Source organism: Oryx dammah, unplaced genomic scaffold (genome assembly GCF_014754425.2).
Source record: "Oryx dammah isolate SB20612 unplaced genomic scaffold, SCBI_Odam_1.1 HiC_scaffold_18, whole genome shotgun sequence".
NCBI lineage: Eukaryota > Metazoa > Chordata > Mammalia > Artiodactyla > Bovidae > Oryx > Oryx dammah.
The window spans coordinates 45755099-45899277 of NW_024070202.1; the positions used below are offsets into that span (position 1 = coordinate 45755099).

Consider the following 144179-nt stretch of genomic DNA (forward strand, 5'->3'; position numbering starts at 1 on the left):
AGAACACATGCTTAGGCTCGACTCCTTGGACTTGGATCCTAACACAACTACCTACTAGCTGTGTAATCTTGAGAAACTCACTTATCCATCCTGCGCCTTACTTCCTGATTGGTAAGTTGGGAATAATGATAGTTTCTGTCTCATAGGGTTGTTGTGAAACTGAGCAGGCATTTGGGGGGAAAAAATTGAGTCATTTGACTGTTCTCATGGCCATTGTGGTAATGAATTCTCTCAAACACATGTCAATTAATTTGAAATAGGAAAGACACTATCTGATAAATTTCCAGATGTTCAAGCTGGATTTAGAAAAGGCAGGGGAACCAGAGATCAAATTGCCAACATCTACTGGATCATAGAAAAGGTAAGAGAATTCCAGAAAAATATCTACTTCTGCTTCATTGACTACACTAAAGCCTTTGACTGTGTGCATCACAACGAACTGTGGAAAATTATTCAAGAGATGGGAATACCAGACCACCTGACCTGCCTCCTGAAAAATCTGTATGCAGGTCAAGAAGCAACAGTTAGAACCAGATATGGAGCAACAGACTGGTTCCAAATTGGGAAAGGAGTACATCAAGGCTGTATATTGTCACCCTACTTATTTAACTTATATGCAGAGTACATCATGAGAAATGCTGGGCTCATGAAGCACAAGCTGGAATCAAGATTGCTGAGAGAAATATCAATAACCTCAGATATGCAGATGACACCAAACATGGCAGAAAGTGAAGAAGAACTGAAGAGCCTCTTGATGAGGGTGAAAGAGGAGAGTGAAAGGCTGGCTTAAAACTCAACCTTCAAAAAACAAAGATCATGGCATCTGGTCCCATCACTTCATGGGAAATAGATGGAGAAACAATGGAAACAGTGACAGACTTTATCTTGGGGGGCTCCAAAACCACTGCAGATGGTGACTGCAGCCATGAAATTAAAAAATGCTTGTTCCTTGGAAGAAAAGCTATTACCAATTTATATAGCATATTAGAAAGCAGAGACATTACTTTGCCAACAAAGGTCTGTCTACTCAAAGCTATGGTTTTTCCAGTAGTCATGTATGTGGCAACAGGACTGGAAAAGGTCAGTTTTCATTCCAATCCCAAAGAAAGGCAATGCCAAAGAATGTTCAAACTACTGCACAATTGCACTCATCTCACACACTAGTAAAGTAATGCTCAAAATTCTCCAAGCCAGGCTTCAACAGCACATGAATCGTGAACTTCCAGATGTTCAAGCTGGATTTCAAAAAGACAAAGGAACCAGAGGTCAAATTGCCAACATCATTGGATTATCGAAAAAGTAAGAGAGTTTCAGAAAAACATCTATTTCTTCTTTATTGACTGCCAAAGTCTTTGACTGTGTGGATCACAATAAACTGGAAAATTCTAAAAGAGATGGGAATTCCAGACCACCTGACCTGCCTCTTATGAAACCTGTATGCAGGTCAGGAAGCAACAATTAGAACTGGACATGGAACAACAGACTGGTTCCAAATAGGGAAAGGAGCATATCAAGCCTGTCTATTGTCACCCTGCTTATTTAACTTATATGCAGGGTACATCATGAGAAATGCTAGTCTGGATGAAGCACAAGCTGGAATCAAGATTGCCGGGAGAAATATCAATAACCTCAGATATGCACATGACACCACCCTTATGGCAGAAAGTGAAGAGGAGCTAAAGAGCCTCTTGATGAAAATGAAAAGGGAAAGGGAAAAGGTTGGCTTAAAGCTCAACATTCAGAAAACGAAGATCATGGCATCTGGTCCCATCATTTCATGGCAAATAGATGGGGAAACAGTGGAAACAGTGACAGACTTTATTTTGGGGGGGCTCCAAAATCACTGCAGATGGTGACTGTAGCCATGAAATTAAAAGACACTTACTCCTTGGAAGGAAAATTATGACCAACCTAGACAGCATATTAAAAAGCAGAGACATTACTTTGCCAACAAAGGTCCGTCTAGTCAAGGCTATGGTTTTTCTAATAGTCATGTATGTGAGATGTGACAGTTGGACTAGGAAGAAAGCTGAGCATCGAAGAATTGATGCTTTTGAACTGTAGTATTGGAGAAGACTCTTGAGAGTCCCTGGACAGCAAGAAGATCCAACCAGTCAATCCTTAAGTAAATCAGTCTGAATATTCATTGGAAGGACTGATGTTAACGCTGAAACGCCAATACTTTGATCACCTGATGTGAAGAAATGACTCATTTGAAAAGACCCTGATGCTGGGAAAGATTGAAGGCAGGAGAAGGGGACGACAGAGGATGAGATGGTTGGATGGCATCACTGACTCAATGGACATGAGTTTGAGTAAGCTCTGGGAGTTGGTGATGGACAGGGAGGCCTGGCATGCTGTAGTCCATGAGGTCACAGAGTCAGACACAACGGAGAGAATGAACTAACTGAACTGTTAGGGTTAAGAATTTCCTAGATCAACCATATCTGCAGCATATCCTAGCTAATTCCATCCAGGCTTAAGTCTCTTTACAGTTATCTCCTACATACAGAATCTTCCATGATTAGCCTTGTCCAAATGAACCTCATGCATATTCTTCCAAATTTGAAAATTACTGTAGTTGTTGCCTGGCTCACTCTTGTGGTTTATCACATACTCTTGTTTTTTCAATTATACTTCTTTTTATTTGTGAGTTATCTTCCTAGCAAGACTGTGAGCTACTCAAAGGTAGAAACTTTAATAGTTCTCTGATTTCTCCGTTACATTTAGCATCAGCGTCTTCTCATCATATCTCCTTTTATCTCTTCAATCAAGGCAATCCCCCCAAAGGGCTGATAGCACACCGAAAGCTGGGATAATAATCCTTCATTCCTGTTGGGGGCCTAGGTGGTACATCAGGATATCCACTATAGTATTCAGGACAGTGTTAGTAATAATAACCATAGAAGGTAGGGCCAGACCTTCCTGTAAAAGAAGGTCTGCAGGAACCTTGGGCAGAGATTTTCTATCTGTCCCTTTGTGATAGTGTTGGGTACAGACATTCCTAGGGATATGGATTGCGTTAGCTCTGAGGATTGACTCTGTTTATTATCAGCCCAATCAATAACCTTTGAGAGTCTTCCTTGGGCAAATAATCATTGCCCTAGTGAATCAGAACATCAACGCTAACAAAACATAAGCATCTTTTGAGCACTGGTGTTCAATTACAGATTCAAGGAATTCCACCAATGATTTCATTCCCCAAACTATACTGAAGAGAAGTTGAAGAGCTCAGAGCTGGCTCTAAATCTTTAAAACAACAACAAAAACAAACTTTAAGAAACTCTTTGAGAAACAGAAGGTGATTGGGTCTAGGGTAGGATAGATGATGAGGCATGCTTTAAAGAACCAAATGGTGATATGCAGGCAGGAAATTTTCTAGTTATGATATTTTCTCTTTCCAACATTCCCTAAGTAGAGATTATTGCCTTCTCTACCACAACCACAGAGCTTTTAAGAAGCTCTGGAAGCTGCAGAGATAAAGAATAGACAGTTTAAGTATAGATGAGCTGTCAAGCACCTGAGCAACCTGTTCTTTCTCAAAGAACCCCCACAACTTTAGCAATGGCATCCTAGGATAAAAGCAGTTCCCAAGAAGAGGAGCTGAACTTCTGGGTGGAAAGGATAGGGGGCATGGCTTATACTTCTGTTTCAGCTTGAGGGTCTCTCCACCATGGGTCATTTCCCTGAAATCACCTGGTCTAGAATTCTCTATTTTCTAACTCAAAGAAATGCTAGTCAGTGTCTAATAAGCTTTTGTTCTTCTCTCCAGGTAGACATCACTAGCTGAATATATTAGCCAGGGACCCAGCAGGAGATAGTGGCATATTCAACCTGATAATTTGAGAAAACTTTAATATTAAGACTATTTACAGTTGTGTGGGCAGCATATGGAAGTACTTAAGTACTAGTAACAGACCTGGAAGGAGGTAAGAGATATTAGGATCAAAAGAAGACAGTCCAGATTCCAATCTTCAGGCAAGGACACAGACAATACTATAGGGAGGGAAGTGAGAGAATAAATACCCTTGACCTCACACTCTCCCTCCCACAATTCTCCTGATGATTCCTTCCAGAAGCCAGAGGGCAAGGGAACCTGTAGAAGTTGTTTGTTTGGGTCAGTCTTAAAGGATACTGAGCAGGGTGGGAAAAGATGGTGAGTGGATCTGGAGGAGTAAACAGAAGACCTCCAGAACACAAAGCCAGCTGATGATCCCAAGGAACAAACAATGAGATCTCTTACAAGGACAAACACTATAAAATGAAAGCAAATACTGAACAACTTGCATGCAAAAAGCAGGATTAATGTAAGAAACATTTTAAATGAATAAAAAATTCAGAGATATAAGGAATATTAGAAACATGAAGCAGAGAAAAATAATTATGAAAAACAGGCAACTGAACATATTGTGATAGAGAATAATACAATAAATGGGTTTAATAGCAGAATGATTATAGTCAAAGAACAAATTAGTGAGCTGGAGGACCTTCCCATAGTTTTGGGTATCCAACCATTCCTTGGATCCCATAAGTCAAAGTAAGTTGCCTCTCTGCATAAGCTAGTTCTATCACTGGCTACCACACCAACATACTTTAACACTTATTGTGTTATTTAAACACTTATATAATACTTATTTTGATTAACAGATGAATGTAGATTATGAAAAAGAAAATAGTACTGAGATGACATTTATGAAGCCCTTACTCTATATCAGACATGACCTTATGTGCTTTCAGTGTCTTAACACAGCCTTCAACAATCTTAGATGGTAGGTGGTACTCTTATTTCCATTTTACAGATGAAAAATACTGAGACACAGAAAGGCAAAGAAACTTATCCAAGGTCACACAGCTAGTAATTAGTAATGTCAATATTCTTAATCATTGTGATGTGGTGCCTTATAAAGAGTAAAACACTATATGTATGTAGTGCATTATTATCATTTGGAAGAAAATAACATAAGAATTAATGTCCATGTTATTGTTATTAAATAATTACTCTGAGATACAGTGTCTTTTTTTTTTTTTTTTTTTGTCAGTATCTCATATAGGAACTGGAGAAGCAAATGGCACCCCACTCCAGTACTCTTGCCTGGAAAATCCCATGGACGGAGGAGCCTGGAGGGCTGCAGTCCATGGGGTCGTACAGAGTTGGACACGACTGAGCGACTTCACTTTCACTTTTCACTTTCATGCATTGGAGAAGGAAATGGCAACCCACTCCAGTATTCTTGCCTGGAGAATCCCAGGGACGGGGGAGCCTGGTGGGCTGCCGTCTATGGGGTCCCACAGAGTTGGACACGACTGAAGCGACTTAGCAGCAGCAGCAGCATATAGGAACTTTCAAGAAGTATTCACGACATTTGCTACTTCTAACCTATTATTTCAGTTCTCTGATTTTAAATATCTGAGTCCAAATTAGTTTTTATAGTGTCCCCAGTTTTTATGAATGATTGATATCAGTATTTCAGCTTCGACAGCTACAGAGCCACATACAGTGTCTACCTCTTGGTTATGATCTCAAGGAAAGAAATGTTCATATTCTGATGTTTTATTATCAGGAAAGCTAGTAAATGATCTACACAGAGTTCACACCAGAGCTGCAGAGTTTGATAGAGTATGATCGAACATCTAAAATGCATGCAGGGTCTTACTACTGCAGCTGTAAGTCAAAAGGACAACCATTGTGCTGCATGGTTCTCCCAGCAAGAGTACTTCTAAATTTATGTTAAACTTATAAAGTACTTTCTCAAGATTAGCAAATCAGATTCTGGTGAATACCAAAGCTTATTGAGTTTATTTCCAGAAGAGGTTGGAAAGTTGCACATCAAGTTTTCTACTCCTTCCTCTTAGCCTTCCCTGCCAAAGGATGTGTCAACTTTTTGTTAAAGGCAGCACCCAAGGGAGAGAGGCTTTTTCCTCCAGGTTATTCACTCCCTGGTGTCTGATTTCCTACAGAGTGGTAATTATTGATGGAAACCTGTTAGATGGAGTTTGTGCACTGGGCATCCTTGTACCAGAAACAGGAAATGAAATTACCACTTCATTTCATGTAAATATGAAGTTGTCACCAAGAAGGCAACAATCAGTGCCAACATTAGATGTGAACTGGTGACCCCTTGGGAGCATGCTGGGTTTCTGTCTATGAAGGGTGCTGAGATGGGTGAGGAAACTGAGCTGGCCAGAAAGTATTTGTTTCTCTTGCAGTATAATATCTGACATTGCATGGTTGGAGCTTCACTCCTTAGTTTAAGATTTTGCTAGGTTATTGAATTACAATTAATCTAAGGAAAGACATTTAAAATCTTTTCAATTCTTTATTATCTTATTGAGAATGAGTTGCAGATCCTATGTGGTGTGTTTTAGAAATGGAAATGAATAAAAATGCACCTCTGGAAGGAGTGATGAGGGACAGGAGCTTAGAACAAATTCAATGTTGTCCCAAGTCCTGCCTTGCAGCGTCATGTCTGGCTAGTCAGTGTCTCACTGAGTCACTCATTCACTGAACCAAAGGGGAATCAGTGCACTGACCATCCCACAGGAGGCATTGGGAGGAGTTCTTTCCATCAAAAGAGAATCAGATAGGCCTTGAATCAAGTGAAAAGGAAAAGGGAGCCCCCAGTGATATTCTTCTATTTGGTAACAACAAAGCCAATACATTTGAGCAACCATGATGAAGCAACTGCTCTGGTCAAAGTTCTACTTGAAGGAGGTAAAGGGAGAAGAATGGAATGAAAAGAACTGGTTGCCCTCATCCTTTGAAAATCCAGCAAGAAAAATGATATAGATACACAAAACAAGGAACAGCAATTCAAAGCAACATGTCTGATACTTCAAATTGGTAAAAACAAAGGCAGAGTATGTAAGTGAAAGTTGGATCTGAGCAAGATTATCAGAGAACACTTCCTACAGAAAAGATCTGATCCTTACCGGAAGGTCACGTCAGTCAAAAGGCAGCAGGGAAGAGGCCATTTTCAAGTGTTTTTGGTCTTTAATAACTGCCCAACATGTACAAATGAGTATAGACATTGATTACATGGGCCCCTGGGTTTCAACTACATTATCAGAATAGAAGCAGTTTTCAGTGAAAGAAGCCATCCCCCATTGCGCTATAACTATCAGTGTAACTAAGGACTGCAGCTTGGGAAAGTTTTCCTAAGTCTACCTAACCTCTGTAATCTCATAACACCTCATATGTACCCCTCCATTGTACTTGCAATATTATAATTTGTTTATGGCTGTTTGAGAATTCCAAGTGCTGGGACTGTGTCTTTTGCATCCTAGACCCCCAATACCTGACACAGGGTATTGTACATAGTTGGCACTAATATTAGGGCACAACATAGTATTAGTTGGCACTAATGCTCATTCAATCAATATCAACTGAGCACTTACCTTATGTCAGTGGCATAGAGAGATGAACAAGACCAATGGGATTCTTGCTCTGACAGTCCATATATGCAAAGCTTGCCAGTGAGAGGGTAAATTGATGACTGAGCAGTTGTTTCCATACTCAGGTGCTGTACATGCTGACCTGTAAGGCCTTTCCTACTTCTTGAAAAAGGTAAAACTCTTCAGTTGAAAACTTGTCTTTGTCTCACTGATAAGTGTTTCCACAGAGGTCCAAGGTCACCCCCTGGAACAGAAAGGTTTGTGGTTGGAAGGACGGTCAGAAGGAGGCTGTCAGGGGGAGATGGCCTGGCAAGGTGACAAGGTCCAGGATAACCAGGCCCCCAGGGCCTGAGCACCAAGAGGGCTGCTTTGTCAGTCCTAAGTGGGGTTTGTCTATACAATATTTTGCCTAAGCTCTCTCTGCTTTTCCAGTTCCAGATTCTGTCAGCTCATCAATCTATTTATAAGATGTCCAGTACTCATTTATGAGCTGTTCCTCTCAAGAAGCCCATGATGTGAATTTCTAGCTAGTCTAATGTTCTTGTTTTTACTCTCTGAAGACTGTCCTGATAAAAATTTTTCTCCAGCAGCTTGGAAAATAAAATTTGCCATCAAAATAATCATTACTAGCTATTCATCATCTAACCCTGAACAGCCCTGAAATTTTTCTAAAAAATTTGAATAGGAAAGTAAATGAAAGTCACTTAATCCTGTCCAACTCTTTGTGACCCCATGGACTGTATAGTCCATGGAATTCTCCAGGCCGGAAGACTGGTGTGGGTAGCCTTTCCCTTCTCCAGGGGATCTTCCCAACCCAGGAATCAAACCCAGGTCTCCCACCTTGCAGGCAGATTCTTTACCAGCTGAGCCACCAGGGAAGCCCAGGAATACTGGAGTGGGTAGCTTATTCCTTCTCCAGTTGATCTTTGCGACCCAGGAATCAAACCAGGGTCTCCTGCATTGCAGGCAGATTCTTTACCAGCTGAGCTATGAGGGAAACCCCAAGGAAAGTAAATTGTGTCTTAAATTTAGAAGATAAAATAATGAAGGTAGACAAGTGACTTATAAAATAATGGATTTTGTATTTGTCACAATTCAGTGGTGACAAACACTCCAATCTCTAAAAATGCAGAGTTTTAAAACAAAAATCACTAAATTCCATATAGCATTTTATAAATTATCTCCTGCTTCTAAAATCAAACCCACAAAGGAGATTGGAATGGTATTTACTATGTGCCTAATGATGAAACTTTCCCTGGAGATGAAAATGGCAACCCACTCCAGCATTCTTACCTGGGAAATCCCATGGACAGAGGAGCCTGGTTGTCTATAGTCCATGGGTTGCAAAGAATCAGATACAACTTAGTGACTGTACGACAACAATGATGAAACTTTAGGGGACCTTTTTTTTCTTCTTTTCCCAACTTTATGAAAAGTTTCAAGTAAAGCTGAAAAAAAGAGTAGAGTATATACTTAGATGCCCCCTCTTAGACTGAACCGTTGTTTTACTAACTTTGGCTTATTTATGCATGTATAAAGATATGTCTCTCTTGTTGAACTATTTGAAAATAAGTTGCAAACATCATAAATTAGATCCTTAACTATTTCAGAATTTTTCAATTTCAAATAATGATATTCTTTTTTTATAGCTATAATATCATTTTTACCCTAAGAAAGTTAGAAATTATTCCCTAAAATTGTCTAATGTAAGACCAAGTCTATATTGCCTCAATTGTCCCCTAAAAAGTAACTTTTTTGTTTTTGTTTTTCACTGAGCGACTGAACTGAAGACATAATTCACATACCTGGTAGCTCAGATGGTAAAGAATCTGCCTGCAGTGCAGGAGACCTGGGTTGGGAAGATCCCCTGAAGAAGGGAATGACAACCCACTCCAGTATTCTTGCCTGGAGATTTCCATGGACAGAGGAGCCTGGCGGGATACAGTCCATGGAGTCACAAAGGGTTGGACACGACTGTGCTACTAATACTTTTTCACATATCATAAAATTAATATTTTCCAAGTGTATGTTTTAGTGGTATTAGTATATACTATTATGACTAATTCTAGAATATTCTCATCCCTTCAAGGAAATCCCTTTCCCTCTAGCAGTCACTCTTCATTCCCTCCTCTCTCCAGCCCTGCCAACTATTAATCTGCTTTCTGTCTCTATGGATTAGCCTATTCTGGACATTTCATATGGGCGGAATCATATAATAAATGGCCTTTATGTCTGCTTTTTTCACTTAGCACAATGATTTTAGGGTTCATCCATGTTGAAGACTGTATCAGTATTCCATTTCTTTTCATAACTGAATAATTCATTGCTGCAAAATAAAACTCCATTGTGTGGATATACATCTTATTTACCCATTCGTCAGTTGACTGGACATTTGGGTTGGTTTTGCTTTTTGACTTTTATGAATAATGTTGCTTTGAATATTAATGTACAAATTTTTGTGTGGACATATGTTTGCAATTCCCTTGAGTCAATATCTAGGAATGTAATTGCTAGGTCATATGGTAACTCTCATATTTTGAGGCACTCCCAAGCTGTTTCCAAGGCAGCTGAACTATTTCACATACCCACTGGCAATACATGAGGGTTCCAGCTTCTTCATATCTTCAACACTTACGATTGTTCATCTTTTCGATCACAGCCAACCTAACGTGTGTAAAGTGGTGCCATTGTGGTTTTGATGTTGTTATGTATGTTGTTTAGTCACTAAGTCATGTCTGACTCTTTTGTGACCCCATGGACTAGAGCCTGCCAGGCTCCTATGTCCTTGAGATTTCCCAAGCAAGCACGCTGGAATGGGTTGCCATTTCCTTCTCTAGGGAATTTTCCCTGCATCTCCTGCATTGGCAGGTGGATTCTTTACCACTAACACACCATGGAAGGACTGGTTTTGATATTGTTGTTGTTCGGTTGCTAAGTCATGGCCAACTCTTTGTGTTTTGATGTACATTTGCCTAGTAACAATGATGCTGAAAATCTTTTCATGTACTTATTGACCATTTAAATAGATGCTTGGAATACTGTCTATTTAAATCCTTTGTTCATTTTAATATTAAGTTGTCTTTTGTTGTTGAGTTGTAAATGTTCTTCATATTCTGGATATCAAACTTTTTTCAGATATGTGATCTGCAAATATTTTCTCCCATTTTGTGAGCTGTATTTTCACTTTCTTGATGCTGTCCTTTCAAGCACAAAAGTTTTCATCCTTGATGATGTTCAATCAAGCTATGTCTCTTTTTGTTAACTGTTTTTTTGGTGTTGTTTCTAAGAAACAGTTGCCTAATCCAAGGTCACAAAGATTTACTTCTAAGTTTTCTTCTAAGAGTTTCATAGTTTTTGTTCTTACATTTAGGTCTATGATTAATTTTGAATTAAAATTTGTATGTGGTGTGAAGTAGAGGTATGACTTCATTATTTTTACATAGTTTTCCAGCTGTCCTAGCATTATTACTTGAAAAGACCATTCTTTCTATTGAATTCTTTCACCCCTGTCAAGAATTAGGTGATGATAAATATATATCTTTTTTAAGACTCTCAATTCTGTCCCATTGTTCCATATGTCTAAACATATGCTAATTTTATGCCAGTCTTGATTATTGTAGCTTTCTAGTAAGTTTTGAAATTGTTAACTGTGTATCCTCCAACTTTGCTCTTCTTTTTCAAGATTGTTTTGGGTATTCTGGCTTCCCTGTATTTCCACATGAATTTTAATATCAGCTTGTCAATTTCTACAAAGAGACAGCTATGGTTTTGATAAAGATTGTGTTTCATATTTTTAAAAGTTACAAAGAATGACTATAACTGATAGCCAATATGCTTTTCTAAGCAAAGAGGTTTTTAAAGGATAATCACTTTTAACTATTTTAATTGTTTCAGAGGACTAAATGTGGGTATTTATTCTCATTTTTAAATAACTTCATTCATTTTGAAGAAAAAATTACATTAAATACATGCAAAACTGAATTTCAAAGGGTGTTCATGAATAAAGATGTGTGCTGCCAAGTAATCTACAGCACTCTTACCAAGAAACAGTGCTCTTTAATCAACAACTTTTTTAAAGATAATTTTGCAAGGGATTTTCTTCTTTTGAAGAAATCTGATTGCTAATTATTAAAGAGAGTACTACATATCTCCAACAATTAAGTGAGGAACAGATTGAAAGATAAATTTTCAGTGAATGAAAATTCAAAAAGCAACAACCACATTTCAATCTGTGGCTGTAGTCTCTTAAAATGCTACTTTATAAAAGACTGATTGCCCATGAGTTCAGTTAGAAATACTGTCAAAGAAAAAAAAATTAAATGTTTCTCCTTATAGATTTGGTGCCAAACTGTTAAAATTGATTTTTTTCACTGCTCTTTATCTTCCTCAATGTATCCTCATCACTCACCCCACCTTCTCTTCACTGAGTGCTTCTTTTTGAGGAGAATTTCAGGTACAGATTTCTTCAAAGCATGTTAAAGTTAAAATACATTATTACTTAATTTATTTTCTTACATCTAGGTAGCTGCTAACCCATCCTATACCAGGTTCTTAGGTTACAGCCTGAAAAAGTATCAGGACATGGCCGGGGAGTATATGGATCAATTCAGGTGGGTGCACATGTAAGTGTCAGAACAGGCTGCTATTCACCCTCCCCTGACTCTACAACAGGCAGACTTATGTGTAAAACTTTCTAAGAATAAAAATGTCTTTGTACTTCTAAGATAAAACGTCTTCAATAGGAATTAAGCTGGATTAGACAAGTAAAAAATAGAAAAAATAATACACAAATATTTATATCATAATTGTGAATTCTGCCAGCTGTAAAAACCTCTTATAAAATAGCTAGTTTGTGGATGCAAATTTTAATGTCAAAATGATAATTTTTAATCACTTGGTTTGCTTCTGAGTCACCTACCTTCTCCACTGTCAGAAAGTCTATGTTCAGAGAAGGAAATTCACCTCAATACAGTTAAATAGGAAATGTAGATAGTGAAGTAAATCTAATAAAAAATACTCAAGTAGCATATTCCAAAGCAAATATAAGTGGTATTTTTCTTATCTACTATGTTTAAGTCTCTGATCCACTAGCCTCTATATCTTATATTATTTACCAGAAATTGAACATTTGTAGATTTAATTTGTTTGGACTTCAAAAGGTAATATTAAGGCTAATACTCACTCACACACAGATATAGTCAACTCTACCAGTTTTACTGAAAGGTTTATTAATCTGCCAGTTAGGCGCAATTTCTGAGAATGTCTTTGTTTGGTCTGGTTTGAAACAACTCAAGCCTGGGCTTTCCTTGCTTCAAAATCCTTGTAGAAAATTATTATAATAAAGTATAATTTTCATTATACTGCTTCCATATTTTTAACTTGTAATTCGTTCGTATTGAAGAGTGTACTCTATGAAAGTAGCTTTGAAATTACTTTTTTTAAACTCTGACCCATATAAAAAATACATTTTACATTGCAAATCAGTACACACACAGGAATATGTGTATGTGTGAGAAACAATAGAAGTTTTATAAAACAATACTTGTTCTTACTACATGCAATGCATTCTGATATTTTCTATTTTATTTCCCGAATTTTATAAAAAGGCTGAGTAATCCACCCAACTGATTTCACAATTCAGTAATGGACCCCAACTGATAGTCTGACAAACACTGTTTAGAGAAAGACAGTCTTATCACATCAGAGTAATCCAAGAATTGAACCTCAGTTTGTTACCTGATAATCCCAGCTTTGACTCAGCTGCTACCCCACTTTAAGCAAGAGAGATGGCTTATATTCTTTCCTGTTTTCTTTCTTCTGCAGTAGTCTCAGATACCACATACTGCAGGGAAATACAAACACGCCAAGAGATAAGACTGAGCAATCATGTAGCATCAGTTGTAGGCTTTGAACCAAACTCTCATCTTAAACATAAAAATCTATAAAATTGGTGACTATGTAATCAGCAATCAAGAGAAGGACAAATATTAAAAGGGAAATAGTGCACAAAAGCAAAACACATATAACATTCTACAATCTGCCTCCTTCTATACTCATTTTTTATCCTTTGTCCTTCCTAATTTTTTTTGCTCAGTGGGTAGAATACGGTTGCCTTCTTTGCCCTAATGTCTGTTTTCTTTCCCAGAAAGCTGCTTTTTTCTTAGACTCATGGCAGCCTTCCATGCAGTTTCTCTCCATCCTTCTCTAGCACTCCCTGAATAATGGAAGCTCTTTTATTCAACCCAGGGCACTAGCTCTCACTTGACTCCTCACCCACTAATCAATCACTCATTGCCCAAGGATTCCCAGTAACCTCTGGCTCCACTTCCTCCCTGCCAGAACATCTTTTCAGCTTTCATCAAACAAAGGCACATGACTATGTAGCAAACCTAGGTAAGAACAAAACAAAACAAAAGAGGGGTTTAATTTTTTTTTTTTCATTGCAGACAGCATTGCAGTCTACTGGGTAGATATTAACCACTGTATTTACCCAACATAAGATAAACATTTTATTCAATTTACCCAGGAATTAGGTGGAGTTAATTGAGCCACAGGGACTCCCCTGCCCCAGCCCTGAGTAGGGAAAAATTCCCTTCAGCGACCTCAGCTTTTCTGTTTAACCGCACATATCACCTTGCTAGTGGGGCTGTGTCATTTTCAATCATTCACCTCATCACTTGTGGTTATTGTTAATTAGCTTTACTTTTCCTACAATGACCCTCTTTTCTTGTTACTTACATAACCAAACTAAATAAAAATTAAACTTGTAACCTAGAGTGGAATAGAAGCAGACCATCAACATTCTGTCCAAAAATGTGGCTTCACCATCTGCCACTCATCTTTTTGGAAATCAAATTGTATCATATCATCCCATCTAAAAAAGATGGGCTAGATAACATTTAATATCAGGTGACAAATCTCAATAAAAATAACCTGCTTGACTCTTTTTTAATTTATTGTTTTCCCCTGATTTTTAACCAATAGATATGTATGTTTTTTCCAACATTATATAAAGGTATAAAGATAAAAGTGAGAACCATCATCCCACCACCTAGAATAACCACTGACAACACTGTGGTACATATCCATGCAGATGTTATTCTTGTAAATACATTACACACACACATTAATACAATATTTTAGGAAATATCAAAAAAGCAGTTGCGTTTGGGGTGGTTGGACTAGGGATAATTTTTTTCCACTTCTTTACATTCCTCTCTGCCTTGCACATTTTAAAATAATGTCCATGCATTGATTGCAAACCACAAGAGAAGAAAGTAAAAAACTGAAAAGACCCAGAGAGGAGCCATGGGTGAAGAGCAAGGTCATGTGGGCAGATGGGAGCTGGGGCAGGCATGGGAAAGGCATGCAGGTGGAACTGGGGAAGGGTCTGTGGAGGAAGGAAGCCCCAGCTGATCACACCTAATTCTCAGTTCCTGCTGTTGTTCTCCCAGAATTCTCATACTTGGGCACCTTCACAGTCACTTGCACACAGGTTTATATTTCCCAGGACTTCACTAGGAGCTGATAAAAAGAAAATTACCCAGATCTTTTGCCAATGTCAAGAAGTGAGGAATAATTTATATGTTTTTCTTTAACTTCTGCTCTTTGGATCATTATGAAAACCTTTGCCCATAGATAGGATGTAGCTGACAGGAAAGATGTGATGATTATCTGTGCCCCCTTCATCAGAGTCAGAGAGGAGGAAGTGCAGGGTTCAGACTGACTCCCCATAGGCCATTATTTCAATGCAACTCTGTTCAATTACACTCCTTTGCCAATCCCAGGAAACTCCCCTCTTCCTCCAACGAAGCATTTATCCCCCACCCTTTCCACACTGAATCTACAGCCCGTCCCCTCTCCTGCACCTTCATATCTCAGCCCCATCCATCTCTTCCCATTGTTTTACTTTAGGAGGGAGTCCTGTTATATATTGCTTGTATAATGCTTTAATCATGGATTATGGGTTGCTTTACAGCTCCCTGAATACCTTGGCAAGGTCTCTATATAAATAAAATTATTATTATTAAAGTCAATTAATCAGAGGCACAATTCACTTTTCAGTGTCTGACATCCTGAAAGCTTACTGATGCAGGAAAGTCTTTTTGTTCGCCTCCAGTGTAACAACATTTTGGGGAATCAATAATATAGAACATGGGACTGACTACAGAGGTCTTTAATTAGATTGCACTTTGCAATACATATGGATGCATTCCTTTTTGTTGACCTGTTAAGGATCAATGATTGATCAGCAGTGAAATAAGATGTGCTACTGAGTAATTCTGTTTAGGAACTGCTGGTGGGGCTTGTCATATAATTTGCAAGCTATTTTAATTCATACTCAGCAGAAGAAAGAAGGGAGAAAGAGCTCCTTGTATAATTAGAGTCCCTGAGCCACCTCAATTTCTTTTGATAGATCCTCTGTCTGCCGTAGCTAGTTCTCTGATTTTTCTTTTTTAATTTTAGTAAACTTTTCATTGAAGCACACATATACATACAGAAAAGTGCACAAATCATAAATAAATTTATGATATAAATGATACGATGATATAAGCTTAATACATTTCACAATGGAAACTTTAAAAAAGTTTTTTTTGTGGGAAATGCCCTCAGCTCCACCAGAGGCAGCAGTCCCATCTCCTCAAATACAGTACCACCTCCTTCTCCAGCAAGAAGAGCTACAAGCGTGGAAGCCCTGCCTTCAGGTGGGTTCCACAATGTCTCAGGCCCCCTCTCAGCTGCACTGCTCTCTCCTCCAGCTCCTTCCTCTCTCCTGCTTTCTACTTCTCTTACTCCTGTAGTTAGAATTGAGGTTGATGAGAGCCCTCATCTCCTCTCTGCCAATACCTGCTCCACCTGAGCTTCCATTGTCAACCATCAGAAGGTAACTGCCTGGGTCCTATGCTACAACAGAGGAAACTCCCCTGACTTGCCACTGACCCAGGAAATTTCCCACCAGACAGGTGTTGGGTCCTCCCTTGCAGTGATTATGAAAACAGGAATGACAGTTCTGTGATGTACAGGGCCTAAATCCCTGTGATATTTCCTCTGCTCTTTGCCAAATTGCAACCACTAAATAAAGCAGATTTATAATATTAAAAAAATACTACCTAGCTCAAGGATAGAATATCATTACTTCTAAGAGGCCCCCTCATGGCACCTCCCACTACTACTCTTACCCAAAAATTATTTTCACTCCTGTCCATGGATTAGTGTTGCCTGTTTTGGATCTTTCTATACATGCAGTCACACAGGATATATTTTCATGGCTGCAATGTCTGAGTGCTGAAGAATTGATGCTTTTGAGCTGTGGTGTTGGAGAAGACACTAGAGAGTCCCTTGGACTGCAAATCCAACCAGTCCATCTTAAAGGAAATCAGTCCTGAATATTCATTGGAAGGACTGATGCTGAAGTTGAAACTCCAATACTTTGGTCACCTGATGTGAAGAACTGACTCATTTGAAAAGACCCTGATGCTGGGAAAGATTGAAGGCAGGAGGAGAAGGGGACAACGGAGGATGAGATGGTTGGATGGCATCACCGACTCTATGGATATGAGTTTGAGTAAGCTCTGGGAGTTGGTGATGGACAGGGAAGCCTGGTGTGCTGCAGTCCACGGGGTCACAAAGAGTTGGACACAACTGAGTGACTGAACTGAACTGAATGATTTGGTTTTATGGTACTTAGACTTTTTATTTATAAAGTCCCCGACATGAGGCAAGAATCATATGAAGGGCAGGGACTATAAAGGCAGTCTATAAAGGCAGGACTATTAGAGACAGTCCTCACTCTTGATAGCATTTCAGTTTTGGGGGTGGGAGAGTGACAGGACTCACACTAAAGGAGGCAGGTAAGCATCAGTGGTTCTGTGAAGGAAGACAGAGGGGCTCCAAGCAGGTGGAGTTCAGTCACACCAAGCCACAGTAGGCAGGTTAAAAAGACTTCCCAGACATCTATCTTGATACTATTTTAAAATTTTAAATTCTCAAAGGACCTGAAAACAGCAGAAAAAGCCACAGTACTGTTGTGTTGTTTGGACAAGTTATTCTGGAGGGCCTTCCTGGTGGTATCTGGGTGGGGTCCTTCCTTTTCATCCCATCACTCTTGCTTTTTCTAGTTTTTCCACTCCCTGTTCTTTACTTTCCCATCCTCTCAACTCTCCTTCTCCCCTCTTTCTTGGGCTCCCTCCCATCAGAATCTGGGTGTCACCCCCCCACTTCTACTCTGGATTCTTCTCTCCTGACCTGACCCTTGTTTCTGAGATGAGAGGAGACAAAAGATTGAAGCCTCAGTGCTCTGGAAGCCCACACGTTCTGCCTCTTCACCTTCCCACGTGTGCTCCCTTAGGGTTAGTGTGCTCACACCACTGATGGTGGCTGAGGACCGAGCAAGTGGAAAGGATAAAGGGAAGGATGGGTGTGGGCGGAGGATGAACAGAAGGGACAAGCAGGACCATTTCAATCAATTGTTTTTGTTTTCCCACCTTGATTCACGTGGTCAATCGAATTGAGTTTGGCTGACTTAGTGTTCATTGTGCTCCTTGTACCACGGCCAAGGATTATTCAGTTTCCGGTGTTGAGGTGGTGCAGTCAGTTTTGTTTCTTTTTGGCTCCAGCAAATCCATCCTTCTCTCCAAAAACTCAAAAGGTGGTTTGCAGTGATTGCTCGTGTACTGAGGGGATGCTGCTCTTGTTTCTTCTGCCAGAGGGATGCTCCCTGTTCTGTGTTAGTAGAAGACCATTTAAAACAGCAGCAAGGGCCCTGGACCTCTTGCTTCATCGTTGTGCCAAGAATCCCCAGCCTGTATTTCTTTTTCATCTGATTCCAACAGGGTGGTTTTTGTATTTTGCCCACTGGCTGCCTAAGTTGGAAACTTGGCTAAAAATGAACTGGCTTAAGTTCAATCCAGACAAAATGAATGCCCAGGGTTGGTAAACTATAGAAATTGGAGGACATACCCTGGTCTCTCTTTACAAAGGATTTTCCACAGGGGATGTTGGAGTTTCAGAGGAATCACTTGGCAAGTACTCTGTTGTGTTAAGAGGCAGAGTGGTGGGACGGTGGACATCAAGGGGCTTTGGATGAAACCATTTGAGTTAAATCCTGGCTAAATCAACCAGCTGAGTGACTCCAGGCAAGATGCTTGTTAAACTCAAAGCCTTTTCTGCAGTCTGCTGCTTGGGATAGTAATGCAGGCCTCAAAGGTGACAAGTTGCAGACAGTTGGGTTATGCGTGTGGAGGACTTGATATAGTCTAGCACAGCTCCTCCAGTGAGTTGTGTCTTTTTCTCTTCTGGATGGGGTTCTGTTTCTAAAACCAGAGAATGCTGATGTTAGGGTCCTAGACTAAAATGCAGGTTTTTGAAGGGGCTAGATTTCAGGTCTGATTGAGGTTAGATTTCAAAAGAGGCATGGTTGAAACTCCAAAACTGTAGCTCTTCCATTTGCATTTCCAATGAGCAAACCTTAAAACATGCTAAACATTTACTGTCCCATCACTTCTACAACAGACAGTATATATGGGAGGATCTTCTGGTCTCAGTGAGCTGTCACCAGGGTCCAGACCCTGAATGACAAGAGGTACTATTCCTAAAGAATTATCTTCTTATCCTTCTTCAAGCTGGGAATTCCAGTAAAACTTGGAAATAATACTTTAACTCCTATAGTAGCTTAAACTCCCATTGGAATGTAAAACTCATTAAACAAGAATCATTATCATATAAACAATGATATAGATACATGATAGATGATAAAGTATGATAGCTCGTGGGGATTACTTGTTGTCACAAATGTATGAGAGAATTACATGTATGTATCTTCTGCGTAAATGAAAGTATAAAATTTTTTATGCCATGAAACACATTAATAGCCTGTAGTATACCTGGAATCATGTCTCATGATAGTGTCAGAGATGGGAAAAGACACAGGCTCATTCCAATGGAGGCTACAATCCAGGGTTTGAAATCATGACTCTTCACTGTAGTTTTTACACATAACAGGAAAGTTTCTCTGAAAAAGCATGTTTCTGAAGTTATAATGGTAGAAAATAAGATTTGAGACCAAGACAACTGAATCCTTTCTTCTCTTATATGCTACATCCCCATAGGTCAGAAAATCTTGTTAGCTCTACCATAAAAGTGTAACTAGACCCCACCTACTTCTCACTGCTCCTCCTGCAACCACTCCAGACCAAGCCATTACCATCTCTCACTGAGAACAGCCCCCTAACTGACCTCCCATCACACTCTATTCTAAACACAGTGGACTGAGTGGCCCTTTTAAAATATGCCGTCTCTAATCCCAGGCCCTGCGCTCTGTGGTTTCTTATTGCACTCCGAGGAAAAGCCAAAGTTGCCGCAAGAGATCTAGGTTCCCATTCTGTCTCCAGTCTCATCTCCAGTCACTTCCCCAGAACAGCCTGCTCCAGTACACTTACTGCTCCCTCACCCATCTTCCCAGCTCTTCTATCTCAGGGTCTTTGCACTAGCTCTCCCCTCAGCCTGGACCATTCTTCCCTCATAAAGCAATATGGCTAAGCCCTCATCATCTTCAAACTTTTAATCAAACGTCATCTTCTCAATGAGGCTTACACTTACCACAGTATCACAAATGGTCAGATACACACGCACACAACTCTTGCACTTGTAACTTCCTAACTTGCATTTCTATCAAATACTGTTCTACATTTGCATAATCTGCATGCTTTTTTATATTTGTCCTTCCACCAGAATGTAAACTCCATTTTTATTATTTTATCCAATAGTGTATTCTAAGCATCTGGAACATTTAACAATACATATTTGTTAAATGAATAATTAATCACACAACCAGGATAAGAAGTTATCTTAGAAATACCTTAGAAATCTCTCTCATCTTGTACCTCAAACTTTTCAGGAATTGTGCACCTAATACAAAAACAGAACAATCTATACTTCCATGCGCTAAATAAAGTTCTACTTAGAGTGCACTCCTTGGCAATGGATTTATTTACACAGTTCAATTTTATTTCAACCACTGCTTCTAAAATTAGCTGTGGTAAGGGAACTTTTAAAATTTTTTAATTAAAAAATATTGAAATATAGTTGATTTACAATGTTTGTGTTAGTTTCAGGTGTACAGCAAAGTGATTTAGTTTTATATATGTTCTTTTTTAGATTCTTTCCCATTATAGGTTATTACAAGATATTGAGTATAGTTCCCTGTGCTATACAGTTGATAGTTGAGTGTTTTATATATAGTACTATGTATATTTTAACCCCAAACTCCTAATTTACCCCTCCCCTGCCTTTCCCCTTTGGTAACCATAAGTTTGTTTTCTATGTCTGTGGGTCTATTTCTGGGGATCATTTTTTAAGAGAAAAAAATACAATTTTCAGTGGACCAACACTTCTAAACATTACAGTAAAAAGTATTACTAGAAAAATAAAAAACAGAAATATAAGAATAATTACATTAATAATAAAATATAATGTACTATTATTAAGTTCAAAGGAATATAATTAGTCTATTAAAATCCTGAGCATGAGTGCCAAGTCACTTCAGTTGTGTCCGGCTCTTTGTGACCCTATGGACTGTATAGCCTTCCAGGCTCCTCTGTCCATGGGATTCTCCAGGCAAGAATACTGGAGTGGGTTGCCTTGCCCTCCTCCACGAGATTTTCCCAACCCAGGGATGGAACCTGAGTCTCTTATGTCTCCTACATTGGCGGGCAGGTTCTTTACCACTAGCACCACCTGGGAAGCCCCAGATCTTGAGCTCTTAATCTCTATTCTCACACCATGTTGGGCAAATAAGGACAGCCAGAGAAAACAGGCTTTGAGAAGCACAGGACTAGACTTTGCTTCAGACTTCACTCTGCTCTCCTGCCTTCCCAAGGCTCTCAGCATGCCCCTCCCCTTGTGCTCTTAGGTCGACAAGCCTGGCCTAGGTGTTTTGCTAACTCTTCACAATCTCTCTCTCTGGGGAAGGCCTCCTATAGAATCCCAGCACATCCTAGTTTAACAGAAGCCCAGTGAGCCGAACTTTGGAACATGGGGATAAAGCCTTATCTTTCCAGAGTCATTTATTCTTCTGAAAAACAGCAAGGCCACTATTTTTCAGTTGATTTTATAGCTCATTATGCTCACTGTTATTAAAACCACATATCTTAAAATGCAATATGCTTAATACAGTTTGTATATATGGTACCTGAGAACATCTAAAAATAAATTAAAAATTTGATCCATATGTATGAATGCAGTGAGGCAATATAGCTCTTATTTTATAGTAGTTGATAGTCTATTGTCTGGATACAGTAACACTAAGAATTGTATCTATTAAAAAGATGTGACCATTTAAAAATTGCTGAAAATGTTTTGGGGAATGAAGTTGAAATACAATTTGGAAAATAAAAAAGATAGTAAACTCATATTTCTCAAGACATTTAAAAAACATGATACAGGCAACAGAGTTCATATTTCAGTGTGCAGCAATTTCTCCCCTTAACAATACCCCGATTGAGCTTTTGTAAACTTACCAGGCATTTGTTTTCAGTTTATGTACCAGATTTCTCCATGGAGATTCGTCCATAACATGAAGGCATTCAATATAGAAAATGACATGCAATGCCTTTATTCTTCCAGTTTAATTAATGCTGTGACAACCACTTGGCAGAGACTATAGTGGAGAGGAGGCCTCTGTAGGGAACTGCAGGTTATAAGCAGTAAGGAAACTGTCAAACTGTTTCTGGGATACAGCGTATCATAACTTCAAGCTTTTTTTGTGGCATCACTGGAGATAAATTCCAAGGAGAACAAGCAAATTGAAAAATTGGATTGTTTAGTCTTAACAAAGAAGAAACTTAATACAACTTTTAATTTTTTACACATTTGAGATTTCTAGAAAATGGTTTCCCACCTTAAAAAAAATCATAAAACTAATACAATATTGCAGATCAACTATACTTCAATTACAAATAAAAATCCCAATATCCATTTGAGCTAATAAGTTCTCAATACCTTGAATACTTTGCTTGAGGAATTCAAATTTCTTTCCTCTCTTCAAGGGGGATATTGAGCCCCGTCACAATGCTGGTATAGTGGTGAACACTACCAAATCCCTGCCACCATGAATGAGCTGGGAGCAGATAGCGAGTAAACCATCAGACACAGGACAGGTGGGTGATGAACGAAGTGGGGATGCCATTGCAGATAAGGGGTAAGGGAAGTTCTCTCTGATGCCTGAGCTGAAACTTAAGTAAGGGAGGGATGGAGAGCACTGGGAAAAGAGTGTTTCAGGTCATGGGAGCATTGAGTGCAAAGGGCTAAAGCAGGAGTCTGTTTGCAGAGCTTGAGAAAGAGCAAGAGGCTGGTGTGGGGGAGCAGAGGGAGCAAGTCCAAAGTGGCTTAAGGACCCCAGGAGAGTTCTCTTTTTTTTAAGATTATTTTTTATGTGGACCATTTTTAACATCTTTATTGAGTTTATTACAATATTGCCTGTTTTATGTTTTGTTCTTTTCGCCATGAACCATGTGGGATCCTAGTTTCCTACCAAGGATCGAACCCACACCTTCTGCATTGGAAAGTGAAGTCTTAATCTCTGGACCACCAGGGAAGCTCCCCCATAGAGGTACTTGAATCTATAAAACAAAGGCATCTTTCCTATAACAAATATTTTCAAATGGCTCTTTTACTCTCTTGAAATAAAAATCTGTAGATAATACAACATTCACTCATAATTTTAAAAAAATTAATATAATACCCCAATTCCATGAAGCAGTAGAAGGCCTTCAATAAAATGATTATTTCCCAGGCTATATGAATTAGTAGGATCCTTGCACCTGTACATCAAATCACTGTGAATGTGACAATGGATTGATACCTATGTGTTGACAACTCAAAAGCACCACATTTTCAGAGATTTTTCTGAAGTGGCAAGTACTTTTGGAAGAGTTCTGAGCAAAACAAAGTACAAATATTCCCTGAAGTATGCAACAGTTGCATTCTATATAATTAGGTGTGTGGCAAAAGACTATAAACATTAGTTTGTATTTATATATAAAATGGAGTTAGGAGCTAGGTTTGATTCATAATTATCAATAATAGACTCCAGGACTTTTCAAAGGTTTTGCTGGATGCAGGACATTTTTGCATTGTGGGAATCTATTCTGAGCATTGAAGATATCTGGCATTCCTGGTCCCTACTCATTAAATACAGTAGCACTTCCACATACTTCCCAAATGCTCCCTAGTAGACAGTATCATCTCTTTGGAAACCATTGCGATAGGCCGTGACAAAGGTTTTGGATTTTATGTGAAGATGTTGTGGGTTTTGAGCATGGATACAAACCAGTGGGGTCCCACAGAAGGTTATATAATAATGACAGTGCTCTATATCTGCCCTGTCCAATAATCAGGTCGCTAGCCACAGGTAGCTCTTGAGAGTTTGAAACATGGGTGGTACAACTGAGGAACTGAACTTTTCATTTTAATTTACTTAAATTTAAATAGGCACATGTGGTTAGTGGTTGCCATATTGGACTGGACAGTTATAGATGATATAGATTCCTAACAAGCAGTATTTTTTTCCTTTTGTAGTCATTCTACCTCACCTTACTTTCATGATCATCTCTTTTTTATTCTACGAATATAACCACATTTGAAAAACTAATTCCTTGGAAAAGCTGGACTTGGAGTACTGCACTGTCACTTTTGTAAGGGCTAATTAAGTAACAAATAATGGGGCCATGGCACCCCACTCCAGTACTCTTGCCTGGAGAACCCCCTGGACGGAGGAGCCTGGTAGGTTGCAGACCATGGGGTCGTGAAGAGTTGGAAACGACTGAGTGACTTCACTTTCACTTTTCACTTTCATGCATTGGAGAAGGAAATGGCAACCCACTCCAGTGTTCTTGCCTGGAGAATCCCAGGGACGGAGGAGCCTGGTGGGCTGCCGTCTATGGGGTCGCACAGAGTCAGACACGACTGAAGCGACTTAGCAGCAGCAGCAGCAGCAGCAGCAATGGGGTCTAATGCCTCTTATGAAACATGGACCAGCAGTGAGCTGAGCCCTTCCCCAGAATGAAGGATGTCTGGATACAGGGTTGGATCTCACCTGTAAGCAAAATTACCTGGGGGACTACCTGAGGTTTAGAAGACAAAGCTATAGCAAAGTGAGGACTGAGAATGCGAGGACAGGGGAAATGAAGGCAGAGTTAAAGGGGCCAAGAGAGGAGCAGAATGATGCAAGAGAAAAGCTTAACCTGAGGAGGGGGATTGGCAGCCTTTGAGAAATGATCCAGTATGCTCAAACCAGAGAGCAAAGTTATCTCCCTTCAGTTGCTGGCAGCTGGGTGGTGCGACCCCAGTTAGGTGAGCTTCCTTGCTGACTGGAACCCTTCCTCACTCTTCCTGGAAAGTATTCCTTGTTTCCAAGCTTTGCTCACCTGGTTCCTCCCCTTAAAATCTTACCAAGTCTGCAAAGTCCAGGCTACATGCCACCGCCTCCCCTGTATGCTCTCACCACACAATTGACTGTCTTTATTTCATCCAGTTGGATGGATCACCTTCCAGCTCCTTCATTCTGTGTACCTCTGTCATAGCATATACTACAACCAGGTGAAAAAAGTCTCCCCCAACTCCCCAAATAGATGAGCCCCTCCCCTCTCCTGAATGCCTGGCTCTTCCCTTGGTCCTGAAATAACAGTGGGTGTGTGTTTATCCTACCCCACCCTGCTCTGCACAGTGCCTGGCCAAAGCTTGATGAAGAGCTGTGAATGGAAACTTAGCTACTTTTCCCCTTAGCAAATGAGTCCTTAGGTGCCCCCGAAAGGTGTCCACATCCTATTCACTAACACTTGGTAATATGCTTGCCTTACACGGCAAAAAGGACTTTGCAGATATGACTGATTTTAGGATCTGGAGATGGGGAGATTACCCTCAATTATCTGGGTGGGCCCACTGTAATCAGAAGGGTTTACAGGGAAGAGGGGAGTCAGGAGAGGCAGAGAAGGAAACGCGATGACGGAGAGGTGTCAGATTCAGAGAGGAGTTTGAAGAAGGTATGCGGTTGGCTTTTAAGACTAAGGAAGGTACCAAAGGAGGAATGTAGAATAGAATGTCCACAGAAGCCTAAATGAGATATATAATTAAAACAACCAATTTCAAGTGAGGACTTGTTTGAAAAATCAGGGTGATATGCCCAGTCTTGTTAGGTGACAAGGGCCAGAAAGCCATCTGACTTTATGTCTGTGGACATAAACAACTGTAAGTAAGCATCCTCATTTAAAAATGCCTTCATCAAACAATGAGCCAGAGATATAGTCACCTCTTCTCCTAACGTGGAAACAGGTAGAGGAAAATTCTGAAGGAACAGAATCAGCTGGAATAATTACATGATCTCACACGCCCCTGCCCCAAGGAAAATCTACCAGAACAGCTGCTGTTCCACTATGTGATGGTAAAGGCGAATTATGAGCTCCCCACTTCCCAACATATATTTCAGCATAACAGCTTGCTTTGTGCATACAAGAAATACATATTCAGTAGACTTGGTTGTAAAGATGCTGTCTATAAGTGACACCTCTGAATTCATAAGAATATGGCTGGACGATCCTTTAAGTAAGTGACTCTGCCAGCTGAAGAAACACTCTTGTGATGGATGGTCCCATCTTTGTTTTTATTTTTTTTAATATGCATGTTGGCTGTTATTTAGCAGTTATTTTCCACCTGTAGAATCTCTCCTGTCCATTTATAATTTAATTTTACTGCTGCTGACACTGATTTGTAACCAGAATAATTATTAAATGTCATGAATACAAAATTAATCCCATAGAGAATGTTTACAAACTTAGTTTACACATGAGCTAACCTAAGCCTCCTAACCTAACTAAGCCACAGCCTCTACCAAGCACTCCTCAACCTTCAATATGCTACTGAACCACCCTTTTATGGGGTTATTGTTTTAATTAATATACTTTTAGATGTATTAGTTTATAACAACTAGTCTGGGAAAGGCTTTATTTCAGATGATTTCTTAAAAAATATATAGACAGCTAACAATTCTTATTCATTAAGTTTGTGAATGTAAAGGCAGAAGGCTAGGATACTCAGGAAATAATTTTCAAACCCTTGCTGTATTCCTAATAAGTCCATTACATTGTCTTAGCATTACAAGTCATAGATTTTTAAAGTAGTATATTATGCTCAATGCATTTTCCTCCTTTCACTGTCAGCATTTAAAATAGATTCCCATGATGACTGAACCCCACAGCGTCCCTACTGGCTGCTCATGACTTACTAGAAGACTGAAAACCCAATTGAGATTGACTGTGGGGTCACAAGCTTCAGCAGCAGCCTCTCATCACGACATAAGAGTATTTTCAATGGGGGAGAAGACATGCCTGGATTAAACCTGGCAGCACACCCGCCCCTTCCCCATACATGAACTTTCTGGATTGTACTCCCCTTCTAAGATAATCAAGAGCAAAGCTTCAAATGAGAAACAGACCAGCTCTTCACTGCAAACCTTTTGGGGCCCCTTAGAATACAATGTAATGCAAATATACTGGCTCTGCATTTGGCAAACTTTGGACACCTCATGCGAAGAGTTGACTCATTGGAAAAGACTCTGATGCTGGGAGGGATTGGGCGCAGGAGGAGAAGGGGACGACCAAGGATGAGATGGCTGGATGGCATCACTGACTCGATGGATGTGAATCTGAGTGAACTCCGGGAGTTGGTGATGGACAGGGAGGCCTGGCGTGCTGCGATTCATGGGGTCGCAAAGAGTCGGACACGACTGAGCGACTGAACTGATCTGAACTGAAGAGACTTTGAAGTTGATGGTTATGTTGTCTACCATTCTGTTAACTAGGATTTCAAGGTTTATCTCAAGAATTCAACCTGTGATGTTTACAGTTGCTAGAGAACACAGTATTGAAAATATACCAACCAATCTAGCCTCACTAAAAATGCAGCCATGGTATAATGGTACAGTATGGCTTGGGTTTGAAACCTGGCTCTGCACCTTGCTTACCTGGGCTTTGGAAATACCTCTTAATTTCTCCAAAATGTTGGTTTCCTCATGCACTTCCCTACAGATTTACTGAAAATATAACAGGGCTTTTAAAAGTGGGAGCTTCCCTGGTGGCTCAAATAGTAAAGAATCTATCTACAATGCAGGGGACCCAGGTTCAATCCTTGGGTCTGGGAGATCACCTGGAGAAGGGAATGTCTACCCATTCTAGTATTCTTGCCTGGAGATTTCCATGGACAGAGGAGCCTGGTGGGCTCCATTCAGTCCATGGGGTCGCAAAGAGTCAGACATGAGCAACTAACACTTTCTATCTTAAAAGTGGGAAATTTAAACCTAGGGTTTCATTTTCCCTTTTTTAATTTTTACCTTTTATTTTTTTCAATTCTATTCTGTTATCTTGTTTACCAATGAGTCAGTAATACTCATTGACTCATGGAGTATATCCTCTATGGTCTAGAACAGAGAATCATTGCTAGGTTTGAGGGTTTGGTTTTGTTTTTGAGGTAAAAATAAGAGCATAATAGTGAAATGCATAAACTGCATAACTCTGTAGACTACAGCTCAACTGAATTTTTCTATACACCAGTGTAACCGCCACCTAGATCAAGATAAAGATTATTTCCAGCACTCCAGAAAGTTTTATCATATTCTCTTTCAGTTTATAACATTATAACCGCCACATTTGGAGGTAATCACTATTCAGATGACCATGAATTAGTTTTTTCCTATTTCTGGCATATCTCACTCAACATAATGTCTATGATATTTAACTATGCTGTTGTGGATTCATTGTAAGAACACATAAACAATTTAAAAATTCTTTCTCCGACTGATGAATATTTCATTGCTTTCAGTTTTGACAATGATGAATGAAGCCACAAAGAACATTCTTAAATGCATCTTTTAGTGGGCAAATACATTCAGAAGTTTTGAGCATATAACTCAGGACTGGAATTGTAGTGTCTTAGTCTGGTTTTGGTATCAGGGTAATGGTGACTTCAGAGAATGATTTTAGGAGTGTTTAATCGTTTTCAGTTTGTTTAGCATAGTTTGAGGAAGATAAGTATTAGCTCTTTGTTCTGCTTGGTACAATGGTCCTGTGAAGGTGGCTGATTTGGGGCTTTTGTTTGCTGGTTTAAATTACAAATTTGGTCTGTTCAAATAGCCTGCTTTGACTTAGTCCTGGCAGGTATATGTTTCTAGAAATTTGTCCATCTCTTTCAGGTTGTTCAGTTTGTTGGCATACAACTATTTTGTAGTATTCTCTCATGACTTTTTAAAATATCTGTGGGATCAGTTGTTATTGCTCCATTTTACTTGGGTCCTCTCTCTTCTTATTGGTGAGCCTGGCTAAAGGTTTATCAATTTTACTCATCTTTTCAAAAAGCTAAATTTTGGTTTCATTGATTTTTTTCTATGGTTTTCTTTTGTCTCTATTGTATTTATTTCCTTTCTGATCTTCATTACTTCCTTCCTTCTGGTGACTTTGGGCTTTATCCATGCTTTTTCTAATCCCACTTTCTTTAGGTGGTAAGTTAGATTATTTCAGATTTGTTTGTTTGTTTTTTTCTTGAGGAAGTTCTCCATCCTATAAACTTCCCTTAGAACTGCTTTTGCTACATGCAGTGGGTTTTGGAGAAGTTTGCTTCCATTTCATTTGTCTCAAGGTATATTCTGACTTCCACTTTGCTATCTTTATTGACTCATTTGTTTTTTCATAGTATGTTGTTTCCTATGTGTTTGTTCTTTCCCTTTTTTCTTTCTGTGATCAATTTCTAGCTTCATACTGCTGTGGCCAAAAAAATGCTTGGTATAATTTTTATCCTCCTGAATTTGCTGAGACTTGTTTTGTGGCTTAGTCTGTGATTTATCCTGGAGAACATTCCATGTGCATGCGGGGAATAAAAAGTATATTTTGCTGTTTTTGATTAAAATGTCCTGTAGATATCTGTTAAGTTTAACTGGTCTATTGTGTCATTTAAGACTGCTGCCTTATTCTCTGTATGTATGATCTGTCCATTGATGTTAGTGGGTGTTAAAGTCCCCTACTATTACTGTATTATCGTCAATATCTCACTTTGTCTGTTGTTCAGTTGCTGTGTCCGACTCTTTATAACCCCATGGACTGCAGGATGCCAGCCTTCCCTGCCCTTCACTATCTCCCTGAGTTGGTTCAAACTCATGTCTATTGAGTCAGTGATGCCATCCAACCATCTCATTCTCTGTCACCCGCTTCTTCTTTTGCCCTCAATCTTTCCCAGCATCAGGGTCTTTTCCAATGAGTCGGTTCTTTGCATCCAGTGGCCAAAGTATTGGGAGCTTCAGCTTCAGCATCAGTCTTTCCAAATACTCAGGGTTGATTTCCTTCAGTATTGACTGGTTTGATCTCCTTGCTGTCCAAGGGACTCTCAAGAGTCTTCTCAAACCACAGTCGAAAAGCATCAATTCTTTGGGACTCAGCCTTCTTTATGGTCTAACTCTCACATCCATATGTGATTACTGGAAAAAACATAGCTTTGACTATACGGACCTTTGTTGGCAAAGTGATGTTTCCGCTTTTTAATACACTTGTCTAGGTTTGTCAGTTTTTCTTTCAAAGAGCAAGCATCTTTCAATTTTGTGGTGGCAGTCACCATCTACATTAATTTTGGAGCCCAAGAATGTGAAATCTGACACTGTTTCCATGTTTTCCCCATCTATTTGCCATGAAGTGATAGGTCTGGATACCACGATCTTCATTTTTTAAATGTTGAATTTTAAGCCAGCTTTTTATGCTAGTAAAGTAATGCTCAAAAATTCTCCAAGCCAGGCTTCAGCAATACGTGAACTGAGAACTTCCTGATGTTTAAGCTGGTTTTAGAAAAGGCAGAGGAACCAGAGATCAAATTGCCAACATCTGCTGGATCATGGAAAAGGCAAGAGAGTTCCAGAAAAACATCTATTTTTGCTTTATTGACTATGCCAAAGCCTTTGACTGTGTGGATCACAATAAACTGTGGAAAATTCTGAAAGAGGTGGGAATACCAGACCACCTAACCTGCCTCTTGAGAAATCTGTATGCAGGTCAGGAAGCAACAGTTAGAACTGGACATGGAACAACAGACTGGTTCCAAACAGGAAAAGGAGTGTGTCAAGGCTGTATATTGTCACCCTGCTTATTTAACTTCTATGCAGAGTACATCATGAGAAACGCTGGACTGGAAGAAACACAAGCTGGAATCAAGATTGTCGGGAGAAATATCAATAACCTCAGATATGCAGATGACACCACCCTTATGGCAGAAAGTGAAGAGGAACTAAAAAGCCTCTTGATGAAAGTGAAAGAGGAGAGTGAAAAAGTTGGCTTAAAGCTCAACATTCAGAAAATGAAGATCATGGCATCTGGTCCCATCACTTCATGGGAAATAGATGGGGAAACAGTGGAAACAGTGTCAGACTTTATTTTGGGGGGCTCCAAAATCACTGCAGATGGTGATTGCAGCCATCAAATTAAAAGACACTCCTTGGAAGAAAAGTTATGAGCAACCTAGATAGCATATTCAAAAGCAGAGACATTACTTTGCTGACTAAGGTCCGTCTAGTCAAGGCTATGGTTTTTCCAGTAGTCATGTATGGATGTGAGAGTTGGACTGTGAAGAAAGCTGAGCGCTGAAGAATTGATGCTTTTGAACTGTGGTATTGGAGAAGACTCTTGAGAGTCCCTTGGACTGCAAGGAGATCCAACCAGTCCATTCTGAAGGAGATCAGCCCTGGGATTTCTTTGGAAGGAATGATGCTAAAGCTGAAACTCCAGTACTTTGGCCACCTCATGCGAAGAGTCGACTCATTGGAAAAGACTTTGATGCTAGGAGGGATTGGGGGCAGGAGAAGAAAGGGACTACAGAGGATGAGATGGCTGGATGGCATCACTGACTCGATGGACGCGAGTCTGAGTGAACTCCAGGAGTTGGTGATGGACAGGGAGGCCTGGCATGCTGCGATTCATGGGGTCACAAAGAGTCAGACACGACTGAGTGATTGAACTGAACTGAACTGAACTGAAGCCAGCCTTTTAACTCTCCTCTTTCACCTTCATCAAGAGACTCTTAATTCATCTTCACCTTCTGCCATTGAAGTGGTATCATCTGCATACCTTAAGTTGTTGATATTTCTCCTGGCAATCTTGATTCCAGCTTGTGAGTCATCCAAACTGTTAGTATTTGGTTGATATATTTAGGTTATCCTGTAGTAGGTGCATGTATGTTGAGTATAATATCCCTCTTTTGCATCAGTGCCTTTATCATTATATAATGCCATTCTCTCTCTTTATAGCCTTTGTTTTAAAGTATACTTTGTCTGATATGGGTATTGCTACCCCTTCTTGTCATTTCGGTTTGAATGAAATATCCCTATTCCATTCCCATTCAGTCATGTGTATCTTTAGCTTGACACAAGACTCTTGGGGTGACATATAGATGGGTCTTATTACTTCTTTATCCAATCAGTCATCCTATGTCTTTTGATTGGAACGTTTAGTTCATTGACAGTTAAAGTAATTATTGATATGTATGTACTTATTGCCATTTCACTACTTGTTTTCTGATTATTTCTGTAGTTCTTCTCTGTTCATTTCTTCTTTTAGTTCTTTCCCTTGTGGTGTGATGATTTTCTGCATGCTTGTGTTTCCTACTTTTTAGTTTTTGATTTGTGATTACCAGGGGATTCATATATATTAATCTGTACTTACTGTTTTAAACTACTAATCATTTAAATTCAAACACATTCTAAAAGAATATCTACATTTTTTATTCCCCTCCCCAACACTTTGTGGTTTGATGTCATAGTTTACATCTTTATCTTTATCCCTAGTTTATTGTAATTATGTTGGTTTAATAATTGTCTTTTAATCTTTGTGCTGGCCTATATAGGTGGTTGACCCTCAGTCCTTACCATATACTTGCTTTTCTAAGTGGGATTTTCCCTTTCCTGTAGATTCTTACTTCTTTTCCATTTAGAGGAGACCCTTTAACATTTCTTTTAGGGTAGGTTTCCTACTGATGAACTGTTTTAGTTTTTGCTTGTCTGAGAAGTTTCTTACCTCTCCTTGGATTCCAGATGCTAATCTTGCTGGGTAGAGTATTTTAGGTTGCAGATTTTTCCCTTTCAGGACTTTGGATATATCATGTCACTCCCTTCTGACCTGCCAGCTATCAGAGAAATCTGCTGATAGCCTTTTGGGGATTCTTACATATGACATTTTCTCTTGCGGCCTTTAGAATTCTCTGTTTTTAATTTTTGTCATTTTAATTGTGATGTCGTCTTTTGAGCCTGGGTTCGTTTCGATTGGCACTCCTGTGTTTCCTGTACCTAGATATGTTTCCTTGTCTAGGTGTTGGAAGCTTTCAGCCATAATTTCATTAACTATATATTCAACCACTTTCTTTCCCTTCTGGGACCCCAATAATGTAAACATTAGTGTGTTTGATGTTGTCCCAGAGATCCCGTCAACCATTCTCATTTTTCATGCTGTTTTCATTTTGGCTGTTCTGAGTGATTTCCACTATTCTATTTTCCAGGATCACTTATGCATCCTTCTGTACCACCTAATGCATAGTTAATTCCTTCTAATGTGTTTTTCATCTTAGTTATTGTATTCTTCAGCTGTTACTTCTTAAAATGTATTTTCTAGTGCCTTGTTAAAATTTTCACTGCATTCTTCTTTTCTTAATCTCTTTGGCACTCTTATTACTAATGCTTTGATATACGGTAAGTTGTATACTTCTGTTCCTTTTTTTCAGGAGCTTTCTCCTGCTCTGTCACCATAAACGAAGTCCTCTGTATTCTCATTTTGCTTAACTTTCTCTGTCTCTATGGAATTAGATGCAACAGTTATCTATTGTAGTCTTGAAGGAGTGTCCTTGTGTGGGAACAAAGCCATACAGTCTGCACGTGCCAGTTACTTTGGGGGGAGAAGCTGGATCTGGTGTGAACACCGTCACACCTTTCCCCAGCACGTGCAGTCAACTATCACCTTGGTGGTAATAGGACTGGAGATAGAGGGCATTCTAGTGTCAGTTGTGGACTGAATACATTTTTTTCCTACACACTATATATGTATTAAAGATAATGTATATGAATTGTCTATTATGATGCCAAGCACATAAGTGTTCACCTGGTAATTATCACCATTACAATCATTTAGTTTTACCAGTGAAAAGTAAGTGAAGAGAGAGTGAAAGAGAAAAATAAAAATAAATTTCTATATCAAATGGCAACATGTGTCCAAGTAATCCCGTGAGCTTTTGCCCTCATCTTCCTTAATCAGGTAGTGCTTATTAATTGTAATGTAATGATAGAGCCACAGTTAAGAGTTTTAATCATTAGATAGGCCTGTCAGTTTTACTCTGTTTTACTCTCCTACAACTTTCACTAATGAACCATTCATGATGGAAATTAAAGGAGAATCACTGCAAACTAACCCAGCATCTGTAGCCACAACTCCAAACATGTTCTCCACTGAGCCTGATTCAGTGGTGGATTTATCATGATTAGGGTAAAGAACAACAACAAAAGATAGATGGATATTTTCACAGGAAAAACTGACCAAATATTATACACTTAGACAGGCCTTCCCAGGTGGTGCAGCTGGTAAGGAATCCGCCCCAATGCAGGAGCTGCAGGTTTGATCCCTGGGTCAGGAGGATTCCTCTGGAGAGGGAAACGGCAACCCACCCCAGTATTCTTGCTTGGCCTGACGGGCTATTGTCCAGGGGCTTGCAGAGTCGGACATGACTCAGCACACTGACATAAGGAATTTTTATTTTACTGAAGAAATGCAGCATATTGCCTTTTCATTAATTTTTACTTCTGAAATGGAAAGAACACAAATTCCTAATAGTAAGAACAGCTCTAAAAGAATGGGCTTTGGGAATTAATTAGCAAATTCAACCCATGAACTCAATATTTAGAGGTCATTTTGTCTGGTCTGGGCATCATGTAAATTGCTTTCCCTAAATCTATGATGCACTTACCTCCTTTCCTGTAATTTTTCTTTTTAATGCTGCAAAGATCACTTGAAATTTTAGTATTAATGTTAATAACTTGGTATTTGCCATTTTAGTATTTAAAGAATAAAATTTCAGTCATATCATGAATCCCATGGAAAGATGTGATCAAAGATTCCTTACAGTTTAGAAGCAACTCCCCAGGGATGGGGTTTACCTTCTGGAGGGCAGGGGTGGGGTGGGGGGTTCTGAATGCTCCTGGGCTGGAACACAGTAGTAAGTAGTTTTTTGACTCAGGATATATGGCCATAATTCTTTCACATACACATTTCCCTTATACATTCCCCTTTAGATATTGAAAACCCCAGAATTTATGTCTCCAGCCTGGGCTTCTACCCCAAGCCCCAGACTTGTCTAACTGCCTCCTTGACATCGCTAACGTGACACCTAACAGAAATCTTTAACTTACTATGTCCACACCTGAACTCCTGATCTTATCTCTCCTGCAGGCTTCCAGATGTTCGGGTCAAAACCCCCAGAATCATCCCTCTTTTTTTCAACACTGGCGCCCACCAATTAATCAGCAAGTGCTCTAGATATTTCTTTTAAATTATATTCTAAATTTGACAACTTCTCACCACTTCCACTGCTAACATCCTTATCTGAGCCACCATTATCTCTCACTTATATTATTTTAATAGCCTTTTGCTTTTCTTGCTTCGACTTTAATCTCAATATAGGTTCCACCTTTCTGAGGGAAAAAAAAAAAAAAAAAACCTAAGCCAAATCATGTGACTCCGCTGCTCAAAACTCTCCCCCATCTCATACAGAATAAGAACCAAGGTCCTTCAGTGCTCTGCAAGCTACATATGACCTGACAACCATTGCCCCTCTAATCCCATCTCCTAGCACAACTGCCTCTGCTTTCTATACTCCAGTCATATAGACCCCTTTGCAGCCAGAGCTCCCGTGCTTTGAAAGAATGGGGAAGAGATATTTGGTGGGGATATGGGTACAACCAATAGTGTGTTACACTAATTCAGATTCTGAAAGGACATAAAATATACTCTCTATCTGCAATCTATAATATCTTAATTTTCAGCCTATTATGTTCTTTGTGGCAATTTAAAAGTATGCTTGCAAATTCTTTGACACTCCTTCTATCAAGAGATGGGTATAATTCCCTTCCCCTTAACTATAAGCAGGACTTAACAGCTGCCTTAATCACAATGCTGCAAAAGTGATGCTATGAGACTTCTGAGGCTTGATTAGGAAAGGACATGCAGCATCTGCTAGTTTCTCTTGGGATGGTGACTTTCGGAACCTAATCACCATGCCATGAGGAAGAGCAGAGAACACATGGAGAGACCACAGGTAGGTGTTCCAGGTAGGAGCCATCAGCCAGTGTCACCCTCCAGACAAGAGTGAGGAAGCTGGCTTTCATGTGATTCAACTCCAGTTTCAAACTGCACCACAGGACACTGCATGTAGCCAAGCTCTGCTCAAACTGCAGATTCATGATCCAAATAAAGATGGCTGTTTTCAGGCCATTAAGTCTGAGGTGGTTTGTCATCTAGGAATAGATAATGGAACATACTTTTTCCAAATCATTTTTGATTCTTACTTCCAGAAGTCAGCACCTACTTTACTGCCATCCTTCCTCCTTCCATACTTCAACTTTTATCTCTCTTCCCTCACTTTGGTGTTTTTTTTATTGTTCTTTTCCCCATTTTATTATCAGGACAAGCATTTTAAATAAGCAATTCTATTAAAGGAAACATTGGCCACAAATATTTGAGAATTTGTTTTTGATATCCTATCTCTGAAATATATTGCTTTTCATTACATTTGATGTAGTTTCACACTTTAACTACCTGCTATAAAAGTGATTTTTTTAAAAAAATTGTTGATTTAAAAAAATTTTTTTAAATCTAAACATTTTTTATTAAATACCAATCTTAAGCTCTACCAGTCATATACACAGGCTGTGAGAACCATTAGTTTCCACCTGATCTGTCCTTATATTGAAAAATATAAAAGACGCAATTACACTTTTTCTTTAAACTACAAGAACAATATAATAACTAAAGTATACCAAAATTTTTACTTACAGAGGCTATCTCTGATATTGTTAACTGATGATTTTTAGTTCTGGTTGCCCCAAATTTCCAGAGTAAATGTGCTCCTTTTATAATAACTAAAAACAGATTTTAAAATTATGTTTAACAGCACTATAAAAAACATATTCTAAATTGTTTTTTATTTAAATGGGGGTAGGGCTCTTTTCCCATTCTCTTCTTTCTTGTTTCAGTTTAACCTAGAACTTTTACCCTTGAAAAAATCAGGCAACTAGCCCAGGCAGCATGAGCTGTGAGCAGTGTCCTCTTTTGTTCAACAGTTCCAAAGATTTAATCTTACTTAAACTGGGGAGTTAGCTCTCCTAGTCTAGTAATCTTAAAAAGTCTTTTTATTGGTACATGTTTTATTTCTCCCACATAACTTTCAGTTACAATATCACAATTAAATTTTTTGATTATTTAGCTCTATTTCCTTTCTCTGTAGGTCACTCCAGCTTACTGTGTTTTTACACTCAGAGACATTTGTAACAGCTGTCTGTTTTATCACTCCTCAAGCCAGGTGGCTCTTTCCCATGTCTTTCCACCTTCTTGATGACTTTAGTCTATGTTTTTCAATTAAATAAAGACCGATGTAGAAAACAGCAGGGGTTTCTATTTTAGTGTCCTTTCTCATGGATGCTTCTGGGGTTAGTGCATCTCTGCTCCTCTAATGCTCTCTTTACTCCCAGCTGGATGAGTCCCATGAACTAAGATGGCTGAATGTTCTTTCCCAGAGGAAGTCAACCTAAAGTGGGTTCAGAAATTCTCAGGCACACCTGAGCCAGTGTAATGCCTCTATTATTATGAAAGTTGGCCCAAAGTGATGAAAGCATTTGTTTGGATCTAATGTTCTCCATAGAACTAAGATACTAAGTGGGTTTGGTTTTTCCTTTTAGGCTGCAGGACTTAGCACAGGTCTCCTATTGCCATTTCTTATACTGAAGGGAATGGGGTTTATATGAATAGTGGAGAACTGTTATTTGAAAAAATAAAATTATTTTGTAGTTTTGTGGTGAGCTGAAGACCAATAGCTATGAACACCTTCTTAATTCATTTCAAGATGGTTTCTCCCTCACGATGTCAAGAACACCTTTTACCTCTATTTTGAATGATCCCAAAAATTAATGATTGGTGCTAACTCTGACCTCTAACTAGATTCAGCTACCTACTTCACATTTCCACTTGGACAAGCACCTCAATGGCATATGTTCAAAACTGAACTCATGATCCTCTTCATCCCATAGACCTAGTTCTTCCCTTAGGATTTCCCATTTCAAATACCAGCTCTGCAAATGCTGATAGCACTTGTTGTTCAGGACAGAAATTTGTCTTTGTCCACTGCTGTATCTCCTACACCCAACACAACGCCTTACACATAGCTGATACTTAGTAATTTTTTTATGAATATTGAATAATTTTATGGAAACTGCCATTAAATAAGACTCTCAACTTCCTCAAAGGCCAATGAAGTGGATTATGGTTTATCCAAAACTCCATGCAAATCTTTACTGCCTCTAAAATCCAGGCTCTTTCCTCATGCCAAAGCTACCACTATTTACTCAAACAGTTGAATGCCTCCTAAATTCCCATCATTATTGTGCATCAACATGCAGTTAAATGAATGAATTGATTATAATTTTCTCTGCTCTACCAAATTTCTACTTCTCAAACTGTGCTTCATGAATGTGTCACTGCTAGAAAATGAACACTAACTGTGCATTCAGGGCATTTAAAAGCCAATTTGAGTGAAATGTTGCTATCTTGATAGGAAGGATTTGAGCTCTAAGAAATCTAAGCATTTTTGAAAGCAAATTGTGTCATCAGACTGAAATTACATGCAAAAATTATCTAAACTATTTTACATATGATAGACAGTCACACTTTGTAAGAGATGAAGCTTTCAAAATGTAGGGGATGAAGTTGAACAATATCAACCTCCAGTTAATTACCTCCAATCCAAGTCTCTGCTCATGGAAACAGGCAAAAGATGCAACTATGGTACACAGTAGTGTGAGACTTCAGGTAAAAGTGGAGGATGCTATTACAGTCCTGATCATGTACAGGGAGCAGCGTTGCGTTTCATCTATTATTGTAGAGACTCTCTTTTGAGTACTTAATGCGTAAGATGCGTTATTCCTGGATTTGGTCCACCACTTTTCTTTGCATAGGACAAGCAGAGTAGAGCATACCTTGGAGGAACAAAGGAGACTTCTTAGGCTGAGCTTTCCTTGCTCCAGACCACCTTAATTACATTAAACAGTTGCTGGTTAACTAAATCCCTTGGAAGTATACCACTAATTGTTCAGCCATCACACCTTGAGGGCAAACAATGTAACTCCTCAGTCACCTGCTCTCTGATTTGATCATTCTCAGTTCAGCTTTTGACTATTCAACAAGATCCTGAAAAGTAAGTAATGAGACCTGCATGTGAATTAAAATCCTTCAATTCCAAAAGTAAAAATCCAAGGTATTGTGTCCATTTGAATAGTTACAAATTTTTTAACACTAAGTTTCCTAGATATCATTAGGTGAGAGCGCCTTTTCTCTACTTAGTTGGGATGCTATTGCATTCCATCACTGACCTCCTTTCTAGGCCACAAATATTTCAGGACAGTGACAATAGGTAACACTTATTGAGCAATTATGGTGTGCCAGTTACCTTACTTAGACCAGGGTTTCTCAATCTAGGCACTACTGAAATTTGGATCAGATAATTCTGATGTGGGCCTTTAGGATGGTCTTTGTGACCTTTGTTAGGCAAAGATTTTTTTAACTACAATACTGAAACCATATTTCATACCAAAAAAATTGATAAATCAGACTTCATCAAAATGAAAACCTTCTGTTAAAAAATGCAAGTTACAGACTAGGAGCAAATAATTGCAAATCACATATCTGATAAAAGACTTGTATCTAGAAGACAGAACTCTTAAAAACTCAGAAGCAAAAACAAAAAAACAAATAATCAAATTTAAATGAGCAAAGGACCTGAACATCTTTTCAAAGAGGACATACAAACAGCCAAACAGTACATGGAAAGGTGCTCAACATCACTAATCATCAGGGAAATGCAAATCAAATCCACAATCAGATATCACCTCACATCTGTTAGCACGGCTATTATCAAAAAAGACAAAATGTCAGTGCTTGTTCTCTATTTCCAGGAGCATCCAAGGTCTCTACCCTGCCCCACCACACACCCAGCTGTCACATCAAAAATGTCTCCAGAAATTGCTAAATATTCTCTGGTAGACAAAACTCCCTCCAGTTGAGATCTACCACCTTAGATATATCAACTTAATTATTAATTCTCTAAACACCTCCAAGAGAGAAGTTGTAGGTGTACCTCACTGTAGGTGAGGCACAGAGAGATTCAATAATCAGCCTAATGTCACATAGCTCCTAGAGATACAGCTGGTATCTGATTCCAGAGACCCAACTCTTAACTGCTACCCTAGAGACTTGACACCTTTTTGACTTTTTTAGGCCTTAATGAAAAGAGGCTTGCTGGATCAGGATCCCTTCCAGAATTACTGAAAAAGAACTGCTTCGGCAATGAAGACAAATTTAGGGATTGAAACTGGAAAGTAATAAGGGGAGTAAGGTTTCCCCCTAACCATATATACCTGAGTCACAGTAATGGAAAGAAGACATTTTTAAAATGGGGAATAACCACTGTATAAACAATCTGAAATCCCACAGCTTGGTAACTTCATTTTTCTACTTCCTAAATCATTTTTAGATTTAGGTAGAATAAATGCTGAGAATAATTTAAGCACATCCTCTCTTTAGGTATCTGGCCCACTAGCCAGCATAATTCTCATCATTAGATTCTCCCCTTTAATTGGAGATTTATATCTTCCAATTAGAAAATTCATCTGCAGATGACCCTTGTTAAAATGCTAATATCCATATTAAGCTCTGTTAGTCTTTGTTTAAATAAATTAATCAAATTAGTGAGTCATTTAGCAAGCCATTAGGAAGTAAATTACAAAACATAAAAGTTCTGATGGCCCAGTCAGAGGCAGGGAAAATCTGGTTACATGGTGTTTTGCAAGGAAGCCACACACAGGGCTGGTAGCACAGTTCGGGCAGTGCAAGATAAGCAAGGTGCTGGGCAGGGCACAGGTAGCCTGTAGTGAGGAGGCATAGAGAGTCACATATAGGAACCCTTGCCTCCTTTTTGTCTTCCCCAGTCCCCTATTAGACAAACTCTTTCCCTCCTCAAATTCCAGAGTTTTTCCCTCAAAATGCACACTGATCCCAGGCTATCCAAGAAGGTTGCACAGTAGACTTGCCACTTGATAGCAAACTATAAAGGGGGTGAAAATTTCCTCAAGTGGCACTGTTCTTCCTTGAATCAGCTACACAAACTGCCTTCTACTTGAATGATGCACAGATTTCTAAGTGCATTTGCAATGAATTTGCAATGCACATGGTTTTTTCCTGGCCCTGGCTTCTCCAAATATCTTGTAGAACACAAAATTTCACCATCTTCTGTGGGTCAAGAGACAGAGGCCGAGGGTGCTCCTTGCTATCTTTTATCTTATGTAGGGAGACAAAGAATAATTTCATTCCTTCCTCCCACTCAGTACCTCTAAATAAACGCAAGTAGACAATTCCTTGTTTTCTCTGATCCAGAAAGTGTCAGTCACTACATTAATAGGCTTCCTATTCCTATTTGGAGGTGACTATTGTGAGAATTTTTTTTCCAAAAAAGAAGGAAAGTATAAAATGCAACTGAAATTTAAACTAGGCTCTGTAATTAAGCACTTTAAATCTGTTCAAAATAATTTTCAAGCATTTAACTGCTAACAGAAAACTTCAAAAGTAGGTAAGAAAATCAGACCCCAGGTTCATAACTGATGTAACAGGAAAACTTTTATTGTGGAACTATTAAAGGTCAGTGATTAAAAAAAGGAAAATAAACCATTATGCAGATTAAAAAGCTATGTTGAGTAGTTTATTTCCAAAGTGACTAGATAAATCTCACCTAAGTATACCGCAGTTATCAAGGAGGCTTAGAGGTGGAAAGCTGCCCTATCTGATCAAACTATCTTGCCTTTTGAGAAAATCAGGGCGAAAGATAAACACATATAAACTTGGATCTTAAAATAACAAAAAACTTCTACTTATTCTATTTTGCAACTATGATCTTTTAAAGTGGTGGCCTTAGGAAAATCTGCTTTGGCAAGCAACTGCAGAGGCTCCTGTGGAGAGGAAGTGAAAAGACTGGGCTTATATACAAGGGCTGCTGGCACATTCAAAGCGCAGGGGATAGTTCACAGAGCAAAATGCAGTCCTAAGTAAATGGGTTTCAGGCAATTTCAGTGTTAAGATAACATCATTAAGAATAGAACAGATTGTGCTCAGACCCTGCTGTTTATAATTAACACGTTCTTTCCAAATACTCCAGGGTCCCTGGTAAATAGTCTTCTGCTCACATTCACCCAGACCAATCAGAGTATTTTCATCAGATTCCATGCTGGGCCAGCACCTGTCTGGACAAATCCAATGGAGCCAAAGAACTCCTCTCCCAGGCCAGCTGAGTAGCTGGATGAACACAGTTTGGCTTAGTCATTGTCACAGTGTCCATATGGCTTTGAAGCTTGTTTTCACAAGAAATCATACAAGTATTTTATTATGTCAAAGTTCACCGTCCTATAAACAAAAACAGATAGTATGTTAGCATCCTCACCCCCTAGACTGCTCAGCTTTGTATGTATGATTCTGAGAAGCACATGCCAAATAATTCACAACTAATGCTAAACAATCGTATGATACCATCAAAAGCATCATGACAGAATTAACATTGTTTTTTACTGTCACTAGGAACAGAGTTTCTTTAAAAAGTTTCCCTCCCATGCATAAAGTTTGCTTTTCTAACGAAAGTAAATGAAGTCAGAACTATCCAACATTCATATATTTCAATTATAGCACAGCAAGTTTGGATTTCATTTGAAAGCTATTTGCTTTTTGTCTAATAACCAGAATAGAGCAATTACAGAGGCAGCAGTATTTAAATCTTCTTTGCTTTTGAACACTGTTTATCTCCCCAAACACCTGTTTTATCATTACATAATGCATAGCTCATCTGTCCTCATTTGTAGTTTTCATTCTTTTCAGTCTTTTTACATTGGCTGACCTGTGTGTGTATTGTAACTAAATCTGTATGATCTAAGAATACGATACAACAAACAGACGATATGAATGTATATTTTTGTACTCTGACGGCAGGCAGAATAAAATAGCAGAAGACAGACATATAATTATTTTCCTTTCTCTAAATTCATTCTTCACTATAGATATTCAGACTTGGAGGTTTATTATTTGAATAAACGGTCAAAATAATTAGATATAATGATCTAGCAATAAGTATAAAATTAAAGCCTTAAAGTATTCAATTCTGCAAAAATAATCATCCATATGAGAACAGCCTTTTAAAGATTCACTAATTGCATGCTCTTATTTATTAAACCATCATTAATTGGTGTTTTTGTCTATCATTTTGTAATACACTTTCTAAAAAAGTTTCTAAGCAAATGACTGACATATCAAATTTTTTAAAAAATCAGGAATAGGGAACTATAGATACTGCTTATGCAAAAACATTTAAAAATAGCTCAAATGAGATGCTATGGCTTTGTGGCACCTAATGATGGAATGAAGAGTACTTTAATTGTTTCACTATAAGAGTGCCTCTCTGAAGAACACCAGAACTTTTCAATTGCATAAATACACTGCCAAAACAATCCTATTATCACTGGGGGTACTAAAACAACCAAAAATACTTACTAAAAAAAAAAAAACAGAAAACCTTATCTTAGGCATAATGTCACAAAAGGTACGGTTACTATATCATAAAGCTATTTATTTTTATGTGCTTTCCTTTCATTCGACTATGTGTTACTGGAGTTATTTGCTCAGTCGTATCCAACTCTTTGAGACCCCAGAGACTGTAGCCTGCCAGGCTCCCCTGTCCATGGAATTCTCCAGGCAAGAATACTGGAGTGTGTTGTCATTTTCTTCTCCAGGGGATCTGCCCGACCAAGAGACTGAACCTGGGTCAGTGCAGGCAGATTCTTTACTGTCTGAGCCACCAGGGAAGCCCATTACAGAACTCCCCAAATTTACTAATAACAATGTACCACTAAAAATTACCTTTTAAAAAATCATGAAAAGATTTTTTATGATTGGTTGAAAACGTCTTTTTTAGAGGGTCTGAGAAGACAAAAGACACGGTAGGCTATTTTTAATCATAGGCAAAAAGGACAGCTGGATTTGTACATCTCTCCAGGCACATTTCCCTACAATGACTTTGGGTCCTAAGGTTATAAACCTAAAGTGACAAAGTAAATTGAACTTAATGTTAAGTTTTATTGTCTTCTGGATTTATTAATTTTTTTTTCCCACTGAATAGAAAAGAAAAGTTTAAAGAAGCTGTGATTGAAACAAAGTTGCAACACTGTGGGACTAGAAGGCGTTACTTGCTAAGACTATTACAAAGCCATACAAAATGATCCATATGAAGCCGTAACTACAGTAGCATGAGAGGTAAGAAGAACAGAGAATTGCAACTATGCTGTGATAGGTAGAAATGTTTGTATAACACACTAGTGCTAGAATTTAAACAAATGAAAATCCTGTGATTTGTTAGTGGCAGAACTCCATCTTATCTAATAACCCATTTGTTTAACACTGCAGCATAGTTTGTGCAATAAATTTTTCTTTATAGAACATCTGGACTGACTTAAAAACACTAAGCATTTGTAAAAGGTTTATGAATTCTATTTCTCTGCTTTGCCCCTGGGAAGTACTCAAGCAAACTGAATCATACAGTTAAAGCCTTTGGACTTAAAAAAAAAAAAAAAAACAAACCTAAATTAATTGGGAATTGAATATGTAAGATCATCCCTCTAAGAAACATTTACTCCCAAGATGATAACTACTTTTTCCTATCATCCCTCCATTCTCCAATATAAACAGGTAACTTACCAACTGATTCCCACATGTATCATTTTAAGAGAGCAGAATTTTATAAAGTAACTGCAAGGGCAACATTAAAACTGGGCACATATTCCAAAGATAGTTTTTAAATACTATAGAAGATTCTCTCACTGAACACAAATGAATTATTTTCTAAAGTAAGCATCTAGAAAGAAACAGGATAAACAAAAATAGTGTTGGTGGTACTCTGCCTAGGAGTAATTCTTAAATCAGAATTTAGACTACTTATAAGTTAATTACATGGCATATATATCTAAGGATTTTGATTATCTAATGAAAGAGATGGGAATACCAGACCACTTGACCTGCCTCTTGAGTAACCTATATGCAGGTCAGGAAACAACAGTTAGAACTGGACATGGAACAACAGATTGGTTCCAAACAGGAAAAGGAGTATGTCAAGGCTGTATATTGTTACCCTGCTCATTTACTTATATGCATAGTACATCATGAGAAATGCTGGGCTGGAAGAAGCACAAGCTGGAATCAAGATTGCTGGGAGAAATCTCAATAACCTCAGATATGCAGATGACACCACCCTTATGGCAGAAAGTGAAGAGGAACTAAAAAGCCTCTTGATGAAAGTGAAAGAGGAGAGTAAAAAAGTTGGTTTAAAGCTCAACCTTCAGAAAATGAAGATCATGGCATCTGGTCCCATCACTTCATGGGAAATAGATGGGGAAACAGTGGAAACAGTGTCAGACTTTATTTTTCTGGGCTCCAAAATCACTGCAGATGGTGACTGCAGCCATGAAATTAAAAGATGCTTACTCCTTGGAAGGAAAGTTATGACCAAACTAGATAGCATATTCAAAAGCAGAGTTATTACTTTGCCAACAAAGGTCCGTCTAGTCAAGGCTATGGTTTTTCCAGTGGTCATGTATGGATATGAGAGTTGGACTGTGAAGAAAGCTGAGTGCCGAAGAATTGATGCTTTTGAACTGCGGTGTTGGAGAAGACTCTTGAGAGTCCCTTGGACTGCAAGGAGATCCAACCAGTCCATTCTAAAGGAGATCAGTCCTAGGTGTTCTCTGGAAGGACTGATGCTAAAGCTGAAACTACAATACTTTGGCCACCTCATGTGAAGAGTTGACTCATTGGAAAAGACTCTGATGCTGGGAGGGATTGGGGGCAGGAAGAGAAGGGGATGGCAGAGGATGAGATGGCTGGATGGCATCACTGACTCGATGGACGTGAGTCTGAGTGAACTCTGGGAGTTGGTGATGGACAAGGAGGCCTGGCGTGCTGCGATTCATGGCATCGCAAAGAGTCGGACACGAATGAGCGACTGAATTGAACTGAACTGAAGGATAATTTTGCCTTTATCCTTTTATTTCACGTTGTTGATTTCACCACATTGACATACTTTTTTCTTTTGGGGTACTATTTGATTTCCTTTTACTTATGTAGGCAGTTTGAATTTTTCTTTCTTAGTTTGGTTTTTCAGAGAATTTGCAATCACGCAACTTTAAGTTACAATATTAAGTTATTTTGCCATGTCTTCCTAGACTGTGGAGGGAAAAAAATCAGAAACTTCAACTACCGTTAACATTAAGGACAATTTAAGTACAATGTTTATTAAGCATGTTTTCAGCTGTGTTCTTCCATACTCTACCTCCATAGTCTGTGCTCCTTTCTAGAACCAGTCTCCTACTGCTTCTGTGTCCAAATCTTTCACAGTTCCTTGGTCAAGAAGGTCCTTTATGTCCTCTACCTCTTCCTTGAATGGTTTTTTCTCAACCAGGCTTAACTGAAAGTTGGCTCCCACTGAGGGATCAAGTCTCCTCTTTAGCTCTTTCCATTGAGGTTAGACTCTACTACAGCCCAGGCAGGTCTGTCATGTGAGGCCGCTGTCCTTGTGCAAAAGGCTCTGCTCGTGTGAGACTCAAACCATTCCACTAACCACCCTTTATCCCCCTGTCACCACCTCTTAGTGAATAATGCAGTATCCAGTTCAGTTTCCTCTCTATTCCAAGATCTGCCTCAGCTTTAGTGTCTTCATTGCACTTGTCCCTTTTACCTCAAATGAGCTTTTCTGCTCTCATGATCACACTCAGAAATGCTCTACTTCTAAAAAACATAAATTCAGACATTCCACCTGGATCCCAATTTCCTTTAAGTTACCTGGAACACCTGGAAACAACCAGTGTACAAACCTCTCTTCGCCTTTTCCTCATCTACAAATAATTACTGAGTATTAAGTGCTAGACACTGATCTATTAGCCCTCCACATGCTTTACTTCCTTTCTTCCCTTCTTAGCTTAGACTCCATGGTTTGTCACCTCAAGCATTCATTTGCTAGCATCCACTGAATTCACCTGGCAAAACCCCAATCCTATGTGATTTCAATTATACCCTTTTGCTGTCCCAGTACCCAGCACATGGAATGCTGTTGGAGAAGATCACAAGTTTCACAGATTGGTGCCACTGTAAATTCAAGGTCGGGAACCTCAACTGGGCCCTCAACACTCTCAGCAAGTTGCTTTCCTTGTTAGCACTTTCTTCCATTCCCCATGGCAGCTATTTCAAATATCCATTTCTGTCTCAAACTGTTGTACTTCTGTCCTTAAGTCTCTTGCCTCTACCTTTGCACATAAAATAGCCAACAGATCTCTAAATTCAGTTCCATCTGAAACCACCTTTTCCTCTTGTATAATGAAAAAGGAGTCCCCTCTCTCATTTAGGGCTATTTCTTTAACTCATGTTTCTAAATCCTATGTTATATATCTTTTCAAGGACTTTAAATTAGTTACCTCTCTTTTGTATCATTAACTCTTCTTCCCTACAAGTTCTTTCCTATCAGCATTTAAATATGCTCATATCTTTAAAAATAATAAGCTACTCATGCCCCCACAAGCTGTTTAGTAGGTAACAATCCTCTATTCCTCTTTATAGCAAAAATAGTCTAGAAAATAGGTACATGAGGGCAGGATACAGATCTGTTATACATCTTGCTACATCCCTAAAGCCTAGTATAGTGATTATAATGAACATCACAATAAATCTTAAGTGAATAAAAAGCATTATCTGTATGTGCAGCATCAACTTACTCACAAATACCACTTAATGCACTATATCCTAACTTGTACCCCACTGTATCCCTGAAAGTGTTCTTGTTAAAGTCACAAATGACAGCTTTACCATTAGATAGACTCTGCCTGACTTCTTGGCAGTAACCAATAAGTTTGACCATTATTCCCTTGCCTTAGGTTTTTCTACCTTTCTTAGATATACAACTTTTTGTATTACTGTTTTAACCACTTAAGTTTGTATCATGAGTATTTTCCTGTGTTTTTATCCTTTAAAATTACAATTTTAAGTAACCTCACAATTTTTAAAATAATTTATTTTTAATTGGAGAATAACTGCTTTACAATATTATGTTGATTTCTGCCATATATCATCATGAATCAGCCATAGGTATACACATGTCCCCTTCCTCTTGAACCTCTCTTCCACCTCCTGCCACATCCCACCCTTCCTAGTTGTCACAGAGCACTGGACTTGAACTCCGTGTCATACAGGAAATCTCCACCAGCTATCTAATTTTACACATGGTAATGCATCTGTTTCAGTGCTACTCTCAATTCTTCCCACCCTCTGAGAAGGTCTGAGTAAGTCAGTGATTGACACAGTCTCTGCTTTGCTCTTCATGGGCTTATACTGTACGAAGAAAAATGAGTTCTAATTATTGAATGAATTATTTAAATAAAATAATGGTAAGTCTCAGAAGATAAGGGGACCTGGATAAACTAACTATGAACAGTGTGTGGGAGTGGGGTGGAGGGCATGGACAATGGGAGGTCATAGTATGCTTGAGGATAGCTTCTTCAAGAAATATGCATTTAAACTGAAATCTAAAGGTTATGCAGCAGTTAGCTGGATAGAGGAGGATTTGGAAAGTGTTGCATATGCAATGAATGGTGAATATGAAGAACTGAAGAAAAAGAACAAACCCAAAGTGGTCAAAGTGTAAATATCTACAGAAGATGTGTGTGTGATAGGTATGGCTGGGCACAAAGGCTGAGGCCAAGTCACTGGGGCCTTGAAAGTTATTTTAAACATTTTGGTTTTTTATCCTAAGAGTTACAGGAAATTATTGAAGACTTTTAAGTAGAAGGGTGACATTAAATTTTTACTAGATCACTCTGGCAATAGTGTGGACAACAAATTATAAGAGAATAAGAATAGACAGAAAACCAATTAGAAGGTTACCAGAGAAGAGATAACAGGGGCTTGATCTAGAGCATTAATGATACAAAGGATAAAAGTGAACGAATTGAGAACATAGGAAGGACCTGACAGGCTCAGAAAAACTAATGCTTGGATACTGGGAGTAGGGGGATGACAAATGTCACTAGTGACTGCCAGGTTTTAGGCCTGTGCAACATGACAGACTGCAGTGCTAATCATTGAACCAGGGAACACCGAAAGAAAGCAGCATCATTCCTTTTTTGTTGGCAAGCAGAAGAAGAGGGGGGAATTCCTGAGTTCAGTTTTGGAAATATATTGATACAGGTGGGAAATATCCAAAAGTCAAGAATACTAGAAAAAAGGTCTGGCCTCTAAAAAACTGGGGAGTATGATTAGTACATAGATAGTTGTTGAAGTCAGGAGTAAAGTAAAAATAGTCTAGGAAAAAAAATATATGAAAAGAGCCAAGCCTTAAGGAACAACTAAATGTAAAGGTCAGTGGATAGGATAAGCTGACAAATGAGCTTGAGAGGAAGCAGCCAAGGAATAAAGATGAAAATCACAAGATTGGAATCATGGACTCTAGGAGAAGAGTTTTAAAAGAGAGAGAGTGGTCAATTTTGTTGGGTGCCACTGAGAATACATACTCTGAGGGCTGAAAAGGGGAGGAGATGGGATTCAGAGCAGAAGTGGAAGAGCCCATCTGATATAGGAGGACACAGAACCCCAATCTACCGATAAAGGAAAGACACAAGATGGGCACATGTGTAGGTAGTGAAAGGAGTTCTCAACTCAGTTTCAATTTTGTTCTCTGAAGCAGTAACTGCTGAACAAAGTGAACCCAGATGTTAGGACTTGTGATTTGAATACAGTCAAGAATCAGAATCTGGATCGAAAAGAAACCTGTAAATCACATACTCTACTTTTCAATACATGTGGTGGAATGGCTGGGAGGCTGGTAGAAGATAATCAATTAGAAAAAGAGGGAAATAGAGCCAGATTGTAACAGTCTCAAAGAAATTCAAATTTCTGCAAGAAATTGGGGAGAAAATAACTATCTAGAAGTGGCAACAAAAAGAAAGGACAGCACTTAAAGGGCATCCAATCCTGAGGGATAGGAGTTTGAGAAAATAAGAAGCTACTAGTAGAGATAACTGGCAGGCTTCCCAGGTAGCTCAGTGGTAAAGAAGTCATCTGTCAACGAAGGAGACACAGATTCTATCCCTGGGTTGGGAAGATCCCCTGGAGAAGGAAATGGCAATCCAATATTCTTGCCTGGAAAATTCCATGGAAAGAAGAGCTTGGTGGGCTATATAGTCCATGGCGTCACAAAGAGTTGGACAGGACTTGGCAACTAGTGCAAACACACACACACACACTACAGTATATTCAAGTTGTCTGTAGTCAGCTGCCCATTAAATCCTACCTTGCTACTATAGGACCACTATTCCAGTCTGTCTCAGACTCTCAGAATCTTGATTTTTGCCATATAACACGTTAACTAATTCTCTGAATTTTGTCATTTGTAAATCTGATGAGAGGGTTTGTTCTACAGTGAAATAGTCATTCTCAGCACTTAAATTATCTTCTCTAGCTTAAATGACTAATGACATTACATTAGGAAGAAGATTAATTTTTATATTTAGTATATCATTTACATAATTCAAGACATTTTACATTAATGATTATTCTATGCTTACCTAGCAATAGCTCTGATGAAGTCTAGAGACACTGTGCATTTGTATTTTGGTTCATCAAGCTGATCGTCATGGCCAACCAGGGTTAACAGCTGAAGGGTCACTAAAGAGGTAATCTAAAAATAAGAAAAGTATTTTTATGAGAACATGGTTTAACCAGATTGCATGATGTCCTTGTTTCTGAGACATTTTATAGTTACTTTGATAACAATATATAACAGAATTCACAAGAGCATCTGCAAATATGACTACTTTGAAATTTGTATACACAAATTTGTACATATGCTTAACGTCTTAATCAAACTAATGATCAACCTTTAAGGACTCCACTAGAGATAAATTTATTTCAACTAATGACACACATATGACTGCTAACCTTTAAAAACTATAAACAAAGGACATTCCTTCTCTCCATAAAATTTTTATGAACTTTCTATCCAAATACCTCAGAATATCAAATTTGCACTCCCTTGAGAATCCAGCAGTTAAAATGTGAAAGTGGGCCTTTTTCAGAGTTGAGTAGCTGGTTAGATAAGAAATACATCCTTCAGATCTAGACTTAGTCTTGCTTTTAAACTGATCCTCAATTAGGCAGTCAGGAAAACAGCAGGGAGATTAACAATGGCAAAAGTGTATTTTGACAAGTCAAAAATCAAAATCCAAAGTAATTTCACATGCATAACACTGACAGAAGTATTCGGTGCTCTGAAATCCAAGAAACAAAGCTGACCCAAGAGCTGGAATTCTTTGAGTAGCCTATTTTCTTTTCCCAATTTTTTTTATCCCTCATCTCCTGAAGGCCAACAGGAAAAACAGCCAACAATGGCAAGAAGGAAGATCAGGAGACTTGGTGATCCGTAACTGCTGGTGACAGTAACTTTAATACTTAATCATATGCCTTAGGAATAATAAAAAATATGTTCACTTAATCTGTGATCAATACCTTGAGATGCAGTAAACATTCTGAATGATAAAAACAATAACAGTGGTAGTGATTTGCTTGGTACCAAGTACTCTATACACAGCATCTCATTTATGCCTCATGACCCTACAAGGTGGATGCTATTATACTCATTTTATAAATGATTCTTAGAGATGTTAAGTAACTTTCCTCAGACTCCAGAACTGACAGGTGGCTTAGTAAGAATTCAAACCTAGAGTTCATGCTCACTCTATTATACTACAGACTCTACTATTGCAATTTAAAAGGGGGAACTGTTATGCAGTGTTCAGTCAGCTGTCAATATTAACAATGTTTAAAAACTAACAGATGGGTAGATACCATAGTATTTTATATACAGAAAAGACTATATTTAGCAAATACAAAGCATTTTTTCAATTAAAACTTACAAGTTTTATATTTTCTTAACTTTAAACAGCTCTCACATAAAAAATATGCAGAGGGATATTTTTTACAGGCCAGTCTAACAACCTTTACCTTTTGGGTGGAATATATACTCTATTTCCTTTCACTGCAATAATATTCTAAAATTTTATTTCTACCACTGTGTCAACTTTTCTATTTTTTCTACTTGTCTTTCTCATTCCTTTCTTGCCTTTCATTGAACTGAATTATACTATTTTTTCATTCTACTGGTTTACTCTACTATCCTGGAAATAGTTTTATACTCCAGTTTCCACTTTAATTTTTTTCTTTTGGCCCCAAGCTATTTTAGAATTAATTTCCAACTCATGAAGTTTCTATAGCATTTTTTATTTTTACGAGGGGAATATCACAGAATGCAGTCTGTATACTAGCAATTCTTTGAAATTTGATAAGAAAACTGGATTCTCCAGAGGGAAAGAAGAGTACACAGGGACAGAAAGCCACTGTGACAAAGAATGAAACTAACCATAAGTGGTCACTCTTCCTATTCTGCCAGCCAGTTCCCTTCCCTCTTTGTTCCAAGAATGTCATGAGCTGATGGCAACTGAGTACAAACCATGCCCACAAATGGGGTCACCTATGACAGGCCAGCAAGGTGGAGTGAGACAAGAGTTTTCTCTCTTACTTATATACAAGTACTTATATCATAATAGTATCTTCCATTTTTGTCTCTTGGACTGCAAAGCATAAAATATTTACTATGTAGGCCTCTTACTGGAAAAAGTTTGTCAAACTCTCGCACTGAAAAATTGCTAGATTCAGATAATTTAGCAATGTAGAAATCAAAATGTTCAGTGACTTATCCAAAGTGATAATGACTACATAATGGCAGAAACTAACTTGACTAGTATTTAGGTTTCCTAACTACAATTCTAAAACTTATAAAAAGAATGGCTAAAATTTGATCATAGCTGAGAGAGCTAACTTCTAATAAGCTGTATTATAATCTTACTCGAATAAAGAATGTGTTAAAAGAATGAGGATAATCTGTGAAAAAGGTAGTGTTCAAGGGAACAGACACGTCACTATGTCTCCAGCAACAGGACTAAGGGCTCCCTGACCATTAAATTGGAAACCTGGTATGTACTGTAAGTGTTTGCTCATTATGGAGGTATAGTTATCCAGTTGTCATTCTATTAATGATTTTCTTAGTAGTATTTAAAAGGTACATATGAGTAAAGTTGATGAACAGATAAAAAATGTTGTTACTCAACATTCTTATAAAAGAGCTCACATTTACCTAGTTTAAGAGTTAAATGAAACAAAAAAATTAAGTTGGTTGTTAAAAATGTATGAAATAGTATTGTGCCCATTAACTGAGGTCATCTATAATCAACTTAACACAGTGCCTGAAACACAGTATTCAATATGAGCTACTATTTATATTATTACTATCTATTAGCACTTTTCAATCTCAAATTTAACAAATAGGTTTCTTTTCTAATAACCAATTAGTTTACTTAAAACTCACTGTATTTTATTTGAAAACGGTTTCATATATTTCCTATAGCTTTCTGAATTATATGCCATGCTTAACTTATTTAGAAAATATAAGATAAAACTACCTAAGGTTAAAAACATCTGTATGAGGGCTTCCCTGGTAGTCTACTGGTTAAGAATTCACTCTGCAGTGAAGGGGACACCAGTTCAGTCTCTGGTCCAGGAAGATCCCACATGCCACAGTGCAGTTAAGCCTGTAAGCTGCAACTACTGAGCCCACACATAGCAACTACTAAAGCCTGTGTGCCCTAGAGCCCAGGCTCAACAAGAGAAGCCACCACAATGAGAAGTCCACGCACCGCAACCAGAGAGTAGCCCCACTTGCCACAACTACGGAAAGCTCCCTGGCAGCAACGAAGACCCAGTGCAGCCAAAAATAAATAAATATTAAAAATACATATCCGTATGAGATTTTATAAACATTCACAACAAACTATCAATTATGAGTGGAGAGAGTGAAGGTGGGGTGAGACAAGAGGAGGGAATGAAAAGGTAAAACCTACTAGGAATAAAATAAATAAACTACAAGGATTATTGCACAGCATAAGAAATATAGCCAATTTTTTATAATAACTTTAAATGGAGAACAATGTAAAAAAATATAAATTACCATGGTGTATACCTGAAACTAACATAACATTATGAATCAACTATCTTTCAATTAAGAAAAATACTTCTGAACAGATCAAGAAAAGTAATGGGCCACATATACTAATCCCTTTGGAAAAAATGCTCAATGTGTCAGTTTCACCAGGAAATGAAGTGGATAAAAAATGAATTGACAAAAAAACTGCATGAAAAATATAATTAAAGACTATATGGCATATCAGACCCAGATGTAGGGAAAATTAAGGAATACATTGGTAGTTCTGAAAAAATGATACAGAATGCAAACTAAAGAGACTAAAAAAAATAGAAAAGACAAAATGAGAAAATCTAACATATTTCTAATCAAATTTCTGGAAGGAAAAGAGACAGAAAAAAGGGGCAGAAGTAATATCTGAAAAGATAATGGATGAAAATTCATTCATAAAGATGAAGAACACCATATCATAGAACTGAAGAGCTAAATAAGTCCAACAGGGGAAATAAAAAGAAATCAATACCTAGATATGCCACAGTAAGTACAGAATATCAAAGATAAAAAGCTCTTAAAAGTAGCTAGAAAAGGAAAAACAGATTATCTTTACAGGACTAGCAATTGAACTGACAACTGTCTTAAGAACAACAATGAAAGACACAAAATAGTGGAACTATATTTTTAACATGCTGAAGAAAGTAACTGTTAACTCAGAAATGTATGCCCCCCAAAACCAATCTCTTAAAACTGGGGATGAAATAAAAGGCAAATTTCTAAACTAAAAACAATGGTGTGCTATCAAAATATTCCTACTCACTTAAAGAAATTCCTAAAATATACTTCCAGGTGAAAATAAAGGAATACAAGTTGGAAGGTCTGAAATTCAAGAAGGAATGAAGAAACTGGTAAATATGATGGTAAATCACTAAATTTTGACTTTGATAAGTATAAACGTTATATAGCAACAACTAAGAGAACAGAAGTAAGGAAACATAAATTTAAAAAATCTAAAACTAAGAAAAAGAAACAAAAGGTAGGTAAGACAAACAGAATAAAACAAGATAAGATGTAAACAAAATTACATTAGAAATTATATTAAAAGTTAACTAAATGTTGCAAATAAAAGTCAAAGATTAAGTGACTGAAAAATAAATCCAATTATAATACTCTTTAGGAGAGATACAACAAAATAGAAGAATATGGGAAGGTTAACAGTTAAAGGATAATGAGATACATGAAGCAAACTAAAACAACGAAGGTATAGTAACTAAAAAGAGATTTAAAGAAGGGCTCACTTATTAACGACAAAATGCAGTCACGAAGCTCCCTTCTCTCACAAGGTAAGTGGCATGAAACCCTTACTATGAAGGGACGAGACACACAATAGGACGAGCAGTCAAGGAATAATGGGATCTTTAGGGGAAAGTGAGTACTGCTGAAAGTAAGGACAAACTCATTATCGTTTCCAGTTTAGAAACAGGTAGGATAATAATGAGAAAGTAGGTCTGAAATTGTAATAAATGGGAGGCTATACAGAAGAGTTAATATTATCTCCTATGGCAAAATATATTCATTAACTTCATTCCTTTCTATTTTTTTTTTACAAGGGATTCATTTGCTAAAGTAGGTTAGTAATAGATATTTGAATCCCTTTTAAAATGTCTTCTAAACCCTTTAATGTTTGAAATATTAATCTCCCTTTATTATTAAAATAGGCTTCTTTAGTACTTCTTTTTCCTTTAATATAGAAAACATTACTCACATTTTACTCTCCTACTGGCATTTCCTTATATTATTTCTTATAACTTCTACTTTCCTGTGATTCAAATACTGTCACATATTTAATTCAACTCTAATCCAAATTATAGGCTAAATTTACTCTTCCATTTTTTCATAAACACAAAATCTGTCTTTAATCTAGTTAAGTTAGAATTTCAAGAATATTTTCAGGTATTTCACTGTTTCATTACTTTTACTGTATTAGTTAACGTTAATTATCAAAGGCAATTGCACTGAAACAGATAGTCCTTTTAATCAGTTCTACCAAGATTCCATGGATACATAAATCACATAAATTGTACAAAGCATACAGTACCACTTTAAGATGTAGCAGTCGAAAGGTATTTCCAAAATATTAGTAAGATGATTGCTCAATTTGGCAGGGGAAGATGGATGCGGTCTGATTTAGGAGATGCTAATACACACAAAAATCTAAACTAAAATGAAACAAATTATAATGTGATTTCTCACATTAAAAAAACCTAATTTCAGAGCCTTTTAATTCCTTGAGTTACCATATGAACAGAAACAACAGACAAATACATAATTTAGCAGAACATTACATAAAGAAATGTACAAATACCAACAACTTAAAAGTACTTTGATAGTTTATGAAAATGATGCTAAAAGTCAACTGAAAAAATTAAGTAGAAAGATTAACTTAAAAACTGATGCTGAAACTGAAGCTCCAATACTCTGGCCACCTGATGCAAAGAACCAACTCATTAGAAAATACCCTGATGCTGGGAAAGCGTGAAGGCAGAAGGAGAAGGGGACGACAGAGGATGAGATGGTTGGATGGCTCACTGACTCAATGGACATGAGTTTGAGCAAGCTCTGGGAGATCAGGGATGCCTGATGTGCTGCAGTCCATGGGGTCGCAAAGAGTCGGACATGACTGAGCAACTGAACAACAACACGGGGTCAACATTTTGAATCTCAAACATATTAATTTATGCCTAAATGAAAAAATCTGGGAAAATATATGGAACTTGTGGAAAATTATTTCTATACGTGTATAAGTACAAGAATACCTACCTTGTCTCCATTATTGAATCCCTAATTTTATTTCCCACTGCATATCCATGAAACTCTTGAGGACCTGGTCTAGGTACTGCACATTCAAAGATGAACAGGATCATAGAAAATATTGATTTACTTCATTGCCCAACATTAAGTGTTCATGACAAAATGATGAGGTCCTCCCATCTGCAGGCTGGCATTAATGTCTAAATAATTTGCTATGATCAACAGGAATATGGCAAAAGCCTGTAGACTAGTAATGGTACTCAGGACCAGACTCAGTTTTGTATGTGAGCATGTGCAATCATAAGATACAAGTGGAATTGGTCTTTCCCATCTGCTGCAGCAGCCAAGGATTTAGCAACACAGAAAATAGACACACAAGAGTCATTACTGTTGTTAAGGCCCCAAATGAAGGAAGTGTTTTAGTTGCAACAAATAAGAATAAATAGGAGTATCTTGTAGCCAATAAAATTGATCTTAGAAGGATTTAATCTTTGTTGGGGCAAAGCTCTCTAAATAATGGCAAAATATATTTTAATATTTTGAAGTCCTTTTTAGCACTGTATAATTTACAGAAAACTTCTCATCCAACTGAGCCTTAAATAAACCTAGAACATGTTTCATAAACAAATACTAACAGCAAGCCAAGCCAGAAGAAAACACATTTTAAAAAAATACAGGAGGACTTCTGGTCCAGATAACATGGCTTAGATTCATATTTACAGTTCTTTCCAGCTAAGCACAACTATTAAACCCTGGAAATAACCTTACCAAAGGACTCTGAAAGGTAGAAAGAGGAAGGCAGACTACTTCCAGGACTGGAGGAATAATGTGGAGACAGGATGTCTTATGGCTGCAGCAACTGCACAAGGTGATGTAGGCTCAGCATCTCCTGATCCCTAATCCAGAACAGAAAGCTAGGCAGGTAGGCTTATTTCTCTCCTGGACTAAACAGGAGTCCAGGCCAAAAGAAATGGTAACCCTAAGTTCTATATCTGGCAAAAATATCCCTCATGAATAAAGTGGAAATAAAGACATTCTCTGGAGAAGGCAATGGCACCCCACTCCAGTACTCTTGCCTGGGAAATCCCATGGACAGAGGAGCCTGGAAGGCTGCAGTCCATGGGGTCGCTGAGGGTCAGCCACAACTGAACGACTTCACTTTCACTTTTCACTTTCACGCATTGGAGAAGGAAATGGCAACCCACTCCAGTGTTCTTGCCTGGAGAATCCCAGGGACGGAGGAGCCTGGTGGGCTGTGGTCTATGGGGTCGCACAGAGTTGGACACGACTGAAGTGACCTAGCAGCAGCAGCAGCAAAGACATTCTCAAATGAGGTAAAACTAAAGAATCAGTAAATAGCAGACTCACCTTTGAAACATGGCTAAATGGAGTTCTTTAAACAAAAAGGAAATAACAAAAGAAGGAACCCTGAGCATGAAAAAGGAATAAAGAACAACAGAAAGGCAGAAGTATGGATAAAGCAGACTATCTCATGAGTTTTCTAGCTCATATTTGATTAAAAACTGATTATCACCTGATCCTCAAAACAATGATATTTAAAAAGCAAGAAAGAAGTAAGGTTATCTTATTTCATTGGAGGTAGTAAAACATTGATACCACTTAGGAAATTAAACATGCAATTACCATATGAACAGTAGTTGCATCTTTTGTGTATGTTCACACAAAAATCTGTACATGAGCATTCACAGTAGTTTTACTTGTGACAACCAAAAACTAGAAAGAACCCAGAGAGCCTTCAATGGGTGAAGAGTTGAACAAACTATGTATTTCATATCATGGAATACAACTCAGCAGCAAAAAAAAAGAATGAATTATTGGTACATGCAACAATTTGGATGACTCGCAAAGGAATTTATGCCAAATGACAAAAAGCCAATCTCAAATGTTAAATACTGTGTAAATTTGTTTATACAAATTTTTGAAATGACAAAATTTTAGAAGGTGGAGATTAGTGGTTGCCAGGGACTGGGGGAATAGGCAAGAGAAAGATGAGTGTGGTTATAAAAGGAGTCCTTGTGATTACAGAACTGGTATATTGTCTATGGAGGGAGATACACAAACCTACACATACAATAAAATTTCAAATAACCAATATGCACAGATATAGACAAAAATGAATAAATGCAAAAGTGGAAAATTTAATTAAGATCAGTAGATCACATCAATATCAATTTACTGGTTGTGAAACTGCGTAAAGCGCATACAGCAAGGAAGAGCCCTTATTTTTTTCTCACAACTGAACATAAATCTATAGCAACTCAAAAATATTTTTATTTAAAAATTAACTACATTGAAAAAATACACAAAATATAGAGGGCTTTGAAAACTTATAAACTGCTAGAAGGCATTTTGTCTCAAAATAACAAGTACCTATGAAGCAGATACTTAAATCTACTCATAGAAATAAAAACATTTTTGATCTTTATTTACAGGGATTTAAAAAAACTACTTGATAAAAGACTGCTCAAAGTGGGCAAGTTTAAGAATATTAATTATTTCAATATCAATATGCCACTGGGTTGAGGTTATATGGGTTTTTAAGTTTACAGATTACAGATTTTCCTGTTTAAAGTTTGATAATTAGTTGTGACTTGTGGTTCAGCCACAAGAATTTGTAGCTGTTGGTTTCATGCTGTAAGCCCATAAAGACATCACAAAGTTGCTCCAAACCTGTGGCTAATACAACTTATCACTTACTCTAAAGCACAGGAGGATTATAGCAAACTATTATGTAAATCCCACCTTCAGTGTTCTAAATTTTCCCAAATTCTACTTTTTATTTTTATTGTTTTAAATGGTGAAAAATTTGCTTTTGTTTGTTTGGGGTCTACAGAAAACAAATGCACTTAAACAATAAATACTAAAGTGTTCCAATATAAAATTATTATGAAAGAAAATTGAGAGCCAGCCCATCAGGACTGGAAATCTTGGGAGATCAGTGCCTTGTTTCACAGATGTGAAAACAGACATCATAAAAGGATGACTGGCATTATCAGACCCTACTCAGTCACCCCAAACAAATTAGTATGTTTGACATGTTTCAAGTTACAAATGCAAAAGTCCTAATGAAAAAGAATATAACATATATATCATGCAAGAGGTCTACTACAAAATATTTTAGAGTTGTAACAATAAATTTTAAATTAAGTATGTAATCCTAAGAATAATTAACATATTAAAAGTGTTTAGCCAAAATAGTGCCTCACTTGGGGTACTGATGAATATTAGAAGGTAGTCTGTCAAGACTATGACTATAGAAGATAGTTCAAAGACCCCAGTTCAGTGCTTTTATCTTTTCTTCTACTGCTCTTCAAATTACACATTATGTAACTGGCATTCACTCTTCTCAAGATCTGGCAGAGGATATGGACAAAACTTGAGAGAAGAGAAATAAGAGGTATGGGAAACTACTTAGTATTAGTGACCACGGGTAATTAATGGTAGAGGGATTGGAACTGCTATTAAGTCCAGGCTCTATAGACTAGATATAGACATCGAGAGATCTGCATCTACAGACTACAAATAACAGGCAGTGTACTAGGCACTTTAATTCCTTTAGTCCTCACAAGAGCCCAGCCATGAGTTAGGTACTATAAATAAAGCTCATTTCCAGAACAGGAAACAACTTCAGAGAGGTTGATAAATATTCAAGGTCACTGAGCTAATAGCAGTAAAAACTACACTGGATTTGAATACAATCTGAATTTTCAAAGCTTACACTATCCCAAAGGGAGATGCAGAATATAGGGAAGACATCATTGTAATAAGACTAAGGAAAGCTTTACAGAAGGCAACAATAAGGAAAAGTGAGTAGAATGACAACTCTGAAAGCATTCCACAGTGAAGGTGATACCTTGAGTCTGCTGAAGGTTAGAAACTTGGCAACAAAGGCACTGCAGATAAAACAGAGGGAAAAATGCAAATAAAATTGTAACAAAAAAGATAAAGAATACAGGCAAAAATCCTGCCCCAGGGATACAGGTAATAGCCTTAAGAATCAACAGTCAACAATCCTGTGAACAAAATTATCAAATATGAGAGGTCTGATGTCAAAGTAATATTAATATGCAATTTATTAACCTAATGATGTGTAATGGGCTTCCTAGGTGGCTCTGTAGTAAAGACTCTGCCTGCCTGCCAAGCAGAAGATGCGGGTTCGATCCCTGGTTCAGAAAGATCCCCTGGAGAAGGGAACGGCAACCCGCTTCAGTATTCTTGCCAGGAGAATCCTACGGACAGAGGAGCCTGGAAGGCTGCAGTTCATGGGTTCGCAAAAGAGCTGGACACAACTTAGTGACTAAATAACAACAACAAATGATGTGCAAACCTTTCATAAATGAAAACTAAACATTATATTACATATGAAATTATTGATTTTAAGGCCTAATTTTTAAAAGATAGAGTGGAGGAAAAAGCACAATTTCTGAAAATCTGAAATTATTAGACAAGACTGAAAATGGTATCCCAAAGCAAAATTTCCTATAAAAAATTTCCTGTACATTTGTGGATTAAAGATAACTTATAAAAAATAATGACTATAAATCATACAAAATACATAATAGTTGAATAAAAGTTAGGATAAATATCAAGAATTTTTACTTGGTCTTTCCTGAAACACTTGGGAGTCATTTTCAAGAAATATTTTAGTAATTGTTTGAGTAAATTTAAATTTCTGTGGGGAAATTATTACTCCCCTTCTTGGCTTCTATTCCCTATGAAGACATATTCCTTTGCCAATAATTTTCAGATTTTAGGGGGTATACACTGTTCTCCAGAGCTGTTTTTGTTGTCTACTGTATCAAGCTCAAATTCAAATGAGTGAAATTGAATAAAAATTAGCCTAGAAAATGCATTTTTTTTTCCAAAGTGAGGATTTAGATTCTGGACTAGAAAATACAGAATAAAATTTCAAAAGAAAGCTGTACAAAAAGTCAGTCTCTTTACCTCTACGTTTAAGGCATATTTTCATTGGTGTTTTTCCTTAAAATGTAAATCCTGGGTTTTGGTCATTGGCTTAAAAATAAATGAAACTAAGTATCTGAAAATATTCTTGCTATAAAAAAATAGCATTTCCTTAGGCTTTTATACACATATGCCCATATACACATATATACATATATATGTAGCATAATGACACTAATTAAAGGATTTTATTTTACTTTAGCTTAAAATAATGCATCTACCTAATTCAAAAGCCAAAGTTATTTTTCCTCCCTCCGACTAGCACCTATGTGACGACTGAGGCATTCATAAAGAAAAATAAAAATCTCCTTAAACATAAGATGTTTTAAAGTTTACATCTTTAATGGGGTTATACAATATTTGCTAAGTTAATCTTTGCTCTGTGTACTATTATGTTCTTTGTTCTCATCCACGTAGGAGATGAACTGATTATTTATGTCTTAACAATAGGAGTTCATGTACCACAGGGAGGGTTTTTTCCCCTTAATCTGAGAGGCAGTCACTAATAAGCTTCAGCTGGAAGTGCTTGATGTTAAAACAGTGTGAACCTGTTCCTGGGCTAATAAACTATGTTCTTTCTGCCAACAAAAGGAAATCAATTTACAACTGTAATTAAATTTTAACATGCTCATTATTTTTATACTTTCATAGCTTGGTATATATGTTAATTGATTTGTGAAACATCCTATCCTGCTTGTTTTGGAGGAGCTTTACAATCTGATACATTAAATTATTTAAATAAAAAATGTGATATATATCAGTGTATGAGGTCCATACAACCCAAAAAGAAACACATTTGATTTGATTTCAAGTAATGTGATAATTCATGAACATATGGCATATATCAAGAGTTCAACTGACATTTTTTACAAATAAAAAGTAGAGGTGGTGAGTGCTACAATGGAAAGGAGGGAAATATTTTCAAAGCTAATTCAACTTAAAACCATTTTGAATTTTTTTTTTTTTTTTTAGGCAGAGAGTGGATGGTTACTCTTCAAAAACACTCAAATAAAAAGTGCCATGAATGTTTATACTTAGAGGAACTAAAGATAGTGTCTCTGATCTCTGGAACTTTTTAGAACATAAATGACTGCAAATCTTTAGTATCCTTCTTTCAGTCAATGAATCCCATGTTCAAGGCACTGTGCAAAAGACAGAAAAATAAAGACAAAGTTTATGCCCACAAAGAATTTAAGGTATTAGGGGAGACAATAATACAATGGCAATAACACACTATGAGTGCTATGCCAGTAGTGATACGTATAAATCCAATTACCTGACTTTAGAAAAGGTAATGACTAACAAATAGGAAAGGAGGCAAAATGTGAATTCATTAAGAAATGGCATTGTTGGGGGTGTGGACCATAAGCATCAAATAGAGCTCAACAGTGCTGGAAGACAGCACATGTAACAACACAATGAGAAAAATGGGTGTGCTTTCAGAGAAGAAAGCGCTTACAGTGAATGGTGTACAAGATGAGTAACGACAGTGGCTGAAAATACTGCCAGTCTGTGAAGGGCCTCACAAGAAGTGTTATGGAATGTACTCCTGGTTCCACAGACAATGCGACTCATTAAAAAACCATAAACATAAAAGCATATTTGCTTTTCAAAGATTTTTTTCTGATGATTGTATGCAAAACAAATTTGAAGATGTCAGTGTCAGGAAGATCAGTTAGGACATTATTTAGGGACTAATTTGGTTTTGGATGTATCAGTGTTGATAAACATGGCACATTCAGGTATGACTGTGCTGTTGGCAATCTGGGTCCAGAGCTAGAGGAAAAGGACTAGAAATTCAGAACTCAAAAGCTAGCATACATGTAGCATTTGAAGCAAAGAGAATAAATTAGACAGCCCTAGGTAAAACTAGCTCCCTTTCTTATTCCTAATTGTTGGAAATTCAACTCTCCACCACTATTTAGAGTGGCCAAAGAGAGGGAGCACCTTAGGTTCTAGAAGTGACTTGGGACTAAAGACCCTAGTTTCTCATAAGGACTTGGTGCAGCACAAGCTCATGAAAAATATCTACTAATAGGTAGATGAGGCCAATATCCTCCAAAGGACTCTGATCAGTTGTGAGCTGACAAGGAATCAAGACAATCTTTCATTGGAAACCCCCTTAAGCATCAACATTTCTTTTAATCAACTTTTTACAGAGCATTTTAAAATGTAGCACACATTTCCATAATGTGGATTTTTCCAAATCATTTAACTCCTAAATTGTTCTTGCTAAAACTCCGGTCCTCATTAAAATAATCTAGTCATAAAACACTATCTACGGTATGCACTTGCCTATACAGACTCTATATTAAGAGGTTTATTTGAATAGACATGTATAAGCCCATATCCATATAAAATTCTGTCCGTTTTCAGCAAAAAACTTGCAAAGTCATATAAAATTTATTGGTGTTAAACACATTTCCCCCTAAAAAATGTGAATAAAGGGTATACATTTGGTGTATTTATTAGAAAGATAGTTATAAAATACTGCCTACACAGAATAAGGTTCAAAGACAGTACTCTCTTTAACAGTTGAAAGCATAATTTATAAAATTTTTCTATCCCTTAGGCAGTACTTTACATGTCACCCTTAAGCAATGGTTCCATTTTTCTGGAGTTTAGTAAAAATGCCTACTGCTGGGCTGATATATTCACAAAAGGCAAAGTGGCTACACTGAAGAAATTCAACACCAGATTTAGGGAAGGCAGGAGAAAAGCAGGTGTAAACACCATCCTTTTATAAATGAAAATGAGAAAGATTTTATTCCTGGGCAACATAGTAAAATATTCCTGTGCTTTTTATTATACGTGGTAATACTACTTGGTAATATCAGTATTCCTTACAACAGAGCAGCTAGTGAAAACCAACCACAGCTCAACTTTATACTCTTTCCAAATATGAAGCATCTCAAAACCGCTTTTAAAAAGTCTCCTGAAATCAGCACTTACAGCAGAGCAGTCTAACAGGCAGAATGGTAACATATCTACACCAAGAGTATCAGGAGACTTTAGAATCTAATTTACTGCCCCAGTGGAGACAGAGCTTCAAGACAGTGCTTCAAGAAAGTAAGGCTCTCCACTGCTAGAGAAGAGCCCGCCTCAGTCAAACGGCAAAGTAGGCATTAAGTAAAGTTCTAGCACTATCTTTGGAATGGAACGCCTCACAATTTCAGTTGTGGCTAAGGGAAAAAAAAATAGTAAGATTATTAGAAAGTGCTAGCATTCGGGATATTTCCTATGATTTATATAATTAACCTTAATGGCATCAAGCGTTTCAGTTGTATATTATAGAGGCACTAGATTGTTGGTACAAGTCAAATGAAACACAGAGAAATCATAAAAGAACAGCTTTTCACATTTTCTAAAGCTCCAGTAACCAGGGAATTTGTTTTTATTAAAACTGTCCCTTTTGTTCACCAATTTCATTTTCTATGAAAGTAATTATCATACTTACATCACTTTATATGAATATCTTATGTATCTAAATTGTAGGACATTATATTATATGTTTACCAAGTTCAAATTCTTATCTAACCAATATATGCAAAGGGTAGTATTTTATTATCTATGATTTCTGATGTTCTATGACTAGCATTTGATAAATATAACTACTTTTTCAAAAATATAAGCCGAACAAGTATTGTATTATATAATATACTAACTTTAAGGTAAAAAGGTTTTTATAAGTCTATAAAATGAGTTTAACTAAAGTGCTTTTGGTTAAAAATCTACAAATATAGCTTGAAATATTGCATATAAAAAAGTAGCATAATGAGCATAACTTTTAACCACAAAATATTTGAAATACAGCCATGTAACTTGAAGAAACGCCACTTAGTTTTTAATACGCTATGCACAACAGAGTATTTATTGTCCCTAAATACTTTTGCCCATCTCATGTGAAGAGTTGACTCATTGGAAAAGACTCTGATGCTGGGAGGGGTTGGGGGCAGGAGAAGGGGACGACAGAGGATGAGATGGCTGGATGGTATCACCGACTAGATGGACGTGAGTTTGAGTGAACTCCAGGAGTTGGTGATGGACAGGGAGGCCTGGCGTGCTGCGATTCATGGGGTCACAAAGAGTCAGACACAACTGAGCGACTGAACTGAAAGAGTTTCAAGTTTTAAGAGATTCTCATAATTTAATTATTAGAAAAATTTAGGTATGACATAGGTATCAAACAATCATGCTGCATAACACTAAGTTCAAGGACTGTCAGAAGGAAACATTCAACAAATAGGTTTGCTATTTAACTTGGAAGAAGACATTCAAATATCTATATTATGAAACAGCAGGGACTACTGAAGTGAAAAAAAATTCTGTTTTAATATATTTGTTAGGGGAAACACACTGACTGAAACCACCTACCCTTGCCAGGCACCATATAACCACTTGCCTGAGTTATCTTAGAACAGGAGGTCCTGGTAAGGAACACGCAACTAATAAGTCACTATCAACCGAAGATTTCGGGAAAGGTCAAAAGGAGATACCACGCATCCTACCACCTCCCAGAATTCTTGCTGGCATCCATCCTGGCTGAGCAATGGGTACACCAACAGGGAAGACCCCGAGTCAGAATGACTGGCCAAAGACAACCAGGAAACTAATTTCATTTATCATAAAACAAGAAACTGTGAGCATGTGGCAGAGCAGTTCTCCTGGGTTCTCTTACTCTACTGCTCTCTGCCTGGATGCCCCTTCCCAATAAAGTCTCTTGCTTTGTCATTTGTCAGCATGTGTGTCTCCTTGGACAATTCATTTCTGAGTGCTGGACAAGAGCCTCCTTTCAAGGCCTGGAGGGATCCCCCTTCCTGCAACATACTCACTTTAAGTATTTAAGTATTAGTTCCTTCAGTATGAATGCCCTCCCAGTAAAAATACATATACACCATTAACTGTGATATAATTCGGCAGCTGCACACAAAACTAATGAATGGCAGAGGAAGCTATAAGACTGATTAAAAGGCCCTTGAGGACAAGCACTGCATTTGCTTGACTTCTGTATCTCTTTATATAACAGAGTGTGAAACATAATAAGCCCTTAAAAAAAATCTATTAAATAAAATTTTAAGCAGAGAAAGAAAATTTTAATTCCAATTAGGGAAAAAAGATCAAATATCGACTTTGAAATTTGATTTAAATTATATCTAAACATTTTTAATCACACAAATATGGACAAAATCCCACCACTGAAACTAAAAATTATATAAATGTTCTATACATCTACCTATAATTGAAGAAAAATGCCAAAAATTGGTTTTTGGTTGAATAAGTAAATGCAACCTTACCTAAAATTTTAGCAAAAAATGTCCTACAGCTATGGTAAATTAGAGATGAAGCACCTGCTTCAAAAACTCTCCATGCATAAAGCAACTAAATCATTTTGCTTTCGATTAATGATAAATTCATTTAAAAATTACCAAAATAGCTTAAATATGTCCTATATCAATAAACCAAAACTTAAACAAGTAAAATACAGATGTTTAATAACTAAATGCTACTACAATTAATGTAATCAGTTCAGTTCAGTTCAGTCACTCAGGCATGTCCGACTCTCTGCGACCCCATGAATCGCAGCACGCCAGGCCTCCCTGTCCATCACCAACTCCCGGAGTTCATTCAGACTCATGTCCATCGAGTCAGTGATTCCATCCAGCCATCTCACCCTCTGTTGTCCCCTTCTCCTCCTGCCCCCAATCCCTCCCAGAATCAGAGTGTTTTCCAATGAGTCAACTCTTCGCATGAGGTGGCCAGAGTACTGGAGTTTCAGCTTTAGCATCATTCCTTCCAAAGAAATCCCAGGGCTGATCTCCTTCAGAATGGACTGATTGGATCTCCTTGCAGTCCAAGGGACTCTCAAGAGTCTTCTCCAACACCACAGTTCAAAAGCATCAATTCTTCAGTGCTCAGCCTTCTTCACAAGTCCAACTTCTCACATCCATACATGACCACTGGAAAAACCATAGCCTTGACTAGCCGGACCTTAGTCGGCAAAGTAATGTCTCTGATTTTGAATACACTACCAAGGTTGGTCATAACTTTCCTTCCGAGAAGTAAGCGTCTTTTAATTTCATGGCTGTAATCACCATCTGCAGTGATTTTGGAGCCCCCCAAAAATAAAGTCTGACACTGTTTCCCCATCTATTTCCCATGAAGTGATGGGACCGGATGCCATGATCTTCATTTTCTGAATGTTGAGCTTTAAGCCAACTTTTTCACTCTCCACTTTCACTTTCATCAAGAGGCTTTTGAGTTCCTCTTCACTTTCTGCCATAAGGGTGGTGTCATCTACTTGTGGGAAAAAGCCAAGCTCATTTACAACTAAACGTAAGTCCAAACATGACATTGTACAGGAGGCACTGATCAAAACCATTCCCAAGAAAAAGAAATGTAAAAAGGCAAAATGGTTGTCTGAGGAGGTCTGACAAATAACTGAGAAAAGAAAAACGCAAAAGGCAAAGGAGGAAAGGAAAGATATACTCATGTGAATGCAGAGTTCCAAAGAATAGCAAGGAGACATAAGAAAGCCTTCCTCAGTGATCAATGCAAAGAAATAGAGGAAAATAAAATGGAAGAGACTAGTGACCTCTTCAAGAAAATTAGAGACACCAAGGGAACATTTCATGCAAAGATGGCTCAAAAAAGGACAGAAGTGGTATGGACCTAACAGAAGCAGAAGATATTAAGAAGAGGTGGCAAGAATACACAGAAGAACTGTACAAAAAAGATCTTCACGACCCGGATAATCACGATGGCGTGATCACTTACACCTGGAATGTGAAGTCAAAGGGCCTTAGGAAGCATCACTATGAACAAAGCTAGTGGAGGTGATGGAATTCCAGTTGAGCTATTTCAAACCCTAAAAGATGGTGCTATGAAAATGCAGCACTCAGTATGCCAGCAAATTTGGAAAAGTCAGCAGTGGCCACAGGACTGGAAAAGGTCAGTTTTCATTCCAACTCCAAAGAAAGGCAATGCCAAAGAATGCTCCCCACAGCAGGAATGCACTCATTTCACACGCTAGCAAAGTAATGCTCAAAATTCTCCAAGGCAGGCTTCAACAGTATGTGAACAGTGAACTTCCATATTTTCAAGCTGGATTTAGAAAAGGCACAAGAACCAGAGATTAAATTGCCAACATCTGTTGGATCATAGAAAAAGCAAGAGAGTTCCAGAAAACATCTATTTCTGCTTTATTGACTACACCAAAGCCTTTGACTGTGTGGATCACAAGAAACCAGAAAATTCTTCAAGAGACCAGAATTCCAGACCACCTGACCTGCCTCTTGAGAAATCTGTCTGAAGGTCAAGAAGCAACAGTTAGAACTGGGCATGGAACAATAGACTGGTTCCAAATAGGAAAATGAGCACATCAAGGCTGTATATTGTCACCCTGATTATTTAACTTATATGCAGAGTACATAATAAGAAATGCTGGACTGGATGAAGCACAAGCTGGAATCAAGACTGCTGGGAGAAATATCAATAACATCAGATATGCAGATGATTCCACTCTTATGGCAGAAAGCAAAAGAAACTAAAGAGCCTCTTGATGAAAGTGAAACACGAGAGTGGAAAAGTTGGCTTAAAATTCAACATTCAAAAAACTAAGATCTTGGCATCTGGTTCCATCACTTCATGGCAAATAGATGGGGAAACAATAGAAACAGTGAGAACCTTTATTTGGGGGGGCTCCAAAAATCACTGCAGATGGTGACCGCAGCCATGAAATTAAAAGATGCTTGCTCCTTGAAGAGAAGCTATAACTAACCTAGACAGCATATTAAAAAGCAGACACATTACTTTGCCAACAAAGATCCATCTAGTCAAAGCTATGGTTTTTCCAGTAGTCATGTATGGATATGAGAGTTGGACTATAAAGAAAGCTGAGTGCCAAACAATTCATGCTTTTGAACTGTGGTGTTGGAGAATCTTGAGAGTCCCTTGGACTGCAAGGAGATCCAACCAGTCCATCCTAACAGAAATCAGTTTGAATATTAATTGGAAGGACTGATGCTGAAACTGAAACTCCAATACTTTGGCCACCTGATGTGAAGAACTGAGTCAATGGAAAAGACCCTGATGCTGGGAAAGAATGAAGACAGGAGGAGAAGGGGACGACAGAGGATGAGACGGTTGGATCGCATCACCGAGTCTATGGACATGAGTTTGAGTAAGCTCTGGGAGTTGGTGATGGACAGGGAGGCCAGGTGTGCTACAGTCCATGGGTCACAAAGAGTCAGACAGGACTGAGCAACTGAACTGAACTGATAAGTCCAAATCTATTCACAATCAATATAAAGTGAGTTTAAAAGAATATAGTAATGGAAATGCATATTTTTGGAAAAATAACTACGTTACTACACTTGGCTCCAAAATGCTCCTTATTTATATTTTTTAAAATGAAAATTAAATTTATAAGGATATTTTCACTTACAATTTTTCTTAGTAAACTATGTATAACTAAACAAGAATTATGCTATTCTTATCTTCCAGTTATTTCTAGAAATTAATTCACAGTGTACTGTTCCTTATAACTAAAGAAACAAGTTATTATTTTAAAACTCCCAAACTGCAGAATTACAGTGAATTACCTTCAAAAGTAATTTTTCAAAATGCTAACTGATCAAATAAGATCAATAATAATGTGATATAAGTATACATGTAATTGGATATCCTTAATTTTTTAAAGATAATTTTCCTTTTAATAGTCACTTTAGAAACCTGTATCAATAATTTCAGGAATAAATTCTTCAGCAATTCTATCCTCTTGGAAAAGATAAAGTGATATGGCTTAATATTTTAAAATAAGTGATATATCTGACAATCTTAAAGAACCATACTTTTACTGCTTTCACCTAACTGTAAGATTATGGAGGGAGTGGGCAAGGTTGAGTAAGAGAAGACATAGAAATATCAAAACAGTGAAATAAAGCTTCCAAACAAATTTTCATTTTTCCTTCCAAGATTAAAAAAAAGACAAAAAAAGAATTAAAAAGATAAATTAAAAGCATAACCTAAAATAACAAATTACTATAAAACAAATCCTTAAAACAGTTACAGGCAAACAAAATGGATAGAAAAATAATTTTTACTATCTCATACAGACATATGATAACCAATAAAAAGCAATTTGGTTTCAAGTAGAAACTATTCATGCAACACAATTCCTTACCAATTTTATTTACATTTTAATGAAAGAGTAGAAGTGTCTGCATGCTCATAAATATCTTCAGGATTTTTTTTTTCTTCAAACAATCCAATGTATTAAATTAACAAACAGCTCTTTCTAAATATCAAAGACAATATTACCAAGTAAAAAACTAGATTTTCCTGCTCATCTTACAGCTACAACGCAGCAATATTGCCATCTAGTGTTCATATCAAATAAGTACTTCAAATACAAATGTCCTTGTTTTGTTTTGCACTTAAAAGTTAAAGACAAATTGTCATTCCTATATGGCAACCCACTCCAGTACTCTTGCCTGGAAAATCCCATGGATGGAGGAGCGTAGTAGGTTACAGTCCATGGGGTCGCAAAGAGTTGGACACGACTGAGCGACTTCACTTCACTTCATGGGCAAAAGCATAATTTTGATGAATAAGTAAAATAAGAAAAAAAAGTCAGTGAGAGATAACGGGGAGAAAAAATACAAGGTACATGGGAGACATACCTTTCTTTTGGATGCAATTTCTGTCACATTTTGTTAAGACAGTATTTTTTAAAAAATTTTTCTTTGATATTCTATTCACCGAACAAAAGTAAACGTAAACTTCCTAGAATTAGTTATACAGTCACCCTCAATATCCTAGGGATTGGTGCCAGGACACCACCCACCAGCCCTCCATATCAAAATCTGAGGATGCTCAAGTACTTTATATAAAAGAGCATAGTGTTTGTGTATAACCTAGTTACATCCTCCCACACACTTTAAACCTTTTCTAGACTATCTTTAGTACCTGTTACAATGTAAATACTATTAAATAGTTGTAAATGCTAGGTAAATAGTTGCCAGTGAAGCAAATTCAAGTTTTGTTTTTTGGAATTTTCTAGATTTTTTTCCCCGAGTATTTTCAATCTGTGGTTGGTTGACACTATGGACGCAGAACCTATGGATATCTATTCCTTTGTACCATCTCCTCCAACCTTTGTATCCCAAATGGAATCACTGAGATGAAGTACTAAATGATTTTTCATCAAATAAACATAAATTCATTTAAAGCAATATTTTAAATATACAAAATTTATCATTTTGAAGACTGCTAACTAGACGAGATAAAGAATGAAAAGGCTGAGGTCGTTAAAGCTGAAAAGAATTTAGCTTCATTAAAACAGGAAGATAGATTTTGTGCTAAATTGCTAAAGTACAACATTATAGACATTACTGAAACAAAGACCGGTGACATTGTTCATCATCTATAAAAGTCTCAGAGTAGCTAGTAGATCCCTAAATCAGCAGCCTATCATTGTTTTGATTGTCCATCCTTATAAACCTACATCTGCTGCTAGGAAATGCTCTACCAATGTTAGGCAAATATGCAAGGTGTGATGTGTGGTAGTGGCAGTATTACTTATTACTACATCACAACTAAAATGACAATTAAAAGAGCTGTAATTTTAGTAGTGGGGCTACTATATAACCCCACTTATTCTCGACTCAGGGTGTGACACTTCACAAATGTGTGTCTGACGGGTCGCGTTTCTCTAGTGTAATGGTTATCACGTTCGCCTCACACAAGTGTGTCTTGTCTTTTTTTCCTAGACCCACACTTTGGTCATATTGTCCTCCCTCTTAAAGTTCTATAAATCCTACTCATTGGATATAAGATGTCAGCTAATTCTACTATTATTTTTCCTTTTTTATGTACGCATTTTTGTATAACAAACACATATCATTTATATAAATTAGAAATAGCAGTAAAGAAAAGAATCCTACTCATTAGCCTAGCTCCATTTTTTACCTTTACTGTGATGCCTTCAAGTTCTCTCCTCTTGTCCAATCCAGAAGTGACCTCTTTTTACTGTAAACGTTGCAGCAGCACCATCTAGCATTCACTCACAGACTTACAATACTACTTTTTATGTACATGTTTTTTTATCCCCCCAAAATATAAGGTCTCTGAAAGAAAGAAACTCCCACTTATCATCCTTATATGTGTCTCCCACAAAAGTAATTTTGGGGCACCTAAGAAGTATTAATAATCATACATGATGCAACCATCTTTCTGCTCTGTTTAGAAGTACTGTCTATTTCACTTCTCTAGGCTTTAATTCTTAAAGATTTACTCACTTGGTCATAGTGAGAAAGTCATTTCACCTCTTGAGGCTCAATTCCTTACAATAAAGATCATCAAGTATTACATGTAGAAAGCTATTCATAAAATGTACAGTTTGACTAAAAACAAATTCCAGGCAAAGTATTTATATGTATTATAAACATATACACATAGATCATAAAAATCTCCTATAATATATATTAAATTTTTTTAAATTATCAACATTAGGGCAACCATACACCTACCCATCTAGCTATTTATATAACTTAATAACTCACCAGACTCCCCTTCTCCAAAAATGTAATAAATGTATACACAATTTTCTATAAAGCTGACTGACATAAAAATTATCAGTGTGCTGAGCACACTGAGAATATACCTATTTTTGGTCACCAGAGACTTCTTTAAATGAAGCATTAAAGGTTACCATCATGCATTAGATTATAAAATCTAACATCTATTCATGAACCGTATTTATTTGCAGTAAACTGAAATGTAAATGTTATTATTTACACGTTTTCAACCTAAAAACATATACATAAAACAAAATGCTAACTGAAACATCTGAGGTGACACTTCTTTTCCGTAAATACTAGTGCCATCATTTGTCTTTTCTTCTATCCATTCACACCATGTGCTAAGTATTGTTTTTCTGAACCATTTAAGAGATCTATTGTGACTCTATATATTTTTAAAAACTATTTTATTTATTTTTGGCTGTGCTGGGTCTTTGCTGCCATGCGGGCTTTTCTCTAGCTGCACCAACTGGGGGCTACTCTACAGTTACAGCGTGCAGGCTTCTCATTACAGTGGCTTCTCTTATTGCAGAGCATGGGCCCTATGGTGCAGGCTTCAGCAGTTACAGTTCATGGGCTCAGCAGCTGTGGCTCCCAGGCTCCAGAGCACAGGTTCAATAGTTGTGGCACACATGCTTAGTTGTTCCGGAGCATAAAGGATCTACCCGGACCAGGGACTGAATCCATACCTCTTGCATTGGCAGGTGGATTCTTTACCACTGAGCCACAGAAGAAGTCTGACTGTATTTTCAATGAATAGGTTTCTCTTAAATGTTATTAAAAAAAAAGAAGCTTAACTAGTTTATAAATGTCATGTTTCCTATTTTTATGCTACTGCTGCCATCTAGTGAAAATTTTGAGAACTTAATCATTTTGCAAACAAAAAAAATGCATATTGTCAACTATGCAAAGTATACATATGAGGAATAAGAATATTATAGATCATTTTCTTACAAATACATTTCTTAAACTTGTTACATTTCTATATTATAATTCAACAATTTAATCATAAAGTCACTTTTTAATCAGCAAGATAATCATTATTGAATTTATTAAAAAAATAAAAAGCCTAGAAACATCAAGTTGTTTCTGTTCTCAGTTATACCTTAAGTATATGCAAATTCAGTGATACCCTCAAAGACTATATATTTTGAATTTCAATTACTTACCAAGGACATTGTTCATTTTATAGTGGTAACATATGCAGACCAAATATCTAGAAGTCTGGAACTCTACTGACACACTACCTGAAGAATTCCATAAAGATAAAGAAAATATGTAACAGCCTATCATTAAGCTTACCTGGGAGAAGATATTTGCTGTTGGAGCAACTCTGCTGTCCACAATACTATATAATATTGCTAATAATCTGTCTAATGGAAATGGTTTTGGTCCAAGGAGATGATTGCTTGTCTATAAGAAAAAAGAACATGGGTTTCTTCTTACAGCAGAACACTTGCTTTCTGTATTATAAATTCCCAATAACAACATAGTTATACTGTACACAGTTCCCCACAGAGGCTAAGAAATCCAACTGGCAGTCTCTAAGTTAAAATTTTACCTGACATGATAATGATTTATTTTTCAATGGTGTCTTCAAGATGTTCTGACTTAGCATCAACAAACATTAAAGAATTCAAAAGTCATCCAGTCTAGTTCCAAACATCACCCCTATTTTGCTGTTATAACCAGATGTTAAGTGATTTAGCCAGGTCATTTGTCAAGATAGTGCACAATCAAAAGTAGGGTCCAGGCCCTAATCCCTAGACTATAATCTACTACTAACTCCTCACCACTCCTCTTTGTGCCACTTTCTGAAAAATGTATTTGTTCAACATTTACTGTTCTAAAAAGACGAGTTATAGTAAATACAAGCTTAGAAAATGAATGCAGTGTTTCACAGAATGTGAATAAGCTGTCAGTTTGAAACAACGTAAAATTTATTAAAAATTTTTAAGACTGTAAAACGTTCATACTTGTCTACAGAGTCAATAATACAATTATCTCTTACTGGAAAACTGCAGTGCTCAAGGGTCTATAGATAATTAGATTAGATAATTCTATCAAATAATTTTAGTAGCAGTATAGGAAAGTACTCTATATGAGCAAGGGCAAATAAATGGGAAGCTTTATTTACATGCATGGGATTAACTATTTCTTTAAAGAATAAGTTAAAAAAAAAACTACTCATAATTACAAAAAAAGTAATTTATACCAGCTACTTATATCTAAAAGATAGCTTAGAAATCATTTTCCAGATCTTAAAGTTTATATTCTTTTCTTGTTAAATACTTCAAACATTTAGAAAATATACCAGTGTACCCACGGCCCAATTTCAACCAGATCCAAATTATGCAATTTGTACAAAAAAAGCATTTGATCATGTTACAAACTGAAGACCCCTGCACCCCTTCCATATCTCATTCTCCCCTTCCCTCTCGAGAAGAATTGTTCTCCAGAATTTGGTATTTTTATAATTTTCATGACAATTTTTAAACTACTACTATATATGTGGGCTTCCCTGGTGGCTCAGTGGCAAAGAATTTGCCTGCCAATACGGGAGATGTGGGTTCAAACCATGGGTCAGAAAGATTCCCTGGAGAAGAAAACGGCAACCCACTCCAGTATTCCTCCCCCCCCTTTTTTTTTCCAGTTTATTCAATTGGAGGATAATTACTTTACAATATAATGATGGTTTTTGCCATACATCAATATGAATCGGCCAAAGGTATACATGTGTCCCCTCCATCCTGAACCCCTTTCCTACCTCCCTCCCCACCCTGTCCCTGTCCCTGAGCACCAGCTTTGGGTGCTGCCAATGAGGGTCACAGAGTTTGTCACTACAGTACTACCCAGCCTATCCTGATCAATGCAAAGTACATTCAAATACTGACTTTGATATGATCAAACTGCCGAATTTACAGGCTCTTATTTTTCCACACTATCACCCAACCCTTGGAGTCATAAAGACTCTTTTTTAGTTTTGCTAACATTAAGAGTATAAAATAATATCCCAGTGTTGCTTAAAGTTGCATTTCTTGGGACTTCCTTGGTGGTCCACTGGTTAAGAACCTGCCTGCCAATGCAGGGGTTACAGGTTAGATCCCTGGTCTGGGAAGATTCCTCATGCCATAGGGTAACTAAGCCCTTGTGCCTCAACTACTTAAGCCCAGGTACCCTCGAGCCTATGCTCCACAACAAGAGAAGCCACTGCAATGATAAATCCATGCACTGCAACTATAAAGTAGCTCCTGCTCACTGCAATTAGAGAAATCACACACGCAGCAACAAAGACCTAGTGCAGCCAAAAATAAATAAATAAGTAAATAAGTAATAAATGGTATATTTAAAAGTTGCATTTCTCATTAGTCAAAGTTGCACCCTCATTAGTGTTTTATTTACCTTTTCATCCCTAGAACTTGGGATTGTTAGTTTAAAAAATGAATGGATGAAAGGATAATGAATGAAATTCTGTTAGAGGGAAGAAAGAAAAAAATAAAGGTAAAAGTTGAGCTATCTAAATGGAACTGGTGTCCCTGTCCTCATTAACACTTAGATGTGACTTGAGAATAGTAAAAACAAACCAAATTCCTTAAGTGTTGGGAGTAAAGTGGGAGGCAATTCAAGCTGAGAATCACACTGCAAAATGCCACCAATACTTTTCTAATTTTCACTTATTTTATGATTAAAAAACACATTTCCAATTTAAAATTAAAGTGTTCCAGTGCCCTGTAGGGCATATGACATTTATCTTCTTCATAGAACTGATTTTGTGTTCTATAAACACAAACTGGCTTCCCACCTACAGAGAAAGTCAAAGTGTGAGAAATACCTCACTAGATTCACCACAGCTCATTAGAGAGTGAAGGTCTGTACGAATAGAAGAAACAGGTGAAAAAGGAAACCAAGTAGAAAAAATGTTTGAGGAGACAAAAAGGAATCAAAACTGGTATCAAGTCAAATTAAGAAAAATAGGGCCTGGAACATAAACTTGGAGTTACAGATATTTATACCAGAAAAAACTAAAACTAGGAGCAATTAAAAGAAGTTTAATTGAGGGGAACAGAACTATGAGTGAGGAAAGGAAAAATGTTGCTTTTCCATATAAAGTCAAGTCAAGTCGCTCAGTCGTGTCCAACTCTTTGCGACCCCATGGACTGCAGCCTACCAGGCTCTTCAGTCCATGGGATTTTCCAGGCAAGCATAGTGGGTTGCCATTTCCTTCTCCAGGGGATCTTCCCGACTCAGGGATCGAACCTGGGTCTCCCACATTGTTGGCAGATGCTTTACCATCTGAGCTACCAGGGAAACCTTTTCCATATAAACTAACTGGCAAATAACCTGGTATCACATACATAGATTAGTTGAATTGAAAAGTAAAATCTTAAAAAAATGAGTACATCTTAAAAAAAATGAAGGTACATAGAGAAAAATACAAGTGGAGAAAAACACAACAGATTTAAAACAATTGTTAATGATAATTATTTGTATGGTTTGCTTTTTTTTTAAGATTAAATCAAATCTACTTTAATTTAAATAAGGAAACAGAATTGAGCTCACATGGTTTGCATTTAATGTTTGATTCCTTGATTGAATTGAAAGCTTCATGAGAGCAGAGACAATGGTACTTTTGTTCTCCACTTCCTCTGGAGCCTCTAGCAGAATGCTTGGCATAAAGTAAGCATTCAATAAAATTTCAAGAGGAGAGTCAATAAAAATACAAAGGAACTACTAAGTGTATACAGATTTCAGTAAGTTAGTTCAGATTTTAAAATGACATGAACCAAAGACAACAGGCTACTGCAAAAATCAAATCTATAAGAATATCAGAAGAGCCATCATTCACCTAGAACTAAAAACACCCTCACAATGTCTTCACTCATACAGTTCCCTCCATCAGGACTATCTTCCTAGACTTGTACAAATCCATTCATTTCACAAGGATGGTCTAAAGTGCAAGCTCTTTTACAGTTCTCTCTGATCAGCATTCATATATCTCCCTCGACATTCTTAAATAATTTTCTGTCTAAAGAGTAAGGCCTAAAATCTCTTCGCTCTATGTTCATTCTTTGATTTTCTTCATTCATTCATCCAATTTATTCATTTGTTCAATAAACATGCACCAACTACCACCAAGTACTGAAATACTCAGGTCAGAAAGCAACAGTTAGAACTGGACATGAAACAACAGACTGGTTCCAAATAGCAAAAGGAGCTCGTCAAGGCTGTATATTGTCACCCTGCTTATTTAACTTATATGCAGAATACATCATGAGAAATGCTGGATTGGAAGAAACACAAGCTGGAATCAAGATTGCTGGGAGAAATATCAATAACCTCAGATATGCAGATGACACCACCCTTATGGCAGAAAGTGAAGAGGAACTCAAAGGCCTCTTGATGAAAGTGAAAGAGGAGAGTGAAAAAGTTGGCTTAAAGGTCAACATTCAGAAAACGAAGATCATGGCATCTGGTCCCATCACTTCATGGGAAATAGATGGGGAAACAGTGGAAACAGTGTCAGACTTTATTTTGGGGGGCTCCAAAATCACTGCAGATGGTGACTGCAGCCATGAAATTAAAAGATGCTTACTCCTTGGAAGAAAAGTTATGACCAACCTAGATAGCATATTCAAAAGCAGAGACATTACTTTGCCGACTAAGGTCCATCTAGTCAAGGCTATGGTTTTTCCAGTAGTCATGTATGGATGTGAGAGTTGGACTGTGAAGAAGGCTGAGCGCCGAAGAATTGATGCTTTTGAACTGTGGTGTTGGAGAAGACTCTTGAGAGTCCCTTGGACTGCAAGGAGATCCAACCAGTCCATTGTGAAGGAGATCAACCCTGGGATTTCTTTGGAAGGAATGATGCTAAAGCTGAAACTCCAGTACTCTGGCCACCTCATGTGAAGAGTTGACTCATTGGAAAAGACTTTGATGCTGGGAGGGATTGGGGGCAGGAGGAGAAGGGAACGACAGAGGGTGAGATGGCTAGATGGCATCACTGACTCAATGGACATGAGTCTGAGTGAACTCCGGGAGTTGGTGATGGACAGGGAGGCCTGGCGTGCTGCCGATTCATGGGGTCACAGAGTCGGACACGACTGGGTGACTGAACTGAACTGAACTGAGATACAGAGGAGAATAGATGGGCTTTCTTCCCCTAACTGCCAAGTGAGGAAATTCTTCCACAATCTGGCCTCAATTGCCTTTTCTCTCAAACTCACCATATACTACAGCCAATTGTATTTCATTATGTCATTTATAAATCCTAGACTTTCTCACCTGTACTTCTTGGTATTTCTTCAATCGGAATATCTTCTCTGTCCATCTTGAATATCTAATCCTCACCATTCTTGAGTGCCCACTCAAAATGCAAGCCCTACTACGAATCCTTCCCTCACTACCGCAGCCGGAAGTATTCCCTTCTCCCACCAGTCCTTTATGACCCATAACAGCTACACGCACAAGAAAGAGGGCACAAAATCAATGATCTCCCTATAGCAGAGGGCATCATCAGAGATGGCTCAGTGAAAGGGCGAATTAGAAAAGTCTTTCCATGCCAAGCAAATGGATTTGATAAGGAAATTTGCCTGCCGAACTCTAGCTTTGTGTGAATGGAGGAGAAAAGTCTTCCTTGAGACTTTTAACTAGAAGCCAGAGCTAATTCTAATGTGGAGCCAGAAAGCACCCAGGCAGAGAACTGAATTTCAAATGATCCCAAGTTACTGGTGTTTCTAAGTGTTTGCATAGAAGCAGACATAAAAATTCTCTAAAGGAACACACCTCAGGCCTCAAAAATGCCAACATTTAAGTTAAGCCAACAGTTAAAAATAATAAAATATTCAGGAAGCAGGACACTATGTGCACAGTTCAGCAAAAATAGAAAACATAGAATTAGACTGACTCTGATACTTTAGTGTCTCAGAAGACATGCTAGCGAGAATGGAAACTTGTGTGTGTTTGTGCATGCTCTGTCATGTCTGACTCTCTGCGACCTCATGACTGTAGCACACCAGACTCCTTTGTCCATGGGATTTTCCAGGCAGGAATACTGGAGTGGGTTGCCATTTCCTACTCCAGGAGAGAAAGGAGGAAGGGCAATATTTGAAAAGTTAATGACTAAGACTTTACCAGAATGAAAAAGGCATCATTATTCCAAATAGGAAGCAAATTAATGCCATGTAAAAAGAAATTCAATCCCAGATATATCACAGTGAAACTCAAAGAACACTAAAGTAAAAGGAAAAGAGAACTTGAAAGCACCCAGAGAAAACAAGAATAACACAGGAATAACAGATTCACAGCAAGTGCTTTTTTTTTTTCTCAGCAGCAGCAGCAAAGACAGTAAAACAATGTCCTCAATTCAGAAGTGTAAGCTAAGTAAACTGGTTTTTAACAATAAAAGAGAAACAAAACTCTCAGCATCCATAGTGCTAAATCTATAGTTCAAACTCCTCTAGTTTCTGTCAAGAAAAGTCACAGAGATATCTGAACAGACTAAATGCTCCTTTCACCAATTTCAATCTTGCCCCACAACCGTACCCCGAAAGGTGCACATTGCTTTAACTCCTAAGCACTTCCAGATTCCTCAGGTCAAAACAGCTTGTTTGGGGCATTACGTTTCAGTCTTCCCTGATCTGCTTATATGTGTCTGTTAGTTGCTCAGTAGTGTCCAACTCTTTGTGACCCCATGGACTACGCTGGCTAAGCTCCTCTGTCCATAGAATTTTCCAGGCAAGAATATCGCAGTGGATTGCCATTTTCCCCTCGAGAGGATTTTCCCGACCCACAGGTTGAAACCTGGTCTCCTGCACTGCAGGCAGATTCTTTACCATCTGAGCAACCAGGGAAGCCCTTGATCTACTTAGTCACCTGTAAATCTATCTACCAGTCAATTTCAAATTTTACAGATCTCTGATCTGCTTAGATCTTATTATCTTTTTAACTTCTTCAACACCGAATCTGTGGGTATTTCAAAGGGGACAAGAGGAATACATGCTATATTTAACTGAAAATTCCAGTGTGACCTTTTTTATCTATTAATTCACTTAGAAAAAATTTTGTCAACTCACTTGTACCTCTAGAACCAGCTCACCTAAATTGTGCCTCCCCAATCACTATATTCTACATAATAAAATACTATTACATTATGACAGTGCCATATCAATACAAGTAACTTCTTATAGCCAAATGGCTATACAGTTATGGCTAATACAATTATGCATTTACCTACTTTTAATAATATTCTAAATTCATTAAGTTTTTCATTAGAGAATTACAACATAAATACCTTTTCATGTTTCTTTAAAAAATTGGTTTTCTTGATTTTCCCATGATGCTGCAATTAAGATAAATAATTTTTAAGATAAAAGATAGGACTCCATAAAACAGAAAGCACAATTTGTTTAAAACATGGTACACACAATACTAATTTATGTATTTTGGGTTTTATTATTTTATTCTATTTACTGCCTAAAATATCACTGTAAAATATCAACATATTTTAGACTTTTAAAATCAGAGTTTGATCATATGCAAGATTACCTTTGCATGTAAAGAGGTTTTAAAATAAAAGTGATACTTCCTAAAGAACTTACATTGTCTTGTTACAGAACATTTATTTCTATAAAAATAAGACTTACAAAGATTAATGAGTTTTCATTCATTCTGTAAGGCATGTTGTCAATTCTCATAAAATTGAGAGCATTTAGTTAAGCACTTGGATTTAAGAGTGGAGAAAAAAAACAGATGGCAGTCCTTGCCCTCTTTAAATGAAAAGACTAGTGTTAGAGATAGGCAAAAAGGAAATAGATAAAAATGTATTACAATACATGTAGTAAGACAAATCGCACAGTTTTCAAAAAGAAAACAATTCTAAAGTGAGATTTCTTTCCAATTAATATACATGCAAAGGCTCCTGAATGTTCCAGATAACAGTGTATGGAGCATATGATACTATAATAGGAGCTTTAGAATAATAAAGGAGTTACCACCCTTTAAATTATTCCCATCTCTCTTATTTTTAACAAAACCTATTTATTCTTTTTAAATGTACAATTATTACTGAACTCCTCTGTGAAATTACCTAGCTCACCCACTTAGGTTGTTATCTTAAAGTGAGAAATAAAGACTAAATGAATCAAGGAGGGGGGGAAATGAATAGGTGAAATTCAAGCATTCAGAGATTGGAGAGGAAAGAATTCTAGGTGGAGAAACCAATGTAAAAAAAGGTTGGAGAGTCAGACGGAAAAGCAGCCAAGATTTGGAAAAGAGAAAAGTTCAGTTTGACTGAATTTTTTATTAATTAGCTTGTAACTGTACATGCCTAGGATGTGTAGCAAAATGTATCTGGTTGCAAGGATGTTTTTCACCCATTTGACATAATGAATTGGTAAAAGAGAGCAAATGATTATATGGGGAAGAGCAGCTGAGTTTCATTATGGAAAAAGAGTTGGTGTTTCCTTAGGTGGAAGGTGATTGAGGAAATGGCTCATGCATTCCAAAGAAACTCTGTTTAGAAGTTTGTTAAGTGTGAGGAATGCTCTGTTGATGGATAAAGTTCTGAAGGCCTGTAGATTTTATTATCAATATTCATTTCAGGAAAGACATGTCTGTTTTTTGCTGTCATTTTCAGACTAATTTGTCTTTCAAAATTCAGCAACCAACACCACCTCCTCCATGAAGCCTTTCCTCAACACTTCCTACAAGTTGTTTATCATATCAATTTTACTAGACACTAATACATCTTTTTTAGCTTGTTTGCTCCATCACGTCTCCACCCCAAAAGTGGCACTCATTCATTCTTAATATCCTAAAGAAAGTTCTCAATTAACACTGTTGATTGGCAAAGGTGAAGTGAGAAACAAAGGATAAATGATTAAAAGAAAACAAAATCTTTAAAGAATGAACCCTAAGTATACCAATCTCTTATTCTAATCTCTATCCCTTATAAATTTATAGGAGTTGAGGCATTTCAAAGTATTCCCTATTTCTTCAAAAATAAAGTGAAAAGAAATGATTACCTTAAGGAAAAACCTCTTGTCAGTTCTTGCTGGATTATAAGAAGCGAGGTATGCAGCAATTAGGATAAATTTCGAGTAGTACGGAAGTTCCACATGAGTATATGCCGAGAGACCTATGCAACAGAATACTTTCATGAAGCATTTCACAGGCTACCATCAGATTTTAAGTATCATATCTTTTCTCACTTATGTATTGACTTCCATATGGTGTCCTGTAGTCAAAAGATTTTTAAGTGCCCTGACCTTAAAACGCCATGATAATGATGTGGTAGGGGCAAATATTATAAATGATATGTTTTATTCATTGTTATTTGTTATAATGATATGCTCTGCTTACTCTGTTACATGAAGTCTAAATCCTACCCATCCTGCCCTTCAAAGATACACTCCACTAAACGTTCCATGATGCTCCCCTACCACACCAAAACAGAAAATTTATCTTTACTGTGAATTCTCACTTTGTATATATTTATGGTCCATGTAACTTTATATAAAGAATTAATTAAACATGAGTTATATTTCCTACTAAGCTTCAGTGTTTACTGAGGGAGATAAGTTTAATGTTTTTTTGTATCCTTACAGTACCTTATACAAAAGAATGAATGGATAAATAAAACAGCAGTCAGTCAGCAGCAATGATTTTTAGGGGAAGGGAAAATGGAATCTGATATTTACTGAATATCTAGCATGTGTAAGACACCATGCTAGGTACTTTACTTAAGCATCTTTGAATCTTTACAGTAATTTAATGGTAGGTATTTTTTCCCTTTTAGATGAAGACACTGAGTTGGTCTCAAGGTCACATAGGCAGTAGAGCAGGTAAATTATTGCAGATTTTTAACACCTGTATCTATTTCTTTCATTACAGCACACAATCGAAATCATTTGTAGAGTATCTCAAGCATTTAGAAGCCAAAACAGAATCTCAATATCACTTCATTCCATACCACTTTCCCCACCACTGGCTACTGACCCAAAACATTTTAGAGTTTGTTGTTGTTTTTAAATGAAAGTAAAGTTTACCCTTAAATAATGGAAGCTATTTGTGACACCCCACTCTTATACAGTAGAAAATCTGCATATAACTTTGACACCCCCAAAACTTAACTACTAATTGGAAAAGACTCTGATCTGGGAGGGATTGGGGGCAGGAGGAGAAGGGGACGACAGAGGATGAGATGGCTGGATGGCATCACTGACTCAATGGACGTGAGTCTGAATGAACTCAGGGAATCGGTGATGGACAGGGAGGCCTGGCGTGCTGCAATTCATGGGGTCGCAAAGAGTCGGACATGACTGAGAGACTGAACTGAACTGAACTGAACTGAATAGCCTATTGCTGACTGGAAGCCTTAATGATAACATCAACAGTCAGTTAACATATATTTTGTATACATATACCTATATGTATTTTATGCATTCATGACATGCTTAAATTTTCCTTAATTTCTTTTTGATACCTGTAGGCTATGCAGTTCATTCATGAGTTTTTCTGAATTGTTGAATATCTCCAAAAAAATTTATAATATATTTACTGAAAAAAATTTGTGTTGTAAGTAGACCTCTGCAGTTCAAATATATGTTGTTCAAGGGTCAGCTGTAGTTCTGCTGGGATAAACCCAAGGTAATAGTTTCTTTAAAGGAAATAAAAGCACAAAGCTTTCAAAATATAACCAAATGAAATGTAATCCTCAAACTAAATTAACATAAAATTGAATTTTATTCCATAAAACTCATGGAATACATATACATTAGGATAAAATTAGGTATACAATTGATTGGTTTAATACAAGCATTTAAAGAAATATAAACTGCTTGGTTTTCACATGATATAATCCAACATGTAAAAAATAGAAAACTGGTATTCAAACTTCATTTCCTCCCATTACACTGCAGTACTGCTTAAAAGAAAATCAGTAATCAGAATATCATGGTAGCTTAAATCATTATTTAAAATATCATGGTAGCCTGTGGGAATTCCCTGGTGGTCCAGTAGTTAGGACTAAGTGCTTTCACGCCAGGGACCATGTTTGGTCCCTGATTGGGGAACTAAGATACTGTGATACAGCAAAAAATAAATAACGGTAGCTTGTAAATTATCTTTTATAACACTACTGACTAATGCTCTTTAGTGTGAACTTTGGTATCTTGATTATGAGTAATCACTGAAGAAGTGTCTCTGGTAACTGTCTCAACACTTCCTTTGATACCTTTCAGTTGTCCTGGATCTGTGTCATCTTTCTGTAGCTTTTCCCATTGCGAACTGGAAAAAAAAATCAAAGGGTAATAATGGATTGAAAAAATATAAAATCAATATACTAAAGCCCTAGAAAAACAAAATTTTGTTTTGATTTGACAAAATACATTAATTACCTTATAAACAAGACAAATAATACACACATGTTGGTAGTGCTACAAAATCACTTAGTGTATATTAGAACAATATAAAATTATATATCAATGCCCAGATGTTAATTTTTTCAAAAATCTCTTTTCTTCTGATCACAATTATAAAGTTAACAAAAAGCACCAACTGATACTGTTGATTTAGCAAAAATTGTTATTATACATGTGTGAATGACAGTCACAGGTAGCAAGGAAAATAGTTGAGTCATTTACAGGGACAGTTTCAAATGCACCAGGAGATATCACCTGGTTTAGAAGGTCATTTCTCTATTACACTGCTGGAGAGTCTCACTGGCTCTTTATGCCACAATATGATAAAAAGGAACTACAAGCATTATATGTGTTATTATTATAAAGGTAAACAGCTGGAACAAAAATGCAAACTGTGCTAAATACCAATTTTGTTTTCAAAAAGAGACAGAAAATAATCACATAAGAGATTCTGCAAGCTAATCAAGGATAATAAAACATATATGTTTCCTATCAATAAATGGGTACACCCCAAAAAGAACAATATTTTCAGAGTGCCTTAGTAAAGTAGGAGATCAAATTACCAACACTGATTTCTGTGATCTATATCTAAACATACTATAGATTACATATTAATTGCATATATAGCGATATATGTGTACACAGACATACTTGTGAAAGATGATGATAACAAATTAGAAATTACCTATGTGGTGAAGGAAAGAAGTGAAAGGGATAATGGGGTGTGAGACTTCTGTAATTTTTAAAAATAATTTTAAGTTCTGAACTATTGTGATGTCACCTTTTACCTGTACGGCAAACCATGAGTTTATTCTACTTTGCCTTTTCTCTTTCTCTTCCTTTGCCATATTTTAACTTTGTAATTGTGTTATTCCCATCCTGTCAGAGAATGTAATTATACAAACAGTATTCTTCTACCCTTGTTCCCATCTTTTAGTTCTGACCTATGATCAAATGTAGTGCCTGTCAATCCTTTTGCTAAAGCTTCCCTAGGCATCTCCACTGTACTGATTTTTCAGAAAGTGCTTATGAATATAGCGTTCCCAGAGTTCTTACAAGCTTAACACTGTTTTTCTACAGCCATGATACCTGAATGACAGGTTGGCTGGATATAAACTTCCTTGGCTTACCCCTCCTCTCAAGTTTCTTGAAAATATTGCTCACCTATCATTTTGCTTTATTACAAATTCACCTTCCTTGGTAAGTAGCTTACCTTTTTTGCCTTAATCCCCCCCACTCCACTTCATTCTTTACGACCAAGCAGACAGGAGATATCATGTCCTTCCAAATCACCCTCAAAAACAGTACTTTCCCAAACCTGCTTTGTTAATTCTTGTCTACATACTCTTCAAACATTTCCTTTTGATTCTCCAGTAGCCAGTGCTCAGGCCTCATTTGTTCTCAGAATTTTCTCACTTAGAGTTGGACTCTCTCTCCAGAGGTGATTCATTTGTATTTCAGGACTACATGTCAACCCCATGCCCTGTCCCCATCATCCTCTCCTCTTTCCCTATAGTCATTGCTTAACTTTTAACTTCAGTCCCAGAGTTGGCTCGGCTGGCTTCGATTGTTTATTTCACTATTTACATATAACTTAAAACTTATAGTTAACTCTGTAGTGTGGGCATCCATGCTTAGTCAGTCAGGTCCGACTCTTTGCAACCCAATGGATTATAGCCCACCAGGCTCCACTGTCCGTGGGATTATCCAGGCAAGAATTCTGGAGTGGATTGACATCTCCTCCCCCAGGGGATCTTCCCGATCCAGGGATCGAATCTGCATCTCTGGGGCTCCTGCATTGGCAGACGGATTCTTTATCACAGAGCCAGCAGAGTAGACTTCTAGTCACCCTGCAGGCTAGGGTTGCTGCTGCTGCTGCTGCTGCTGCTAAGTCACTTCAGTCGTGTCCAACTCTGTGCGACCCCAGACGGCAGCCCACCAGACCCCCCCATCCCTGGGATTCTCCAGGCAAGAACACTGGAGTGGGATGCCATTTCCTTCTCCAATGCATGAAAGTGAAAGTGAAGTCACTCAGTCATGTCCGACTCTTCACGATCCCATGGACTGCAGCCTACCAGACTCTTCTGTCCATGGGATTTTCCAGGCAAGAGTACTGGAGAGGGGTGCCATTGCCTTCTCTGGCAGGCTAGGGTTAGAGTGATTTTATTTGCTCTCCTTAGTGATCTTTGTGGAGAGAACTGGATTCAGGTAGCCAACATTATCCTATGGAAAACTAGAAGTCCTTGTATGAGAGTCACTGTAACAACCACCCAAATTTTTCTATCTTTAAAAAACCAGATCACAAGCTTTTCTATTCTGTGACTTCCAGAAACTTTCATCAAATGACTTTTTATTATTAAAAAAGTATTAAATATCTTTGCAATGTTTCTACTTATTCAGAAACTATTAATATTAAAATCTAATCAGCTAATTAAATCAAACATGAAGTAGTTATAGATTAAGGTATTCATAAAAGAAAAATGATAAAATTGATTAGCAAGTGAAAAAAGACAGAAGCGTTGGTGTTTTTAAATCTATGTTGCTTTGCAATGTAGACTTATAGAACTAACATCCATAAGGCACTTTCTTATTTGTATCACAAATCACTTTCACATGTATTACTGAAATCTTCTAAGGATTGTTAGAAGAGGGATCTGAGGTCTAGAGGTTTAAGGTGAATTGCTAATACCTCAAAAGGCAGAAAATAGCTAAGCTGGAAATCAAAACCATTGTTCTTCTCACTATACCATGTCTGCGCAATCATGTCTCCTGAGTAGTTTTATTACTATAAACAGACAAACATAGATTTATGACTTGATTTATATCCTTCAATGTTCAATTTTTCATTATACTGTTCAAATATCTAACATAACTATAAAACACAAACCTGAAACGGATTTTCCTGTAGCTTTCCAGATTAAAAAAAATTAACAATTATTAGAAATATGCCTTGTGTAACATACTGGCTAAAAATTGTTTGTCTTTCCCAAAATAGTAAGGAATGATTCAAAATTCACAAGAACTTTTTCTCAATGTGAAGAAGGTAAGAAAACACGTGGACACATTAGTGAATATTCTAAACAAAGATATAGAAACAATATATATAATAAATAAAAAATTACCTTGATATTTCTCTGAGATAAACAGTCTGCATGGCTTTCTTCAAATGAGGTTCAATATTTCTCCAGAGCTTGCGAGTATCACGTTCATTTGCTACCCCAAAGAGGAGAAAATTTCAATAATTTAGATCTTACAGAAATTTTTTTCAAAAGAAAAATTATTACGGTAAAATTATAGTTACCTTCTCCTTTAACCACAGGTTCGCAATATTTAGGAAAATTAAGTACTGCCTATAAACAAAGGGGAAAAAAGAGAAAAAATTTGTCTATCACAATTAGAAATTATTTTTCAAGTAAAATTTTTGTTAGGATTCAGGAAAATTTATTTCAATATAATTGCCCAAATAAAATGTTATCATAGTTTATTACTACAACAACAAAAACAATAATTATCAATAACAACAGTTAATACAACATGTAAAATATTCCTTAATTGGCTAAATCCCACCTAATATTTTGCCCTTAGATATAAAGTAACATAACAATCCCCAAAGCAGATTTAAAAGTACATACATAAAAAAGATACCTAAAAAGAGTATTTTGCAGATGATTTATTAAATTCTCAAGAAATGTGCCACTTACAAACTTTGAAACAAATAAAAGTATCCATTCAAAGGAAAAAGGAAAATATGTTTATTATATCCTACATTCTACATATGCAGAAAAATAAGGACACTATACTGTTTTTTCTCCACTACTTAAAGATCATCTCATATTTATTAGTATCACTAATAGTAATAAAGACTTAAACCACACTTCAAGTTTCAAGTTTTTGAATATAATGTAACAATAACAAGAAAAAAAGTTGTAATCTCATCCCTCAATAAAATCATTCCTCAGTGAAACCCAAAGGACTTTATAAAAACCATATTTAGATTTAACACTTTCTTTTTCTACAAATAGTTTCTCTAAATAATTCTTCCTTCTTGCACTTTATAATAATCTACTTTGAAATGACCACCAGCACAGATACCCACAGGATTCAAGGACATCAGAGTTAAGGAATGGTAACTACAAGTTATTTCCCAGGAAGAACAGAGGATAAGTACTCGCTCTCCACTCCACCTCACGCAGGAACTGCACACTGACCCTCTATCCTCTCTGTAAGCCCCCTTGCTGTAATTTCCCTCTGTCACCAGGAATCTCAGACACTCAACTTCTGGAGAGGTGTTAGTGATGAGCTTGAGCTAGAACAGTTTGTCTGTGGTTTGTTCCCTATTTAGAAGACACTTGAAGTTCAGTTCAGTTCAGTCGCTCAGTCGTGTCTGACTCTTTGCGACCCCATGAATCGCAGCACGCCAGGCCTCCTTGTCCATCACCAACTCCTGGAGTTCACTCAGACTCACGTCCATCCAGTCAGTGATGCCATCCAGCCATCTCATCCTCTGTCATCCCCTTCTCCTCCTGCCCCCAATCCCTCCCAGCATCAAAGTCTTTTCCAATGAATCAACTCTTTGCATGAGGTGTCCAAAGTACTGGATTTTCAGCTTTAGCATCATTCCCTCCAAAGAAATCCCAGGGCTGATCTCCTTCAGAATGGACTGGTTGGATCTCCTTGCATTCCAAGGGACTCTCAAGAGTCTTCTCCAACACCACAGTTTGAAAACATCAATTCTTCGGCACTCAGCTTTCTTCACAGTCCAACTCTCACATCCATCCATGACCACAGGAAAAACCATAGCCTTGACTAGACAGACCTTTGTTGGCAAAGTAATGTCTCTGCTTTTCAACATGCTATCTAGGTTGGTCATAACTTTTCTTCCAAGGAGTAAACGTCTTTTAATTTCATGGCTGCAGTCACCATCTGCAGTGATTTTGGAGCCCAAAGAAATAAAGTCTGACACAGTTTCCACTGATTCCCCATCTACTTGAAATCTACATCTAAATCAGAAGAGGCCTACAATTTAAAAGTTCCAAAAACATACTTAAGGTGAACATAATTTCTCCTATATTCTATCTCAAATACACACTGAATCCCTCTAAGTAATATTTTTCAGAGCAAAGAAAAGAACAAAGCAAAGAAAACATATCAAGAGAATCTGTTCCTTTGAAAGTTCAATTTTCTAACCTTAGACATTTTACCATCTTGTTACATAGAGATAAGATCTTAAGTATTAATAAAAGATTTTAAGAAACCAGATATTCTTGCCTTCTCCCTTATGGATCCACACAACTAAAGAACAAAGATCAAAATTAAGTTAAATATGAAAATTAATTACATTTTACAAACTGCCTATGAAGTATAAACAGCTATTCTAATGTTTTAAAAAAACTTTTTAAAGTAACCATTTATATAAATTCAAGGTAATCTTTTATACAAAGATTACTAACTCAAGGTTAGTGGCTAAGGAAAGACCTATGAAAGCTTCTGACCATATTCAAGAGCATCTAGATTTCAGATCACTATCAATACATGTGCTGTCACGTCCTACTCTTTGCAACCCCAAGGGCTGTAGCCGCCAGGCTCCTGTGTCCATGGGGATTCTCCAGGCAAGAATACTGGAGTGGGTTGCCACGCCCTCCTCCAGGAGATCTTCCGGACCCAGGGATCACACCCAGGTCTCCTGCGTTGCAGGAGGATTCTTTACTGTCTGAGCTACCAGAGAAGCCCTGGTAACATCAATATATATTAATACAAAATCCTGAAAAACAATTGTTAAAAAAATTAAGATATACAATTGCTTATTAAGTTTTCACATCCTGTCTGTTAGTCTTCATTTTAATTTTAATAAAAATTATTTGTGATTAGAGAAAAGAGAAAGGAGGAAATAAAAAACACACTCCTAAGGATATATGAAAGTAAACAACTAAAGATGACTGAAAGGTTTCAGATCAGGTCAAAATCTGTACCAACCCACAGACTTCTATTTTCAGAATAAATTTTTAGCGTCTAGCCTATCTCACACCTTTTCTACATAAAAGATGTACATTTTACTTAAGCAAAATGCGAACTCACCAGATGCTGGAGCTCTTTCAAATCTCGACAGACAGTATAGAAAACTCCAAGAAGAATGTTAATGTAGGCAGCATAGAAATCAGCTGAATACTCTGGAGGATGATCATGAGATAGGATCTTCTGCAGGTTCCCTGTTCACAGGACATAAATGAACAGAAATGACTGACCTAGCACCCTAGTTGTATCTTCTAGCATTTTATAATATAGGTTTAAACAATAAACACACAGGTTCAGCAATTATCAGCAATAAAACAGTTACAAGATTAGGATGTAAAAGTAATACAAGTTTTGAAACTGAGGTAAAAGAATCATGAATCTAATGTTCTAGAAAAAGTACTAAATTTTACCTGACATATATACTAAGAAATGACATCTAAAGAAAATCACAAGAACCTTATAATAGGCAAAGCAACATCAATAGCAAGAGCAAAAAAATAATACAGACTTCAGTAATTTTTCCAATTACATAAGTCAGCTAGGTAAAAACAAGAGGTACTATATAAATCACCACCAAATTGGAAAATGCCCTTCATTTTTTTGTAAAATGAAAACAATTCAAGAATTTTTTCATGAAAATCTTCATCTTTACTTTGTCATTCCCTTTTTTATGTGTTTTCTTCCTACAACTTGGTATCTTTATTTCTTTTATCTTACTCTCATACAGTATCACATGTTTAGAACTCTAAGCGAAAGTGAACGTTGCTCAGTCACGTCCAACTCTTTGTGACTCCAGGGACTATACAGTCCATGGAATTCAGGCCAGAATACTGGAGTGAGTAGCCTTTCCCCTTTCCAGGGGATCTTACCAACCAGGGATCGAGCCCAGGTGGCCCTCATTGCGGGCGGATTCTTTACCAGCTAAACCACAAAGGAAGCCCAAGAATATTGGAGTGGGTAGCCCATCCCTTCTCCAGAGAATCTTCTGACCCAGGAACCAAACTGGGGTCTCCAGCATTGCAGGCGATTCTTTACCAACTGAGCCAGCAGAGAAGCCTTTAGAATCCTAAACTTATATTTTATTCTGTTAGAAATGTAATATTGTAGAAGCACAGGTAGAACTAAAAAGAAACCATCTTATTATTCAAAATTTCCCAGTTTATAGCACCTGAAGCAGTTAGTCATTTATTCCTTATTGCAATTCCCTCTGACTTCTTGATGCGATGGTCTCTTTAGACTTCTCAGTTAAGAGCTCTTTGACCAAGACTAGCACTGTAAACCTCGGAGAAGGCAATGGCACTTCACTCCAGTACCCTTGCCTGGAAAATCCCATGGACAGAGGAGCCTGGTAGGCTGCAGTCCATGGGGTCGAGAAGAGTTGGACACAACTGGGCAACTTCACTTTCACTTTTTACTTTCATGCATTGGAGAAGGAAATGGCAACACACTCCAGTGTTCTTGCCTGGAGAATTCCAGGGTCGGGGAGCCTGGTGGGCTGCCGTCTATGGGGTCGCACAGAGTCGGACACGACTGAAATGACTTAGCAGCAGCAGCAGCAGCAGCAGTGCTGTAAACCTAGTTCCACAGGGTTCAAGACTATCACAATACTTTCAAGTGAAAATTCTTATGGAAAGCTCTGATCAAGTCAATTTCCTTTTTCTTAAGAATCCTTCTGAGTATTTGTACTATGAATACTTTGCCATTTACCATCAGACCTTGATTTTAACTGTTCTCTTTTTCCTCACAGTCAGTCAGGTACATAACAATACATATAGTCTATCAATGGATACTAATATACAGAAATTCAGAAATAGTTGTATTAACAGGATCTGCTAAACAGGGCAGCTGGCCAAACAAAACGCCAAAAGCCAAATAAAGTCCCCCTTCCCAAAAGATCATTTTAAAGCCTATTCTCATGCCTAGAATGTTATCCTGAAGGAATTCTAAATAGAGATTGTTACTAGATCTGCAATTTTATAACACAACCACTGAAAAAAAATATACAAAGTCCAAAATTTGACTTTGAAGCCTATGTATTTTTACACCTAATAGCAATTTTAAATTTAATGTTACCAAGTATTTAAAACATAAATATTTGAACACTAAAAACTTGAAAAAAGTACCTTAAAACTTGGAGATAAAGGTATTTATATATAAAAGCTGACAGATAACTGGATGGATGGAAGAAAGAGGGACTTCTGATTCCAGTCATGAGGGAGTATTTCTAGTTCAGAAATACTCTTCTATAAATAAACAACTAAAAACTGGACAAAATATAGAAAACAACTATTTTCAGACATCAAGCAGCCAAGAACTCTAATAAGAGAAAAGGGAAATGAGGTGAGTCTTACCATCAGCCAGGCTTTCTAATCAGAGGAAACCTTACATCAGTGGTACAGTAGAGTTGCAAAAGGAGCCCATTAATCTTAGCTGAGTTGCGACAGAGGTGAGAGTAGAGAAAGCTAAGGGTACTAGAATATACAGGGTAAAGTGCATCAGAGGACACTATGCAGAGAAAGAGCCCCAGAAATCTGCATTAAGTGTTGCCTTTGATTCTTAGCTGAATGCCAACATTTACATGCATGCTGCTGCTGCTGCTGCTGCTGCATCACTTCAGTCGTGTCCGACTCTGTGTGACCCCACAGACGGCAGCCCACCAGGCTCCCCCGTCCCTGGGATTCTCCAGGCAAGAACACTGGAGTGGGTTGCCATTTCCTTCTCCAATGCATGAAAGTGAAAAGTGAAAGTGAAGTTTCTCAGTCGTGTCTGACTCTTAGTGACCCCATGGACCGCAGCCTACCAGGCTCCTCTTGTCCATGGGATTTTCCAGGCAAAAGTACTGGAGTGGGTTGCCATTGCCTTCTCCTATTTGCATGCATAGATAGAGAAAAAGCCCAGAAAAACAAGCAAGAAAAACTTCTGGGGGAAGAAAACAATTATTGGAGAGCTGTAGGTCAAATAATCTCCAGAGTTCAGACACGGATATAATCTGTTCATTTTTCCCACCAGTAAGAATAGAGAAACTATACTAAATACACTGAGCATTCAGCAGAGAACCCAGAAGGACTTAAAAGTATCTTAGAAGTGGAACTAAAATTTGCCCTGAACCCTCTCTCCAAAAGAGCTTAAAAATAACTTCAAGAGGGTCAAACATATCTTCAAGTGATTTAAATGATTAACAGAAAAAAGTCCAACATGCAACAACAAAAAATTTAATATCTATCATTCAATCAAAAATTACTAAGCACATGACAAAGTATAATGGATTTCCATAAAAGAGAAAAATCAGTCAATAGAAACACCACCACAATGAAAGAGGTAATTGACTTAGTACACAAGGACATTAAAACAACTATTAGAAACATACTTATATGCTCAAGGAGATAAAAGAAAACAAAAGCATAATGAGATCTGTAAAGAAAAATTCCACTGGATTCAGTAGTCCCTCAGTCGTGTCCAACTCTCTGTGATCCCACGGACTGCGGCACTCCAGGCCTCCCTGTCCATCACCAACTCTCGGAGTTTACACAAACTCATGTCCATGTCAGTGGCGTCAGTGATGCCATCCAACCATCTCATCATCTGTCGTCCCCTTCTCCAGTCTTCAATCTTCCCCAGCATCAGGGTCTTTTCCAGTGAGTCAGTTTTTCACATCAGGTGGCCAAAGTATTGGAGTTTCAGCTTCAGTATCAGTCCTTCCAATGAACATTCAGGACTGATCTCCTTTAGGATCGACTAGTTGGATCTTCTTGCAGTCCAAAGGACTCTCAAGTCTTCTCCAACACCACAGTTCAAAAGCACCAATTCTTCAGCCCTCAGCTTTCTTTATAGTCCAACTCTTACATCCATACATGACTACCGAAAAAAACCATAGCTTTGACTAGACGGACTTTTGTTGGCAAAGTAATGTCTCTGCTTTTCAATATACTGTCTAGGTTGATCATAGCTTTTCTCCCAAGGAGCAAGCATCTTTTAATTTCATGGCTGCAGTCACCATCTGCAGTGATTCTGGAGCCCCCCAAAATAAAGTCTCTCACTGTTTCCATTGTTTCCCCACCTATTTGCCATGAAGTGATGGGACCAGATGCCAGGATCTTAGTTTTTTGAATATCGAGTTTTAAGCCAACTTTTTCACTCTCCTCTTTCACTTTCATCAAGAGGCTCTTTAGTTCTTCTTCACTTTCTGCCATAAGGGTGGTGTCATCTGCATATCTGAGGTTATTGATATTTCTCCTGGCAATCTTGATTCCATATCCAGCCCAGCATTTCACATGATGTACTCTGCATATAAATTAAATAAGCAGGGTGACAATATACAGTGTTGATGTACTCCTTTCCTAAATTTGAACCAGTCTATTATTCTATGCCCAGTTCTAACTGTTGCTTCTTGACCTGCATACAGATTTCTTAAGAGGCAGGTCAAGTGGTCTGGAATTCCCATCTCTTGAAGAATTTTCCACAGTTTGTCCTGATCCACACAGTAAAAAGCTTTGGTGTAATCAATAAAGCAGAAGTAGATGTTTTTGGAACTCTTGCTTTTTCTATGATCCAATGGATGTTGGCAATTTGACCTCTGGTTCCTCTGCCTTTTCTAATTTTCTAATTTGATCTCTGGTTCCTCTGCCTTTTCTCTTTCCACTGGATTGGATAATTGCAGATGAAGACACTTGCAGAGAAAACGGTCAGTGAACTTGAAGACACAGAAACAAAAGCTAAAGCAAATAAAACACTAAGCAAAAAAAGATCTGAAGTTTAAATGAATAAATAAGAGATTCAGCAGGACAATATCAAGAGATCTAACGGTCATGTAATGCAGCCCCAGAAAAAGGTGGCGGGAGCAGAGGGGACAGATGAAATATTTTTAGAAATAATGGCTGAAAAATTTCCAAAGTTGAAAGTATACATTCATTATCCAAAAGGCTGAACAAATCTCTAGGAGGATACGTGATGACAGATATTTTCCACCTTGCCTTTTCAGTTCTGTAAAGCCCCAACAGTAATATATGTAAAGTGTAAGATAAAAATTGCACAAAGGTTGTGAGGTGGGAAATTATAAGTCAGTGAGATTTTCAGATTGTTTACTAGGTTAGTATTATTCCAATTGACTGGAATTTAGTTATTCCAATAACTAAACCAAAAACCTGACTAACTGTAATATAATCCAACTGAAGGAAAAAAAAAAGAATTTCCAAAAGATGAGCAGTCTGCCTGTGGGAGAGACCAGAAAACAAGAAATCCATATTAGGCCCTGATACTGCTAGGAGGAAAGGGGGTACTGAACGTTGGATAACATAGTCCTACAGATGACATATGTATCAAGTTATGATTGGATGACTCAGGCACTAAGATTATCCTTTTGCCCAGGTTCCATGCTTACTTATTCTGGCTATAATTTGGCTTATCAATTAGTACTTTTTTTTTTTTTAACATTTTCTTGTGTGATGGTGCTTTTGAATTTTTTTAAAAAATGGTATGTTAAAGGCTCTACAATTTCATAACTAGATGAACTTGGTTTCCATATCATACTTTTCAAAAATCTACACTTCCCTATACTTTTAAAAATTAACAAGATCACTTTAATTATGTCCTTAAATTGTCTCCATCTGTGATGCTTTACATCCTAATTTTTGAAAAAAAAAAACCACAATTCATGATAACATACTTTAATTTCAACTTCACTAGAAAACTAGCATTTCAAAATAATTTTTCAGTATTTAAACCTAAAATAGTTCACGAAAAACTTTAACATCTAACAGTCATGACATTAAATACAAAAAAACTTTTTAATGAAATCCTTTCTTCCTACCCTTTTCTCCTTGTGATTTTCATAGCCCTATTAAAAATAAGGGCTCCCTTCATCTATTTTGGGCTTCTTTTTTCTATCTCAGTTAATTAGCAAAGGCAGGAGGTGTTATTTGACTGCTGTGTTCTTGTGAAAACAGGCAAAACTGTGTTGATCTTAATAATCAATGTTTATAGCTGTTAGTTCAAAGGGACAGTGTTTTGAAGCCAAGGTCAAGGAATGGTATCTTTTTCACAGCCTCTAACCACCTTATGCTTAAGTTATAATCTTTGAATCAGAAGTATCATATTTGTACAGTAACAGCACAGTATTAATCTACAAAACTACTCAGAAACACAAAAAGCTATTGTGCTTTTCCAAAGATAAAAATCATTTAAGATCTATGAAATTTAAGATTAAGCCCACACACACAAAAATAAGGACTAGCAGTTGCTTCTGTAAGAGTTACAGTAATGAAAAATGAGATTTACAAAATTAAAAGATACATTCTGGGTAGTACTTAACTCAGGCACGTGGTATATGAACATTTCAGTACAATTTTAATGTGCTTTGCTAACTTAGTCTGATTTTCACTTGTAAGGATATTATAATCACAACATATATATCTTACTGTTCTGACTAAAAAAATGTGAAAATACACCATTAGCATAAATACGTGAGAAATGCTCATTCAAAAAAAAGTAATTATAAGAGAACCACCTCTCATAGTTCCAAAATAAAATCTCTATTAAGTGCAGAAATATAAACATTTATTTGACATTGGCAGCAAACCCTAATAGATTAAGACATCAAGGTATTCTCATTTGAACATGCTATTAATCTTTAAAACAAGAAAAAAATATTTTACTGAATATCATTAGTCAAAACAATGTATTCAATTTTACCTATGCTATAATCAGGAAAATACAAGACAAATGGCTCAAAGCATCCGGTATTTGGACGAAACTTTTCCCAAACAATTTCGCTGAGAAAGATAACAGTCACATTTCTGTCAGTCTGTAAAAGAGAGATAAATAAAAGTAAACTTGCATTAAAAAATCTTAATCAGAATAATAATTCCATTTGAATTTTTCTTTCAAAATAAATCCAGCCAAGTTCTAATATATAGCAAATTATTTGCATATTAATAAGCCATATTTAGAAAACCTAATCAAGGAGCTCATCTTTATATGCAAATTTTCCTACATAATTACTTAAAATTTCCATAAAACTTTCAGGTTAATTGACAATTCAATTATATGTAACACTAGCACAGTCACACAAGGACTTATTTTATAGAAATTAAGAAACACATCTGCTTGAATGATTAAAATAAGACCTTTCTATGGGTGTTTTCAAACCATATACTTAAATAACAAACCAAAAAAGGCAAAACTGAAATGGCTATAGTACCCACAGAAAAGAATATATTTGTTGAAGATGATGATGAGCATACATTAAAAACACAAACAAGAATGAATATCCAAAATACCAATGTTAAGTAAACAGACATCTTTTGAAACTATAATATTCTATAAACAACATTAAGAGAACAAGCTCAGTGTGTATGTTATCCTTCTACAGAGTGGCCATGAATGCTAATTCTAATGCTTGAATTTATCTGTAGACACCTCTGCATTGCCAACACAAATTTTAATTCTTCTCATGTTCTTTTGGATGTTTCCTCCTAAGTTGAGTAACAGATATGATATCTGTTTTGTTCTATAACTATTCTTAGGACCAAATCTCTTACACTATTCTTTGATGGTGATTTACTTTTATAGTTTCTAACTTATGTGTAATCTTTTATTCAAATTTTCATTATTCATAGAAATATACTTCTGGCTAACAAAGGTAGTTAAGTTCAATAAATTAATGACTCCATAGAAAATGTAGCATCTTCATGAAAGAGAAGATTTTTACTTTCAAATGCTTTTTATCTTATTAATTTTTAATAGTTCCTGATTTCTACAGAGATAAAAGGGCATACTCTAAACACAATCTTCATTACAAAGCATTGAGCTGCTTTTGCTCTAAAGTATGATTATTCAAAAGCATTTTATAAAGTCAGCTAAAAAAATATTGAGAGGTTAAAACATAGAGGCTATTTATCAGTCTAAAAGGACTTTAAGTTGGTTTTCATCTGTTCATCTGAAAGCACTTTCAACTACAGTGATATCTATCATAATTTAAACTTCATTTTACTCTGATAAGTATTTAATATAAAAAGTGGGAAATGCTTTGGCTATATTTCTTTTCAATGACATACACATTTAAAAATCAAGCATGTTTTCAGAAACATCAAAACAACAATTTTCTTTTCTGGTGGAGCTGAGCTTACTATGAATCGTTTCATTTTCTTCAAATAGCTTCTATAACTAAAAGTAAAAAAAGTGAATGGCCTAACTACTGTGGCGGGATGCATGATCACCGTTACTAGGCACAGAGGAAAATAAGGGAGTAAGTTTTACTGAAAGGCAAGAGGACAGCAAGAATGCACTCTGGCTACCAGACAAGGAGTCCTTGAACAAAGCAATGGGAAACAGTAGATGAATACAGGCAAAAACAAAAATAAATCCCACAAACTCAACACAACACAACACAACAAAAAGAGAAGAAGAGACCTCTACTCAATGAGGACAGATCCTTGGTGTCAGTAGTAAACTGCCAAGAAATAATTAAACTGGGAGAGGCTAGACTACATGAGAAGACTTCCAGATTACATCACCAAGAGTTATACTTACTTTTCTCCTGTCTTCTCCACATGTCCCCCCCAAAACTATTAGTAAAAGTAGATTTTAGGAGTCAATCTTAAGCATACAATGATTTAAGTGGCAATCAGTTTAGAACTTTTAGTTACTCAAATTTGAGTAATGCATTTAACTTTTAAAGGTGAAAAGGTTCTAGGCACTGTCTCCCCAAATATTTACTTAATTTTTATTATCAGCTCAGTCGTGTCCGACTCTTTGTGACCCCATGGACTGCAGTATGCCAGGCCTCCTTGTCCATCACCAACTCCCAGAGGTTACTCAAAATTCATATCCATTGAGTGAGGAAGGCCATCCAAGGTCGTCCTCTTCTCCTCCCATCTTCAATCTGTCCAGGGATCAGGGTCTTTTCCAATGAGTTAGTTCTTCGCATCAGGTGGCCAAAGTATTGGAGTTTCAGCTTCAGTATCAGTCCTTCCAATGAATATTCAGGCCTGATTCTCTTTAGGATTGACTGGTTGGACCTCCTTGCTGTCTAAGGACTCTCAAGAGTCTTCTCCAACACCACAGTTCAAAAGCATCAATTCTTCAGGACTCAGCTTTCTTTACAGTCCAACTCTCACATCCATACATGACTACTGGAAAAAACACAGCTTTGACTAGACGGACTTTTGTTGGCAAAGTAACGTCTCTGTTTTTTAATATGCTGTCTAGGTTGACCATAGCTTTTCTCCCAAGGAGCAAGCATCTTTTAATTTCATGACTGCAGTCACCACCCGCAGTGATTCTGGAGCCCCCAAAAATAAAGTCTCTCACTGTTTCCATTATTTCCCCACCTATTTGCCATGAAGTGATGGGACTGGATGCCAGGATCTTAGTTTTGTGAATGTTGAGTTTTAAGCCAACTTTTTCACTCTCCTCTTTCATCAAGAGGCTCTTCAGTTCTTCTTCACTTTTTGCCATAAGGGTGGTGTCATCTGCGTGTCTGAGGTTATTGACATTTCTCCTGGCAATCTTGATTCCAGCTTGTGCTTCATTCAGCCTGGCATTTCTCATGAGGTACTCTGCATATAAGTTAAATAAGCAGGGTGACAATATACAGCCTTGATGTACTCCTTTCCTGATTTGGAACCAGTCTGCTGTTCCATGTCCAATTCTAACTGTTGCTTCTTGACCTGCATACAGATTTCTCAGGAGCAGCAAACTCCAGCTGACCAGCAACAAGGAGCAGAATGATGTGGTGGAGGAAGATGGTGGAGCAGAAGGAGGTGCACTCATCTCCTGTGAGAACGCCAAAATTACAACTCTCTGCTGAACAACCATCGACAGGAGAATGTTGGATCCCACCACAAAAAGATACCCCACATCCAAGGACAAAGGAGAAGCCCCAGCAAGAAAGTTGGAGGGGCGAAACTGCGTTTAGAATCAAACCCCATAGCCACCAGAGACACTCAGAGGGTTCAAACAAACCTTGTGTGCACCAGGACCCAGAGACCCCACAGAGATCGAGCCAGAACTGTGTTTGAGTGTCTCCTGCAGAGGTACGTTCCACAGTGGCCTGCCTCAGGGGCAGGGGCTCTGGGTGCAGCAGACATGGGTATGGCATAAGCCCTCTTGGAGGAGGTCGCCATTAACCCCACCATAAAGCCATCAGAACTTAATAGGGCTGGGGAAACAGACTCTTGGAGAGCACAAACAAAACCTTGTGTGCACCAGGACCCAAGAGAAAGGAGCCGTGACCCCAAAAGAGACTGACACAGACTTTCCCATGAGTGTCCAGGGGTCTCCAGCAGAGGCATGGGTCGGCGGTGGCCTGCTGCAGGGTTGGGGGTATGCAGTGCAGCAGTGCATGCATGGGACCTTTTGAAGGAGGTCACCATTATCTTCAATACCTCTACCATAGTTTGGCCTCAGGTCAAACAACAGGGAGGGAACACAGCCCTATCAACAGAAATTTGTGTTCAAGATTTACTGAGCATGGCCCCACCCATCAGAACAAGACCTAGTTTCCCCCTCAGTCAGTCTCTCCCATCAGGAAGCCTCCATAAGCTTCTTATCCTTATCCATCAGAGAGCCAAGAGAATGAAAACCACAATCACAGAAAACTAATCAAACTGATCTCATGGACCACCGCCCTGTCTAACTCAATGAAACTATGAGCCATGCCTTGTAGGGCCACCCAAGACAGACAGGTCGTGGTGGAGAGTTCGGACAAAATGTGGTCCACTGGAGAAGGGAATGGCAAACCACTTATTATTCTTGCCTTGAGAACCCCATGGACAGTATAAAAGGCAAAAAGATAGGACACTGAAAGATGAACTCCTCAGGTCGGTAGGTGTCCAATATGCTACTGGAGATCAGTAGAGAAATAAGTTCAGAAAGAACAAAGAGACGGAGCCAAAGCAAAAACAACACCCAGTTGTGGATGTGACTGGTGATGGAAGTAAAGTCCGATGCTGTAAAGAACAACATTGCAAAGGAACCTGGAATGTTAGGTCCATGAATCAAAGCAAGTAGGAATGGTCAAACAGGAGATGGCAAAAGTGAACATCTACATTTTAGAAATCAGTGAACTAAAATGGACTGGAATAGATGAACTTAACTCAGATGACCATTATATCTACTACTGTGGGCAAGAATCCCTGAGAAGAAATGGAGTAGCCATCATAGTCAACAAAAGAGTCCAAACTGCAGTACTTGGATGCAATCTCAAAAACAACAGAATAATCTCTGTTCATTTCCAAGGCAAAGCATTCAATATTACAGTAATCCAAGTCTATGCCCCAACCTGTAATTTTTATTATAATGTCCCTTAATATTATACTTAAATAATAGAGACATAAAACTAAGTAGGTATAAACTACTTATGTTCAAGGTATTTATAAAGTTATAAAACCAATCTTTTAATTTACAAGTTAAATAGAAGACTATAAAGCCAATAAAACTTAAATTAACATTATTTGAATATGATGAACATTACTGTTTTGCTTCAACTAAACCTTTGCTCACTTCATCAATATGGTACCAACAGGAAATAGCCTTTTGAGTTTAGTATTCCTATACCAACTGGTATTGGTGAAAACTGAACTCTCTCACCGATTTCCTTTACTCAAACTACTATAAACTACTACCTGTTGTTGCCATTGTATTATTATTTGGTTTCCACCTGACACATATGTTGATACACAGTAAATCGATCCCTTTCTTAATTAATATTATTCAGTGCCAACACGATTTTAAGTTGAAACACAAAGCTGGTTCCAATAACTGAGAGGCCATGAGACAGAATGTCAGATGATCCAGAGCAGACCTATCATTCTATTTTATATTTCTGAAAAGAAAATTTTAAAATTCTTGCAGACAGTTCAAAGTCTAGCCCTTTCCCATCATTTATTCTAGTAAATACCTAAATTCTTTTAACAGAAAGTAGTGTTAGCCACTTCACAATCAAAAATAAAAGCTAAATAACTGAAGAATAAGTGTGATCAAAGCACAAATTGATTAAACTTTGAAAAAATCCTCAACTTCACTCATAATAGAGAAATCCATATCAAATTTATATTAAGACATTATTTCTCAGCTATCCAATAGGCAAAAAGAAAAAACTGACAACACATATCTACTGATTAGGCCATAGGGGAAAAAGATTCACACATCACTTACCAATTCTTGTAATCTAAGAAATCCAGGTAAAAGGTTTGCTTCCATATCTCTTAGATACTCGGCTTTATCCAGAACCTTGTTTAAAAAACCACAGTGTCAAAATCAATTTTAAAAGTCCTTTCACAAAGCATTTACATAATATAATTCAAGATTTGAACCTTCCATGTTAAAAAATGTGACATGAATTAATATTTTAAATGGTATTAAAATTTATGGAAGACATTTCAAATAGGTCAATAAGTCTATTAACATGTTTTAACCCAAATTTTAGAGAATAAGTCATAATTACACTTAAAAAGGTTTTAAAGATAAACTATCAAAAAGATAGTGAATTAAGATATTAAGGACCTTTTCTTATAGGTATACATGAAATAAAACTATGTGCATTTTTATGTCACTTAATAAAAGATAAATGTCTACCACATACCAATAATTACAAAGCTTTCTGACCTGAGAGAGAGAAGAAAATTCTAAATTTCAATATGTAAAACTTTACTTGCTTGAACTTTGTAAATGCATGCTAAACCCTTTAGCTAGAAAACCAAAGATGTTAAGAAAGATTAAATTTTTGTTCAGTGTTATGATAATACTACTGGGATTATGCTACAAATTATAATCATTTACATTAGGAATAAAATTAAAATGCAGAAAATATAATATTATTTCCCTGAATAATCCAAAATGTTTTATATCTGGTTTGCTGATTAATAGGCAGCTTGAAACAATGTATGAGAGTAATCAACTTAAGATATTTCATTCCTAATTCATTTAGACAAAATAAAGCTAAAGTTATTTACTGCTAAAAAGAAACAAATTAGTTTCTCAACTATGTATTCTCAATATGCAATTTTCCCATCAATTTCCATTTAAAACTCTCTAATACAGGACACAGATTAATTCAAATTAATTGGTCCATTTGTATGCCCATTTTAATTCAAAACACAAAGCTGAAGCAGTAATAGTTCATTCTTCTGACAATATAATTAACCCACTGGTTTTATAGTATTTTAATAAATGATACTTCTTCAAAAGCAATTATCAAATAACTAATACTCAAGTTAAAATTTTAATTCAAATTCAAACATTTTAAAAAATAATTTACATGAAAGTAATCTAATAGATTTGATTTGTAAGGATGTTTACTAACTAGAAAACATTCTCAAACATCTTTCTGCATTATTTCCTAAGTGCTGAATCTTATCAATTCATATATTATATAACTCATATTCTACAAAATTATTCTAAATGTTCTATGCTAAACACCTACAAACTTTTTCACCTTTAATGTTTAGTCATCTAAGAAACAACACTGAATGCCTACACTGATCCATGTGGCCTGAAAAATGAGTTGGGTCCCACTGATTCCTCATGGCTCTTCACAGAATATTGATCCGTCCTTCTCCCTGAAGACACAGCTTTGAAACTCTACTTGTTGGAGACACCCAACACTCTGGGGTCGTTCCTCCTTGTTCTTTAAATGTTACAGTTTCTGACTATCATGTTTCTGACATAACTCCTATATTTTTTGCATATTTAAAAATCTACATAAATGACCTCCTGATATGGTAGACTGTTTATTTCCTTAAATCCCTCTCTCCTCCAATGATCTTGTCGCCTATCCCACCCAGTGAAAGATCAACGTATATTCTGTATCACTGGCTTTTAAGTGTGATCTGTAGGCCCCTGTAAGGTGAGGGCAGGGGGTGTGCTGTTTCTGATCCTCTATCAGGTGGTTGGTGAGGTCAAAACTATTTTCATAATAATACAAAAATTGTATATGCCTTCTTCTACCACGGTGATATTTGTACTAATGGTAAAAGAACCAACTGTGGGTTAATTTAAGTAGCCTTAGCATAAATCAAGGTCGGTGCAAAACTATTCTAGCAGTTGTTAATTCTTTACTATGTACTTACTCTAAGATGGAGCAGATGTACTTTTTCCTAATCCTCCTAAGTAAAATTAAGAATCTTGAGTATTACATACAAAACAAATAAGGCTCTGAAAGGTAGAAAGAAGGCAAACTAGCTAGGGACCTCAGGACCAGAAGAATGACAACTCACTTCGGAGGGTGAATTGTCTAAGTTATTTTCTTGCCTCGTGTAGAGCTGAAGAAGCCTACAACACAGAAAGGCCAAGGAGAAGAGACCACAAGCACTCCAACAAAAGTCTACTTTTTCTAGTCAAAGGTCCAGGAAAGGGGAAGCCTAGAGAGGCTTCCAAGACTATTTGCTATCTAAGTTTTATTTGTACATCAATGATATCTTCTGTCTGCTAATTTCTTCACTACCTCAATACTGGAGCACCGCAGTACTCAGTCACTGGACTCAACTCTTTCCTAACTCTCTCACTCTGCTGGTGACCTAATCCTATCTTGAAGCTTAAAGTACATGCTCAGAAATCCAAAATGGTATTTCCATGTTGGACCTCTCTTGACCTCAGACGCCAAGTGTCCAAGTGCCAACTCAACATCTCTACTTGGACTTTACGTGCCCCAAAACAAATTCCTCACTATTTTTCCCCCAGCAAGACCCCACCTGCTGTAGTTTTCTTCACTCAGATCATGACGTCATGCCTTCAGCTGCACAAAAACTTTGTAACTAGTTGTATTAGTTTCCTAGGGCTCCCTGGGCCGGGAAGATCCCCTGGAGAAGGAAATGGCAATCCACTCCAGTATTCTTGCCTGGAGAATCCCATGGACGGCAGTATTCTTGCCTGGAGAATCCCATGGACGGAGCTGCCTAGTAGGTTACAGTCCACGGGGTTGCAAAGAGTTGGACACGACTGAGCGACTTCACCTTCACCATAACAAAACTCTGCAAACAGCGTGGCTTAAGAGAAACTTATTATCTCCCAGTTGTGGAGGCTATAAGTATCATATCAAGTTGCTGTAAGTATCAGATCAAGCAGGGCCGTGCTTTCTGTAAAGGTGCTAGAGAAGGAGCTGTATCAGGCCTCTCTTCTAGCTCTTCTAGCTCTCGTGGCAGCATACCTCCAATCTTTATATGGCATTCTCCCTCTGTGCATGTCTGTCTCTACATTTCTTCTTTTTCACTAAGACATCAGTCATATTGGATGAGGGGCCCAATCCTCTAGTATGACCTCAACTTAATTAGAACCACAATGATCCCATTTACAAATAAGGTCATATTTTGAGGTTTTAGGGGCTAGAACTTCAACATACTTTTTGGAGGAAACTTCAACAACTTCTCAGAGGAAACAAATTAACCCATAACACTAGTCTGCATGCTTCTATCTTGTACTTTTTCTTTCTCAGCATTACCCCTCTCCCCTCTTACTTAAACTATTCCAGCCAAAATGGCCTTCTTGATACTCCAACTCTGTATGCTCACATAAGTCTCTCTGCTTGGAATACTCTTTTTTTTTTTTAGATATTTTCATGGCTTGCCCCTTTCTTCCGTACAGTTTCAGCTCTGTTATCATTATCTCAGTGAGATCTTCTCTGCCCTTCTCGCTTAAAAAATAACTATTTTCCCCTGCCCAGCTGATTCTGCCTTACTCTAATGTACCACATCCAACATACTACATATTAACTTGCTTATTATCTACCTTTTTCAATTAGATTATAAGCCCCAAGTGGGCAAAGACTCTTTTGTCCCTGTTCTATCTCCAGTATCTAAAACAGTGCCTGGGATATTTGCATAAATAAATGAACAAAATTAAAAAGTGGAAGGAACTGTTTTATACATTTAAGAAGAGCAAGAATGCATAAAACTTAGTCCTTTCAATGAGTTTATAACTTAGCTGTTATGAGACGGTATTATATTAAAATTTAATTTCAATTCCGGAGATAATCATTTTTAAAGTAAGATTAAAGTATTATAAAAATTCACTAACATAAAGCACATTATATACTTTCAGTTGTCTGCTAATTATTTTCAAATTGATGTAACAAGTTAAACTCAAACTAAGTTAATCTAAAATCAAATGATTCATCTTTCCCAGATGTACCCCATACACAATTGACAAATTTGACCTTTGCTGTCTCTTACATTTATTCTTTTCTGCATTTTCTACCCCAACTCTAATCCAGGCCCAAACTGCCTCTAATGAAAACAGTTACAAGAGCCTCAAAACCATCTAGCCTATGTCTTTCAATTCACTCCCATCTATCTATTCAACATGCCTTCAGAGCAATTTTCCTAAAGCATGCTTATTGCTCTAGTAGATCTTCCTCTCACTGCCTAGGAAACGAAATAAGGCACATTAGTATGGTTTTCAAGACACTCCATGGTCTACTCCCTCCCACTTTTCTAGTCTTCTTTGTCTTCCCTCATATTTTATAACCCACAAAGACCAGAGTATTTGGTATTCCCTAGGCTCCATTCCCATCTACATGCCTTTGCCTAATTTCCTCCATCTGAAATTTCTCTTATTTTCTTCCTAATAACACCTTAATCAATATTTTTAGCTCCATCTCAGATGTTATCACATTATGAGGCTGTACCAGATGTACCTGGATCAGTGCTTTGCCTATCAGTGTTATCACTAACTATATTCTACATGTAGTCATATATGAGTAAATCATAACTCTTCTACTAAACTGAAGCTCCCTTTAGATAAGAACTACATCTATAGACTCACAGACATAGAAAACAAACCAGTGGTTACCAGTGGGCACAGGGAATGAGGAAGGGGCAACATAAGGGTAGGGGATTAAAAGGTACAAACTACTACATATAAAATAAATAAGCTACAAGGATACATTGTAGAGCACAGAGAATATAGTGAATGTTTTATAGTAACTATAAAAGGAGTCAGTTCAGTTCAGTTGCTCAGTTGTGTCCCACTCCTTGCGACCCGGTGAATCGCAGCATGCCAGGCCTCCCTGTCCGAATCAATGTTTCAGGTGTACTACACTGTAAACCTGAAACTTCTATTATATTGCACATCAACTATACATACCTCAATTGAAAAACTATACCTCAGTTTAAAAAAAGAAATATATCAAACATTTTTTATATCACATAAGCACCTACAATGCACTGTACATAACGGGTCTCAAAAAAATATGGAAACTGATTTAACAGATCAGTTTTCAAGTAAGAGATGATATAATGAAATTAAATTACTTACAATATATACAGTCTGATCCTTGAGATTTTCAGCTTCAGTTATTTGTTTAAATAAGCGAACAAAGTCATTAAATATTTCACAAGTTATATGAGTAGAACATTCACCCTCTGAAGAACTAAGATGATTCAATTTGTTTAAAATTTGTTCCAAAAGCAGTCTCAAGGTAAAGCACTCAACACAATTCACAAAGACATGTGGAAGCTGAAAACAAAAACAGAAAGTGTAAACAGAAAACACACAAACACAATAATGGCTTTACTGGATATCCCATTTGCCCTCTGAATCTATACCCCACCATTCTCCAAACTCCTCTGTGCCCTCCGAGGATGACCACTGCAGACTGCATCGCTCAGACTCTAGTTTTTCTGGATCTAGTGGATTCAGTCAATGGGAAGAACGAGGAGACAGACGAAGAGTGGTGAGAGAAAAAAACCTGAGTATTCCCTTGACTCCCTCTCCCATCCCTCAGTGGCCCAGAGCTTGACAGTGGCTCTATCTTCTCCTAAAGGCTGAGCTGGGCAGCCCTTGTCACAGATTACACCTCTTGCTGGGCCTTTACAGTCCCTTCTGATGGTCCATTTAAGTCTGAGGGAGCTACAGGCTCTCAGCACATCACCATCCCTTACTGGTTCCCTTAACATTTCTTCAACCTTTGTAAAACAGTCCCTCCATTTAACTCACTTCAATTATTTGAATTTTCATTTGTTTCCAACAGGGATTCAAAGAAAACTTGTATTCTCTTCTAAAGAATTCATAAAAAGAACCCCAAGGACATGTGAATGTTAAAATTCTTATTAAGAATTTATTTATAATTTTAAGATAATATTTTTAATGATGGACACATCTAGATTTAAAAAAATGCTAATTAAAATTAAGTTAGAAACCACAGTAATACACCTGTGAGGATTGAGAATGAACTTTTCATTTAAAGAATTACCAAAATGGAATTAACTCCAGAAGCAATGAAGAAACAAAAGACTTACAAATATAGTCTGTTCTCAAAATGAAATCACAAAGCAGTACTGATGGCTCAGAGGCATGGCACCTGTAGCTATTTTTGGTCTTCCCTGGTGGCTCAGTGGTAAAGAATCCACCTGACAAGGCAGGAGATGCAGGTTCAATCCCTGGCTTGAAAAGATCCCCTGAGTAAGGAAACGGCACCCCACTCCAGTATTCTTGCCTGGAAAATTCCGTGGAGTGAGGAGCCTGGCGGGCTACAGTCCATGGGGTCCCAAAAGAGTCAGACATGACTTAGCGACTAAACAACATAACCAGTTTTAGTGACGCTCTATAAATCTCACCCAATGAAGCTTTTCTTTTCCAAAGGAACAGTGTAAGTAAGGCTACAATATATTTACTTAGGCACAATTTCACCAGCATTTTCTGACATCCTTTACCCCCACTCCTTTATGAACTAGAGTCTACACTATCTCTGTTATGAGTAACTGTCTTGCTTACTGTGTGTGTGTGCTATCTATGGCCTTTAATGGCAACATATCCTAAATGTCTCTTTGTAAAGTTGTACAAAAAGTCGTGATAATCATTTATTACAATGATTAACTAGCAGCAAAAATCATGATACATTAAAAAATGAAATACAGTCCTTAAATATGGAACTTTCGTATTCAATTTTCATGCTTTTATTCAAAATACATTATTTTTGGACACTTCCTACAGGGACTTACAAACACAAATGCCTGAGTCAGGGCCGTGTGCACTCCAGGGTAGGAAAGGTGGAGAGAATGAGTGTAAGAAAGTGATTCCAAGCAGAGGGAACAGTGTATGCCCAGGGATCAAAGTAAGAAACAGCAAGAATTGTCAACACTCCAGTATGCCATACAAAACACACACACTGTGAGCTAAAGTTGGGACCAGGAGTAGCAAACAACAGCCTGCTGATATACAAAGCTGTATGAGAACACAGCTAAGTCCATTCAGATAGATACTGTCCACGGCTGCTTTCTTACTAAGGAGTTGAGAGGTTGTAATAGAAAGTACCTGGCCCACAAGCCTAAAATATTTACTATCTGGCCATTAAAGAAAAAGTTTGCCCATCCCTGGTTTAGGATACAAAATGAGGTGACGCAATAATCATGAGTAATAGCATCTAACCTTTACTGAGTGCTTACTATACACCAAGTATTATGGTAAGTACTTGTCATATATTAACTCACTGAATTCTCACAAAAATTCCATATGTTGTTGCTATTAGCCCCACTTTTCAGATGGGGAGAGCACTAAGGCGTGAACCTAGAAGAGGAACATAAGCCTACTAGATTCGGTCTGAAATTCTTAGGCATTACATTACGAAAGATAAACTGAATTCTGCTCACGGAGGGTCTTATATACCAGGCAAAACACCTGAACATTTTGCTAAAGATCTTATTTAAGATTTTCATGGACTAGCTGCAGGGTGAAGAACAGGCTGCACTTAGAAAACTGTTGTGGAAATAAATGAAACAAACACAATAAATGAAACTCAGCAGCAATGGCTATGATTAAAGCTACACGAAGTCAAGATATTAATGATACAGAATCCACAGAACACGTTTACTATTCAATTTACTAAGAGAGTGAGGACAAAGAAAAGATTAAAAATAAATTTCGACAAACCCTAAGTTTAAACTAAACATCTCCCAGATCCCTTCCATTTCTAGGAATCTACGAATAAAAATCAATTAACACTGAGCTTGGGGTAGTCTTACCTCTAAACTTCTCAACAAAGTTTGTGTTACATAGGTCTTTCCACTGGCAGTATGTCCATAAATAAAAATAGACGGAAAACTGAAATGATGTCTCTAGGGGAAAAAAGGCAAATATCAATCTGCACGCACAAACATAAACATTTATCAACTTGTGAAAGTTTTACAGGATAAATTATTTAATCCAAATTTTTTCAACAGTGAGCATTTAGTTAATTCATCATTATACTTTAAACTTACTTAAATTCAACTCTACTCTTTCTCAAAATTCCTGGAAAAATCTTATTTGGCCTATGTATTATACATGACGTATTACTATATATATATCAGTTCAGTTCAGTTGCTCAGTCGTGTCCGACTCTTTCCGACCCCATGAATTGCAGCACGCCAGGCCTCCCTGTCCGTTACCAACTCCCGGAGTTCACTCAGACTCGCATCCATCGAGTCAGTGATGCCATCCAGCCATCTCATCCTCTGTCGTCCCCTTCTTCTCCTGCCCCCAATCCCTCCCAGCATCAAAGTCTTTTCCAGTGAGTCAACTCTTCGCATGAGGAGGCCAAAGTACTGGAGTTTCAGCTTTAGCATCATTCCTTCCAAAGAAATCCCAGGGCTGATCTCCTTCAGATATATATATACACACTTAAATATTTTATTATTATATAGATACATATATATCTGCTTGTATTTTCAAATTTATGGGAGATTTAACAGATTTCTTTAAGAACCATTCTGATCATACTTCTTTTTCTTAGCTCTTTTTTTATAGAATCTAAGTTCACAGGCTGCAACTTCACTGTACATTTTAAAGCTTTGAAACTAAGCATACAGAATCACAGGGCTAGAATTTCAAGAATCCCCTGTTCTAAGGAAAACTTACAGAATACTTCTGAATTATGTATACTACACTTACCCTGGCCTAAATGTATACATATCATCATCGTTTTCAACAACCAAATCTACACAGCATACATTTCAACATCTATTCCCAAGATTCTCCAGCAGTACATTATGAGTTAGCAGCCTAGAGAAAAGTAAAAAGTGTCAAACATCTCTCTATGGTCTGGTCAATATTGCAAATACGCTTCATTAATTCAGTGAACATTTATTAGATAACAACTAAACACTGAAAACCATGATGCACTAAAGAGTACAAAAATCAGAGACAAAATATGCTTTGAAAGAATTCACATACACTTAAAAAATAATTACAAGAAAACTGGGTGACAATTCAATTTCCATGAAAAAGTAGAGTCTCTATGATCACCACCTACTACTACAACAGTACAGTTGACCCTTGAACAACACAGGTTTTGAACTTCCTAGGTTCACCCATACATGGATTTTTTTCAATAAATATATAGAAAAAATTCTGGAGATTTGCAACAATTTGCAAAAACTCACAGAAGAACGACATAGCCTAAAAATACAGAAAAAATTAAGAAAAAATTAGATATGCCATGAAGCATAAAATACATACAGATAATAGTATAGCCTTACAAAGTCATAAGGTGAGGGATATTTAATATAAAATTAACAATGTATTAGTTTTGTTTTATAACTTGGCTTTCAAAGGATTACAGTACCATAGAGTATGTCTGTGTTTCCCAGCCTCTCCCTTCCTTCTCTCCCTCTCCCTCTTCCCATTTTCTCCACCCTTCTTCCTTCTAATATGTATAAAATGCCCAATGCTTTGCATTAAGACAATACTGATGTACATACTGACAGACAATTCATCTTGTAGACAACGTAAACTTATGGCACTGATAAACTCAGTTTAGTACTGTGAATGTATTTCTCTTTATTATGGTTTTCTTAATAATATTTCCTTTTCTAAAGCTTACTTTATTGTAAATTAGAACAAAATATTATACATATAATACACAAAATATGTGTTAGTTGACTGTTTATCTGTAAGACTATTAGTAGCTAAGTTTTGGGGAAGTCAAAAGTTACACACTGATTTTACACTACACAGGAGGTCAGCATCTCTAATTTCCACATTGTTCAAGGGTTAACTGTAGTCACAGACATTTATTACATTCTAGCCACCAAGTTACAAATTTCCTTTTTGCAAGACAAAGGAGGAACTCAGTTTATACAGGAAAATATTAATGGCAAACGCCTATGGCAATAGCAGCCCAATAAACTAAAAATGGATGTTCTAATTCATGGATTCTTTTCTTAAGTTTATACATAAGCATCTTGCAAATTAACTAGCTCAAAAATTCTGTCTCAAGAACTAAATGAAAGCTTTCTGAGCATCTCCGCTATCCAAATACTATATTTCACCTTTCAAGAGAAGCTCAAGATATTCATTAGGACACTTTTTCAAGCTACACTGAAATTCTCATTTTTTGGAAATCCTGCCATACTTATCTGCATCCAAAAGGTGTTTAATAATACTCCACCTTACATCATCTTTTCTAGTGTTACCCAGAATTGAACTCTTGCACTGTTATTTAACCTTTCACCTTCATAAATCTAACATAACCTAATAATTCTGGATGTGGCATTGTGCCTGGAACAGAGAAGGTGCTCAGTAACAATTCCCTGAATACATAAATGAGTCTGCTTAGAAATATGAACCCGTTTTTTTTTTTCTTTTTTTTACAAATCTTTGCATCTCCCACATGCACTGCGCCTTACAGAAAAGTGCTATTAAAACTGTTAAACATGATTTGTTTCTCTGGTCTATACCACTACTCATCTCTATTTGCTAACATTCATTTTCAGGAGCACCACTTCTGTTTGGAGAGATCTGGGTCTGTTACTCCAGGGAATTAATGCATGAGGTATTACCAAGAAAATGTTTCAGTGATAATATGGGTAAGTACAATTAACTAGAATATTGACTGAGGATGCAGTCATTGACATCTTCCCTAACTAATGCGCCCCTTTAGGAGGCTGGTACTTTTCCACTAACACTTCACAGGCCACCCTAGGCTGCCATCGGCTAGTTGGATGAAAGCAGTACTCAAGAAAAATCTGAGGCGTAGGGGGAGTACATGAGTATGACTCTAAATTCTCATTTACTCTCCTTTAGATGAGATCCGAATCTGATTAATTCCAAGTCTCATTCATGAATCTGAAGCAAAGGCTCACTAAAGGCCACCAGAATATAATTAAAAAGTAGATTAAAGTATTCAACTGATGAATGCAAGGTCCTACGGAAAGGACTCCCTAGTGGTGTTCATCCAGAGGAAACTTAACCTCTTCTCTTAGGCATCACCCAAACTGCTAGTTAAGCCAAGACTACACCTCTTCTGTGCTTTAATAACGCTGGAAAAGCCATTGACGTTTTAAACCAGATGCACTACGACGGACCTTACTGGCCTTCCCAGCAATCACCCATCCACACAGGACTTAGATCAACTACCTCACTGAAACGGAGGGGATTCAGATTTGAATAAGTAACACTGTGCAAACACACCTGTTGAATAAAATCCTATACAGCTGGGGTAAGAAGCAACTTTGAGTTGCTACTCTGTATTAACGCTCTCTCAAAACTTGGCGTGTGTAAGAAAACATGCCTGGGCCAACGAGGTTAGCGGGCCAGTACAGTTCAAAAAACTCCTCAGAAGTTACTTTGGGTGAGGAGTGCGACAGACCTATAACATCCCCTATCTAAACGCAAACATAGTCTATGGCCCCTCAATTCGAACGAAAATTTAAAAACTGAAAACTGTCGCCAAGACCATGAAATTCTTTGCCTCCGGGATTTAGAAGAGAAAAGATAGCTGGACGACAATACCTCTCCAAACACGGACTGCAAGGTGGACACTTGGGACTCGCGACAAAGCACCATATTTTCCAGGTGAGGCATTCTGGCAGCTACCAGAGGACAGAGAAGCCCGTGGCCAGCTCCGGGTCCAAAAGCCTAGCTTCACCTACACCAGGGTCTCCATGCTCCCGCCGGAAACCGGACTCGCGGGCTTCTGGGAGGAGCCGGCGTGGCCGAGCGTCGGCGTGACGTCAGCGCGCAAGAGGAGCGTCGACCCCTCCCTAGTCTTTGAAGGCCCGAGGCTGTAGGGCTTTGGCGCCACCGAGGGGCTGTTCCGCTTCTATTTTCTTGTGGTGGGCATCTAGGCCTGTGGTCTTTGCCACCTATAAGTCGAAAGAACGAACAGAAGCAGTGCTGAAAGGAGCTGAGGGGGCCCCCGCAGGCTCCCAGTAAGCAGAGAACCCGTGGCTTCAGTTTTCCCGCTTAGAGGCGCCAAGTTTAGAAACCTTTAAGTGATGGATAAGTTTGTCTTGTAGCCTCACCCCTGAGGGAAAGGAGGTTGTGGAGCGGAGGGCCCCCCTCCACACAGGCAGCTGAGGAAGGTGGGCTCAGTTGACCAATATTCTCAAAAAGTGGGTTTTTTTGTTTTTTTCTTCAGGAGGGTATGGGAAGATGGTCTCCAGTGGTGGTGGGTGGGTGGGTGAGGAGCGGAGACTGATAGCATTGAACAAACAATTTGGAAATAATAGCCTTAGTGCAAGCCTAAAAGTGAGAACATCTGGTAGTGCCTCTCCCCCTCAACGTGAGGACGTTCTGGTGTGAGTTGCTGAAGGCAACAAGAGTGAAAAATAACGTTCCTTTTAGCATTAGGCTGTTTGTGGAACACTTACTAAAAACCAGACGCTAAAAGACTGTGAAAATAAGTATAGAAGCAGATAGAAATGTGTGTTAAAAAGAGGGTTTGGGGTCCGAAAGCTGCTGGACTGGGGCCATTGGCTCAGAGAGACTTTGGAAGAGTTGTTGAACTGTTCATACTGCTGCCCAGCCGGGTCCTGTGAGCCTCCTATGCACAAAGCATTTCTGTGTCCCCCATTTCCTTGATAACAGAAAATAGCCTTCAATCAGCCTCCATGACCATGCCTGAGTTCCAGTGGGCACATTCAAGCGGTTGTTACTTAGCCAAGGTAGGTGATGTGACCCCAGGGAGAAACAGTCAAGATCAGCCTTGGGACCGGGTCCTGTGACCCCAGGGAGAAACAGTCAAGATCAGCCTTGGGACCGGGTCCTGTTTCCCCATCAAAGGACTCCCACAACATTTTAGGCATTTTGCGGATACTGAACCCCCACTCCACTGGGAGAAATAAAATGTTAATGATAGTAGGCTGCCCGTAAGCTTTTTGACCCCAGACCAGTTGGACCTGAAGGGTGATAATGTTGGCGCCTACTTAACCTCACTACCAACCCATCAGAAGAACGTCAGCAAGCTGCTCACACTCTTTTGAACAATTACAATAAAACTTCTCACTATCTTCCCCAAATTGGGACACAACACTTTTAAAGGCATTAGTCCACTGCCCATCCCCACAACTTTGCCTGACAAAATAATAAAGCTATCCTTTCCTACTTCACCCAAAACTCTGTCTCTGAGATTTGATTACACTGGTGAACAGAGAAGATGAGCTTTCAGCATCAATTTTGGTGCCCAACATGGGGCTCAACTTTGGAACAGTCCCAGGTTAATGGGGTGGGGTGGAGGGGGTCCATTGGCTTGCTAGATACTGTGAGGTTTTCTCCACACCAGTCTTTTTTGAGAGAGTGGAGGATTGGAGAATTCCTTGAGACGCCAGATTGCCTAGAACCCTTGCCTTGAAAGGCAAAGCCTTAGTTGTACCCTGTCCTTGCAGCTGGAATTCTGAGGTGGGAATAAACAGCGGAAAAGGGACTGCCCTATCAGCTGCTGAGGCCCTTTGTACTTTGAGGATGCTCTTCTCTTCCTCTTGCCTGGACTGCACTGGACTTCCCACTCTGAGGAATTATTTTGGGGTGGGAAACAGAAGGTAGCCTTCAGGACATTGCATCACCTCTGCCAGCATTTTGGTAAGTCCCCCAGTGTGTACGCTGAGGTCACTCAACCTGGTCCATTTAGGGAAACTTTGGTCCATTTTGGGAATCTTGTTTGGGGATTTTTTCCATAGGAAGATTGATTCAGCACCTCTGTACAGAGAATCTGAACTTTCAGCATCAATTTTGAATCATAAACTTTATCTGTAAAAAGGAGATAATAATGGCTGGGTTATTGCTAGGGATAAAAGATTATATACTTAGTGCCTGGTGTACATAGATTTAAGTCATGGATGTCAGAATCAGAATCTTGTATTTGTGATAGCCAAAAAGATCTTTTGATAATCATGGTCTCCTATAACTTACCAGCTAGTTAAAAATCATATATTTAAAGCAATTCAAATGCAATTGTTTAAGTACTTTAAGAAAGAATTATAAAAGGTACAATGGGACCATCCATCAAATCTTTCAGTATCTCTTCTTCATCCACCCTCTCTAGATGGGGTTATACATTTCCATAACACTATCTTTTTAACATTCAACAAAATTGTAACTAAATAATTGTCTAAATGTTAGTGTCTATCTCTAGATGCTTTATGAGGGCAGGAAACCCTGTCTTCTTCACAGCTCCATTTTCAGTATATACTATACTGCCTGGGACATACCTGTTAAGTAATCAATAAATAATTTGTTCACCTGGCAGGGAGTGCCTTACTGCCTAGACAGATTTAGGAAAGTTTCCCAGAGGAGGGAACTGAGACTTAAGAATAAGTGTTCACCTGTGAGACCACAAAGGGATTCTAAGCAAGAGAACAAAAAAGACAAGATAAAGACATAAAAGGAGCAAATAGCAATCCCATGCCAGGGACCAGCAAGTAATTTTTAAGAATAAATCTACAGAGTGGCAGGTGGTCAGGCTGGATACACATGCATGTTATACTAAGAGGACTGAACCTTGTATAGGCCACAGGGAGCCAAAAAACAATTTTAGGCAAAGAAGCAAATGAACGCTTGACTTTAAGGAAGTTCCTTTTGACTATAGCATGGAAAATAGAATCAGTTTGATCAGCAAACATCGAAACAATAAATGATGATGGCCTAAACTAAAGGAATGGGAAACAGGGTAACAGGGAATAGCAATTAAGGCTTATTAAACATAACGTGGCAGACACTGTGATACATATATTATCCGTTTTAAGCTTTACAATATAATAGATTGTGAATGGGAAAAAACTAGCTGAAGTTAAGTAATTTATCTTTCAAGTAGAATATACTTGAACCTAGGTCTGGTTGACTCCAAAGTCCTTAATCTTTCTATTATATCATACTGTGAAGAAGCCGAATCTGAGAGAAATTTAGAAGTAATTTTATAGAATTCAGTGACTGATTAAATGAGTCGGAGGCTGGAGTCTTCACAAGTAGCATTTAGGTTTCTTAGGTGATTTTAGGCTTTGCAGATAATGAAATAAAAAATAAAGAAGGAGAAGGTTTATTGATTTAGTGTTATCTTTATGGGATTTAGTTTTATCTTTAAGACCAAAGTGAGTTTCTCAGATTTAATTTGAAGTGTCTACAGGGTAACTAGTTAAAGAGGTCCAGAAGAAATGGGATCTGAAGCTACAAAGGAAGTGGCTTAGCAAAGGAGATACAGAAGTTATCATCACAAAGATAGTCGAGCCAGTCCTCTGGGTTAGACTGCACACAGAGAATATATGTTTATTACACATTAACCTGCAAATAATCCTTTAAAAATGTGATAGTAGTAGATGGAAGTTGGTGCTCAAATGGTATAAATTATTTTTTCTACAGAAAGAATGTATCTTCAGAAAATATCCCAATAGTAAAAAGCTCACTGAAATCCTCTATGGCATATTTAATAGCCATAGTTTTAGGCCTGCTGTATTAAAACTCAAGTTTTAATTGAAGGAAAAAATTTATATGTGTCAGAATTAGTTTTATAAACAAAAAATTTTGGTAATACATATATCAGTTTAAGGAGTATGAGAAAATGTTGTGGAAACAGTTTCCTATTAAAAAAAAATGAACACATCATAAGCTGTGAATCTCCAACAGTTATGCATGAGGGATATTTTAAAGAGTCCTAAAAATTGCTGTGTATCAATATGTAAACATAAGGAGCAAAAAGTGTAGTATTAATGCGTTAAAATGGTCTTTAACTGTAATTTTGATTTTTCAAAGTTAAAACATTAAGCAAATAACATGAAACAATGGGAAATTTCATTCTTCAAAACAAAGCTCAAATAATTTATTTATAATACTGTTTATGAGCCCCCCAAAAGGAAACAAATGAAACTAAGCTTATTATCCTTATTTTTAATTTTTTAAACAATACCTCTGTGCTCTTTTAATCTTTGGTTACTTATTCTCTAGTTTTTAACTTAATGATTTGTATATTAAATAAACATAGATGTTTTAATCCTAAAATACTTGGTGGTAAATGTGTTTTCAAGCTAATTGTTTTTCAATGCCATTTTGAAAGTCTGATTTACCTATGTACTGGCATCTCAGGACTAATAAAATATAAATTAATTGTTTAAAATGTAATCAAACAGAAAGAAAATCTTTAATACTGGTTGAGGAACTTGGTCATGGCTTCAGATAAACTAGAACAAGCCCAAATACAGAAGGAAAATTTCAAGAAGATTTTATTTTGGTAACTTAATTTAACTTTATGAAAATAATTTTGAATCATTCCCTTGCTCAAATCCTTCTCATTTTCCCTCCCAGCCAAATCTTCACAATGTACAAGACCCCCTAAAACCTACTTCCCACCTCGCCCTTTAACTTTGCTCACCTCATCTTCTGCTTCTCTTCCTTAAGCTCACTCTCTTTCAGCCACACTGGCCTCCTTGGATTCTCTGGACCATGCTGGGCAGGTTCCAGTTTCTTGTGACTCTGCTCTTGCTGTTCCTCCTGGAATCTTTTTCTCAATCTTATTGACACTGTTCACTCCTGACCTCCTTTGATCTCTGCTCAAATGTCACTTTACTAAAGAAGCCTTCTTTGACTACTTGTCTCCACTGTCCCCTATCCCCCTTTTTTTCCTTTATTTTGATTCACAGTACTTATTCACGGTACTTATCATCTACATATTTTACTTGTTATTGTCAGTCTCTTATACTAAAATGTAAGGCCTCTGTGGAGCTCAATCAAAAAATTTCCTAATGCCTAGGAGGCACTCAATAAATATTTACTGAATTGATTAATGACTTTACTTATCCCAAATGACTAGCATGAGCTCTGATACAAAGTACGTGTTTAACCACATTGGTTAATGAAATGAATTACTAAGAAAAACTACTGAAAAATTAAAACACCAAAACTCCCAAAGTTCTAGTTTTAGCTTCAAGGATGATTGTTTTCTGTATCTTTAATTATGACACCCATCCTCGCTCAGCAGTCTTATTATTGTAGTTTTAGCCACTTTGATGACCATCCTGAACCACAAAGGAATGAAATATTCATTGTGCAGAAAATAAATAAGCATATAAATAAATAAAACTGAGTTAAAATCCAGGCAGTTTTTTCAGAAATGGAGTTAACTTTAGGTCCTTTGGACATTTACTGTTAAGGAAGTTTGAATGTGAAGGAGCAGCGCGATCTTTAGAAATTGGGTAGTGTATCCTCAGTACCATGTTAGACATTCATGGAAGTCCACTCAGATAGATGAGGACATTATTTAGGGTATTATCTGAAAATAAACCAAATGTTGACTTTTTTCTGAAGTAAATATATTTTAATAAAATATAAATACCAATTAAATAATAATTACCTATCTTTACTTACATTTATTAGGAGAAAACATGAAGTAGATCTGAAAGCCATATCATACTTGGGCAGATTGCTGTATTATTTTATGTACCTTCTCTAACCTTAACTTACTCTAATTCAATCTAAGCATGATGTCCACCTTTCCTGTCCCTCCCACCTCCGTTTACCACCTGTGGTAGAGAGAATAATGGCTTCTCAAAGATAGCCACAACCTAATTCCAGGACATGTTAATATGTTAGATTGCACAGCAAAGGGAAATTAGAACGCAGATTGAAGAAGGTTATCAGCTGACTTTGAGATGGGGAGATTAGACACTACTATCCAGATGCTGCTGCTGCTGCTACTAGGTTGCTTTAGTCGTGTCCGACTCTGTGCGACCCCATAGACGGCAGCCCACCAGGCTCCCCCGCCCCTGGGATTCTCCAGGCAAGAACACTGGAGTGGGTTGCCATTTCCTTCTCCAACTATCCAGATGAGCCCAACATAATTACAAGCATCATTATTAGTGAAAGTGGGAGGCAGCATAAGCCCGAGAGACAGCAATGTGAAAGGTGCCCTGATGTTGCTTGCTTAAAAGGGGGAGAGGAGCCAAGGAATGCAGGCAGACTCTAGAAGTTGGGAAGGGGAAGAAAATGGATTCTTCCCAGAACCTCCAGAGAGGAATGCAGCCCTGCTCAGACCTCAAAATGAGTTAGACTTATTTCAGACTTATGACCTCCAGAACTCTAAGAAAATAATTTTGTGTTGTTTTAAGCCACTAATTATGTGGTGATTTGTTATAGTACCAATAGAAAACTAACCCACCTATTACATTAGAGTTCATTCTGACCTTTTTGCTAGGATAAAAACATATATGCACTCCGTTGATTAGTACAATTGGCCCTCTGGATCTTCAGGTTCCACATCCATGGATTCAACCAACATCAGATTCAGTTTAGTTCAGTTCAGTCGCTCAGTCGTGTCTGACTCTTTGCGACCCCATGAATCTCAGCACGCCAGGCCTCCCTGTCCATCACCAACTCCCGGAGTTCACTCAGACTCACGTCCATCGAGTCAGTGATTGAAAATACTAAAAAAAAAAATTCAGAACATTCCAAAAAGTAAAACTTGAATTAACTGGTCTCCAAGTGGCTCAGACAGTAAAGAATCTTCCTGCAGTGCTGGAGACCTGGGTTGGAACCCTGGGTTGGGATGATACCCTGGAGAAAGGAATGGTTGGTTACCCACCCCACTCTTGCCTGGAGAATTCCATGGACAGAGGAGCCTGGCAGGCTATATAGTCCATGGGGTCACAAAGAGTTGCACATGGCTGAGTGACTAACACTTTCACCAGCTATTTACTAGCATTTACATTGTATTAAACATTATGCTGGAAGGGATTGGGGGCAGGAGGAGAAGGGGACGACAGAGGATGAGATGGCTGGATGGTATCACTGACTCAATGGACAAGAGTTTGGGTGAAGTCCGGGAGTTGGTGATGGACAGGGAGGCCTGGCGTGCTGCAATTCATGGGGTTGCAAAGAGTCAGACATGACTGAGCGACTGAACTGAACTGAACTGAAACATTTCTACAGGTCACTCAGAATACAAGGAAGGATGTGCATTGGGTTATACACAAATACCACACCATTTTATATGAGACTTGAGCATCCATGGAACAATTCCCCACGAATACTGAGAAACTTCTCTACTCATTTTGGTTAATTTTCATAGTAATCGTGTTTGGAAACAACCCAGGGATGTTAAGTGACCAAAATGGACACTTATCTCTTTCATCAAGAGTGAGAGTCATGGTACAATATAATCTGAAGCTTAATAACTTTTTTATTGCATCAAAATTATGGAACAACTCTATTAAAAATACAACAAAATGTGAAAATGCAAAAAAAAATGATGAAAATTCAAGGAAAAGTTGACAAATCCACCACTATAGCAAAAGATTTCAAGAGTCTCTCAAAATTACTGTTAGGTTGAGCAAACAAAAATTGTAAGAATGTAGGAGATTTGAAAAACATAAATAATAAGCTTGTTTTATAGGACAAGACACTTTTCTAAGCACATGCAGTACATTTACTTAAGTTGACTACCATGTACGAGGGTATAAAGCAAATCTAAACAAATTTCAAAGGACTGGCGTCATTCATAATTCTCATTGCAATGCAATCAAAAACCAAAAAGTAGATGTCAGTACTTAAAAGATAAAAAATTCATAGGTTTGAGAATTCAAAAACATACTTTTAAATAACTCAAAGATGAAATGTGTGGGTCACAATAAACTGTGGAAAATTCTGAAGGAGATGGGAATACCAGATCATTTGACCTGCCTCCTGAGAAACCTATATGCAGGTCAAGAAGCAACAGTTAGAACTGGACATGGAACAACAAACTGGTTCCAAATAGGAAAAGGAGCACATCAAGGCTGTATATTGTCACCCTGCTTATTTAACTTATATGTAGAGTACATCATGAGAAATGCTGGACTGGATGAAAAACAAGCTGAAATCAAGATTGCTGGGAGAAATATCAATAACCTCAGATATGCAGGTGATGCCACTCTTATGGCAGAAAGTGAAGACGAACTAAAGAGCCTCTTGATGAAAGTGAAAGTGGAGAGTGAAAAAGTTGGCTTAAAGCTCAACCTTCAGAAAACGAAGATCATGGCATCTGGTCCCATCACTTCATGGCAAATAGATGGGAAACAGTGTCAGACTTTATTTTTGAGGGCTCCAAAATCACTGCAGATGGTGATTGCAGCCATGAAATTAAAAGACGCTTACTCCTTGGAAGGAAAGTTATGACCAACCTAGATAGCATATTCAAAATCAGAGACATTACTTTGCCAATAAAGGTCCATCTAGTCAAGGCTATGGTTTTTCCTGTGGTCACGTATGGATGTGAGAGTTGGACTGTGAAGAAAGCTGAGGGCCGAAGAATTGATGCTTTTGAACTGTGGTGTTGGAGAAGACTCTTGAGAGTCCCTTGGCCTGCAAGGAGATCCACCCAGTCCATTCTAAAGATCAGTCCTGGGTGTTCTTTGGAAGGAATGATGCTAAAGCTGAAACTCCAATATTTTGGCCACCTGATGTGAAGAGTTGACTCATTGGAAAAGACTGATGCTGGGAGGGATTGGGGGCAGGAGGAGAAGGGAACGACAGAGGATGAGATGGCTGGATGGCATCACCGACTCCATGGACATGAGTTTGAGTGAACTCTGGGTGTTGGTGATGGACAGGGAGGCCTGGTGTGCTGAGATTCATGGGGTCACAAAGAGTCGGACACGACTGAGCGACTGAACTGAACCGAGCACCTAAAACTTTAAGCCTTGTAGTATGAATATTTGTGTCTGTGATTTTTCTGGCACCAACTGGATGAAAATACCCAGATGTATTTATTAATTCCTTCATTCATGAGTCTAGCATTTATTGAGGACCTATCATGCTGCAGTTCTGGGGGAATGAAGTGTGACCAAAAGAGACAGTGTATCATCCTTGTAAAAATTGGAGTCTAGCAGGTAAGACAGGCAGTAATTAGAAGCTTATTGAGTGTTACAAATGCCAAGTCTCATTAAGTAATAATTAATATAAATACAAAATGAATAAATGAGTAGTTGAATAAATATGTTAATAATTCCTTTCCACAATTTTTTCCTCTCATCTTTTTTTTTTATTACATTTAGCAAAAAATATAATGTTTCTTATGGTCCCTATCACATTATTTGAGAATTTCACTGTATATAGCCCCAGGAAATATTTTTCACAAATCTTTTCCTTGCTAAATGGTCAAAGGTAGCTCCTTCTAAGTGTTGGGTTTTCATCACAGGACCACAATTTTCAGTGCTTTACGCTATCTGACGGAGAAGGCAATGGCACCCCACTCCAGTACTCTTGCCTGGAAAATCCCATGGACAGAGGAGCCTGGTAGGCTGTAGTCCATGGGGTCACGAAGAGTCAGACATGACTGAGCAACTTCACTTTCACTTTTCACTTTCATGCATTGGAGAAGGAAATGGCAACCCACTCCAGTGTTTTTGCCTGGAGAATCACAGGGATGGGGGAGCCTGGTGGGCTGCCGTCTATGGGGTCGCACAGAGTCGGACATGACTGACGTGACTTAGGAGCAGCAGCAACACTATCTGAGAGCTACGAATATGTCTTAGAAGTCTTTTTAAATGTTCCATTGAATAGGGAAAATATTTTGAAATTTACCTCTACTCAAATTCATTTCATTGACATAATTTTCAAAATTATATCACAAAAGAAAAAAGAAAATAATAGTTATATAATGAAAATATATTAAAAAGTAATTTATGTGATGAAATATAAGAAAATCCAATATCAGAGTGAAATTAAATCAATATTAAGTTGAAAAAGCAGTTAACTTTTCCACTGTAACAGCCAGATCGATTATTTTGACCTTATTTTTTTTTTAACTTTCAATATTGCATTTTTGAGGAAAATTTATTGCACAGGCCAATTTAATACTTCTTAAAAGACATTCATTATATTCACTTTTACTAGTGAATATTCATAAGGCATTCTTATTCAAAATGCAAATAATGAAACATGAGTTAGCATCTTGGCTCCAACACCTGTTAACTGTGACCTTAGTCATATTACTTTTCTAAGGCTTTTTTCCCTCTCATCTGTAAAGCAGGGGAAAATAAAAGTAAAACCTACCTTTCAAGGTTGACATCTCAGGAAAAGATAATCCCCACTCATAGTGAACTTTTTCAGCAGCCTGACTGTCCTTCATTACAATGCAAGCACCACAATGGAAAGTAGTGATATTGCTGGCTTTGTTCAATATAGTATCTCCAGCTCCTAGGCTAATGACTAACATGTACGTGAAAAGGAGTATTTCCTGCCCTATCAATAAGCAAGAATGTCACAATCATCAGTGCCTGCATCTCTCTGGTGTGAGCTGATGAGCCCTAAAGGTAATTCAGAAAGGAGAATATCTGCAGCCATTCCCTATAGATTGAGGATGTGAAAACACAGGATGCTGGCCCCAGAAAGCTGAGATGTGAAAGGAATCACTTCAGTGAGCCTAGATGCCTCCATCTTTCCCTACCTAGAATAACGCTAGATTCCTTAAGATATCTGGTTTTCCTTAATTAACAATAACTGATTATCAGACTGACGTCCTGCTTTGTAGCAAACTTCTATATAACCTGACTCCTTCCCTGGCCTCCTCCGAGCAGTTTTTCAGGGTTACTTGAGGTGCTGTCTCCAGGGCTTAAAGTCCTAAGAATTCCCACCAAATAAAACAATTCAACCTTCAGGCTGTGACTATATTTTTAAGTTGGCATGTATAAGGTGCTTATCCGATATTTATCAATTAAATGTATGTGATTTTTTAACACAGGGCCCAGCACATGGCAGATACTCAATAAATATCATTATGATTGTAATTATTTTATTGATTAATTAGCCTGACCAAAACCACACTTATCTTCTTGCCCTGCTACTCATACAGTGATTCCATCTCAATAAATCACCATTACATTTTTTTCTAGCTGTTTAGGTCAACGATTTCGAAGTCATATTTATTTGCCCTTTTAAAAAATTACCTCACAAATCCACCATAAATCCTGGCTCTAGCTTCAAAATATTGTGAAACATTCCTCCTTGGGTCTCTCAAATTTTCACTTGTGAGGAAGACATTGGCTTCCCTTTTTTTCAGGACTATCTCTTCCAGGATGTTTGGCTAGCAAACAGCTTTAAAAGATAGAGATAATGTCTCTCACTGGAGCAAAGGTGCAGCCAAGCTTTCTATCCAACATAATTAGGGATAATACCTATTTCAAGAGTAAAATGCAGGAATAGTTATAAAAGATCCAGGTTCCCAAGCTCAGAGTTCCCTTTAATGTAACAAAACCCACCGAATGTGCAGGTATTAACTGGTCTGGGGGAATTGGGGTGTGGGCGATTCACACAAAAATGATGAGAGTAGGACATAAACAGTGCACATCATAGAAGACTTCTTAGAGAAAATGACATGATATAAATACTGAAATATAAGTAGGAGTTAGCCAGATGGATAAGAAGAACTTGTAAAGGCCCAGCATTAGAAACAGCATTAAAACATTATAAAACCTGCAGATGTTTCAGCAGAGCCAGCTGGTTGGATATAAGGAAGGAAATGGAGTAATAAGTCTGGGGGAGAATACAAAAAAAAAAAAAGCTTGAAGAGGTAAGAGTGTCCTGGGTATAAAAAGTTGTATATGCCATAACATGAAGTTTAGACATAATCTTGAAGATTATAGGGAATTGTAGGATTTTTAACATGGATCTTTGCATCCTGGAAAGATCACAGTGGCAGCAGTATTGATTATATTAAACAGGCAAGACTGGAAAACCAGAGACCGTCTAAATCTCTGATTTTGTAAACTGTTTTAGAGTTTTTAAGAAATTCAAACAGGGAATGGCAAAAGCAGGGTCTGATAGACTCAAATCTTGAAAAGATTGTGGTGTTTTCAAGTTCCCCCTGTGTATTTCAAATAAAAGTTACATTAAACTGTAAAAATATTTGCAAGGAAATTCATTTATGTTCTGATATTGTCTTAATGTTGAGTATAATCTTTTTTTGATAAATCAAATATTCTTTTTCCAATTTTTTCCATTAAAAATAATTCCAGCTGTTTTAGAGAAATTGGTCAAATATCAAGGGAGACTTCCTCCTACTTGTCAGGATGTAAATTAATTACCTGGTTTGAAAGACGCAGGACATTAAGTGAGAGAAGTCAGAGTTCTTTGAAAAAGGTTTTTTTCATTTCTCTTTGACATTTTTGTTAAATATTAACCATATATTATCTATACATTGATTTCTCAGTTGTCTACTGGTCATTTCTCTCTTGGCTCTATCTCATAGTTCTGTTAGTGAATGCCTCTCCTGTCACAGGATTAGCTGATAAAATGATGTCCATTTACGATTAAACTGTGGACCTGATCTGGTCACTGCTTTACTGCTTTGGGGTTCAGTTCAGTTCAGTCACTCAGTCGTGTCTGACTCTTTGCGACCCCACGAATTGCAGCACGCCAGGCCTCCCTGTCCATCACCACGTGTATGCAAATTAAGTGCCTATCTCTTTTATATATGAGATGATTGACAGTGAGAATGGGCTTCCTCTACTGCTTATTATAAATATTGCAAAGTAACTAGTATGTAAAAATTCCCATGGCTGAGAAAGGTGAGAAGATTTTGAAGAGTATCTAATATTTTAATATCCTTCCCTTGCAGTATCATATCAATTGTTTCTTGGGAACAGAACAGGGGAGATCTTTGTCTTCTGCCCTCAATTCATCAAGTTCATCTTTTTCTCAGATGAGAGTAGAATTCTTAAATAACAAATAGCCAAGAGTCTTGGATGGCAGTGTGGGTGGCTCTGAGAGCTCCCATACTCTGCCCGTACTCTGCCAGTGCCTTGATCGTGTGATGAAGCTATTAAATAATCCAACATTAGGAAGAGGATATGAAGAGAAATACAGATTAGAGAGCTATTCAGATGGTAGGACTGACAGATTTGTTTGGTTAAAGAGAGGGAAAAGACGAAAATGACTGTTAGGATACTGAGTGGAGATAGCGGCCATCACTGGGGGAAGTGGTTTGGGAAGGATGGAGGAGATGAATTCTGTTTGGGGCAGGCAGTTTGAGGAGACTGAAAGACGTCCAAATGGTCATGCCCCGTTGGCTAAATGGTTCTGGAGTTTAGAAAACCACTTAAGCTAAACACTCAGATTTGAGAGTCATTAACGTTTAAATGGCTCTTAAATTCGTGAACTAAAAAGTCATTCAAAGAGCATGGATAGAAGGAAAAGATAAAAGAAGGGGAACATGGAAATCTGAAAAACATCTACATTCAGAAGTGGACAAAAAGAATAGATTAGTAAGTTGAGAAGGCAGCCAGCGAAAGCACAGGAAAATTAGGAGTGAACAAAAAGGTATCATTAAACTAAGAAAGGTTCGTGAAAGAGGGAACAATCCTCAGTACCAAATGCTTCAGGGGTCAAATGAAATATACACTGGGTTCGTATCACGTATGCTGTTCTGTAGACTGCTTTTTCCTTACAGGATCTTGCAAAGATTTTGTTTGTTTGTTTCAATAACTGTAGATCTGCATTGTAAATTTAAATAGCTACAATGTAGAAGGCAATGGCAACCCACTCCAATACTCTTGCCTGGAAAATCCCATGGACAGAGGAGCCTGGTGGGCTGCCGTCTATGGGGTCACATAGACTCAGACATGACTGAAGCAACTTAGCAGCAGCAGCAGCTGCTACATAGAATTCAGTTGTATGGGTGCATCATAATTTATTCAGCCAATCACCAGCTGAGCCTTAAAATTATTCCCAATTTTTGCTTTTATAAAAATGTTTATGAATAACCTTGTCATGTGTTCCAATATTTCCCTAAGTTAAAGTCCTAGAACTGGAATGATCAGGTTGTCACCCATACCAACCTCTGCAAGCTGATCCTTTCCTTGATTTATCTGTGTTTGTTGCAAAAGCATCTGGTATTTGACAGAGATGTTTTTCAGCTGTGCTTTAAGCAGTGGTCAATCAATGGCCCTGAATCGGGTCTGACTTGACCACAGTGAAGTGCTTGCACAAAGGAGATAGAGACTCAGTGTGTCTAAAAGTTACCTTTGCTTCATTATTATGCTAAGATCCCTGCCCAGGGAGGGGATTTGTACTCTTCTAGGCCTTAGGGCTTCCCCTGTGGCTCAGCTGGTAAAGAATCCACCTGCAATGTGGGTTCAGTCCCTGGGTTGGAAAGATCTCCTGGAGAAGGATAAGGCTACCCACTCCAGTATTCTGGCCTGGAGAATTCCATGGACTGTATAGTTCATGGGGTCACAAAGACTCAGACAGGACTGAGCGACTTTCACTTTCACTTTCAGGCCTTAGGAGGGCTTCCCAGGTGGCGCTAGTGTAAAGAACCTCCCTATCAAAGCAGGAGACATAAGAGGTACAGGTTCAATCCCTGGACTGGGAAGATCCCCTGGAGGAGGGCATGGCCACCCACTCCAGTATCATTTCCTGGAGAATCTTGTGGACAGAGGAGCCTGGGGGGCTACAGTCCATAGGGTTGCAAAGAGTCAGACACGACTGAAGCATCTTAGCAGCCCCAGCAGCTGGCCTTAGCAAGTTTGTGCAGAGAAGCATGTAGGACTGAATGACCCAGCTGCCTCTGGAAATGTCTGCCCCTTCCTAGAGCTCTTATGAAATCTGCCTCAGTTAAAATTCCCTTACTCTCCTCCCTTCCGGGAGAAAGTGTTTTTAGAGCACATCTCTCCCTTCTTCATTCCTAAATTGCTGTGGTATCCTGAACCTCGTTTCATTTGATTAACGTTTGCAACTCCAGGCAAAGGATCCATCGAAGGATCACTGACCCCTTGGGAATCAGTAACAAGGTCAAAATGTCTATAGATTCTGAATACTATAGATATATTTACCAAATTGCTTTTCAGTAATTTGCTCCAATTAGCTACACTTAGAGTTTATGAATTAAACCAGAGAGACTAGAAGGGGTGGGTGGTCCGCAGAAGGAGATAGACATGCTTCCAGGATCTACCAATCCTTGGGGCTGCTATTGCAGGATAAATTGCTGGACTGACCAAAGAGAGGACCAGCATCCTCTCCTCATTCTTGAGCAGTATGGGGAAAGCAGAGGCTCATTCTCTGAGCCTGAGACTGCACCATCTGGAGAAAGCATGCCAAGTTAGGAAAATCCCTTATTTGAGTGGCAGGGTTGTCAACAAGTGATGTGTTTCTGGCTCTGGGCCCAATTCTTGGGTGTGTTTGCGGGCAGCTGCAGCTATAGGGTACAAAAGAAAGCCAGGAGACTGATAGACAAACAAGTTTTCCTGGGGCTTAGTAAATGGAAGAAAGAAAAGATGGAACAGTGTTTAGGGAAAGAGACCTCCTAGAAAATCAACAAAGAGGGAAAAAATCCTTGAAGCACTCCACTGTAAAAGCCGTCATAGGGAAACGTCATTCTTCATTCTAATCAGAATGAAGTCCAAAATGGGTGAGTGTGAGTTGGGCATCAAGGAAGCAGTCTCTGCCCTGGCAGGAACCCTGGTCGCCAGGTAATGAGGGCCACAGGGATGACTGGAAGTAGGACTCACATACCAATGCCTTCAGCTAGCTCTGCAGCTACTCTCCTCTGCCTCTAGATGTCGCCCTTAGAGTCAGAATAACAACTGGATTCCTTGAGAATGTAGGACTTTTAAGAGAAATCTGTTAATACTTCACTCCTCAGTGAAGATGTGGATGTGCTCAGTTGCGTCCGACTCTGCAGCCCCATGGACTGTAGCCTGTCAGGCTCTTCTGCCCATGGAATTTTCCAGGAAAGAGTACTGGAATGGGGTGCCATTTCCTACTCCAAGGGATCTTACCAACCCAGGGATGGAACCCACATTTCTTGCCTTCTTGTATTGTCAGGCAGTTTCCTTAACTGCTCAGGGGAAATGATAAACCCTGGGTGGCTGAACTTAGAGAGACATATCCCATGCTGAAACTGAAGGGCTGCAGAGTGGGAATGAGGGGCAAATAACTGCTCTCTCTTCCTGTGTCAGATATATCGGAGACCAGAGGTTAGTGGCTGGAAGTTTGCTACAGCAAATGAATCAGCAGAGACTGAAACTACTGAGGCTCCAGAAGCCTGTTGCCTGGACAATGAACTAGTTAGGGCCAGGAGCTGCCTCCAGTCCCCAAAGAATGCTCTACAACTACTTATTGGCCTGAAGACCTCCAAGGTTTTGGGCAACTCAGTTTCTCAGAAAACTCTCTGTACATAGTTGATACCTGACTCATCATTTCCTGGAAACTTAATATCCAGCCAGTCCATTCTGAAGGAGATCAAGCCTGGGATTTCTTTGGAAGGAATGATGCTAAAGCAGAAACTTCAGTACTTTGGCCACCTCATGTGAAGAGTTGACTCATTGGAAAAGACTTTGATGCTGGGAGGGATTGGGGGCAGGAGGAGAAGGGGACGACCAAGGATGAGATGGCTGGATGGCATCACTGACGCGATGGGCATGAGTCTGAGTGAACTCCGGGAGATGGTGATGGACAGGGAGGCCTGGCATGCTGCGATTCATGGGGTCGCAAAGAGTTGGACACGACTGAGCGACTGAACTGAACTGAACTGAAGTAATCTGTGATTGCCCCACTGAGATTATTCTCATGCTTGCCCAATAAAAAAGGAGAGAGGATGAAGGGGTTGTCTCTTCACTCTAGCTTGGTTGTATGGCCCACAGTGACTTAGATTTCTGTGGGATGGAGGAAGAATTGAGATATTTGGGTCCTTGCTTACTATCCTTGGCATGTTAGCGTTCCCCCAGGAAAGCCTGTTTCTTACCATGTGATACCACAGGATTTACCATTAGCCACTTTACCACACTGCAGAAAAGCAAACACAAGCAAATGATCATAAAAACAGCCCAAGAAAAAAGTCTAATAAGAAACCACAAGTAGACTGATAGTAGACTTCTGAGTCAACAATGAATACCAGGAAAGGAAGACTATTTCCAAGAGCTGAGATAAAATATCTATCTCAAATTTATGTCAAGACCTTCTTTTTAAGAATGAGAGAAAAATGTTTCTTTTGATAAATAGACACTTAGAGAGTTTGTCACCAATGGATCTATACTTAAATTAGATGTAAAAGTTATACTTCAAAAGAGGGAGAATTCCACTGGAAGGTTCTCCAGGGCAACAAAATCAATAGGCTAGAGATAGAAAGAAGTCTGTTATAAGAAATTAACTCGTGTGATTATGGAGGCTGAGTTCCCACGATCTGCCATCTGCAAAAGGAAAAAAGAATGGCATGCAAGGTGGCAGGGATTTGGTAGGAGTCTCAGTGTTCTAAAGATCTTTTTCAAAGGAGAGTAAAGTTTACATATAAACTTTAGACTTCAACATACGTTGTTCATTACATATATTGCTTTGTATATGTCTTAACTTCTTTTAAAAGGGAAAAGTAAAATGTACATATGGAAACTTCAGAAGTGTATAATATTGAAATCTCTCTTTAATTCTGTTATTTATCCTTCACATGTGAAACTTTTTGTTCACATGTGCACACACACACACTTGCACATAAGCATAATCATATTTTAATTTAGTTTTTATTGAGGTTTAGGTGATTTATAATATTAGTTTCATGTGTACAACATAGAGATTCAAAATTTTATAGGTTATACTCCATTCATATAAAATGTTGGCTATTGTGGTTTATACCTCTTAGTTCCCTACCCCTATCTTGCCCCTCCCTCCTCCTCCACTGGTTTGTTCTCTATATCTGTGAGTCTGTTTTTCCTGTTATATTCATGAGTTTGTTTCATTTTTTAGATTTCATGTATAAGTGATAACATACAATATTGTCTTTATTGACATTTTTCACAGCATAATTTTCTTCAGGTTCCCTGGTGGCTCACTTGGTAAAGAATTTGCCTGCAGTGTGGGAGACCTCAGTTTGATTCCTGGGTTGGGAAGATTCCCTGTACCCACTCCAGTATTCTGGCTTGAAGAACCCCATGGACAGATGAGCCTGGCAGGCTACAGTCCATGGGGTCGCAATGAGTGGGACACGACTGAGTTACTTTCACTTTCTACCCATGGTGTTGCAAATGGCAAAATTTCATTCATTGTTATGGTGGAATAATGCTCCATTGTATGTGAACACCACATCTTCTTAATCTGTGTATCTGTTGATGGACTTTTGTATTGCTTCCATATCTTGGCTATTGTAAATAGTGTGCTGAGAACATTGGGGTGTATGTAACTTTTTCAGTTAGTGTTTTCATTTTTCAAGAGTGAATATATATCTGAAGAATATATACTCACTCCTGTAGTGGATAAAGATGTATCAAATCAAAGAACAGATGGTCATGTGATCAGTGACCAATCACATCACTACTTTTAAAGTCTGTGATCTGTACTGTGCCTTTGTTATGAAGTTCAAACACAGCAAAGCATGCAGTTGTGCTGCCTTCTTGTCTCTCAGTGATAACCCAACCCACATGACATTTTACAAAAATGAATACTCAAAAAAAGGAATTGGCCACAAAAGATAAAAGTGCAGCAAAGAAATAAAAAATGATAGCATTGGAAGAGAAAATTGAATCTCTTATGGATGGTGTTATAGAATAAATTCCTGACTATGAGTATGTTGACAGTGCCATCATTCGAAAAACTCTAGGCGAACACAATTTGAAAAATTTTACAGAAATTTTGTGAAGGTGAACATATCAATGTAAATTAGGACAGTGGTTATAATGAAAAAAATTAAGATGTCTCTGAGAAAGTGATACTGACAAAAATCTTAATGTTAAAGGAATGCTTGGGAATATTTTATAACATTGAAAGCACAAGAATGAAAGTCATTAACATTTTTTACACACTAGTAATAAACAGTATAAAATGTAATTTAAAATTTACTTGCTAAAGTAACAGTAAGTTCCTAGCAATAAATAACCAAGACTTTTAAGGAACCGTGAATTTGTCACTCTTTTTACGAGTATGAAAACTTTAAACTATTTGGTCCCACATGCAGTCGCTTGAGAGCAACATCAGGATACTCCTCAGGGCCACTCGCAGGAAGACCTTAGGTGCTAGGGAGCAGGATGCTGGAAAGGCCTGATGAGAAGATAGATACTCATCCAATAAGGGAAGCCCTCAACCAAGTGTTGCTCCTCTTTCACAACACTTTCCAGTCAGACAACAATGGAATCATATCTGAAGAGTCTACTGGTGGCCTCTTCATATGGGACATACTATGACATCCTTGAAGCATTTCCTGAACCTTAAACACTCTTGATATACAATTACTGAAGTTCATCCTTCACCTATTTTTTCTCAAAGACAACACTACTGACTGGTGCCAGTCGTGCAGTATCATTGCAGTTACGGAGGACTTTGTTCAGGGCACTTTGTACGTATTTGTACTGCTATTTGCTATCACCCCAGCAGCAAAGAACACAGATCTACTAAGTGTTCAAAGCCTTCCCACCCCTACACCTAGTCCCTGCTCCAATATCCCATCACAAGCCACAGCCTTACCTACAAGAGGACACCAATGGGTCAAGATCCTCAGATAGAAACAAATGTAATTGAATGGTTTATTTTGAGCTAAATGGGGTCACACTTAGGCTCTCACTTCTATCCCATGTTCTACCTCTATTTTTGTCCTATGGGGTCATCCCCAAATTTTCTGAAATGAAAATTTTTCCTCATCAAAAACAGAGAATAAAATGGATAGATAAGGAAGAAATATGGAGAAGTGAAAAATGTAAACAATAAAGCATAAAAAATATAAATCAAACCATAGGTATCAGGAGTAAGATGGCAGTATATATAAAATAGCAAGAAATAAGAAAGAGATAGGTGTTAGCAAATTAATGATGGCAAATATGACATAATTATTTTATTTTTTTAAAATATAATTAGTATGACTTTGGTATCAAGTACTTTGACAAGGTTGACAGAAAGTTAAAATTCAATCATATTGGAACTTAGTCTTATGAGGTACTCCAGGGAACTTACAAAATATTATGAGTGGCTCTTCCCATCTTCAATCCATCCTGGTTGCCATTAATATTCTTATTATCTTTCCTAGACCTTTGAACGGAGAAGGCAATGGCAACCTTCTCCAGTACTCTCGCCTAGAAAAATCCCATGGACGGAGGAGCCTGGTGGGCTGCAGTCCATGGGGTCACTAAGAGTCGGGCATGACTGAGCGACTTCACTTTCACTTTTCACTTTCATGCATTGGAGAAGGAAATGGCAACCCACTCCAGTGTTCTTTCCTGGAGAATCCCAGGGACGGGGGAGCCTGGTGGGCTGCCGTCTGTGGGGTCGCACAGAGTCGGACACGACTGAAGTGACTTAGCAGCAGCAGCAGCAGCAGACCTTTGAAAAGCTCTTTTACTTTGGGCACGTGAATTTTTGTCGTGTTCTGTGGTGGCTGTGTCTTCACTTGGGCTGCTGTAATAAAATACCATAGGTCATGTGGGTTAAAGAACAAAAATTTATTCTTTAGAGTTCTGGAAGCTGAAAAATTCAAGACCAAGCTTGGAAGATATGGTTGCTGGTGAGGATCCTCCTCTTGGCTTACAGATGGCTACCTTCTTGCTGTATCCTTACTTGGAAGAGAAAGGGCTCTGGTCTATCTTCTTCTAAGGACATCAATCTCATCATGAGGCCTCACCCTCATGACTCCATGTAATTACCTTGTGAAGGCCAAATACCATCACACTAGGGGTTAGAGTTTCAGCAGATGGGCTTGGGAGGGGGGCACAAAGGTTCTGTCCATAACAGTGACCATGCAGTCAGCCTCCCACCCAAGTTCTGCCACCCTTCCCATCCAGCCTGATGTCCCTACTCCCTATGGAGTCTGCTGATCTCCAAATCCTTCTAAGTCTTTCGAAAAATCCCCTTTCTCTCCTTCTGTTTCTCACTCCTCAAAATCATTCACTTCTCTCCATTTCTTTCTAATGTCATCTCCTCAAGGTTTTCAGCCTTTTGGGAAACAAATATCAGAAAAAGAGGTTGCCTACCCAGAGGCAAAGGAACGTAGAGGACATGGGGGGTTTGGGAAAATGCTGGGGGAAAAACACAAAATAATATCTCAACAGACTGTACTTTCACATTAAAGTTGATGAAATTTATAATCTCAGTCAGGCTTAGCATGTTGATTGGCAACAAAAAATTCACATAGGAATGGGTGCCTGCACTTCCCAGACTTAAGAACAGAGCAGTAATGAGTGGAGATCTTCTGATCAAAACCCCCAATTCTCAGTATTCATAATGCAACAACCTCAGCAGGTGACTGGCCAATCTCAGATAACCAGATACTGCAGTTGGTATCCAATGCATTATATATTAGCTTTTGTCTATAATAGATGTCTAAAATCTAGAAATATCAGAAAACAAAAATTTTTTTTGGTTATCATTTGGAAACAATATCTGGCTAAATTTGACTTAAAACTGTTCAGAGTCTTCATTTGCCTGGTTTTGTGTAAACAGTCACATGTTTTGCTTTTGAGATATTCATATGCTGGATTATAGGATGTTATCTCAGACTTGTAGGGCTTATTAAGTAGTATATGGACCACACACCATATTTTCTTTATAAAATCAGAAAAAATCTGAATTCCAAAAGATTAAGCCAGAATGGTTTTTAAAAAATGATTGCAGAACTTGTATACTGGCTCATGCACAGAACTGTTCCACAACTGACTCCTAAAGTTACTCATTTCCAACCACAGGGACATATAACATTGAGCAGATGTGCAGGGTAGTCACACTCAAGGTTGATTAACCTGAAAGCCTGGTCTCTCATGAGAGCAGAAGGGAGCAATGAATTGTGAGGAGAGGTAGCATGTGGCCAGGGCTCCCTGGCTCTCTGTGTGGTGTGCTTGCCGTGGAAGCGATAAATCCAGGATAGCAATGACTCCCTCTCTGTGGCTGGGCTTTATTTGCACACTGGGAGCTAAATTGGAAGCTGAGGCTGTGTTCTTCATCCTTGAGATGGAAGTGAAGGGTAGGAGGAGACAGGAGTTGCAGTTGCTTTTAACCCAGTCTGAAGCTTATTCGTGGGAAGAGATTTTGGGGGGAACATAAATCCAGGTCTTGCAGCTTACCAAGGGGATTTACCAGGTAGAGACCACATACTTATTAGATCTCAGTTTTATATGGCAAAGAAGATGTAGTTGGGGGAAAGAAAGCAGTAAGGAAAATGAAATAGGAAGGCACTTCAATGGGAAATGGTTATTTCTTTGCATGAGGAAACCAGAGCTAATAAACAAAGAGAAAATTCTCTAAGAGGTAAAGATGCAGGCAAGAATCCAAGGAAATCAAGAAGAAAAGTACCAACATTCATGGGCCTCCTTGCAGTTATTTCACAGCATGAAAAGATATCTGGGAGTTATTTTTACAGTTTGAGGAAGCATCCATAATGTGAAGACTTTTTTTGTATAATAAAACACAAATATGAGCTGGTTCAAATGCTTTGGTCAACAAAAGAGGTGTAAATAGGTAAATAAACAAGTATAATTTAAAGTTATCCTTCACAACATATATGGAACATACTCATCTTGAAGATATTCCTTGCATTTCTTAGATAATACTATTACTGTGAGCTTTAAGGAGCTCATCACAGTATTTGACTATTTTAGAATCTTCTGTTACCATTTGAGACCTAGCTATGAATCTCTCCTGTAGAAATCCTTGTTAACCATACGTATTAGGGTAGTGTTTGCTCCATAATGCACATTGTCAGGAAGAGGCTGAGGGTGGTTATAATACTCACAGTTGATTTACTCCACAGATCCTGGTAATATTTAAGCAAGATTTCCATTTCCCTATTACTCCCTATCACATTCCCTAGGTTGTGAATGTGGCAGGGTAGTCTCCTTCTCTGTCTCACTGATTGTTCTTTGGCAGATTTTCAGCACAAGCTGTTAAAAGGGCCTTCGACCTACTTTTATGTGCTGCTGGTTCTCATTTGACATTACCTCCAGTGTCATGATAATTGTCTTTCTCTCAGCTTCTGTTTTCTCATGTATTCTTGGCTGTCTCCTGGAATTACCTTCTGTTCACCCTTGGTTTGCGAGTTACTTCCTGGGTTTGGCTGGCCATCCATCTTGCTTGCTTCCTTGCCTGGTTCTTATCTAGCATCATCTCTGGCTAGACTCAGTATACCCCATCCCTCAGCTCTCTTCCTGAGAGATGCTGTATTGCTTTTCCCTCTGATTAGCTTCCTTCTTCTGTGCCACACACCTAATTAGTCTCTTCTTGATTACTTACACATTTAGAGACCAGAGATTGCCATCTGTGTCATTTAAATGCTGAATAATTCTTATCTTTATGGCTGAACATTATTAATTGTTCATTAAATATTTGTTGAAAATCAATCAAACTAGTTTTCAAAGTTCTCTCAACCAACTGTGGTCATGAAAACACTATGGTAAATCAGGACTTGGATTTTTTTTTAATTTATTTATTTTTTATTTTACTTTACAATTCTGTATTGGTTTTGCCATACATTGACATGAATCCACCACGGGTGTGCATGCGTTCCCAAACCTGAACCCCCCTCCCACCCCCCCCTCCCCACAACATCTCTCTGGGTCATCCCCGCGTACCAGCCCCAAGCGTGCCATATCCTGCATCGGACATAGACTGGCAATTCGATTCTTACATGATATTATACATGTTTCAATACCATTCTCCCAAGTCATCTCACCCTCTCCCTCTCCCACTGAGTCCAAAAGTCCGTTATACACATCTGTGTCTTTTTTGCTGTCCTGCATACAGGGTCATCATTGCCATCTTTCTAAATTCCATATATATGTGTTAGTATACTGTATTGGTGTTTTTCTTTCTGGCTTACTTCACTCTGTATAATTGGCTCCAGTTTCATCCATCTCATCAGAACTGATTCAAATGTATTCTTTTTAACGGCTGAGTAATACTCCATTGTGTATATGTACCACAGCTTTCTTATCCATTCATCTGCTGATGGACATCTAGGTTGTTTCCATGTCTTGGCTATTATAAACAATGCTGCGAAATGAAGTAGAAAGTGATAGAATGGAAAATATCAGAGTGCAATGCAAAACAGTATTATTTTGTGAACTTTGTGTTTCATAAAAGTTGGGAATCTTAGGATCAAGTTATTTTTCATCACAGTAGGTCATGGTTAAAAAAGTTTGAAATTCATGAATTAGATTCCAGGGTGGTTCAGACAGATGAACTAGACATTGGTTGTTTTCATATGTCTAAAATATTTTCCAGTCATTTTCTGGCAACAGATCCACTTCTGTTTCACACTTACAGGACAGTTTACTCACTCACCCTTCCTTGTCATTAGAGAACTCCATTGGCTGAGGAGGAAGCAAGTGAACAGTCTAATCAGGGTGCTCCCTGGGTTATTTTATTTCCCCTATTGCTATTAGATGGAGAAGGCAATGGCACCCCACTCCAGTACTCTTGCCTGGAAAATCCAATGGACGGAGGAGCCTGGTAGGCTGCAGTCCATGGGGTCACGAAGAGTCGGACACGGCAAAGCGACTTCAATTTCACTTTTCACTTTTCCCTTTCATGCATTGGAGAAGGAAATGGCAACCCACTCCAGTGTTCTTGCCTGGAGAATCCCAGGGACGGGGGAGCCTGGTGGGCTGCCGTCTATGGGGTTGCACAGAGTCGGACACGACTGAAGCGACTTAGCAGCAGCAGCAGCAGCATTGCTATTAGAAAAAACTCTTTCTGTTGTAGTTACCAGATTGGTAGAATATGCTTTTATGGCTACCAGTGGATATACTGGAGAGGTTTGGAGTGGGAAACACTGCCCCTGGTCCCAGTGTTAGCCCTGAGGACTTTCCCATTACAGAAGCCAATGAATTTCCTTTCTAGCTTAAAGTAGCTTAGATGAATTTCTGCCCTTTGCAACTAAATGAATCCTGACTAATATGAAAGAGCACAGAATGAAGAGTGGGGAAAGTTGGATGTAACTCTAACAGTATCATGTGCTACATATGTAACTCTTGAAAAGTCTCAAAAGCTATGTAGTTCTGTCTTCTCTTCCTCTGAAATAAGAGAAGTGAATCTGATGGTAACTCACAATCCCAGTTTTTATTGGTCATCAGAGTTCCCTCTGGAGCTTTAAACAGTACAGGTGCTTGAGCTCTATATTGGATTTTCTGAATCAAAATCTATTAGAGTATGTCCCATGTGTAATTTTAAAATGACCTTAGATGATTCTGATGCACAGTCAACATGGGATGGTGCTAGACTAGGTCATCTCTAAGGTGTTTTCCACCTTAATACTCAGTGCTCTGTGATTCTTCCAAGATCACAGAGTCTGATTAAATTTCTAACAGTTGACAAAGTGACAAATGCAGAATCTGGATTCAGATTATTTTTGTTGACTGTCCTGAGATGAATGGTGCCATGTAAATGGTAATAACGACTACTAAAGGCGTGCTATCACCATTCCTTATTAGCCTTATAGAGAAATAACACTCACCAACACATCAATCAAATTTTCTTGGTGCAGACACCCAGAGCATGGTTGACATCATAAAAAGTTGAGGCTTAAGGGAAGTGTGGAAGTTTAAAAAAATAAGTAAGTGCAAGAAAGTCAGATGATTAAATTTGTTTTGTGTCATTACAAACAATCCTGGTATCCAAAAGTATCACATTTCATTTCTTCCCTGTGTCAGAACACAAATGTAAATTAGAGATGTTAGACAAGTGATAATACAATGGCCTTAAATGATCTTTCTTAAGTAATTGTTTCTTGCTTAAAGATTTCATTCTGTATAGAAAAGACATATTTTTCTCATTAATAAAAAACCCACAGAGATAAGTCTCATTATCCCTACAGATTTATATCTATCTATCTTCCTCTTTAATATGCTTCAAGATAATTCATTAGTCTGTTCATTGTTTTTCACAGGAACACTAACAAGACTAGCAGACTTGAAATCCTTTGTTTAGGAGACTGATGTCTTGGTAAGTTTTCATTACACTTCTCTCACTCCCACCCTTTGGTGGAAAATGCAGTGAGTTATGGGAAAGCTGCAGAGATGTTGTAGACAAGGCTTTCAAATGCACATATGCAGTTCAGTGTTTTGGGGGCTGCAGGGTAGTGGCCACAGAGAGGAGAAATATGTGTAGCATCTATTCTTAAATGTGAATGATTGATGAAGACCTCTGGAGAGGGAGGAGGATGCATAGGGACAACCGAGTAGGCAGAATATGGGCAGCAAAATAGCAGATAATTTTACACCCAAGAAAATAACTATTTTTGAAATGTCAGAGTAGCCCGTCAGCCTTGACAAATTTTATTTTTTTAAGATTTGGAGGAAACTGGGTGAGTAATTATAGTCAGTGACTGTCATTGTCAAGATAGTTTTGTAATTAGAGAAATTCAAAATATGTCTCATTTAGAGACACCTCAAATAGAGCCACAGGGGTAGCCATCAGTTGGAAAAGGTTAATAAAGTCCAAACAGTCAGACAATGGTGCTGAAGCTAAAATGCTGGCAGTGTCCATGACAGGAAAGGACATTCTGTCATCCTAAAGCATGAACCCTGCTTGAAAGCAAATCTGAACAGAGCAATCTGGAAAGAGAAATGGGTCTTGGAATTCACAGTAAAACTGAAGAAGGGCACAGAGGAAAAGCCTACTAAATTTCTGTGCATTAACTATTCATTTTAAAATCCTATTTGTTTTCTTAAATTAATGGAATAATAAGTAGTTTGGGAGGGTGAGAGGAGAAAGATTCTTTCTTTAGATTCATAATACAGTTGGAATCCATTTTTGCTCATGTGGAAACCTAATGAAATGGTTGAAGTAGGGCAACTGGCTGTCTACGCAGTCAGTGTATTAATAGGCATCAAGCTGAAAACTTCCACGTAATTTAGAAAAATGAGAAAAGTTCACCCATGAAAGCATGTAGGAAGCAGATATGTATGAATTCAGGTGCTAGTTGGAGGGACAAAATTTTCATCACTTATTTCATAAATAGAGAAGCAGTTGGATGGAGCTGTCTCCTGCATCTGGTCCAGATTTATGGGTGCCCAAAGAGCACCCTGAATTCTAATGAAGACACTGGTCAGAGTAACTGATTGTGCAATCTTGTTATTGTGTGTTTTTTAAAATTAGAGATACTCTTCTTATTCTTACCAAACCAAGGGAATTAAAGAAAAAAAAGCGTATCTTTATATTTCTATGAAATCATATGTTTAAAATGATTTTTAGAATATATGAAAACTCCAAGGAAATTTGTTTCCTCTAAAACCAGGTAACATAGTCTTCCTTCCTCCTTCTCACTCCCCCCCACCCACTTTCCTTCACATTTTATATTTAGGATATGAAATCTCTCTAAGTGAAGTGTGAGAACTATGTGAAAATTAGGCTAAAATGGAAAGTTTATTTATTTTACGTAAGAAACCTTTCTTCATTGGCCACAAATAGATGTGATCTTTAAATACTAACACCATATTAGTTTGAATGTAAGAATAATTTTAAGTCATGTCTAAAAGAAAACCAAAGTATTAAAATGTCAACTAACTACACTGGAGTGAAAGTATCTGCCCACATGTGTAACTTTCCCTCTTCTTATTTAATGTTTGGTGTAACGGAGTATTTTTCATCTCATGCATGAGCCAATGATACCAGCACTCAGTGCTCAAGTGTGGAGAATGTTACTTGATCACTTCTCATGTACTAGGTTTGAAGAAGGACAGACTAGAGCTCAAGAGATCCACTAGCATCTCTCTCAGCTAAGTTTCTTTAAAATCTGGCTCCTACTCCCACACTTGAGGTGAAAACACACTTGAGAGCAACATTTCAGGATACAGATGGCACATGTGTATTTATGGTTTCCAGCCTAGCTCCTCTCACCTATCACACCAAATGACTTATTATCAACTAGGATACTCATGAACAAGTATTAGTCATTGAACCCCACTTTTCTTGCCAGGCAATTCTTTAAGGAGGAATGGCCTTAAGATGTTCTTCCCTGTCTTACCAACTCCTGGAGCTTGCTCAAACACACAACAATTAAGTCAATGATGCCATCCAACCATCTCATCCTCTGTCGTCCCCTTCTCCTCCTGCCTTCAATCTTTCCCAGCATCAGGGTCTTTTCCAATGAGTCAGTTCTTTTGCATCAGGTAGCCAAAGTATTGGAGCTTCAGCTTCAGTATCAGTTGTTTCAGTGAATATTCAGGGTTAATTTCCTTTAGGATTCACTGGTTGGATCTCCCTGAAGTCCAAGGGACTCTCAAGAGTCTTCTCCAACACCACAATTCAATTCTTCAAGCATCAATTCTTCATCAGTCAGCTTTCTTTATGGCCCAACTTTCACATCTGTACATGACTACTGGAAAAACCATCGGTTTGACTAGATGGACCTTTGTCAACAAAGTATGTCTCTGCTTTTTACTATGCTGTGTAGGTTGGTCAT

At 37.8% G+C, this 144179-nt stretch overlaps 1 protein-coding gene and 1 long non-coding RNA gene across 2 annotated transcripts; both read right to left on the reverse strand.

Moving 5' to 3' along the window:
• Positions 1 to 8803: 8803 nt before the first annotated feature.
• LOC120878162 lies at positions 8804 to 22841 on the reverse strand. Its single transcript, XR_005724479.1, has 3 exons — positions 21909 to 22841; positions 13129 to 13234; positions 8804 to 8840 (listed from the first exon to the last, which is right to left on the reverse strand). It is a non-coding gene; the product is annotated as an uncharacterized LOC120878162 (long non-coding RNA).
• Positions 22842 to 41365: 18524 nt separating this feature from the next.
• ORC5 (origin recognition complex subunit 5) lies at positions 41366 to 115584 on the reverse strand. The gene is made up of 14 exons (XM_040260781.1): positions 115373 to 115584; positions 111625 to 111717; positions 108920 to 109120; positions 103826 to 103900; positions 98360 to 98471; positions 91736 to 91866; positions 88962 to 89010; positions 88783 to 88873; positions 85474 to 85526; positions 83264 to 83376; positions 81532 to 81579; positions 74544 to 74654; positions 50408 to 50520; positions 41366 to 42167 (listed from the first exon to the last, which is right to left on the reverse strand). The coding sequence occupies exons 1-14, from the start codon at positions 115442 to 115444 to the stop codon at positions 42122 to 42124; spliced, it is 1308 nt and encodes a 435-aa protein (XP_040116715.1). The 5' UTR covers positions 115445 to 115584; the 3' UTR covers positions 41366 to 42121.
• Positions 115585 to 144179: the final 28595 nt, after the last annotated feature.

Bases quoted from the DNA above. Each gene is read 5' to 3' on its own strand.
- ORC5 (XM_040260781.1), bottom strand. From the start codon at position 115,444: ATGCCTCACCTGGAAAATATGGTGCTTTGTCGCGAGTCCCAAGTGTCC. The intron at 88,874-88,961 runs GTAACTATAATT...TCTTTGGGGTAG, and splicing joins ACCTGTGGTTAAAGGAGAAG to CAAATGAACGTGATACTCGC. The intron at 50,521-74,543 runs GTAAGCTTAATG...TCTTATTTTTAG, and splicing joins CAGCAAATATCTTCTCCCAG to ATTACCTCTTTAGTGACCCT.